Here is a 144,179-nt window from a genome sequence, read left to right as displayed (position 1 = left end):
CTTCCTCTGATTCATCCGACTGCTCAAGATCCCTGTCCCAAGATAGGGATCTCTCCTCATTGTCAGAAGTGTCACCTGAAAGAGGAATCTCAGCAGAGGGAGGGGATCTACCCCTTTACCTGCTATCTTTTAGGGAAGCTGAAATAAAATTCATGATTCTCCCTTCAAAACCCTCCAATGTAGCCCTAAGGGAGTCATCAGTGACGTATACTGGGGCTGAAATATTAAGAGAGGCTGCAAAACCTGACAGGGGCACTGACTCATCCTGTGAGGCTGGCTCCAGTCTTGCGGGGGGGGGGGGGGTGGTAACCTACAGGCATTTTTAGAACCCCTAGACCTAGGCGGTGATTTACCAGTGCCCTTGTTACCTCCCCATGAGACCCTCTAACGAGGAGACATAGTCCTAAGCTACAAAGCAGAGGTACTAGGACAAAGTGCAATCACTGTTGTGCTTAAAGTCTCACAATAAATATATATGCTTAATACTGCACAACCTGATGCTGAGTAGGTGTCTAAGGTTTTCCTGGATCCAATCCCTTGGGATGCTTACTGCCCACAGCTCCTGTGTCTCCACTTACAGCCCCCTGACGCTCTGGGCTTTTTAAAACTGCCGCCTGGCGCCTGCACAGTACAGCACCGTGCACACCGACGTGCACGGCTCACAACCACACTCCCCCCACCTCTATTAGCATGGGAGCACACTCGGCGCACGTGCACGAGGACCGCGGTATCCAGGGGGGGAAGGGAATCGCCATCGGAGCTGCGTGGGACCCCCAGACTGTGTGGGACCCCTGTATTACCTTCATTGTGGCAGGGATCGCAATGGAGACGTGAGTCATCTGGGAGAACCAGGCTTCACTGAGCGTGTGTATCTGAAAGGCATGTAAGTATGCATCAGGCTGCTCTTACTCCCTCTAGTGGTGGAGACCAGGTAAGACATACTACTACTCAATGAAGAAATCCATAATATAATTTCTATAGGATTAACTTTTCTTACCTGTCCTCGCGGCAGGAATTGCTGAAAACAAACAGATTCCAGCCTTCACCCATAACGGCGGGCAGAGTTGTGCCAACCTTCAGGTATTTTTGGGGTTCTTTCTCAGAAGAACCTCCTACCTGGACCTTGTAAAAGACTCTGCCAGAAACTTTCGTGCCACTATCTAAATAGTACACCAAGTCTGGTTTTCCCAGAGCCCAGTCTTCCAATAGGAGAGGACTTACAGGCAAAACCTTGTTTCTTCGGATGACGAGGCCCGGGTACCATTTCATCTTGGGAGTCAAAATATCGGCCCGAGATAATGATCTGGTTTGTTGTAGCCCTTAGGCCCCCGCAGGGACCTGCACAGAGCTTTCTTCATAGCACATGTTTTACGTGACCAACCACCATAGACACTGGCGAAAAAACTGAGGTGCCTCCCATATGGGAGGGATTATATAGGGGAGGAATTCTCCTTAATTGGGGGTTAACCAGTGTCCAATCCCCAAAGGTGCCTATATAACCCACTATGTAATGAAGCTCCTGTGTCCCGTGATGTATGATCAAGAAATACATATTTTAAAGCAGAGGCACTAGAGAATACAATGGTGTTGTAATTTTTTTATGTCACACAGTATTTCAATTACATTCCGTCGAAAAAGTCCGGTCATGTGTACGCAGTATAAGAGACATCCAAACTAGGCTCTGAAGAGGGAAATCTTGAAAATGCATTAACCAATGTGACTACAAGTGTTGTGGATTTTTGCATATGGATTTAAGTGGATGAATTTATGATAATGCTATGACACAAGTACTGGTTTGTAAGTATATTCACCTCCATTTTTATTAAATAAAACATGTATTGGGGATAATGCACTAGGCCTATGCACCCTCTGTGTTTTTCTATCCATGCTGTTCTCTGATTCATCAGAACCGGTCAGCAGATCCAAGCCAAAAACCATTGGCCTGGACCTGATGACAGATCAGTACTGGATCTAATCAAAGCAGGTGGCGGGTGCATGCGCCCCCTTCCTTGGATTACAGATCATATATCTAGTACGTGATCCAGCACAGCAGAGCCTCTTTGCCACTATATGAGTAAGTGATACGATCGGCAAGTGGTTACATTCATATCATATTTATATTATATTTATCATATTTTCTTTCTCATACAGCTTTGATGGAAATTCTGTTGCTAGCGGTGATGCAACAAAAGACACTTTGTTTTCTCAGAAGCTCTGACCTCGATGCTCATTGTGTTTGTATTGTTCTCCCTGCAGACAGTGAAAACTGCATTAAATGTCCTGATGATGAATGGCCAAATGAGAAGAAGGATCGGTGTGTTCCAAAATTTGTGGAATTTCTCTCCTACACTGATGATCCCATTGCTGCAGTATTTTCAGCTGTCTCCATCCTCTGTTGTCTTCTGACTGGTTTAATATTGGGGATATTTATACATTATCAGGACACCCCCATTGTTAAAGCTAATAACCAGAACCTGAGCTATCTTCTCCTGGTCTCCATCATGCTGAGCTTCCTCTGTGTCTTCTTGTTCCTCGGCCATCCAGTAGATGTGACCTGCATGCTGCGTGTAACCTCTTTTGGTGTCATCTTCTCAGTTGCCGTCTCTTCTCTACTTGCCAAAAGTATCATGGTGTGTATTGCTTTTAAAGCCACAAAACCTGGTAGTTCCTGGAGGAAATGGATGGGAGCCAAACTGCCTAATTTTATCATTTGTGTCTTCTCACTGGTTCAAGTCATAATCTGTGTCACTTGGTTGTCTATTTCTCCCCCCTTCCAGGATCGGGACACTCACTCTTATCAGGGGAAGATCATCATCCAGTGTAATGAGGGTTCAGTTATCGGCTTCTACTCTGTCCTGGGATATATGGGGCTTCTGGCAGCTGTGAGTTTCATTATCGCTTTTTTAGCCAGGACATTACCGGACAGTTTTAATGAGGCCAAGTACATCACCTTCAGCATGCTGGTGTTCTGCAGTGTCTGGATTGCCATGATCCCGGCCTATCTGAGCACCAGAGGGAAATACATGGTGGCTGTGGAGGTTTTTGCAATAATAACCTCAAGTATTGGACTTCTGGGATGTATATTTTTCCCAAAATGTTGCATAATTCTATTAAGACCTGACCTCAATACAAAAATAGTTATCCGCTAATATATGTTGAGTAAACACTGGGTTACCAATCATTATAGCATTATTTTATTATTATTATTATTATCTCTATTATTGTTATTTTTCATATTTTGCTAGTGTATTGGGAATGAACACTGTTAATTGTGTTACTTACCTCTCCTTTAATTTTTGCTCTGGACACCACTGGTATCAGACACTTTGGGTTTGTTGGAAATCTTGTCTCATGCTGGGTGTAGTGGTTCCTCCCACCAGCCATTACATCACTACAGAACAATGTAGTCACCTAGTAAGGAGGAACAACAGTGGCCAGAGGGGAACAAAGTATCCAAAACACCATAAACTGATATCAGTGACACCTATCACTCTTCAAGAGAGGGAAGATTTCACTCACCACCTTCCAGAAAAATACATATTACACATGTTATTTTATAAGCTGATTGTAATGTCATTATTTTAGTATCAGGGTCACTTTACTTATATTGTATGTAGATGATTTTGTCTAAATTAATAAACACATTTTGTTGGTGTATATAAAATTCATTTTTAATATTAGTTAAAGTTGATGACTAGGGATGAGCCGAACACCACCGGTTCGGAGCAGAAAATGCGAACAGGCAAAAAATTTGGACGAACATGAGAACACCTTTAACCACTTCAATACCAGGCACTTAAACACCTTCCTGCCCAGACCAATTTTGAGCTTTCAGCGCTGTCGCACTTTGAATGACAATTGCGCGGTCATGCTACACTGTACCCAAATGAAATTTTTATCATTTTTTTTTCCCACAAATAGAGCTTTCTTTTGGTGGTATTTGATCACCTCTGCGGTTTTTATTTTTTGCTAAACAAATAAAAAAATACCGAAAATTTTGAAAAAAAAATGTTTTTTTTTTGTTTCAGTTTCAAAACTGCAAATAAGTAAGTTTTCTCCTTCACTGATGGGCACTGATGGGGTTACACCGATGGGCAATGATAAGGCAGCACTGATGGGCACCGATGAGGTGGCACCAATGAAGTGGCACTGATGAGGTGGCATTGATGGACACCGATATGTGGCACTGATAGGCGGCACTGATGGGTGGTACTGATGGGCGACACGGATGGGCACTGATAGGTGGCACAAATTGGCACTGATAGCTGGCACGGATTGGCATTGATGGGCATGGCTAGGTGACACAGGTGGGCATGGGTTAGTCGGCACAGGTGGGCATGGGTAGGCGGCACAGGTGGGCATGGGTAGGCGGCACAGGTGGGAATGGATGGGCACTGATAGGTGGCATGGATGGGCACTGATAGGCGGCACGGATGGGAACTGATAGGCGGCATTGTATTATAATATATTGCACTAATGGATGCCAATCAGTGGCAATCAATAATGCATGCCAATCAGTGATGCCCATTGTGGGCACTGATTGGCATCCATTATGGGCACTGATTGGCATCCATTGTGGCACTGACTGGAATCCCTGGTGGTCTAGGGTGGCATACCTTGTCCTGGGCATCCCTGATGGTCTGGTGGCATCCCTGGTGGTCCAGTGTGGGCATCCTCGGGGGGGCTGTGCTGATAATCGATCAGCACAGACCCCCCCTGTCAGAGGAGCAGCCGATCGGCTCTCCTCTACTCACGTCTGACAGACGCGAGTGAGGAAAAGCCGATCACCGGCTTTTCCTGTTTACACTGTGATCAGCCGTGATTGGACACGGCTGATCACGTGGTAAAGAGTCTCCGTCGGAGACTCTTTACCGAGATCGTAGTTGCCGGGTGTCAGACTGACACCCCGCAACAACGATCGCCGCGATGCGCGCCCCCGGGGGCGCGCAGCGGCTCATAATCCTGATCACGTCATATGACATCCAGTCAGGATTATGCAACCACTTTGCCACCGTCTATTTGTTATAGTGCGGGCGGCAAGTGGTTAAGGTCTATGGGACAGGAACATGAAAAATCAAAAGTGCTAACTTTAAAGGCTTATTTGCAAGTTATTACCATACCAAGTATATGGGGACCTGGATCCTGCTCAGGGGACATGTATCAATGCAAAAAAAAGTTTTAAAAACACCCTTTTTTTTCAGGAGCGGGGATTTTAAGAATGCTTAAAGTGAAACAATAAAAATTAAATATTCCTTTAAATATTGTGCCTGGGGGTGTCTATAGTATGCCTGTAAAGTAGCATATCTTTCTTGTGTTCATAACAGTACCACAGCAAAATTAAATTTCTAAAGGAAAAACCTTTAGTTAGACTTACTGGTAACGGAATTTTTACGAGTCTTTCAGGACAGCACCTGGAGAGAGCGTAACTCCACCCACCTTCCCAGGAAACACTGCAGTCAATCTTTATAGACCGGACAGTACCTCCAGCCATGCTGAAATTAGATAAGCAGAACATAGCAACAACACCACATTTATTATACTTTAGGGTGGTTCATCGGTGCTGTCCTGAAAGACTCGTAGAAATACCGTTTACTGGTAAGTCTAACAAAGGTTTTCTCACCTCGCCTTTCAGGCCAGCACCTGGAGATGATAAAAGAGTACTTGCTCTAGGGTGGGACCACCACCTGTAGGACTTTTCTGCCAAAGGACTGCTCTGATGCAGAGAGCAAATCCAACCTGTAATGGCGGGTAAAAGTGGAGAAGCTTGTCCACGTAGCCGCCTTGCAGATCCGTCCTGGAGAAGCCCCTGCCCATTCTGCCCAGGATGCTGCTACTGTCCTGGCTGAATAGGCCCCTACTGGGGGAGGATCTACCCCTGAAGCTTTATAGGCTTCACTGATGGCCATTCGTAGCCAACTACCTATGGTGCTTTTGGAAGCACTGTATCCTTTTCGTGGGCCGGAGAATAGTATATACAGTAAATTTGATTTTCTAAATTCCCTTGTGATCTCTAGATAATGTAGTATACATCTCCTTACATCCAGGCAGTGTAAGTCTCTTTCCCTCGAGCTGGATGAGGAAGGGCAGAAGGTCAGGAGAACTATCTCCTAAGACCTGTGAAAAACCGTTGAAACCTTAGGTAAAAATCCTGGGTCAGTTCTCAGCACTACCCGATCTGGAAATATAGAACAGGAAGGTTCAATAACGGACAGGGCTTGGAACTCGCTCACCCTTCTCGCTGAAGTGAATGCCACTAAAAGTGATAATTTAAGCGACCAAAATTTGATTGTCGCTTCCTCAGTAGGCTCAAAAGGTTTTTTAGTCAGACCCTGCAATACCAGGGATAAGTCCCATTTTGGGAAAAACTTAAAAAGGTACTGGCCTAGCTCTGGACAGTGCCTTAAAAAATATAATAATAAGCGGATCCGGGCATAATTGTCTCTCCAGGAATACCGAAAGGGCAGCCACTTGCACTTTTAGGGTGCTAATCACCAACCCTTTTTCCATTCCTTTGTGTAGGAATTCTAATATGGAAACAACTTCCCTTAGTGAAAAAACTTTACTTGCGCACCAGGAATTAAAACATTTCCATGTTAAAATTGATCTAGTGACATTCTTTCGGCTGTCTAGTAGTGTAGAAACTAGTTTATTAGACAAGCCCTTATTTTTTAGCATCTGCTCCTCAGTAACCAAACAGCTAGTCTGAGGTGCTTGATATTGGGATGTTGAAGAGGCCCCTGGGTTAGAAGGTCTCTCTGTAAAGGAAGAAACCAGTGGGGTCCCATCGCCATCTTTTGTATGGTTGAAAACTATGTTCTTTTGGCCCAGAATGGAGCTACTAGGATCATGGCTGTAGATTCCCTCTGTAGCTTTTTTAGTAGTAATGGAATCATTTGGAAGGGGGGGAAAGGCGTAGCACAAGTGGAAAGTCCATGGCTGCGCTAGTGAGTCTAGTCCTTCTGCTTGATCCTGTCTGTTTAGGGAGAAGTAAGTCTCTACCTTTGTATTGGAGTGGGATGAGAATAAGTCTATTTGGGGAGTTCCCCATCTTTCTGTTATTTTCTGGAATACATCTGTATTTAGACTCCACTCTGATTCTACTACCCTTTCCCTGCTTAGGAAATCTGCAATCTGATTCAGATCTCCTTTTAGGTGTACTGCCATCAGGGATGCTAGATTGGATTCCACCCAGGACATAATCTGGAGGGCTGAGGCAAGCAACACTTTGCTCCTCGTGCCTCCCTATTTTGTTATATAGGCCACTGCTGTGGCATTGTCCGACAACATGTGGTGACCTAGCACCTGATCTCTGAAAGCCCCTAATCCCAGGAGGATGGCTCTCAACTCCCTCCAATTGGAGGATCTCCTGGCCTCTCTGGCTGTCCATGATCCTTGGGCCATCTGTCTGCCCAGATGGGCACCCCAACCCCAGAAGCTTGTATCTGTTGTCAGTCTTTGCTCTATGGTAAAAGTCCAAAGTAGACCCTTGTCCAAATTTGGCTGATTCCTCCACCACCATAGTTTCCTCTTAACTTGAAGGGGAATCCTGATCAATTTCTCCAGCGGTTCTCCATAGGACCAATTTCTGAGCATTGTCTGCTGGAGATTTCTTGCATGGGAACGTGCCCATTGCACCACTGGTATAGAGTATGTAAGGAGGCCTAGAACTTACATGGCTGCCCTGATGGTATACCCCAGAAACTTTATTGTCTGGGATGGGATCATATTTCCTTTTTCCTTTTTGATGATTTATCCAAGATTCTCCAAGTGTGTTCTCATCTCTTCTAGATCCTTCTCCAGTAGCTCCCTTGTTCTGGCAAATAGCAAGAGGTCGTCCTGGTATGGAACTATTGATACCCCCCTTAGCCTGAGGGGTGCTAGGGCTTCTGCTATAATTTTTGTAAATATCCTTGGTGAGGATGACAGGCCAAAAGGGAGGGCTCTGAATTGTAGGTGTGAGGTTGACTCTCCCATCCTGACTGCTAGTCTGAGGTACTTCTGCGATGTTGGAGCTATAGGTACGTGCAGGTATTGAGGCTAAAAAACAGCCTGGCGTCAAAATATTTTTTTACTGAAAAAAATGTGTCCATCCTGAACCTTTTTTATCTGAGGTACAGGTTCAGTATTAAACAGAATTTCCCCGATGGTTTCCTTACTAGGAATATATGCAAATAGCACCCTTTCCCTTCCTCTTCGGGGGGAACGGTTATAATCACCCTCTGTTGGATGAGTTCCTGAAGTAGGGCTGACATCCCGAGAGATTTTTCTATGTCCCGGGGAGCTTGGGTTACATTTAAACGATTTGGAGGAGATTGAGAGATCTCAAGTCTATAGCCCTCTGCTATTATTCTGAGGACGAATGGACTGGAGGTCGTTGTCTTTGACTGTGGAAAAAAGGCTTGCAACCTTCCTCCCACAGTCAGATGACTGTCACCGTTTTTATGTGGTCTGGCCAGGAGGTCGGAATAGTACCCCTGACTTCCCCTTTCATCTTTGGGACCTCCAGGGTCTTTTATACCCTGTCTCCTTCTTTTCTTCGGACTGTCGAAAAGAATGAAAATTCTTCTTGGTCTGTGGTATTACCTTCTTCTTTATTGGGAATGACGACTTCTTATCGGCTGTTATATTGAGTACACTTTTCAGATCAGGACCAAAAACTAAGTTCCCCTCAAAAGGCAACCCACAAAATTTAGCTTTTGAAGCTGTATCCCTGCCCATGTCTTGACCCATAAGGCTCTGCAAGCTGAGTTCACCAGGGCCATGGACCTTGTCGACATTTTAATAGACACGGCAGAGGCATCTGCCATGTACTCTACAGCTTTCGGTAGTACCCGTAGCATGTCTAAAAGGTCCTTACGAGAAGTTCCTGCTTCAATATGCGTTTTTAATTGTTCCAGCCAATGTTCCAGAGTCCTAGCCACCACAGTTGATGCCATAGCTGGCTTTAAATTGGCTAGAGTTGAATCCCATGCCTTTTTTAATAGGGAGTCTGCTCTCTTGTCCATGGGGTCCTTCATGACGCTCATGTCTTCGAAGGTCAAGTCCGTGTTCCTGGACACTTGTGAAAAGGCCGCATCAAGCTTTGGCTTTTTATTCCAGACCTGATCACTGTCATCCTCGAAAGGGAATCTTCTTTTTAGAGATTTAGAGAAAAAAAGTCCCTCTCTGGGTCCTTTCATTCTCTTTTTACAGTTTCGGATATAAATTTATGCACTGGGAAAACTCTGTTTTACTTCACCCATTCCCTGAAACATTCTATCATGCAAGGACAGCTGATTCTTGTCCTCCTTGATGTTTAGAGTTGTATGTATAGTTTTTAATAGATCATCCACTTCCTCTAAAGACAATCTATAGCGAGAAAAATAAACTTATTTTTCTTCTTCCTCCTCAGAACCTCGGGAAACACTTCTCTCTTCGTCCTCTGAATCACTGTCACCTCTGGGTGCAGAGATACGCGGATGGGAACAGGATTTTGAATTATCACCACTGTTAGACTGAGCCACCGGGTGTTTATCCAAGAAAGAACGGATTGACTCAAAAGTATCCACTAGTTCTTTCCGGAAAGAACTTAATATTTCTCCTGATTGGGTAGCAGGTGTAGCTGGGGAAGTTTCCTCCCTTACTAGGTCTGCTTTACAGTTCTTGCATAACGATTTAGCCCATGATTCTCTAAGCACATTTTTGCAAGACGGGCATCTCCTCTTGGGAGGAGGGGAGGAATGTTTAACTTTCTCTTTGACTTTATCCTGAAATACGTCAACACAAGCCCTTATATTAAATCATATTAAAATAAAAGAATAACAGTTTTAATCTTAGGTCAAGGAATAAATAAATAAATAAATAAAAACAAGCTTCCAAAGAAAAGAGAGCTAACCCATGAGCCCTATTTTTGCAGCTTAACCTCAGTGACTCTCCCCCACCGAATCACTATAAATAGATAAATACACACTCTCCTAGTATCATTTAACAACAAGGAAGAGTGGCGCAGACTCCCTTGTCTCCCCAGAGGAGCAAGGGAAGGAGAAAACACAAGACCCATAGATAAAGTACAGGGACCTCTGCCCCTGCTTACCTGAGCCTGGCTGGTGTTAGTGGCTCCTGCTCCTGCCACTGCCATCTGTAGCGGTGTTTGGCTGCTTTTATTTGAATTTTCCCGGTCTTTAGGACCGGAAATTGACACCAGCTTGAGGCCGCCTCCTCCCCCTGCGTTCCAGCGGACGAAACCGGAAGCCACGTCGTGCTGCCAGAAGTTCCGCCCCCGGCTGGAATGACTCACTCGCCGCCCGGGACCCGGAAGAAGCGTGGAGGCTGAGAAGACCCAGAGGAGACGCTGCACTCACCGCTGTGAAGCACGCCATCCTCTCCCAGCCCACAGCGCCGGTCTAATGAGAGCGGGACCCCCAGCAGCCTAAACCCTCGCCGGGTATGAAGGGGAACAGACACCTGAGAATCCCCCACAGGTAAGGGGGGATGCTCAGCTGGCCTGAAAAAAAAAACAAGGTATAACAGGTATGCCCCATACTGCCTCCATCTGGAGATAGCGTAGCACACCCTAGGTTCCCTGCAGCCCTTCCACCATGGTCGGAGGAAACACTACAACTGAGGCCATGGTGGAAGTGTCCGGTCTATAAAGATTGACTGCAATGTTTCCTGGGAAAGTGGGTGTAGCTACGCTCTCTCCAGGTGCTGGCCTGAAAGACGAGGTGAGGAAAATGTAATTTAAAACTGCTCGCAGCTGTAATGTATTGTCAGATTCCAGCAATATACATAAATAATTATTGAATAAAAAATGACATGGGTGCTGCCCGAGTCCATAACATGCCTTTTGGGTCTAGTATGGATATTAAGGTGAACCCCGCACCAAAAAAAAAGGTGTGGGGGTCCCCCCAAAATCCATACCAGGCCCTTCAGGTCTGGTATGGATTTTAAGGGGAACCCCATGCCAAAATCTAAAAAAATGGCATGGGGTCCCCCAAAAATCCATACCAGACCCTTATTTTTTAGGATCTGCTCCTCAGTAACCAAGCAGCTAGTCTGAGGTGCTTGATGTTGGGATATAGAAGGAGCCCCTGGGTTAGAAGGTCTCTCTGTAAAAGAAGAAACCAATGGGGTCCCACCGCCATCTTTTGTATGGTTGAAAACCATATCCTTTTGGGCCAGAATGGAGCTACTAGGGTCATGGCTGTAGATTCCCTCTGCAGTAGGGATGAGCTTCGAGTTTGAGTCAAACTCATGTTCGGCGAACAGTGAACAATTTGGGGTGTTCACGCAATTTCGAAAAGCCACGGAACACCCTGTACAAGTCTATGGGAGAAATCTAAAGTGCTAATTGTAAAGGCTAATATGCAAGTCATTGTCCTAAAAAGTGTTTGGGGACCTAGGTTCTGCCTCAGGGGACATGTATCAATGCAAAAAAAGTTTTAAAAACTGACGTTTTTTCGGGAGCAGTGATTTTAATAATGCTTAAAGTGAAACAATAAAAGTGTAATATTCCTTAAAATTTCATACCTGGGGGTGTCTATAGTATGCCTGTAAAGGGGCGCATGTTTCTCGTACTTAGAACTGTCCCTGCACAAAGTGTCATTTCTGCAGGAAAAAAAGGTAATTTAAAATCACTTATAATGAATTGTCGGCTCCCAGTAAAACAGAGAACAGTCATTGAAAGTCATTGATAAAAAAAAAAAGCGTGGGGTTCCCCCAAATTCAATTTCCAGGCCCTTCAGGTCTGGTATGGATATTAAAGGGGAACCCCGCATCAAATCTTTTTTAAAAAATGATGTGGGGTTCCCCTTAAATATCCATATCAGACCCTTCAGGTCTGGTGTGGATTTTAAGGGGAACTCCACGCCAAATTTTTTTAAAAAATAGCGTGGAGTTGCCTCTAAAAATCCATACCAGACCCTTTATCCGAGCATGCAACCTGGCAACCTGTAGGGAAAGGACGCTGTGTGGAGCAGGGACAGTCAGTCGGTAATCACTACTAGCTATTACTATTAGGTCCACAAAAGTCCTTTTAAGGACTGGTATAGGTGTACAGTATATAGGGTTGCAATACAAGTATAATATACTTTCTTTCAAATATAGAAAGCATATTAGACTGCACTGCTGTGCTTCTGACCGATTCTGCAGCTGTCGTTTCTCAGTGTAGGGACAGTTTGGTGTTTGGAGCAGGGACAGTCTGCAATTCAATAGCTACTAGCTAGATACTATTAGGTCCACAAAGGTCCTTTTAAGGACTGGTATAGCTGTACAGTATATAGGGTTGTAATACACGTATAATATACTTTCTTTCAAATATAGAAAGCATATTATAGTGCACTGCAGTGCTGCTGACTGATTCTGCAGCTGTCATCTCTCAGTTTAGGGACAGTTTGGTGTTTGGAGCAGGCACAGTCTGCAATTCACTAGCTACTAGCTAGCTACTATTAGGTCCACAAAGGTCCTTTTAAGGACTGGTATAGGTGTACTATTTGGTGTGCAGTATATAGGGGTGTAATACACGTATAAAATACTTTCAAATATAGAAAGCATAGTATAGTTATGTCAAAGGACGCACCAGACTTGGTTGAGTGGCTCACTCAGCCTTACTCTTCTGCACCCTCCTCATCCTCTCGATCTGCACCCTCTTCCCTCTCTGCTGTGTGCACCCCCAAAGACACTACCAAGAACACCACCATAGAATAGAAAGCATAGTATAGTGCATTTCCACTGTGCAGCATTGTGACTGCTGAGCGGTTCTGCAGCGATACTACAAAGAGTGACAAATGCAATTAGAAAAAAGTATTATAACTGGTGTGATAGACTAGTGGCCCCCCAAAACGACAGATTGAAGCAGGGTGTTATATACCTTCTTCCACATATACTGCACTTCTCTAAAGACTTTTGTCACAGGGTCATTTAAAAAATGACAGGCAGAGGAAGAGGCAGGCCCTTCCGCAGGGGTGGTAGGGGTAGGGCAGGAGCAACAGGCTTGAGCCAAAGTGGCAAATTGCAGAAGGTGCGTTCAATTACGTCAAAGGACGCACCAGACTTGGTTAAGTGGCTCACTCAGCCTTACTCTTCTGCACCCTCCTCATCCTCTCGATCTGCACCCTCTTCCCTCTCTGCTGTGTGCACCCCCAAAGACACTACCAAGAACACCACCACCACCATATAAAAAATGTGTTTAAGCGCTGATATGAATACAATATTATTAATCGTTATCCCTGAAACCACACCAGTTACTGTGCTGAAAACCACCACCATATACCCTCCGCTTGAGTAGTGTTGCCATCTGCAGCCTTTGCAGTCAATGCATAAATCGTGGTAATCCCAACACTCACCTAGGGATGACCGCCTTAAGAAGGCACATGAGCTGCCATCACCGAGCCCAGTGGGAGCAACGGAACACACAAAGCCACACTCCAGGCTCTCACCGTCCAGCCTCTTCTACTTCTCCTCTCTCCTCAGAATTGTGCTCCAGTCCACCTTCCATCATGCTGTCCTCACATTTTTCTGGAAAAAGGCAGGCTTCCGTGGGGCAAATGTTTGAGCGTAAAAAAAATGATGATGCCAGATAACCCTCTTGCCCAACGGTTGACGGCTGGTTTGTCAGAACTGTTAGCCCACCAACTACTGCTATATAAACTGGTGGACTCGGAGGCCTTTCGAAAATTTGTGGCCATTGGAACACCCCAATGGAAGGTCCCACGAAGGAAGTATTTCTCACAGAAGGGCATCCCAGAGCTATATGGCCATGTTGCAAGTGAATGTATCTCTGGCACACAGTGTCGGTGCCAAGATACATCTGACCACAGACACGTGGTCTAGCAAACACGGGCAAGGAAGGTATATAACTTTTACTGCCCACTGGGTGAACCTTCTGACGGCTGTCAAGCATGTAACCCATGGCACCCATGTAGATTTGGTTTTACCGCCACGGAGGCATGCAGGCCTGCCTCTTCTTCTCCTCCTCCTACTCCATCCTCCCTCTCCTCCTCGGCTGACTCCTCCTTTTCCGCTGCTAGCGTATCTTCCACTGCACTGCCCAAGCTCCCTAAAACCTATTCGACATGCCAGGTGAGACGTTGCCATGCTGTGCTGCGTCTGTTGTGCCTGGAAGCCAAGAGCCACACTGGCCCTGCACTCCTTTCAGCTTTGCGTTCACAGGCAGATTAGTGGCTAACACCGCTCAATTTGACAGTTGGTAAAGTGGTGTGTGACAATGGTGCCAATCTGCTTAATGCATTGAAACAGGGCAAAATGACACACATGCCATGCATGGCACATATCTTAAACTTGGTCGTGCAGTGATTCGTTGTCAAATACCCTGGGGTTCAGGACATCTTGCGGCAGGCAAGGAAAATTTCAGCCCATTTTAGAAGATCTTACACAGCCATGACTCGCCTTGCTGACATTCAGCGGTGACACAATCTGCCGGTCAGACGTCTTATTTGCGATTGCCAAACGCAATGGAACTCAACCTTCTATATGCTTGATAGGCAGCTCCAGCAGAAAGGGGCAGTTAACGACTACCAGTATGAACTCTGCGGCAGAACAGGTTCTGGGGAGCTTGGTTTTTTTCACTGCGCCAGTGGCTGCTCATGCGCGACGCATGCACTTCTGCGGTCATTTGATGAGATCACCAAACTGGTCAGTCACAAGCCATGGTGCCACCAGTGACATCGTACCTTATGCCTTCTTTATGGAGCGTGCATCGCGTTGTGTCATTGATCAAGCCGTGGAGGAGCAGGAGCAGAAAGATGAGGAAGTCGCAATGCTGGATGACTTCCCGGGGGGGGGGGGGGTTACTCTATCTTCGACAAGTCAACAACAGGAGTCTGAAGAGGAGTCAGAGGAGGATGGTGCCGGGGCGGATGAGCAGGAGCAAGAACTGCATGCTTTAAACCTTTCTGGGATCCCTGTTGTTGTCCATGGATGGGGGGAGGAGAACAAAGAGAACGACATTATCCTGGATGATGAGCAGGAGCCAGGCCACCACACCGCTTCCAGTTTAGTGCAAATGGGGGCCTTCATGCTCCAGTATTTTAACAAGGACCCCCGTATAAAAAGCATAAAGGTGAAGGACCAGTACTGGGTGGCAACCTACTTAGACCCCCGATACAAACACAAAATGGCGGAAATGTTACCACTATCACAGAGGGCTGTCAGAATAGAGCACTTCCAGGCCTTGCTTAGAGAAATGCTGCATTCTGCTTTTGCATGCGCTGGCAGAGGAATTCCCACTCCCAGAGAAAGAGTTGCGGGTACAAATCCAACAGCGCCTGCAAGAAGAGGGCGGTTTGAAGGTGTGTTGGTCACTTCTGATATGAGATCATTCTTTCAGCCGACCCATCGACAGGTGTCATTCGGATCCAGCATCAGGGAACGCCTAGACCGCCAGGTGTCCGACTACATTGGGTTAACGGCCGATGTGGACGCTCTGAGAAGTAATGAACCCCTGGACTACTGGGTGGGCAGGCTTGACCTCTGGCCAGAGCTTGCACAATTTGCAATGGAACTGTTGGCTTGCCCCTCGCCCAGTGTCCTGTCCGAAAGGACGTTAAGCGCAGCAGGGGGGATCATGACCGATAAGCGTACTCGCCTAGCTCACGACAGTGTTGACTACCTCATATTTACAAAAATGAATGAGGCATCGATCTCGGAGGAATTCAACACATGTGACCAGTAGACCATGTATATGCATAACTCTATAAACTATTTATTTAATCTAGCACACTGACCTTTTGTCTACCTTTGGCTCACTTGTACAAAAAAAGCACACTTTACTATATGCCCGTACTCTCCTGTTTGAAGAGGTTAAGCGGTGTCATATTTTTGGGTCCTGCAGCGAGTTGCTGGTATCAGTGCTGGTGTCAGTGCTCTCTATCACGGTGCTGGTATGGTGTCAGTGCTCTCTATCACGGTGCTGGTGTCAGTGCTTTCTATCAAGGTGCTGGTGTCAGTGCTCTCTATCATGGTGTTGGTGTCAGTGCTCTCTATCACAATGCTGGTGTCGTGTCAGTGCTCTCTATCACGGTGCTGGTGTTGTGTCAGTGCTCTCTATCATGGTGCTGGTGTGGTGTCAGTGCTCTCTATCTCGGTGCTGGTGTCAGTGCTCTTTATCATGGTGCTGGTGTTAGGGCTCTCTATCACGGTGCTGGTGTCAGTACTCTCTATCACGGTGCTGGTGTCAGTGCTCTCTATCTTGGTGCTGGTGTCAGTGCTCAGTCTCTATCGCGGTGCTGGTGTCAGTGCTCAGTCTCTATTGCGATGCTGGTTTCAGACAGTGAGGGAGATAGAAGCGGAGAAGCCAATCAGCAGGCAGTGCCAGCACCATGGCTGAGGATCAGCACTGGACTGGCACCTCCGGACCACTGCAGTGGAGCCCTGCATAGGTGGGGGTAAGGGCCGGGCAGAGAGAGGGGCTCAAGCACAGGTTGGCACACTGGGACACTGGCACAGGACTGCTCTGCCCTGACTGTGGCACTGATCATCTCCTGCACACCCTTCATAGCCTGGCCTGACCTTGCTTCTCCTTCATGGCCTTCATGTGCTCCTGAATTGACAAAATTCCACAGATAAAAAAAGAATGCTTGTCGTTGTCGATCCCAGATTCACTTAATACTTCTGGTATGTCAGTGTCCATGTTGTGGGACTATGTGTGCACAGCTAGTAAGTATTTTGTGGCTGAAAATATGACCTGGAGGTTTTTAAGGTTCGTCTGCCATTAAATTGAATGGGGTCTGCTTTTGGGCATGTTCGCGAAACGTCCCGTTGGAAGTTTGTCCATCACTAGCTAGCAATTTAGCCAAGCTAGCATTCAACCACTGGGCATGTGGATGGCTGGGAGTGAACTTCTTTCAATGGTCCAGCAGCTGGGGCAGGGAAATTTGCCTGTTACAATCGGACGTGGGTGTACTACTAGCAGAGTGTCCGCAAGTACTTGGCTGTGACACACTTAATTCTACACCTTCATTCCTCTCAGTGCAGGTTTCAGAGAGGACTGAAGGTCTAGTGGGGTTGGAGATCACAGCTGATGAGGAGCAAGGAGAGGTCCGCTTTGTTCTTTGGTGTGGATCTTTAAGGTACACTTGCCAACGAGCTGCATGGCAGTTCAACAAATGTCTGGTCAGGCATGTGGTGCCCAATCGGCTGATGAATTTGGCCACGCGAGATACGCTTGAGACATATGTTGCAAATAGCAGCGGTACGATCTTATGCACTGGTCTCAAAAAAGGCCCACACCAAAGAACTTTTGGAATAACGTGCAGAGGCAGCGCTCTGCACAGGCCGAGCTCTGCAGTGTGATTCAGTTGGTGTGCTGCCCCTAAGCTGCCCCCTGGAGGGCATCCTGCCTCATTGGAGATGTGCCTTCTCCTCCTCCTCTCTCCTATCAGGCACCCATGTGGAGTCAGTGATCTCATCATCCCCTCCCTCTCACTCACTGGAGCAAACCTGGCAGTATGCTGCAGCTGGTGGAACATAACTGCCAGATTGCTGTCCTTCTTGAGCATCCCCTCTCTCTGCGCTCACGCTACTGCCTTCCTCAAGCTGGGTATCATCATCAGAGCCTTCAAAACGCTGGGCATCCTCCTGGATCATGCACCCAACACTGTGTTCAAACAGTTTGGGGGACTCCTCAGGAGGACATGGTGGGTCTAGGGAAGGAGTGACTGATGACATTGAGACGAGGGAAGAGGACGCATTGGCAGCTGCTTTCCTAGTACCCTGAGTTTGGGTGAGAGAGGATGAGGAGGATGAGGGCTTGGTCATCCACTCTACCAAGTCTTCGGCATAATGCGGCTCAACATGTCCAGCTGCTGAAAATAAGGACAAACGTGTCCCTTGGCCACATGTGGATGAAGATGTACCACGTCCACGACCAGCACTGTTGTCTCTAGACACAGAGCCTGCTTGCCCTCTTTTATTGGCTTATGACTGTCTGCCTCTCCTTTTTGGCCTTCCAGACATAGTAATGGCCTGCAGGGAGATGGGAAAACCAGCAATTGGGTAGTGTATATTGTGCTGGAGGCACACAACACCCACTGTAAAGGCTGCAAATGCCTGTATTAGAGAACACCAGAAAAAAAGGATAGATACAAGTGTATACTGTGCTGGAGGCACACAACATCCACTAACTCCTGCAGATGCCTATATTAGAGAACACCAGCAAAAAAGGGTAGATACAGGTGTATACTGTGCTATGCTGGAGGCACACAACACCCACTAACTCCTGCAGATGCCTGTATTAGAGAACACCAGAAATAAAGGGTAGATACAGGTGTATACTGTGCTGGAGGCACAGAACACCCATTTTAACTCCTGCAGATGCCTGTATTAGGGAACACCAGCAATAAAGGGTAGCTACAGGTGTATACTGTGCTGTGCTGGAGGCACACAACACCCACTTTAACTCCTGCAGATGCCTGTATTAGAGAACACCAGCCAAAAAGGGTAGATACAGGTGTATACTGTGCTATACTGGAGGCACACAACACCCACTAACTCCTGCAGATGCCTGTATTAGAGAACACCAACAAAAAAGGGTAGATACAGGTGTTTACTGTGCTATACTGGAGGCACACAACACCCACTAACTCCTGCAGATGCCTGTATTAGAGAACAACAGCAAAAAAGGTTAGATACAGGTGTATACTGTGCTGTAGGCACACAACACCCACTATCTCCTGCAGATGCCTGTATTAGAGAACACCAGCAATAAATGGTAGATACAGGTGTATACTGTGCTGTGATGTAGGCACACAACACCCACTAACTCCTGCAGATGCCTGTATTAGAGAACACCAGCAAAAAAGGGTAGATACAGGTGTATACTGTGCTGGAGGCACACAACATCCACTTTAACTCCTGCAGATGCCTGAGAAAAGAACACACTGTCCCTGCCTATCTTGCTCTTTCCCTGCACACCGGAACACACTCCACAAGGCCGCCGCGCTGGCGGCCTTATATAGTGTGGGGCATGTACTAAACTTCCTGAGCTATAATTGGCCACAGGCATCCTGCCTGTGGCCAATTATGGCTCTCTTCGCTGCCGGCGCTGTGATTGGCCAAGCATGCGGGGTCACAGTGCATGCTTGGCCAATCATTAGCCAGCAATGCACTGCAATGGCGCAGTGCATTTTGGGCCATGAGCGCCACACGAATTTGGCGCGAACGGCCCATATCGTTCGGTATTCGCCTAACGTGCGAACAGCCGGTGTTCGAGTTGAACATGCGTTCGACTCGAACACCAAGCTCATCCCTACTTGTGATAGTAGTGTTTGAACATTAGCACTTATTTCCTGTGAACTCACGTTTGTGTTATATTTCTCTTATGCCCCGTACACAACCAGACTTTTCAACATCAAAAGTCTGACGGAATGATTCCGGCAGACTATTCGAACGTGTGTGGGCTGCAGCGGACTTTTGATTTGCAAAAGTCTGATAGACTTTAGAAATGGAACATGTTTCAAATTTTTCCGACAGAACTCTGCCGGACCCAGAAATCCGCTCGTGTGTTTGCTAGTCTGACGGACTAAAACCGACGCTAGGGCAGCTATTGGCTACTGGCTATGAACTTCCTTATTCTAGTCCAGTCATACGTCATCACGTTCGAATCCGTCGGACTTTGGTGTGATTGTGTGTGGCCAAGTCCGTTCATTCGGAAAGTCCGTCAGAACTCTGTCAGAACTCCGTCAGAACTCAGTCGAAAGTCTGCCGGACTTAAGTCCTGTCGTGTGTACGCGGCATTAGATTTATATGTCACATTCTTACAACTGAAAATGTTTATTTCTTTTTGTGTTACAGTGGGTTTACACCCATTATATTTTCACTTTCACTGCTATAATAGTGATTTTTGTTACTAGCGATTTACTGTCACTAGTCCTTGTATTGTGTGTTATATATTTTCATGTGTTATAGTGGGTTTACACTTACCATATTTTCATTATCATTGAGAGCTGGTGATTTATTGCCACCAGTCCTTTCATAGAGTGTTTTCTTTTTAGTTTTTATACACAGATGTTTCCTTTTGTTTGGTTTCATCATTCAACGATACACAATTTTTTTTTATATTGCTTTAGACTTTGTTTGAGCGGTAGCAGCTCCTTTTTTAGTTTGTTTTGGTCTTCACAGAGAAAATTATGCCCTGTCTGAGGGCTGACCACGTCCACCTTTGCCTGTGAGCACATACGCTGCTGGCCCCCTTATGCCACGTACACAAGATCAAACTATCCGGTGGACAATCTGCCAGACTTTGCAGTGGAGGTCCGTCAGATTTTCTGAATGAGCGGACTTGCACACTCACGACCACACATGAACAGACTTTCCGGTGGACTAGGTCCGGTGGACAATCCGCCGGGCTTTTGGCGGAAGATTGTCGGCCTTTCCAAATGAGCGGGCTTGCCCACATGCGGCAAAAGAAGAGAAAGCCGGGCTCCTCTGCTAGCAAAAGAGTGGCAAAAGAGCAGAAGATAGCAGAGGAGCCTAGCAAGAAGAACCTGAAAGCACAAGGAAGTCGGAAGAAGACCCCCGAAGTCGGAAGAAGACCTCCGAAGAACTACTTTAAAAACCTGTGTAGTGTTTTTTTTTATTGACACTTTTTCCCTCAGGTGATGTACCCCATACTCATTCACGTAGAGTGGGGGCCAGGATCTGGGGGCCCCCTTATTAAAGGGCGCTCCCGGATTCCGATAAGCTCCCTCCCCACAGACCCTGACAACCAACGGCCAGGGTTGTCGGAAAGAGGCCTTTGTCCTCATCAACATGGGGAAAAGGTACTTTGGGGTGGGGGGGCCGCAGGGCGCCCCCTTCCCCAAAGCACCCAACCCACCATGTTGAGGGCATGTGGCCTGGTACGGTTCCGCTCGTCCCCATCCCCTTTCCTAACTGGCCAGGCTGTGTGCTCAGATAAGGGTCTGGTATGGACTTTGGGGGACCCCTACGCTGAAGTTAACCTTAAAACCCATACCAGGCAACGAGACTCGCAAGGTGTCAATCTTGCCAATGGAGGCGGCGAGATTGACTTCCTTCTCTAGTCCCGTTGTACCTGAAGTCACCATTAAAATGAACAGACTTTAGTCCATGTGTGGGCAAGTCCGTTCATTTGCAAAGTGCGGCGGAGCAGCATACAGATGAGCAGATTGTCCGCTCGAAAGCTGAGTCCGGCGGACAATTTTGAGTCAAGTCTTCTTTTCTAAGTCCGCCGGACTTTTGGGAAGAAAAAGTCCACTGGAGCCCACACACGATCGAATTGCCTGGCGGACTCTGGTCCATCGGGAGTGGGTGGGTGCTTATTAACAAAATGTAATAAAGTGTAAATGTGTACGTGGATGCACTTTAATCAATGGAATGTGGTGTTTGGTGCACTTTAATTTGAGTATTTACGACAAGAGACACACTTCATGGACACACTATGATATACTGTGTCAAATATGCAGTAACACATAGAATTATATGGCGTTAAACTTGCAGTAACACAATGAAATATACTGCATTAAACTTGCAGTAATGCAGAGAACGATACAGCCTTAAACTTGCAGTAACGTACAGAACTATACAGCATTAAACTTGCCGCAACACACATAATTTTATGGCGTTAAACTTGCAATAACACAATGAAATGTATGGCGTTAAACTTGCAGTAAGGCAATGAAATATACAGCGTTAAACTTGCAGTAACGCACAGAACTATATTTTGTAAAACTTGCAGTAAAGCACAGAACTATATTGCGTTAAACTTGCAGTAATGCACAGAACTATATGGCGTTAAACTTGCAGTAACACAATGAAATATATGGCATTAAACTTGCAGTAATGCAATGAAATATACAGCATTAAACTTTCAGTAATGCACAGAACGATACAGCCTTAAACTTTCAGTAACGCACAGAACTATACAGCATTAAACTTGCCATAATGCACAGAACTTTATGGCATTAAACTTGCAGTAATGCAATGAAATGCATGACGTTAAACTTTCAGTAATGCAATGAAATATACAGCGTTAAACTTGCTGTAACGCCCAGAACTATATTTTGTTAAACTTGCAGTAACGCATAGAACTATATGCATTAAACTTGCAGTAACGCACAGAACTATATGGCGTTAAACTTCAGTAATGCACAGAACTATATGGTGTTAAACTTGCAGTAATGCAATTAAATATATGGCGTTAAACTTGCAGCAGCACAATGAAATATACGTCATTAAACTTGCAGTAATGCACAGAACTATATGGCTTTAAACTTGCAGTAATGCACACAACTTTACGGTGCTAAACTTGCAGTAATGCACACAACTTTACGGTGCTAAACTTGCAGTAGCACACAGAACTATATGGCGTTAAACTTGCAATAACGTAATGAAATATATGGCATTAAACTTGCAGTAATGCAATGAACTATATGGCGTTAAACTTGCAATGATGCACAGAAAAAAAACTGTGTTAAATGGTCACTACACTCATTCTGACTGAACTATCCCTACATTCACACTAATGTGTGGAAGATGAATGGTGGTCGCACTACACAATGACTGAACCAAACTTCAGTAATGCACAGAACTATATGGCGTTAAACATGTAGTAATGCAATGAAATATATGGCGTTAAACATGTAGTAATGCAATGAAATATATGGTGTTAAACTTGCAGCAGCACAATGAAATATACGGCATTAAACTCGCAGTAATGCACAGAACTATATGGCTTTACACTTGCAGTAATGCACACAACTTTCTGGCACTAAACTTGCAGTAACGCACAGAACTATATGGCGTTAAACTTGCAATAGTGCAATGAAATATATGGCATTAAACTTGCAGTAATGCAATGAACTATATGGCTTGCAATAAACTTGCAATGATGCACAGAAAAAAAACTGTGTTAAACGGTCATTACACTCATACTGACTGAACTATCCCTACATTCACACTAATGTAAAGATGAATGGTGATCGCACTACACTCACAATGACTGAACTATCCCTACATTCACACTAATGTAAAGATTAATAGTCGCACTACATTCACAATGACTGAACTATCCCTACATGGACACTAATGTAAAGATGAATGGTGGTCACACTACACTCACAATGACTGAACTTGATGAATAGAGTTTATTTTAAAGAAATTCTGTGTCTTGGTTTAAAGTTGCTAAAATAATATGAATAATAGAGGACTAAACTTAACCACTCACAAATAAACTACCTGTACAAACAACTAAAAGTAGATAGAAAATGATATCAGTATATTGAGAACAAAGAGATGTATGGTACTGAACTGTATAAGAAGGGGAGAGAAACCATCTCATTGTATTGTCATTGTGATACCCATGCTGCAGAGGTCTCTGTCACAACAGACAATTATAGACTTTAATTAAAGAAGAACCCAATGATCGGAGCTATGGGTGTATCATATACCTACATCTTCCAGTTCTGTGTGATCCTGCAATGTGTGACACTCTGGAGATCAGGAATGCAGAGTCCGGCCTGTACTCTTCATTATATTCAGGTATTTGACGAGTTCCAATATTTTCAGGATGGAGATTTGATCATTGGAGGAGTGCTCACTGTAAGGTTGAAAGAAGATAACGTTGATGTACCTCAAGAAAAGATATACAGGTATGTAACTTCCTTGCTAGGAAGATAAAAATGTGATCAGGGTGACAAAGAAAAACAAAGAGGACTTTACAAAATGATTGGAAGAAATACATGTGATGGAAATATTATAAGAATGTATATAATGGATATAAAATATCTCCTTATTTACATGCAAAGCCAAGCTGTCCAGAAAGTGACAGGGGTGGGTGACAGTGACAGGGTGGATGACAGTGACGGGGTGGGTGATGGTGACAAAACTTGTATCAAACTATAACAGTTTCAGGGTGTTGGAGAAGTTGCTTTCTTTGAAGCTGAAGTGTGGGGGATTCCTCCATCCACTCTGTTTGTGTGGATGGAGCGACATGAGCGGAATTAGTGTATAAAGTACCTCTGCGCCAACCACCTTGACAGGGGGAATAGAGGGATGCTGCAAACACTGAGGGGAGCTTCACCTACTCCCTGAGCAATATCGATTAAGTGGTTTTAGTGTTGCGCAAATGGGGGAATACAAGAAAGGAGGGGAGGGGGGGGGGGGGAAGGGGGGAGAAAGAGAGGGAAGGAGAAAAGAAAAAGGGGAAGGGGAAGAAAGGGCAGGGAGGGGGAAGGGGAACAGATGAGTATGCAGGTAAAGGATAAAAGGGTAAAGGTCAAAAAGTGCTAGTGTAAAATTATGTGTCTGGGTGTGTAAAAATCCTTGTTCGGTACGTGCTAAACTAAAATAAATGTTAGAGAGTGGCAATCAAATATAGATTCTGATAGAGTGCCGTGCAAATAAAAACTCACAGTAATGAATGAATGCCTGAAACAATAGACATACAAATCGTGGGTGCTGTGCAAAACTGCAATAAAATATGCTGACAATAAATAAATATATAACTTAAAGTGGAGGGCCACCCTGAAAACCAAAAAATGTTAAAAATGACAAAAAAATCAAAAAAAAATAAAATGAGAAAAAAAATTTTTTTTTACTTACCAGAAATGCCTGTTGCTAGGCACTTTATCCTAATCTTCCTCTTCCTCCTCCGCAGAGATCTTCCGTCTTCTGTCTTCGTCGCGGCGTCTTCTGGGTAATGGGTCGCGCTGTGTTCTGGGAACTGTGTGTTCCAGAACACAGCACGTCCCATACAGAAAGCGCTGCGGGACTCGCGCATGCGCAGTAGGAAACGGGCAGTGAAGCCGTAAGGCTCCGCTGCCTGTTTCCCTTACAGGGAATGGCGGCGCCGGGACCCGAGAGCCGAGGGACGGCTCAGCCTCGGGCGGCCGACATCGCGGGCGCCCTGGACAGGTAAGTGATTTTATTAAGTCAGCAGCTGCAGTGTTTGCAGCTGCTGACTTTTTTTTTTTTTTTTTAAACTGGCCCTCCGCTTTAAGGTGATAGTCCAAAATATATGACTAAAAGTGTACAGTGAGAATAATCACATAAGCACAATCCCATGTGACATGCCAAGTGGAAAAAACACAGATATCAATCAATCCAATATAACAAAATGCATGTTCCATGCGGTGTTTATAAAGTGCCAAGTGAAAAAAAATATACAGATAACAATCAATCCAATATAACAAAATGCATGTTCCATGCGGTGTTTATAAAGTGCAAATAGTGCTAGCAGCAAAAAAAAAAAAAAAAAAAAAACGTTACAACACAGGTGAAATGATAAACACATAAAAATAAGGTGCTGGTAATCAGTCTGGGATATTCAGTCCTGTGGACGTGATGTGTTCTAAGGGGAAGCCTTTTTTTTTTTTTTGCTGCTAGCACTATTTGCACTTTATAAACACCGCATGGAACATGCATTTTGTTATATTGGATTGATTGTTATCTGTATATTTTTTTTCACTTGGCACTTTATAAACACCGCATGGAACATGTATTTTGTTATATTGGATTGATTGATATCTGTGTTTTTTCCACTTGGCATGTCACATGGGATTGTGCTTATGTGAGTATTCTCACTGTACACTTTTAGTCATATATTTTGGACTATCACCTTAAGTTATATATTTATTTATTGTCAGCATATTTTATTGCAGTTTTGCACAGCACCCACGATTTGTATGTCTATTGTTTCAGGCATTCATTCATTACTGTGAGTTTTTATTTGCATGGCACTCTATCAGAATCTATATTTGATTGCCACTCTCTAACATTTATTTTAGTTTAGCACGTACCGAACAAGGATTTGTACACACCCAGACACATAATTTTACACTAGCACTTTTTGACCTTTACCCTTTTATCCTTTACCTGCATACTCATCTGTTTCCCTTCCCCCTCCCTGCCCTTTCTTCCCCTTCCCCTTTTTCTTTTCTCCTTCCCTCTCTTTCTCCCCCCTTCCCCCCCCCCCCTCCCTCTCCCCTCCTTTCTTGTATTCCCCCATTTGCGCAACACTAAAACCACTTAATCGACATGAGCGGAATGTCCGAAAGAAAAAGTAAGACAGAAGCTTTTCATCATATATTCTGATCGCGTGTGGGCCTCATCAGACTTTTTTTTTTTCGAAAATTCTGATGGACCTAGAAATAGAACATGTTTTAAATATTTCCGACGGAACCAATTCCTATCGGGAAAACCACTCGACAGACCAAAAACGAAGCATGCTCTGAAGCAAGTACGAGATGGAGGCTATTGGCTACTGGCTATTGAACTTCCTTTTTTTTGTCCCGTTGTATGTGTTGTACGTCATCGCGTTCTTGGCGATCGGACTTTGGTGTGATCGTGTGTATGCAAGACAGTTTCAGTGTAAAAATCATCAGAGGGAAAAACTGGTCGTGTGTACACGGCATTACTTTTTGTTGTTTTAAAAGTGATTACTTTAAATCTGTCCATAGATGTATATATATATTTTTTTTCACTCAGCCAGGTAGATGGAGGAATCCTCCCCATTGAGACATTATATTCTGGTTGCGAGACTCCCCTCCCCACTGTCAGAATGCATTTTTGTTCTACCAGGCCTCTGCTTTCACAAAAGATAATATGTTCTGGGGGCTTTTAGATATTTTTTTTTAACTAAAAATAAAGATTTTATATATATGTGAAAAAAAAATGCTCTAGAGAGGACATGATTAAATCCAAGGGAGAAGTTTTTTTTTTTGTAGAAAGTGTTAAGTGTGCTCACACTTTAATCCCAATTGTTCTGTTACCATTATTTATACACACATGTGCAATCTGTGCTTTTTTTTTTTTTTTTACAACCTCCAGCACAGGGCATAGTGGGGGGTTCCTTTTACTAAAATTCTGCCGTGGATCGGCCACCCAGTTTGTTTTCATGTTGTTTATGGCTTATGTGTGTTTTATGCCGCGTACACACGACCAGACTTAGGTCCGACAGACTTTCGACGGAGTTCTGACGGAGTTCTGACAGAGTTCTGACAGACTTTCCAAATGAACAGACTTGGCCACACACAATCACACCAAAGTCCGACGGATTCGAATGTGATGACGTACGACCAGACTAGAATAAGGAAGTTCATAGCCAGTAGCCAATAGCTGCCCTCGCATCGGTTTTTGTCCGTCGGACTAGCACACACACGAGCGGATTTCTCGGTAGGAACTGGGTCCAGCGGAGTTCTGGTGGAAAAATTTGAAACATGTTCCATTTCTAAAGTCTGTCAGACTTTTGCAAATCAAAAGTCCGCTGCAGCCCGCACACGATCGAATAGTCTGCCGGAATTGTTCCGTCGGACCTTTGATGTTGAAAAGTCCGCTCGTGTGTACGCGGCATTAGCCTCTTGTGGACCGACCCATTCATATTTACTGTGGCAGGGCATCCCTCCCATGTGAAATCACGTACCTGTACGTAATTTTGTGCACTGGGTCTGGAGTGTATGCACACGATGCCAGCGACCCGCACCAGCTGTGATTGGACACAGCGAGAGCAAATCAGCGGGTCCAGCAGACTTGATGTTTGCCGGCACAGAACGGCAGTCTGCCTATGTAAACAAGACAGACCACTATTCTGTGAGAGGGGAAAATGGAGATTTTGTGTTCTCCACATCACCCTCTTCCCTGCCAGTGTCATTAGTACAGTGAGAGTGTTTTTTTTTTAGCACTGATCACTAGGGATGAGCCTAACACCCCCCCGGTTCAGTTTGCGGCAGAACATAAGAACGGACCAAAAGTTCAAACACTGTTAAAGTCTATGTGCAAATTTTTTTTTTTTTTTTTAACTGTAAATTTTTATTAAGAGATGAAAAAAAAAATCAGAAGAAAGATACATAGCCAAGCGGGCATACCCTGGCAATAAACTTGTCAAACAGGTAGGGTACATACAGATACAGGTATGCAGATATGGTGTATAACACAGTAACATATCAAAATTCTAGCAGGATACTCGGTTTTGAGGAAGGGGAGGTTTGCAAAAGGGATGAGGGAGGACATATAAGAGTACAAATATAAAAATATGAAAACAGGTATAACCATAGTTTGATTTGCGGACATAGTATAGGCAAAACTGAATGAGGGAGAAAAATCAGACAAGAGAAAAATATACGGGTAGGTTCAGTATATGTACTTTGGGTATATTCTTGATTATGGGTAACATCAAGCTTTAGAAACAGATATAAAATGAATATGATACCCAGGATGTTCAGTGCAATGGGCTACTCCTGGGGTCCGCTATCCAAAGTTTCCAGGCATACAGGAACTTATCGGTTGTGAGGTTAGCTTTAGCAAAGGCGTATTCGAATCCAAAGTGGGTATTCAGCAGTATGAGGACTTGTTTCAGGGTCGGGGAATGTACAGATTTCCAATTTTTTGCAATAGCTAGTCGGGCAGCGATAAGGATGTGGGTCAGTAGGGCGTGCCGGTGGTGCGGCCACGAGAGGACAGATAGACCTAGCAGTAAGTCAGTGGGAGAGAGCGGGAAAGTTATTTTACAAATCTGGTGTATTAGGTTTTTCATTTTTTTCCAGAATGGCTGTATATAGGGGCAGCCCCACCAGATATGCAGTAATGTACCTCTGTCACCGCAGTTCCTCCAACAATTAGGTGAGGAAGAGGGAAAAATTTTCGCCAGCCTGGTCGGTGTGTAGTACCAACCGTGGTAAAGTTTCATCAGAGATTCCCAATGCGAGATGCAGTGAGAGAAGCGTGTCGGAGCATTCAGAGCCTTCTGCCAAGTTTCTGGGGGAACTACGTGTTGCAGTTTAGATGACCAGTATGCAGTGCGTGCGGGGTCAACTTCTGGGTCTGGTGAGGTGAGTATTCTGTAGATGAGTGAAATGCCTCCCTTTTTTTGAGATTTATTCCCAAAAAACTGTAGTAGGGGATCCTTGAGTGAGTTCTTGGAGGAAAGAGGGAGATTTGCTAGGATGGACCTGATCCGGAGATATAAGAAGAATGTTGCGGAGGGGACATGATAGATGTGTTGTAGTTGGGAGAAGGATAGGAGAGTTGCTGAAGAAAATAACGTGTTCAGATTAGTAATCCCAGCTGCGACCCAGACCCCTATGGGGAGATCGGGGGAGAATACTTGGAGGGCTTCTAGGGGGACCAGTGGGAGAAGCGCCAGGGAGACATGAGCAGTGTTTTGAAAGTATGTTTGCCATACTCTAAGGGATGCGTTAATTGAGTCAAGTGGGTAACGAGAAGGTTTAAGGCGCAACCAGATAGCTGTCAAAATATTCATTGGGTCTGTCATTAAGGTAGCAAGTTCTATCTGCTTCCAAGTGGGTTGTAGGTCTGAGGACCACCATGTTTTGAGTTGATCTAGTAGGACAGCTCGGTAATATGCTTTAAGATTAGGGGCCCCCATGCCACCAAAGCGAGTGGGTGTCAGGAGGATAGTATTTCTAATTCTGGGATGTTTGTGCTGCCAAATGAAAGCATTAAGTATCCCTTGGAGCTTTTTAAGATGGGCTTGTAGGGGCGGGAGGGGGATGGAACGGAAAAAGTAGAGAATGTGGGGGAGTAGATACATTTTGGTTTGTGCAATTCTACCTGCCCAGGAAGCCGGTGTAGTCAGTAGGTCTTTGGCTAGGCGGTGAAGTTTGCCTAGTAAAGTTTCAAGATTGGTTCTCATCAGAATGGAGCTGGGGTATGTCAGCTGTATACCTAAGTACGGGAGGAAAGAGTTGGTAGCCCACATGAAAGAGGTCATTGCTGAAATCTGGGACACGGTGTGTGGGTCTAGGCCAAGATTCAGCATTAAAGATTTGGAATGGTTAACTTTGTACATTGATACAGCGCTGAAGGAGTCCAACGTGCGTTGAACCTCAGAGAGTGAGGTAAGTGGGTCGTTGAGGGCAATGATAACATCATCGGCGTAGAGGCCAATTTTGTGTTCTGTGTCTGCCACCGTGATGCCTTTAATTTGGGGGTTTTGTCTGATAGTCTGCGCTAAGGGCTCCATTACCAGGGCAAATATCAGTGGGGACAAAGGGCATCCTTGGCGGGTGCCATTGGTGATTTGAAAAGGGTTCGATATTATGCCCGAGGTCCACACACGTGCACTAGGGTGCGTATAGAGTCCCAGAATGGCTGACAGGAAGGAGCCTGAAAGCCCTACCTTGCGGAGGACTGCCTCCATATAGGGCCAGGAGACTCGATCGAACGCCTTCTCCGCGTCCAGAGAGAGGAAGAAAGAAGGCGTTCGCTTACATTCGACCCATTGAATCAGGTCGATAAACCGTCTGGTTCCATCTGCTGTCTGCCTTCCCGGGACGAAGCCCACTTGATCACGATGTATTAGGTCTGGGAGAATTACGGCCAGTCGCTGGGCTAGAAGTTTGGCATAAAGTTTGGTGTCTGTGTTGAGGAGTGATATGGGACGGTAGTTCGCTGGGCTATCAGCAGGTTTACCTGGCTTAGGGATAGTGACTACAAGTGCTTCTAGGGATTCCTTGGGGATCTGTCCAGTGCTCGCAAATTGGTTATAGGTTTTGCAGAGATAGGGTACAATGATGTCAGCATATTTCTTATAGTACTCGTTGGTAATGCCATCTGGGCCCGGGGCTTTATGTAGGGGGAGCTTCTTAATGAGAGAATGGATTTCTTCTGGGAGGAAGGGGGCTGATAAGGAGTCCAGTTGTTCAGGGGTGATCGTAGGGAGCGATACAGATGCTAGGAAATTAGCTATATCGGCTTGGGAAGGTGGGGGGGAGGGGTCGGTAGTGTTGAGGTTATAAAGAGCATGATAGAAGCTGCTAAATTCGTTAGCAATATCGAGGGGATTAGTAATACGTGTTTTATTGGAGGTTGTCAGAAAGGAAATTTTTTTGTGAGTGAGTTGTCGCCTCAGCTGCTTGGCCATAAATGCGGTCGGTTTGTTCGCTGAGGAGTAGGATTGTAGCTTAAGGCGTTTTATATAGTATTCAAATTTCATGTGAAGGTGTTCACTAAGTTTAGCCCTAAGGTTTTTTAACCACTTCAGGACCGCCGTATTGCCAATGTACGTCAGCACAATGGCACAGGCAGGCATAATCACGTACATCTACGTGATTGCCTTCCAGCGGGTGGGGGGTCCGATCGGACCCCCTCCCGCTGGTTACGGCGGTCCGATTCGGTCCAGGAGCGCTCCGTGATGAGGGGATGGCCGTTGGTTTTCGGCCACCCCCTCTTGATCGCTCCTGGCCAATGAGAAGCTTCCTCCCCTGTGTATTGTTTACACAGGAAGGAGGAAGTGATGTCATTCTCCTCGGGGCGGTCTTTTTGACCGGACTACGAGGAGAAGAGTAAAAGTAAGTGTGCACCAACACTACACTGACATGTAGGTACACACAGGCACACAAACCCCCCCCCGATCCCCCCCCCGATCGCCCCCCGATCCCCCCCCGCCCCCCCTCCCCCCCAGTCACAGTGTCACTGATTGCATTGATCATTTCTTTACTGATCAATGCATTCAGTGTCAGTTGTGACAGTAAAAACTGTCAGGACAGTTAGTGTTAGGTCCAGGGTAGCCCCCTATCACCCCCCAATAAAGATTTAACCCCCTGATTGCCCCTAGAGTTAACCCTTTCACCCCCTTTTGCCAGTGTCACTAAGCGATCATTTTTCTGATCGCTGCATGTGTCGCTAGGTAGCTAGTTATTTTTTTAGGTTCACCGCCAGGTTTTTATATCGCTAGGTACCCCGATATACTACCCAATAATGGGTTTAACCCCCTGATTGCCGCTAGTTAACCCTTTCACCCCCTTTTGCCAGTGTCACTAAGCGATCGTTTTTCTGATCGCTGCATTAGTGTCGCTACAGTCGCTAGGTAGCTAGTTATTTTTTTAGGTTCACCGCCAGGTTTTTATAGCGCTAGGTACCCCGATATACTACCCAATAATGGTTTTAACCCCCTGATTTCCGCTAGTTAACCCTTTCACCCCCTTTTGCCAGTGTCACTAAGCGATCATTTTTCTGAACGCTGCATCAGTGTCGCTAGTGTCGCTAGGTAGCTAGTTATTTTTTTAGGTTCACCGCCAGGTTTTTATAGCGCTAGGTACCCCGATATACTACCCAATAATGGTTTTTACCCCCTGATTGCTGCTAGTTAACCCTTTCACCCCCTTTCACCAGCGATCACAGTATAAGTGTCACTGGTGACGCTGGTTAGCCAGTTAGTTATTTAGGTTCCCCGTCAGGTTTTTATATAGCGCCAGGGACCCCCATATACTACCTAATAAAAATTTGAACCCCCTGATTGCTCCTAGTTAACCCTTTCACCACTGATCACCGTATAAGTGTTAAAGGTTTAACCCCCTGATCACCCGGTGGGTGATATCAATTAGGTTTTAGGGTCAGGGTCTGCGTCGCCCCAGGCAGCGCTAGGTTAGTGCCAGTACCGCTAACACCCACACGCAAAGCATACACCTCCCGTAGTGGTATAGAATCTGAACAGATCAATATCTGATCTGATCAGATCTATACTAGCGTCCCCAGCAGTTAAGGGTTCCAAAAAAACGCATTGTTAGCGGGATCAGCCCAAATACCTGCTGGCACCTGCGTTTTGCCCCTCTGCCCAGCCCACCCAAGTGCAGTATCGATCGATCACTGTCACTTACAAAACACTAAACACATAACTGCAGCGATCGCAGAGTCAGGCCTGATCCCTGCCATCGCTAACAGGTTTTTTGGTAGCATTTTATATTCAAATCCGGAAGGCAGTGCTTGGTTTTCGGGGTCCCGTACGTGGCTAGGCTCCCAAAAAGTCCCCCACATGTGGTATCCCCGTACTCGGGAGAAGCAGCAGAATTTATTTTGGGGTGTAATTTGACTTCTGCCCATAGCATGTGTGAGCAATATATCATTTAGTGACAACTTTGTGCAAAAAAAAAAAAAGTTTGTAATATTCCCGCAACTTTTGGCAAAATATAAAATATTCCATGGACTCAACATGCCTCTCAGTAAATAGCTTGGGGTGTCTACTTTCCAAAATGGGGTCATTTGGGGGGGTTTTGTGCTATTTTGGCATTTTATGGACTTCGAAACTGTGATAGGTAGTGAGGAGTTAAATCAAAAATTTGCACCCTTAGAAATCCTGAAGGTGGTGATTGGTTTTCGGGGTGCCGTGCGCGACTAGACTCCCAAAAAGTCCCACACATGTGGTATCCCTGTACTCAGGAGAAGCAGCAGAATGTATTTTGGGGTGTCATTTCACATATGCCCATAGCATGTGTGAGCAATATATCATTTAGTGACAACTTGGTGCAAAAAAAAAAAAGTTTGTAATATTCCCGCAACTTGTGGCAAAATATAAAATATTCCATGGACTCAACATGCCTCTCAGTAAATAGCTTGGGGTGTCTACTTTCCAAAATGGGGTCATTTTGGGGGGTTTTGTGCTATTTTGGCATTTTATGGCCTTCGAAACTGTGATAGGTAGTGAGGAGTTAAATCAAAAATTTGCACCCTTAGAAATCTTGAAGGTGGTGATTGGTTTTCGGGGTGCCGTGCGCGACTAGACTCCCAAAAAGTCCCACACATGTGGTATCCCCATACTCGGGAGAAGTAGCGGAATATATTTTGGGGTGCAATTCCACATATAACCATGGCATGTGTGAGCAATATATCATTTAGTGACAACTTTTTGTAAAAAAAATTTTTTTTTTTTTTTTTTGTCATTATTCAATCCCTTAGGACAAAAAAAATAAATATTCAATGGGCTCAACATACCCATCAGCAATTTCCTTGGGGTGTCTACTTTCCAAAATGGGGTCATTTGGGGGGGATTTGTACTGCCCTGCCATTTTAGCACCTCAAGAAATGAGATCGGCAGTCATAAATTAAAAGCTGTGTAAATTCCAGAAAATGTACTCTAGTTTGTAGACGCTATAACTTTTGCGCAAACCAAAAAATATACACTTATTGACATTTTTTTTACTAAAGACATGTGGCTGAATAAATTTTGCCCTCAATGTATGACTAAAATTTAGTTTATTCGATTTTTCTTATAACAAAAAGAAGAAAATATATTTTTTTTTCAAAATTTTCGCTCTTTTTCCATTTATATCGCAAAAAAAAAAAATCGCAGAGGCAATCAAATACCATCAAAAGAAAGCTCTATTTGTGGGAAGAAAAGGACGCAAATTTCGTTTGGGTGCAATATTGCATGACCGCGCAATTACCAGTTAAAGCAGCGCAGTGCGAAATTGCAAAAAGACCTCTGGTCCTTAAGGTATTTATTGGTCCGGAGCTGAAGTGGTTAAGTCAGCGGAGATCATGTCCGAAGGGGAGGATTTGTTTATGGTTTCCAAGGTTCGAATCTGTTGGAGCAAGGTAGCCGTGGTGGCCGCACGGGCCTTTTTTTGCTGCGCACCCAACTTGATGAAAAGGCCGCGTAGGCAGGCTTTATGGGCATTCCAGATGACAGCGTGGTCATCAACGGAATTGTCATTGACTTGGAAGTAGGAGAGGAGTTCTGCATGTATTTGGGAGGCAAGTTTAGGATCATTAAGGATGGATGAATTCAATCTCCAGAGAGTGTGCCTGGGTGACTGTGATAGCGGGCTAGTTTAATAGTGACAGGGGCGTGGTCGGACCACGAGATAAGTCCTATACTTGATTCAGAAATTGACTGTAATACATGTTTATCTGTGATAATCAGGTCTATTCTGGAGTAGGACTGATGGGGGGGGGGGGAAAAGGTGTAATCTCTTTCTGAGCCGTGCATGCACCTCCATGAGTCATAAAGGTCTTCGCGGGCAAGCATAGCTGCTAGGGCAGAGGGTCTATGCTTGGCGTGTGAAGTTGAGTCGAGTGCGGGGTCAGAGAGACCGTTAAAGTCTCCACATATGATTAATGATGACAATCTGTACGGAGCTAGTTTGGCCATAAGGGTAGTAAAAAATTTCTTTTGTGCAACATGAGGAGCATATACATTTACAATGGTTAGAGGACGAGTATTGACTGTGGCCGATAGAATTATATATCTCCCCTCTGCATCCTTCTCGAATTGGTGTAGCTCAAAGTCTACCGAGGAGCTGACAGCTACCATCACCCCCCTCTGTTTCCGTGAAGCATTCGCAAAGAAGGTGTGAGGGTAGCGTCTGTTAGAACATTTGGGGGGATCAGTTTGTGTGAAATGAGTCTCTTGAACACAGAGGATGTCAGAGTGGAGATTAGACGCCTCTCTCCAGAGGAGGCTACGCTTAAATGGGGAATTTAGGCCCTTGGCATTGATAGTGGAGATCGTGAGGGCCATGCCTATAGGGAGACAATGGAAAGGGAAGACTCAGAAAGAGATTACTGTAGCGAACACAAATGAAGAAAAGGCAATACAATAAGTATCAAGTGCGTGCTGTGAAAACAGGGTTTGCAAACCTCTAATAGAAAACAGAAAACAAAAAACCGGGTGAATACAAAACAAGAGAGCAGGGGTGTTAAGGGGGTGAACCGTACGAATACGGGTATCTGTTCGTGTGCCTAGCACACTCTAATCTGGGGGGTGTAAAGAGGAAGGGTGCACCAACAAATAAACAGTAACGTTGTTCAAGTTCAAAGAAACTAAAGCAAACAGTAGTAAATTCGTATACTTGCAAGAGTCAGTCCGTCCATAACGGGGAGATCCATGTTCGGACCGGAGTGTACCGCGGAGTTAGGTTTCGCGCTCTCTTCGTGAAGTAGTATCTTTTCCAGCAGGGGGTGAAGAAAAATGCTCATTAGTGCGGCGGGTGTCTCTCGGGGGCAGCGGGAGGAAACCCCAGTTGGTTAATTTCTTATAGCCATCTTTGGGGTTGAGGATGGGGATCACTTGCTGCTGATAGCTCACCAGTAGTTTCGTGGGGAAGCCCCACCTGTAGGCGATCTTTTTTTGTTGCAGGATGGATGTGACTGGAGAGAAAGTTCTGCGAAGTTCCATCGTGGTCGGGGAGAGGTCTGTGAACAGTTTGACATTGTTGTAGGGAGGGGGTAGAGACTTTGATAATCTGGTAGTGGCAAGGATCTGTTCCTTAATATGAAAAAAATGGATGCGCGCTAGAATGTCTCTGGGGACGTCATCAGGCAGTTGAGTGGGTTTAGAAATTCTGTGGGCCCGGTCAATTAGAATGTCAGTGTTGCTCAGATGAGGCACCAGTGTGGTGAATAGTTGCTGTAGGTATGGAATAATGTCCGGTGGCTTAACGGATTCCGGAACCCCTCTGAATTTAATATTATTGCGCCTAGCGCGATCTTCCAAGTCCGCCATTTTTAACTTTAGACGGTGGATTTCTGCGGAGTGATGGTCATGTGCATCCAAAAGTTCATTGTGAGCTTTGGAGTAGTCTTGCAACGTCTCCTCGATGGTATCTGTTCTCTCCTCCAGGCAATCCACTCTGTCGTGTATCTGGGACAACGAGAATTGTAGTTCTCTGTGGAGATCCGTTTGGAGTGTGAGCAGCATGGTTTTTAACGTGGCTTCTGAGACTGGGTTATCTGATACTGGGACTGCCGCAAGAGAGGGGGTTCGGTCTGCATTCTGTCCACCTGCTACAACTGCAGACAAGAGCTGCTTCTTCGCGTGAGGTTCCTTGCCTGGGGATTGTGCAGGGGAAGAGGCCAGTCTCTTACCTCTATCAGCGTGAGGTGTGCCCTGCGGCATAGGTGGTGGTGGGAGGGTGTCCATCTCGGTCCCTTGGAGAGTGATGCTTTCCCCTTCTGGATGACGAGGATGCTGTTGCCCATTGGAGCGTTGAGGGCTGGGAGAGGACCTGCGAGAACTCCCCGGAGCCGGCGCCATCTTGGGCCTCCTGCATGGTGGCGGATGTGTAATAGTGAGTGAGGCGGCGCGGCGCAGGGGGTTTCTGTCGCTTCTTCGACATGCCCCAGAGTCCGGATGTGTTTCCCAGTCCAGGCGGTATGCCTATTCGGGGTGTGTAGTAGCTGTGAGTAGCTCGTCTCCCCGCTATGGAATGGAGGTAATGACTCAGGCGGGCATCTCAATTAGGGGCTAGCCATGCCCCTGAGTTAGTATGGATTGAGTTTGAAATAAGGCCCACACCCTGCGGAGTTATGAGCTATGAAGAACAAGGTGTAGCAGGGTGTAGCAAGATGGCCTCTAGGCTCCAGTGTAGGCCGAAGCCAGGGCCTTGCTGGGAGAGTGCTGCCAGTGATGAGGCGTGCCTGGTGGGGTGGGATATAGGTGGCAATGAGTCAGGTCTTAGGGATCTGTGGGGATGTCCCAGCAGGGTTAGCAGGGTCTGGAGGATGTGGGATAAGGAGGAGAGGCTTGGAGGGGAGCAGGCAGCTGAAAGTTCTGGGTCAGTGCAATTATCCCCACAGGGGACTCACCAGGCCGGATGAATGCAGAGTTGAGGATCCCAGGAGGTTCCCACATGCAGCGGATGTAGCGGTGCGGCGGAGGGGTGCGTTCGATCCGGCGGCGGATCCGACCGTCCCGCAGGAAAGTCCGGGGATTCTAGAGGCCTAGTAGGCCGCAAAATGGCGTCCGGCGAGGCGGCCCCCAGCGGCCGAAACGGGGGGAATCCTGCAGCGCACGGGAGGATGAGGACATCCAAAAGTAGCCCAGCTGGTGGGGGTCCTTGTGAGGAACAAGGTGAGGTAGTTTTTTGGCACTTAGGGCACTTTGGAGCTGAGGATGGCAGCAGATAAGGATAGGCTCGGCGGAGCTGTGCTAAAAAACGTCCGTCCTCGGTTCCGGCCGGCCACGCCCCCCTCTATGTGCAAATTTTAAAGGCAAGTTATTGTCCGAAAAAGGGTTTGGGGACCCGGATCCTGCCACAGGGGACATGTATCAATGCAAAAAAAAAAGTTTTAAAAACTGCAGTTTTTTTCAGGAGCAGTGATTTTAACATCTTAAGCCCTGGACCATTTTGCTGGCCAAAGACCAGACCACTTTTTGCGATTCGGCATTGCATCGCTTTAACTAAAAATTGCGCGGTCTTGCGACATGGCTCACAAACAAAATCGATGTCTCCCCCCCCCCAATTAGACCCTTCTTTTGGTGGTATTTTATCAGCTCTGCAGTTTTTGCGCTATAAACAAAAAAAGAGCGACAATTTTGAAATTTTGCTATAATAAATATAAAATATAATTTTATAAAAATATATAAAAAAAAATGTTTTTCCTCAGTTTAGGACGATACATACTCTTCATATTTTTGGTACAAAAAATTGCAATAAGCGTTTATTGATTGTTTTGCACAAAAGTTATAGTGTTTACAAAAAAGGGGATAGTTTTATGGCATTTTTATTATTTTTTTTTACAGGTAATGGCAGCAATCAGCGATTTTTATCATGACTGCGACATTTTGGCGTACACATGGGACATTTTTGGCATATTTTTGGGACCATTGTCATTTATACAGCAATCAGTGCTATATAAATGCACTGATTCCTGTGTAAATGACACTGGTAGTGAAGGGGTTAACCCCTAGGTGGCAGTGTAGGGGTTAAGTGTGTCCTGGGGCGTTTTTCTAACTGTGGGGGTGCATGGCTGTGTATGACACGTCACTGATCTCTGTTCCCGATGACAGGGACCAGAGATCAGTGACACTTTCACTAGGCAGAATGGGAAGATGCTTGTTTACATTAGCATCTCCCCGTTCTTCCTCCCCGTGAGGTGATTGAGTCCACGGGACCCATGATCTAAAAACAATATTTTCTTTTTTCTATTTTAAAAGAAATCCAATAAAATTACATTTTGTCATAAATTTAAGCCAAAATGTATTCTGCTACATGTTTTTGGTAAAAAAAATTCTGTTAAGTGTATAATAATTGGTTTGTGTGATCACGGACATATGTACGCAAATTATCATGTACAGATGTGTGCAGGTGATCATTGGGACATGTGATTTTAGTGGGACATATGTGGGGGACATGTGTTTTTTTATTTGGGGACATGTCTTTTTATTATTTGGGGACATGTGTGGTGACATGTGTATTGTGGTGACATGTGTGTTTACACTGTGTGGTGATGTGTGTTTACACTACACTGGTGATCAGTTAGTAAAAAGCTGTAAAAACAGCTCATATTCACTGATCACCAGCCGGCTGCAGCGATCTGCTCTCCTCTCCTCAGCGATGACTTCTGTGTGAGGAGAGGAGGAGCCGATTGCCTAGCAACCGGCTGTTTGTTTACATCACATGACGGCCGTGATTGGACATGGCCGTCATGTAATCAGGAGGCCCAATCACAGAGCCCTCCTGTCGATCCGAGATGCGCCGTGTCCGGGTGACACAAGCACATCAGGATCGCGCTGCTGCGCGGGCACGCGCACGCGTGAACCCCCTCCTTCTGAAGGATGTTCCTGAACGTCCTATAAGAAGTAGACGGCTCCCACCCGGCCGTACATGTACATTGGCCGGGTGGGAAGTGGTTAAGTATAATCTGTTTGTAATTTGGAACAGGTACATCTTGTAAGTGTAGCTCCAGACAAAAAAAAATCAAATTGTAAGCTTTTTGGATAACATAGAGAAGGGTTTGGGGCAGCACAGTGGTGTAGTGGTTAAACAGGTGCAGAAAAATTGGGCCTTAGGCACCGGTGGTGGTGCCACAACACTGCAATCCCTCACAGATACTCTAGTTGAGCGCAGGAGCGAGCCTTGGTGTGAAATATTACAGCAAACATTGTAATTACATGTCCCTGTTAAACATGGGCAGAAAAATTGGGCTTTAGGCACTGGTGCCACAACGCTGAAACCCCTCACAGATACTCTAGTCGAGCACAAGAACGAGTACTGCTGTGAAATATTACAGCAAAAATTATAATTATACACCCCTGTTAAACAGGGGCAGAAAAAATGGGGCTTAGACACTGGTGGTGGTACCCTAAAACAAAAACGTCCTTAGAAGCTATCAACAGGAACATTGAGGAGGAATAGGATAGTCATTTAGCATAACAGGATAGTCACTCAGCATAGGGATCTCACCTTCATAGAAAAATGAATCGGTTACATCAGCTTTAGGTGCTTGGTAGCTGGTGATCCAAAACTGATTCATTTTTATGAAGGTGAGCCAAACAAATCTGTGGATAGGCACACTGTGATCAATTACAAAGCCTCCAGCAGCACTGAATGTGCATTCAGAAAGAACGCTGGATGCAGGACAGGCCAGTAGCTCAATTGCATATTGTGCAAGCTCTGGCCATTGATCCATCCTCAACACCCAGTAACCCAGTGGATTTTTGGTTGGAAAGGTGTCCAAGTCTGATCTTGCCCCTAGGTATTCCTGCACCATGTAAATCAGACACTGGTGATGGTTGCTGGAACCGATTAGACCTTGGGGCTGCAGACTACAAAATTGTCTGAACACATTGGTCAGACGGCCACCTTATCCACCGCTCCTTCTGTGACTGACCGAAGCCTCGCCAACACATTGTCCAGGAGGACTAGGAAATTGTAACCTCACAGGCTCTGGAAACGCATTGTGCAAACCTTTCTGCAAGGCCTCCTGAAGATATTTCATCCTCTGCTCCCTCTGCAAAGGCTGGATAAATTCTGAAACCTTACCCTTGTAATGTGGATCAAGAAGAGTTGCCAACCAGTAATAATCCCTCTCCTTGATACTACAAATTTGAGGGCCCTTTTGCAGGCTTTGCAGGATCAGGGAGGCCATGCAGCGAAGGTTTGCTGAGGCATTTAATCCGGAGTCCTCTGGGTCACTAAGGATGACACGATCCACAGCCACCTCCTCCCAGCCACGTACAAGTCCATGGGTTTCTGGGGACTGAAAATGATCCCTTGAAGACTGCTGAGGATGCTGAGTGCTAGGCTCCACTCCATGCTGACACAACCATCCTCCTCTTCCAGTGTGATCGGTGGACCCGCAGGAATACTGTCTGGATAAAGGAGGCATTGAGAGATAAGGTAGTCCTCATTGATTGAAGTACTCATTGATGGCCATCTGCTGCATTTGCAGCCACTGCAGCATTGCCAAAGTTGAATTTCACCTTGTGTACATGTCACAAATGAAGCAGTTCTTGGGCAGGTTGCATTCCTTTTGAAGGTCAGCCAGCCGAGCACTGACATTATATGATTGGTGGAAATGCTCACAGACTTTCCTGGCCATCCCCAGGAGATCATGTAAGCCAGGTACCTGCACAAGAACCACTGCACCCCCAAATTAAGGATGTGAGCCAAACAGGGAACATGGGTCAAGTGAGCCAGTTGGAGGGAGGAGAGGAGGTTGGTGCCATTATTGCAAACCACCATTCCTGGCTGAAGCTGCCATGGCGTCAACCACCTTTGAGTCTGCCCCTGCAGAGCTGACAGAATCTCTGCCCCAGTGTGGCTCCTGTCCCCTAAGCAGACCAATTTAAGCACTGCATGGCATCTTTTTGCCTGAGTGCTTGTGTAGCCCTTTGAACGCTTACGGAGCACCTCTGGTTCAGAGGACAAATCTGTAGAGGAAGAAGCCATAGAGGAAGAAGAAGGGGAGGGGGTGGAGAAATCATCACTACTAGAATTTTGGAAGCAGAGTCAGCAGCGCCCTGCACATGCGGAGCTCTGCGGTGTGATGCAGTCGGGTGGCTTCCCTTAAGCCGGCCCCTGGAGGGCATCCTGCCTCATTGGAGATGTGCCTCCTCCTCCTTTCTTCTATCAGGCACCCACGTAGAATCAGCGACCTCATCACCCCCTCCCTCCTCATCACTGGAGCAAACCTGGCAGGATGCTGCAGCTGGGGGAACATGACTGCCAGTTTCTTGTCCTTCTTGGGCACCCCCTCTCTCTGGGCTCAGGTTACTGCCTTCCTCAACCCGGGTACTATCATGGGAGCCTTCATAATGTTGCATATCCTCCTGCAGCATGTACCTGACACCGTGGTCAAACAGTTCGGGGGACTCCTCCGTGCATAATGGTGGGGCTAGGGAAGGAGTGACTGATGGCATTGAGCCGATGGAATAGGCCGCATTGGCAGCTGCATTGGTAGGCAAACTACTTTGAGCCTGGGTGACAGAGGATGAGGAGTAGGGATGAGCCGAACACCCTTGGTTCGGTTTGCACCACAAAAATTTGTGCAAATTTTAGAACCCCGTTAAAAACTATGGGACTCAAACATTCAACTGTTTCCGTCGGAATATCCTACGGACCAAGTTTGAGAGCTTGGCTATAAAACTTTCTGACAACATGATTCGATCGCGCCAGTTCCGATCGTGTGTAGCCTAGTCCAATGGACAAGGTGCCACGCATGCTCACAATAAAATTCTGAGACAGAAGCGCTCGGTCAGGTAAAACTACCGCTCATAATCGATATAGCACATTCGTCACGCTGCAATGTTAAAAATTCTTTAATGCAGCGCATTCTCTTTTTCTTTACAATGTTACAAGAATGAAATTGTTTTGCTGCTCATATTCACACACACTTCTCCCAAACTTATTTCTTTATTCTTTTTACTAATTTCAGCAATACAATATTTTAATTCGTCACATCTCCCCAATCATTTATTTTTATTTTTTTTAATTTTGTGGTTGTTTTTTTTAATCAGATCTCCTTTTTTGACAGTTTGCTCATCTTTGCAATTTTTTTGGTGTGTTTTGTGTGTCAACTTACCACAACACCATTATTATCTTTTTATTTTATTGTTTTCTTTTTTAATCTAGAGGAGGTTGTTTGGTGTTGGTGCCCCTTGTTATTAATTTGACTTTGTATTTTTGAAATAAACCTGCGTACTCACAAATAAACTGTCCTTTTTGAAGTAAAACACGTAGGCAAGTATTTCTTTAACTAAAAAAAAACCTTTATTTAGGTGTCAGTAACAAATAAAGAGGGAGGTAGCACTGGAGAAACTGGGGAGATAAGCGAAGCCTTTGGCCCCCAGGGCACACATCAACTATTTAAACGCAAAAATTGGTGGGCAGAGGAGTACATATCTGAGGGAGAGCAGTCTGGTCGTGAAGTCCAAGAAACCCGGAACAGCAGCAGATGACATCTTTGTTCCCAGGCTGTGGTACTACAAGATGCTTCATCTTCTATCAGACCAGACTGAACCCAGGCCATCACTCTCTGGTCTTCTTTCCACGCTTCATTCCAGGCTGTGGCTGTGGTGCTGGAGGTGTGGCAGAAGGAGGAGGAGGGGGAGGAGCATGGGCAAATCACACAAGTGTGTTCCTTTTGTGATTTGGCCCAACAGCCCCTTGTTGAGGGTGTGTATGATGAGCTCCTCACACAAGATCTGTTGCCCCTCCTCCATTTGCTGGAGTTTGCAGGCAGCCAAGACAGAAAAGGCCTCTTGATATGTGGGGGTGGCTTTGAGGGCCGATGAAGCCTCCCTGATGAGCTTCAGAGCCAACTCCTCCACTTTCCTCCCCTTTCTGGCCCTTTTATGTAGAAGGCAGAGGGGAGGGACTTGGGATTCAGTCTGGCTCCTCCGCCTGCCCACCGCTTGGCTGCCGCTTACCCCTGCCTCCTTTAATAAAGGCCTTTTTTCAAAAGTGTGTTTGTATTTTTTAACATTCTTTTACACTTTCTTTGTGAAATGGTAGGGGTACTTTTGTACCCCCTTACCATTTCAAACAGGGAGGGGACTGGGATCTGAGGGTCCCCTTGTTAAAGGGGGCTTCCAGATTCTGATAAGCCCCCCGCCCACAGACCCCCACAACCACCGGCCAGGGTTGTGGGGATGAGGCTCTTGTCCTCATCAACATGGGGACAAGGTGCTTTGAGGGGTTACAGACCCCCAAAGCATCCTCCCAATGTCGAGGGCATGTGGCCTGGTACGGTTCAGGAGGGGGGGGCGCTCTCTTGTCCCCCCTATTTTCCTGCCAGGTTGCGTGCTCGGATAAAGGGTCTAGTATGGATTTTTAGGGGGAACTCTACGCCATTTTTTTCTAAAATTTGGCGTGGAGTTCCCCTTAAAATCCATACCAGACGTGAAGTGTCTGGTATGGATATTTGGGGGAACCCCGTGTAATTTTTTTTTAAATTTGACGCGGGGTTCCCCTTAATATCCATACCAGACCTGAAGGCCGCGAACACCCCAAATTGTTCACTGTTCGCCAAACAGGCAATGTTCGAGTCGAACAGGAGTTCGATTCGAACTTGAAGCTCATCCCTATCCAGGGCAAGGAATTTGTAACCTCCCAGTCTTTGGGAACACGTTGCACAGACCTTTCTGGAAGGCCCCCCCGAAGATGTTTCATTCTCTGCTCCCTCTGTGACAGCAAGATAAGGTCTGCAACCTTACCCTTGTAACGTGGATCAAGGAGGGTTGCCAGCCAGTAATGATTCCTCTCCTTGATCCAACAAATACGAGGATCCTTCCACAGGCTTTTCAGGATCAGGGAGGCCATGCAGCGTAAGTTAGCTGAGGCATTCAGTCCAGAGTCCTCTGGGTCACTAAGGATGACATGATCCACAGCTTAACCTCCTCCCAGCCACGTACAAGTCCACGGGTTTCTTGGGACTGTAAATGATCCCTAAAAGACTGCTGCTGATGCTAAGTGCCAGGCTTCACCTCCATGCTGACACCATCCTCCTCCTCCTCTTCCTCCTCCTCGTCCTCTTTCTGTGTGATCGGTGGGGCAGCAGGGACACTTTCTGGATAATGGGGACCTTGAGAGGTAAGGAAGTCTTCCTCTTCCTGCCTCTGATTTGCCTCAAGTGCCCTGTCCATTATTCCACGCAGCATGTGCTCCAACAGGTGGACAAGAGGGACAGTGTCACTGATGCATGCACTGTCACTGCTCACCATCATGGTGGCCTCCTCAAATGGTGACAGGACAGTGCATGCATCACTGATCATGGCCCACTGGCATGGGGAAAAAATCAAGCTCCCCTGAACCTGTCCTGGTGCCATAGTCGCACAGGTACTCATTGATGGCCCTCTGCTACATGTGAAGACGATGCAGCATGGCCAACGTTGAGTTCCACCTGGTGGGCATGTCACAGATTAGGCAGTTCTTGGGCAGGTAAAATTCCTTTTGGAGGTCAGCCAGCCAAGTGCTGGCATTATATGACTGGTGAAAATGTACACAGACTTTCCTGGCCTGCCTCAGGACATCCTGTAAGCCTGGGTAATTGCCCAAGAACCGCTGCACCACCAAGTTAAGGATGTGAGCCAAACAGAGCACATGGGTCAGTTGTCCCTGTGGGAGGGTGGAGAGGAGGTTGGTGCTATTGTCGCAAACCACCATTCCTGGCCTAAGCTGGCGTGGCATCAACCACCTCTCAGCCTGCCCCTGCAGAGCTGACAGAATCTCTGCCCCAGTGAGGCTCCTGTCCCCCAAGCACACCATCGTAAGCACCGCATGGCATCTTTTTGCTGGCGTATTTGCGAAGCCCCTTGAAGGGCTACGGAGCACCGCTGGTTCTGAGGACAAAGCACAGTAAGAGGCCTTGAAGGAAGAAGAAGAGGAGGGGGTGGAGGAGAGAGGTGTGTCAGAAACACCAATAGTAGCATTTTGGATGTGTGTTGGCGGAACAACCTCCAAGACTACTGCATCTTGTCCTGCATCCTTCCCAGCTGCCAGCAGAGTCACCCAATGCACCGTGAAAGATAGGTAACGGCCCTGTCCATGCCTGCTGGACCATGAGTCAGCGGTAATATGCACCTTACCGCTGACTGCCCTGTCCAGCGAGGCCAAGACATTGCCTTTTACAAAGAATTACCGCTCTAAGGTAATGACTTCTCCCAAAACAGCTGTCTCCACAATCCCACAGGGTGCTGGCTCTGTTTGCAACAGGAACTGAAGTAGAAAAGATGTAGCTGGATAGCCGCACTCCGAATTATTCAACTTTATTTCAAAAATGTAATTAAAATCATAGCATCTAGGCTGGTAAACAGACTAACTGCACAGCCGCTGACATGTTTCACACCGAACACGGTACTTAGTCATAGCTAATGAGCAGAATATACATACAGAGCTATATACACACACACACACAAGCAATTAGACAAATGAATAAAATATGTGTATGACAAGATAGCAGATAAGGAAACACCTGTGAACATCCAAAGTCTGAAGATTAGCATTTAAATTGATGAAAGGAAAAATACTTTTTCCCCTAAAACGCCAAAATCAAGCTGACACGTTGAAAGCATACATAATGGTAATAAATTAATGACACGATAAATCTTATCCTTAGGTGAAGAGGTATAGGTGTAACCTAAAAAAATATAAATAAAAAATGACATAAGTAAAAACATTTTTCATTTTGTAGGTAAAAAATTTTTTTTATATATTTTTTCACACGCATTGGCAGACACACAAAAAAAGGAGAGAAAGAAACAAACTCTCAATGTGTGTGCATGCCAATACATGGGGCTCATTGAATGTCAAACCCACCAGAGAAAAACACACAAAAAATATTCCCTAAAAATGACACATCCCAAAAAAGGTTTCATAATAGAAAGATTGCAAATATCTCATTATTGGATGTGTCCACTTAGGTCTTCTCCTATGATACAATGCATAGATATCAAAAATAAAAGTAAATATAAATATAGGAATAGACCAAGTGAACGATCGATATCGAATGTTCTAAAACCAAGGGCAGGTTCAATGCGAATATCACTATACCGACAGGTATAAGAAGCTGATAAAAAAAACCCTGTTGATTGATCACATACCCAACATAATATATCAGCTGTGTGATTATCAAACGAATGACAAACATGTCTAATAGGATATTAATTAACATAAAAAATACTGATATTCATAATCATTGCAGAGAAAAATGCTGCAATATATGCATACAGCCCTATTCAAAAAACAGTTTCAATCGAATAATTGGACTGTCCTCAATGTAAAGCAATTATAATAAATGGAAAATGGTGAATAAACTCTGGCAGAAACATAATAAAATAAAATGAGCCCAGCAGAACCAGATGAAAAAACTTGTTAGCACCAGACCGACAACCAGTGAAATGGGAGCCATACACATTGGCTTAGTAAATACTGGGCAATCAATATGTGGAAAATTCACTCATAAAAGAATAAAATGTCCCACTCAAAGTTAAGGCCCTTAGGCTGCCTCGTATGGAGATGGAATATCCAATAAACCTCCCTTTTGCATAACAGACTAAACCTATCACCCCCTCTTTTAGATAAAGTGACTTTTTCCACCCCCTGAATGCGTAAGCCACTGACATCCTTATCATGTCAAAGATTCCAATGCTTCGCCACATTAGTGGGGTGGTTTTTGGAAATGTCATAGAGGTGGTCATATAATCTGTCTCTCAGTCTTCGTGTTGTGCGTCCAACATACTGTATGCGACATTGTTCACACGTAACCACGTAAATAACAAATTTAGTGTTACAGTTAATGAAGGCCATGGCTTTAAAATCCTTATTTAGAGACCTAGAAAGGATGTTATCGCCTCGTAAAATGTGGGGGCAACATGAACAATTATTGCCCCCACATCGAAACGATCCTTTAAACTGTAACCAATTGGGGCGTTGAATGCTGCTCGAATAGAGGCTGGGAGACAACAGGCCACCAATAGTTGGGGCCCTGCGGGAGACTGATCTAATACCCTTAGATAGAATTTGAGCATAGACAGGATCGTTGTAGAGAATAGGTAAATATTTCTCCACAATCCCTTTAATTTTACTAAACTCTAAACTATAAGGCGTGGAAAACACCGGAATTTTTAAGGATTTGTCAGATACCCGCCTTCTCCCATCTCCATTCTTGACCTTATCACGAAGGAGATGACATCTATCCGTTTTAAGGGCTATATTGAACGCCCTATCAAGTACAGGGGCTGAATAACCTCTTTCTATGAAACGCTTTTTCATAGCAGAGGCTTCTTTCAAAAAAGATGATTCATCACTACATACCCGTTTTAACCTTAAAAAACTGTCCTTAATGGTATGCCTTGGATGGCCTGAATCAGCCCTTAACAAGGAATTACCAGCAGAAGGCTTCCTGAAAAGTTTGGAGGAAATAGATTCCCCCTCACCCATCAGAACAACATCCAGAAATTCAATTTGTTTAGGGTCCATAACACCTGTAAATTTAAGATTGAGGGTGTTGTCATTAAGATACAGAAGCCATTCATCTAATTCACCAACACTCCTGGTGCACACAAAGATTAAGTCGTCTATATAGCGACGAAAAAACTTAATCTCAGAGCGATGGGGACAACCAGCGCCAACAATGCGGGACCTCTCCCACCAACCCATGTACAAATTGGCAAGGGAGGGGGAGAATTTAGCGCCCATCGAGGCCCCGCACTTCTGGAGATAGTAGTCCCCGTCGAACATAAAAAAATTGTGAGTTAATAAATACTCTAAACAGCATAAAACAAACTCTTGGTGCGCCAAGGAGTGTTGGTTATGATGTCTAAGAAAAAAGGCTACGGCCTGAATCCCTAGAGAGTGGGGGATAGATGAATAAAGGCTAGCCACATCACAAGTAATCCACACAAAATCCGAATCCCATTTAATAGGTTGAATATCAGACAAAAGCTGCTTAGTATCTCTCAAAAAAACAGGTAAATCAGAAACCAGTGGCTGTAACTGGTAATCAACCCACTCCCCCAAGCGCTCATTCAGTGACCCAATGCCTGCCACTATAGGTCTACCTAACAAGGGTTGACAACCCTTGTGCAGCTTGGGTAAATGATGAAAAATGGGCATGATCGGGGCATCAGGGATAAACATATCTCTCTCAACTTGAGTGAAAATGCCTGCTGTGACTGCTCTATCCAAAAGTGCATTAAGATCCTTCCTAAAGGTGGATGTAGGATCCCCCTTTAACTTCAAATAAGTTTTGTCATCCGACAATTGGCGGATTGCTTCATCCCTATATGTACATGAATCTAGCACTACAACAGAGCCCCCCTTATCTGCATTTTTTATCACAATACATTTGTTGGCACTCAGATGGGTAAGAGCCTCTTTTTCAACACTAGATAAATTATTGGGTCTGGAGCGACTTCTGCGACCGCAATCCAGATGAGTCAGGTCCTTCTCCACTAACTTTTGAAAAAGGTCCATGTCCTTGCCCCTGGAGCCAATCGGGTTGAAGTCTGACCTTAATCGAAAAGGGATGGTAGTGCGACCACCCAACATCTCCATAGGAGCAGGTGCAGACTCAATAGCCAAATCTTCCAAATCGCAAAGAGCACATTGATCAGAAAAGCTAGAAGGAGGGGAACAAGACTCACCCATAATGGCAGCGGTCGCAGGATCGCAATCTCCAGAATCCACAGCTGACCCATCATCAGTACCACCAAAATAATGCTTTTTCAAGGTGAGAGAACGCACAAATTTATTCATATCTAAAACTGTCCCGAATAAATCAAAATGCCTATCTGGACAAAAATTCAGTCCTTTAGACAACAGCGATATTTCAGCAGAATTCAGGACAGTGCTTGACAAATTCACCACGTTTGATACTATTTCCGGACCCGATCTCTCAGTTTGTAACGATCTTTGGTTGCTCCATCTGTGTCTTTGGCCGCCCCTTCTTGTTTTCTTGAAGGTTTAAACTTTTTCTTTTTGGTGGAACTCTGTGCACCCACGTTTAAACAGGGTGTTTTAATGACACCCAGCTGATGCTTAACATTTGTTGACCGGTCAGGTGGATCCGGAGAGGAATCTGAAGTGGTGGCCGCCATGTTGTCATTCATACTGTCGTTATCCAAATCGGAGAAACTGACCCGTTTCTGTGAGTGATGTTTACGGGAACGCTTTGGATAGGTAGATTTCTTCCATATATACACATTGCTATTTTCATAATCCATATGATCTCTAGCAAGCTTGTCATTTTTTCCAGAGATGACACTTTCTTCCAATCTATCCAAGTTTTTGTTTAGACGAGTGTCTAAACCAGTAAAGGTTACCGTATATACTCGAGTATAAGCCGAGATTTTCAGCCTCTTTTTTGAGGCTGAAAGTGCCCCCCTCGGCTTATACTCGAGTCATCGCTGTCTGCCCGCTCGATCAGCGTGTCGAGCAGACAGACAGCGGCCATTCTGATTCAAAAGCCGCGCCTCCGGCTCCGCCTTCGCCTGTGATAGGCGGAACACTGAATTTCCCAGCAGCCTGTGTTCCGCCTATCACGGGCATCCGCTCATCCTCGTACTACGGACGAGGATGATACGACGTCCGTAATAGGCGGAACACAGGCTGCTGGGAAATTCAGTGTTCCGCCTATCACAGGCGAAGGAGGAGGCGCGGCTTTTGAATTTTACAATGGCCGCCGACGAAGAGGGCACGGGACGGAGGCAAGGCAAGGCAAGGCACGGCACGGGACGGGACGGGACGGGACGAAGGCAAGGCACGACACGGGACGGAGGCTCGGGACAAAGGCTCGGGACACAGGTAGGCTGGACACACACACACACACACACACACACACACACACACACACACACACACACACACACACACACACACACACACACGGATGGAGACACACACACACGGATGGATGGATGGATGGAGACACACACACACACAGGGATGGATGGATGGATGGATGGAGACACACACACACAGGGATGGATGGATGGATGGATGGAGACACACACACACAGGGATGGATGGATGGATGGACACACACACACACAGGGATGGATGGACGGACACACAGGGATGGACGGACACACAGGGATGGACGGACACACAGGGATGGACGGACACACACACAGGGATGGACAGGCATGTCTCACCCTCGGCTTATACACGAGTCAATAAGTTTGCCAGTTTTTTGGGGGGTAAATTGGGGGCCTCGGCTTATATTCGGGTCGGCCTATACTCGAGTATATACGGTATGTTGTAAAGCTTATGTTGTTGTAAAGGTGTCAAGCTCTGTTGGATGACAGAAATATCGTCCTGTAATCGGGCGAGTTCCTCAGTCCTTGAGTCAATAATGATCTGGATAAGTTTAAAAGAGCAGTCAGACAAAGCATTGGTCCAGTCAGTTTTGTACTTATCATTGTGCAGATCAAACGTAGGGAATTTTTTGATTCGTAACCCACGGGAAATCTGTTGTCGCTGACCATATTCGGTTAGGGTATTGATATCCCAAAATGATCGTATTTCCTTAGCCATGAGATTCTCCAGGCGTCGAAAAAGCATTTTCAGAGAAACATCATCACTGTGGGACGGTAACACGGTGTGTGATAGCTGAGATGATCGCAATGGATTATCGGCCGGTGCTGTAAGGGTTCTGCTGAAATATAAGTCTGTAGCCGAAGGTGCAATGATGCTGTCTTCCATGACAGAAAATGATGAATAAAAGTGAATATGGTGGAGATAAGATATAAAATCCTTCACACAGAAGCTGAGGGGGTAGTATACCTGAGCAGGTAAAGAAACAAATGTCCAGACTGATATAAATACAAAGAATTACCGCTCTAAGGTAATGACTTCTCCCAAAACAGCTGTCTCCACAATCCCACAGGGTGCTGGCTCTGTTTGCAACAGGAACTGAAGTAGAAAAGATGTAGCTGGATAGCCGCACTCCGAATTATTCAACTTTATTTCAAAAATGTAATTAAAATTATAGCATCTAGGCTGGTAAACAGACTAACTGCACAGCTGCTGACATGTTTCACACCGAACACGGTGCTTAGTCATAGCTAATGAGCAGAATATACATACAGAGCTATATACACACACACACACAAGCAATTAGACAAATGAATAAAATATGTGCATGACAAGATAGCAATTAAGGAAACACCTGTGAACATCCAAAGTCTGAAGATTAGCATTTAAATGGATGAAAGGAAAAATACTTTTTCCCCTAAAATGCCAAAATCAAGCTGACACGTTGAAAGCATACATAATGGTAATAAATTAATGACATGATAAATCTTATCCTTAGGTGAAGAGGTATAGGTGTAACCTAAAAAAAATTCCTTTTGGAGGTCAGCCAGCCAAGTGCTGGCATTATATGACTGGTGAAAATGTACACAGACTTTCCTGGCCTGCCTCAGGACATCCTGTAAGCCCGGGTACTTGCCCAAGAACCACTGCACCACCAGGTTAAGGATGTGAGCCAAACAGAGCACATGGGTCAGTTGTCCCTGTGGGAGGGTGGAGAGGAGGTTGGTGCTATTGTCGCAAACCACCATTCCTGGCCTAAGCTGGCGTGGCATCAACCACCTCTCAGCCTGCCCCTGCAGAGCTGGCAGAATCTCTGCCCCAGTGAGGCTCCTGTCCCCCAAGCACACCATCGTAAGCACCGCATGGCATCTTTTTGCTGGCGTATTTGCGAAGCCCCTTGAAGGGCTACGGAGCACCGCTGGTTCTGAGGACAAAGCACAGGAAGAGGCCTTGGAGGAAGAAGAAGAGGAGGGGGTGGAGGAGAGAGGTGTGTCAGAAACACCAGTAGTAGCATTTTGGATGTGTGTTGGCGGAACAACCTCCAAGACTACTGCACCTTGTCCTGCATCCTTCCCAGCTGCCAGCAAAGTCACCCAATGCGCCGTGAAAGATAGGTAACGTCCCTGTCCATGCCTGCTGGACCATGAGTCAGCGGTAATATGCACCTTACCGCTGACTGCCCTGTCCAGCGAGGCCAAGACATTGCCTTTTACAAGCTGGTAGAGAGCAGGAATTGCCTTCCGTGCAAAAAAGTGGTGTTTGGAAACCTGCCACTGAGGAACTGCACATTCCACAAACTCAAGAAGGGGGCAGAGTCTACCAACTGAAAAGGCAGCAGTTGAAGTGCTAGCAATTTATCCAAGCTAGCATTCAACCGCTGGGCATGTGGATGGCTGGGAGTGAACTTCTGTCGGCAGTGCAGCAGCTGGGGCAGGGAAATTTGCCTGGTACAATCTGATGTCGGTGTACCAATAGCAGATTGCCCGCAAGTACTTGGCTGTGACACACCTAGTTCTACACCTTCATTCCTCTCAGTGCAGGTTTCAGAGAGGACTGACTGTATAATGGGGTTGGAGATCCCAGCTGATGTCCGCTTTGTTCTTTGGTATGGTTCTTTTAGGTACGCTTGCCAAGGAACTGCATGGCAGGTCGACATATGCTTGGTCAAGCATGTGGTGCCCAAGCGGCTGATGTTTTGGCCACACGAGATATGCTTGAGACATATGTTGCTAATAGCAGCGGTGCAATCTGATGCACTCATCTCAAAAAAGGGCAACACCAAAGAACTTTTGGAATAACATGCAGAGGCAGTGCCCTGCACGCGCGGAGCTCTACGGTGTGATGCAGTCACTGTGCTGCCCGTAAGCTGGCCCCCTGGTGGGCATCCTGTCTCATTTGAGATGTGGGTCCTCCTCCTCCTCTCTCCTATCAGGCACCCATGTGGAGTCATTGACCTCATCATCCCCTCCCTCCTCATCACTGGAGCAAACCTGGCAGTATGTTGCAGCTGGGGGAACATGACTGCCAGATTGCTGTCCTTCTTTGGCATCCCCTCTCTCTAGGGAAGAAGAGAAAAGAGATTGCGCTATGGATAAAACCAGTATTTCAGTGGTAAGAGCTGCCTCTACCTAATATTACCATCCAATGTATAGTATTGATTGTGTTTCTCCCGAACACAGCAGCATGCTTGTTTTTTTGCAAGACCGAATGACCGGGGAGGGTCTGATGGTCCCCTGTTGAGACAGCGGAGGAGCAAGCATTTCCTAGGACAACATCAAGATAATGCCAGAGAGCAGCACAGTGGCTTATACTGTGGAGGCTTATCCACTCCAATAGGGGTAAGATTTCTGGTGAGGGTAATCACATTACTATTCACTGAGAAGCGCACCGGGAGAAGCTTTGGGCTTTTTGAAGAAAACCATATATTAACAATTTCTCTGCACCAGTCACTTCTCTCTACTTTTAAGTGGGACTCTCACCAATTGTCAATTTTTATCTCATTGTCACTTTTTGAATGTCACATTGCATTTATGAACTTTATGTTAATTCTATACGGATGTATATTTATAGGTTTGTTCAAATATTTATTCAAGCATTTTCTGTATGAAATTTATAATGATCTAGGCATGTATAGTAGCACAAAAAATGTTTTTTTTTTTTGATACACAGCACACTGTGATTTATATACATTTTTTATATTTGTTTCCTCACTTGTTGATTAACCAATTTCACGGTGCATATGGAGCCTCTTCCTATAGAAGGCGGCATACACATAAGGCATTTACCTATATAAAGTATTTTTGGTGGTTCACCAATACTAGATTATAACTTTTAAGTACGCTGATAATATCTACCACCCCTGCCCTTATTTGTTGTTTTTTATTACACTTTTCCATTTAGTAATTTAATGGTATAGCGCTATATCTACCCCCACCTTCCTTTATCCCCTCTCTCTAGGCTCACGTTACTGCCTACCTCTATCTGGGTATCATCATCAAAGCCTTAAAAACGCTGGACATCCTCCTAGAGCATGTACCCAACACTGTCCTCAAACAGTTCAGGGGACTCCTCAGGAGGACATGGTGGGGCTAGGGACACCAGTGGCCTTATTTAAGGGTTACGCTGACTTGTAGCAGATGCTGACCGATCTTCAGCTTTTCCAGTCCTGTTCCTTGTTATTCCTGCCATTGCCAGACTGATAGACGTTGCTGAACCCTTGACTTGTCCTAACCTGGCTCTGGATCCTATATCTAACTACTGGCTCCTGACTTCAGCTTCCTGATTGACCCTGCTCCTGCCTGATGATTTGGTACCTGCTTCCAATCCTGTCTCCTGTTTGGCTCCAAGCTGTCATCCGGGTGTCTGCAGCTCCATTCCTGCGACCTGCTGTGACTTCCTGCATCTCCAAAGTCGCATCACCTGCCGCAAGCTTCCTGGGCTTCATCTGCAGGCACTTTTATACCTCCTTTCCCTTGGTTCCTTCTGTCCCCATAATCAGTGGGACCCGGGTTGGAGATACAAGGGAGGCCAACCTTGTCACTTCAGAATCTGACCAGGTATGTGACAATATCGATCAGCCAGCAATGGAGTCTGAAAGGGAGGCCTCGCCTTTTATGGACATCTGCCGATCAATCTCTGCACTAGCTTCCAAGAGGACCTGACCCGGATGGAAAATCATGTCCCTTCATTCAGACCTGTCCCATAAGACCTGCGATAGCCGCTCCTACACTGTCTCATATGATGCATCTTCTTGGGAGGGATCTGCTACACATCTGCCGATCAATCTCTGCACTAGCTTCCAAGAGGACCTGACCCTGATGGAAAATCATGTCCCTTCATTCAGACCTGTCCCATAAGACCTGCGATAGCCGCTCCTACACTGTCTCATTGATGAGAGCCTGGAAAAAGGGTTCATTCGGGCCTCTTCCTCTCCAGCAGGGGCCGGTATATTTTTTGTGGAGAAAAATGATCATTCCTTGAGACCCTGCGTAGATTACCTTGATCTTAATAAAATAACCATCAAGAACCAGTACCCACTTCCCTTAATCCCTGAGTTGTTCCACAGACTGCGAGGTGCACAAGTAGGGATGAGCTTCGAGTTTGATTCAAACTCATGTTCGACTTGAACATTGCCTGTTCGCCTGTTCAGCGACTAGTGAACAATTTGGGGTGTTCGCGGCAAATTCGAAAAGCTGGAACACCCCGTACAAGTCTATGGGAGAAATCTAAAGTGCTCATTTTAAAGGCTAATATGCAGGTTACTGTCCTAAAAAGTGTTTGGGGACCCGGGTCCTGCCCCAGGGGACATGGATCAATGCAAAAATTTTTTTAAAAACGTCCGTTTTTTCAGGAGCAGTGATTTTAATAATGATTAAAGTGAAACAATAAAAGTGTAATATTCCTTTAAATTTTGTACCGGGGGGGGTGTCTATAGTATGCCTGTGAAGGGGCGCATGTTTTCCGTGCTTAGAACTGTCCCTGCACAAAGTGTCATTTCTGCAGGAAAAAAGTCTTTTAAGATCACTTGCGGCTATAATGAATTGTCGGCTCCCGTAATACAGAGAACACTCAATGAGTGTTCTATGTATTATGGGAGCCGACAATTCATTCATTGATAAAAAATAAAAAAAAGTGTGGGGTTCCCCTAAATTCAATGAGGTATGGGTGACCCCGCCCTCTCTGATGTAACGCAGGTTTCCGTTACATCAGAGGGGGGCAGGGTCACCCATACGTCATGGGGAAGCCCTTGCTTCCCTCACTAGTGTCAGAGGGGGTGGGGTCAGGTGACGGGCCCTCCTAATATAAGAAACGTCAGGCGCCGGAATCCCCGCAGTGTCTCCTCAGTGGAGACAGAAGATGGATGCATGGATGGACTGCGCTGGACTGAAAATCACCCCTCGCTGGATCAGATCATGATCATCCGTCGTTGGATAGCAAGAGTGGATTACCACCGCTGGAATCTTTTTTTAATTTTTTTAATTTTTAATAAAGGGATTTTTCAAAAGTATGTTTGTCTTATTTAACCATTTTTTACACTTTCTTTGTGAAATGGTAGGGGTACTTTTGTACCCCCTTACCATTTCAAACAGAGGGGGCCGGGAACTGGGGGTCCCCTTGTTAAAGGGGGCTTACAGATTCTGATAAGCCCCCTGCCCGCAGACCCCCACAACCACCGTCCAGGGTTGTGGGGATGAGGCCCTTGTCTCCATCAACATGGGGACAAGGTGCTTTTAGGGGTCACAGACCCCCAAAGCATCCTCCCAATGTTTCGGGCATGTGGCCTGGTATGGTTCAGGAGGGGGGGAGGAGGGGGCGCTCTCTCATCCCCCCTCTTTTCCTGTGGCCTGCCAGGTTGTGTGTTCGGATAAAGGGTCTGGTGTGGGTTTTTAGGGGGACCCCGCGTCCATTTTTTTTTTAAATTTGACGTTGGGTTCCCCTTAATATCCATGCCAGACCTGAAGGGCCTGGTAATTGAATTTAGAGGAACCCCATACTTTTTTTTTATCATGAATGAATGAATTGTCGGCTCCTGTAATACAGAGAACACTCATTGAGTGTGTTCGGGTCAAATTCATTATAGCGGTGAGCCGCGATTTTAAAATACTTTTTTTCCTGCAGAAATGACACTTTGTGCAGGGACTGTTCTAAGCGCGGGAAACATGCACCCCATTCACAGGCATACTATAGACACCCCCCAGGTACGAAATTTAATTTAAAGGAATATTACACTTTTATTGTTTCACTTTAATCATTATTAAAAATCACTGCTCCTGAAAAAACGGCTGTTTTAAAAACTTTTTTTTGCATTGATCCATGTCCCCTGGGGCAGGAACCAGGTCCCCAAACACGTTTTAGGACAGTAACTTGCATATTAGCCTTTAAAATGAGCACTTTAGATTTTAAACCTTCGAGTCCCATAGACTTTAATAGGGTTCTAAAGTTCACACGAAGTTTAGGTCTGTTCGCAGGTTCTGGTGCAAACTGAACTGGGAGTGTTCGGCTCATCCTTATGCACAAGTATTCTCCAAGCTCGATTTGAGAAGTGCTTATAATTTGGTTTGAATCAGGAAGGGAGACGAATGGAAGCCTGCCTTCAGGACACGTTTTGAGTGTTTTGAATACTTAATCATGCCCTTTGGCCTCTGCAATGCCGCTGCCACATTCCAGCACCTGGTGAATGACGCTTTTTGAGACTTCCTTGATCTGTTTATCATTGTCTATCTTGATGATATTCTTATTTTCTCTGAATCGCTCGAAGCCCATCACACTCACGTAAAGAAGGTTTTAAGCAAACTTCAGGAACATCAGCTTTATGCTAAGGCCGAGAAGTTTGACTTTGAAAGACAGACAATACAGTTTCTGGGACTTCTCATCTCCGCCGATGGTATCTCCATGGATCCTCAGAAAGTCGCCGCTGTCCTGGAATGGCCAGTTCCTATAGACTGAAAGGCGGTACAAAGGTTTGTGGGATTCGCTAACTTTTACAGAAAATTCATTAAGAACTTTTCGGGTATTATCTCTGCCATTACCCTTCTTACTAAAAAGCATGTTCCTTAAAGCTTTGTTCACCTCTGCCCCAATCCTTAAGCATCCTGATCCATTTTTGGCTATGTTATGGAGGTGGATGCCTCTGAAAATGCTGTGGGAGCCATATTATCGCAACGGCAGGGTCCTAAATCATTGCTCCATCCCCTGGCCTTCTTCTCCAAGAAATTTAATTCTTCAGAGAGAAATTACGATGTGGGGGATCAGAAGATGTTGGCCATTAAAGCTGCCCTTGAGGAATGGCGTTATCTGTTGGAAGGTGCTCTTCTCCCCATACTCATTTTCACCAACCACAAGAACCTCGAGTACTTGAGAACAGCTAAGAGCAAGCATACCTCGGCAAGCAAGATGGGCATTGTCATACCTCGGCAAGCAAGATGGGCATTGTTCTTCTTCCGCTTCATTTTTCATATAACATTCTGCCCTGGTTCTAAGAACAGTAAACCAGATTCGCTGTCGTGCATGTTCCATGATCCAGTTCTCCCCTCGGAAGCAGACACCATTCTTCCGGCCAAGAACTTTCTTCTTCTCCAATGAGATCTGATAACTCAAGTAAGAGCCCAACCTCGGCAAGCAAGATGGGCATTGTTCTTCTTCCGCTTCATTTTTCATATAACATTCTGCCCTGGTTCTAAGAACGGTAAACCAGATTCTCTGTCGTGCATGTTCCATGATCCAGTTCTCCCCTCGGAAGCAGACACCATTCTTCCGGCCAAGAACTTTCTTCTTCTCCAATGAGATCTGATAACTCAAGTAAGAGCCCAACTATTGGAGCACCCCCTTCTCAAGACCTATCCCTGCAGCTGAAGGACGAACTCTATTACCATAATGAAGAAGTCTTCATTCCAGAACAGTTTAGAGTCTCCATCCTGAAGCGTTGCCACGATCATCCTCCAACAGGCCACTTCGGAATTCACAAGAGCATCAATCTAGTCTCCCATTCTTTTTGGTGACCAGATTTAAAACAGGACTGTAAAAGGTATGACAGATCCTGTGCGACCTGTCAATGCAGCAAGGTTGATCGGGCCAAGACTTGGGGACTATTGGAATTCCTTCCTGTGCCTAAGAAACAATGGAGCATGATATCCATGGAATAATACCTGCGTTGTTTCTCCTCATTCTTCCAGGGCGATTGGTCTCCGCTCCTTCTGCTAGCGGAATTTGCATACAATAATTCCATTCATTCAGCCACTAAACAAACACCCTTTTTCGCTAATTATGGTTACCACCCTTCATTTTTAACTGAAATACCTGTGGAATCTTCTGTACCCGCTGTACAAGATAAATTGGGTTTGTTCAACTCCAACTACAAAATACTTCAGGATACCATCTCCAAGGCTCAGGCAAACAGCAAGAGATTTTTTGACAAGAAGAGGAGGGGTAACCTGAATCTGAAACCAGGTGACAAGGTCTGGTTGTCCACCGCAAATCTGAAACTTAAGTGTCCCTCTAAGAAACTTGATCCAAAGTACCTGGGACCCTTTCCTGTGAAGAGGAGGATCAACTCTGTGGCATTTGAACTAATCTTACCTAAGAACCTAAAGGTTCACCCTGTTTTTTTCTTTATTGAAAACAGCAGGGCCTAACCCTTTTGCCGACCGGGATCTGGAAAACCCTCCTCCACTGCTCGTTGAGGGCAGAGAGGAATTGGAAGCTGTTCTTGATGGTAGAAGCAGGAATGGCTGAGCACAGTTTATTTTTAAATGGAAGGGCTATGGCCCTGAGGACAATTAGTGGGAACCAGCCTCTGATGTACGCACCCCACAAAAGGTACGAGCATTTTTTCAATGCCATCCAGAGAAGAAGCCCCTGAGGGGCATCCGGGCGCTGCTTGTAAGGAGGGGGCAATGTAAGAGAACTGCTGTTGCACTCTGGGTGCATTTGCGCATGTATATGCGCACAAGAGACTGTGCCAATGCGCACGCCAATGTACATTTTGGAGATTAGGACGAGGGGATTTCTAAGAACCTGACCGATGACATGCTGTGATTCAGGTCAGCGGCAAATGGGGGGTGGTAGCGAGCAGGGGTCCTGTGTAAGTTCACTGTACAGATTTTTCTGTAAAGGTGAACTTACCCTTTAAAGTAACGTATTGCAAAAATTGGCCTGGTCATGAAAATCTGAACCCCTGGCAGATATAAAAGAAAAAAAAAAAAGAATGCAACTCTATATTCAATATTATGTAATTACATTGGTGTAAGTGCCAAACATTTTACTTGGCATCAGCCACAGACTGAGGGAGGGATAGGACCTGTGATGACACGTACACATGACCGGACTTTCCGTCAGAATAAATTCTGATGGTCTTTCAGATTGAGTTCCGACGGAGTTCCAACCGAACGGACGAGCCTACACATGATCACACCAAAGTCCGTCAGTTTCAAATGTAATGACGTATGATGGGTCTAGAAAAGGAAATTCAATAGCCAGTAGCCAATAGCTGCCCTTTGCGTCATATTCAGTCCATCAGACCAGCATTACAGATGAACGGTTTTCCCAATAGGAATTGATTCTGTCGGAAAGACTTAAAACATGTTCTATTTCTAGGTCCGTCAGAATTTTTGAAGAAAATATTCAGATGAAGCCCACACATGATCGGATTATCCAATGAAATGATTCCATTGAATCTTTTCTGCCGTAAAGTCCGATCGTGTGTACGAGGCATACATGTTTCTAAACTGCAGCAGAGAACAAATATGGTCTCCTGTCCTGTCAGACAGAGCTGTGTAAATATCAGAACTGCATGGACATAAATACAGATCTTTTGGCAGGTAAAACAGTTCCCGTGTATGCCTTTAATTTGGGTAGTTCATTATTTGCCTCTTCAACTTTAACACTTTCTCTGCCAGAGCAGTTTTTTTCAGATTTTGTACACATGGTAAAATGCACATTTTAGGCCTGAAAATTACTTTATGCTCCCCGAATATTATACTGTATATTTCTGAAAGCAGTGAACCTGTAGAAAAAAAAATTATGATAGTTGTAAATCTTTATGTTGCACCATATTTGTGCAACTTTGTATCAAACCTGTACTCTCAGTAAAAAAATACACTTAAAAGAAAAGCATGGGAATTAAAAAAATAAACTTACATATGGTATTTACCTAGATGGATACCGCATCTGTCCCTCGCTGATGCGGTATCCACTGATCACTCGGCTCTTGGAAACTCGGAATATTGAGGATTTAAGATGCAGTGGTCAGTCAAGGAAACTTAAAGGCTAAGTTCACTTCTTTTTTTTTCTAAATTCCAGCTCCTCAGTGCTCCAATATAGCATGAATGTACTTATTTTGCAAAAATAAAGCAACCTTACATTTATTCTACACTATGCTTACCTCATTGTCTACATGGCTTTCAAAACACTTTTCCATTACTTCTGCCTTACTTCCTGGACAGACTACAGGTCATGACACAGGAAGGAGTTAACTAGCTAACATCATTAGAAGACATCCTGCATCCTCTTCCCTCCTTCCTACCCGCCCACATCCATGTGCAAAATTAGATGCAATCAATCAGTGATCACCCTTCTCACTAAATACACAGGTATCAATTTTTTCTTCCTACCTTGAAGAAGAAGTAAACCACTACCTCTTTTTTTTTTTCTTTTTGCTGACCTGAAAGGTAAAGGCATAATGTGTTAGTATGCATCGCATACTAACACATTATGTGACACTTACCTGCAAACGAAGCCCTCGTTGTCACTGCTGGAGGCCGCATCCACCTTCACCAATCTTCCTTCCAGGTTTACAGACTGTGTGACTAGCCGGAGCCACAAGATGTCACTCCCACGCATGTGTCGAGGAAGCTGACGGTCACGGCACAGGGCTCTGAAGAAACGCCCCCTCCTTAGGAGCACATGTGCCGATTACGTAATCAGCTGCATAAACAGTAAATCTCTCCTAAATGGTGAATGTTTAGGAGATATTTACATTACCTAAGCCTTATTATAGGCTTACATATAGATACAAACAATCCATGGAAGTTGAATTTCTCTTTAACTTTCAACTTTCATTAAACTGGAGCACACTGGAGCCGCTGCCCTCAGCCTGCTGCCCGCCACGCTAGAGGACACCGGAGCTGCTAAGTGTTAACCGCAGCTTGCCACCCGCCACCTATATTTGGTAAGTAGGGATGAGCTTTCTGTTTGGGTCGAGCATGAGTTAGACTCAAACATTGGCTGTTCGCCCGTTCGTGCCAAATTTGCCAAATTCGTGGCAAATTTGGTGCGTAACGGTCCATAATGCACTGTGGGAGGGCAGTGCATTGCTGTATGATGATTGGCCAGAGCATGGACAAATAATTACAATTTTTTGATCAAATATTTAACAGCAGGGCTCGTTCCTGCATTCAACAAGAGTATTCATGAGCAGTTGCAGTGCTGTGGCAACACCACCACTGCCTCAGGCCCAATTTTTCTGCCCCTGTTTAACAGGGACACGCAATTACAATTTTTGATCTAATATTTCACAGCAGGGATGGCTCCTGTGCTCAACAAAAGTATCTGTGAGGCTTTACAGCGTTGTGCCACCACCGCCACCACCACCTAAGGCAAAATATTTCTGCCCCTGTTTAACAGGGGCATGTAATTACACTGTTCCAGTGCCCACCAAAGTAACTGTAAGGGCTTACAATGTTCTGGTACCACCAACACCTAAGACCCAATTTTCCAAAGAGTGTATAGGGCAGGCCGTATAGTATGTACAAGCGGTATTCTATTTTCAAACATCTGACTTACAAACGACTCCTACATACAAACTGATGTTTTGAAACAGCCATGAAGACACTGAGGATTGCATGTGTAGAATAAATGTAAAGTTGTTTTATTTTTGCAAAATAAGTACATTAATGCTATAGTGGTACATAGGGGAGATGGAATTTAGAAAAATAAATGAAAAATAGGTGAACTTATCCTTTAATGCAGCAGATGAAAGACACAGCATGCTTATTTCCCTTTGACATTGGAAGATGTCCAGCAGTGCCATCAGCACAGAACTGGCAGAAACCAGTGGGACCCAGGTACACCACCCATCTACTGTCCAGAGAAGTCTGGTCAGAAGTGGTCTTCATGGAAGAATTGTGGCCAAAAGCCATATCCCCGACATGGAAACAAGGCTAAGCAACTCAACCATTTTAAAAACGTGACTGTATCAGGAGGCAATTTCCTTGTGAAAGGCTGGAGAGCGGCACAATAATGAATGTCTGCAGGTAACACTGAGGCATGGTGGAGGTTCCTCGCAAGTTTGGGGCTGCATTTCTGCAAATAGAATTAGAGATTCGGTCAGGATCAATGGTGTCCTCAATGATGAGAAATACAGGCAGATTGATACACTATATTTTCAAAAGTATTGGGACTCCTGCCTTTAAATGCACATGAACTTTAATGGCATCCCAGTCTTAGTCCGTAGGGTTCATTACTGAGTTGGCCCACCCTTTGCAGCTATAACAGCTTCAACTCTTCTGGGAAGGCCGTCCACAAGGTTTGGGAGTGTGTCTATGGGAATGTTTGACTATTCTTCCACAAGCACATTTGGGAGGTCAGGCACTGGACTGGATGAGAATACCTGGCTCGCAGTCTCTGCTCAAATTCATCCAAAAGGTGCTCTATAGGATTGAAGTCAGGACTTGGTGCAGGCCAGTCAAATTACTCCACCCCAAACTTGATCATCCATGTCTTTACGGACCTTGCTTTGGGCACTGGTACAAATCATTTGGTGGAGGGGGGATTATGGTGTGCAGTTGTTTTTCAGTGATTGAGTTTGGCCCCTTAGTTCCAGGTGGGCCAGATGGGAACTCTTAAGGCATTAGCATACCAGTACATTTTGGACAATTTCATTCTCCTAACTTTTTGGGAACAGTTTGAGGATGGCCACTTCCTGTGCCAACATGAATGCGCACCAGTGCACAAAGCAAGGTCCATAAAGACATGGATGAGCTCCGCTTTAATACATCCCAAAGGTGTCCTATGGGGCTTGAGGTCAGGACTCTGTGCAGGCTAGTCAAGTTCCTCCACCCCAAACATATTCATGTCTTTATGGACCTTGTTTGTGCATATTTGTGCATACATGCATACCAGAATATAAACAGCTGTGCCAAGAGTGCGCGCCCTTAGCGATCCCTGTACAGTTACCGGTGACTGACCATATTTGGGATTTTTTTTTTTTTCTAGTATGCCCTATTTTATTTTTATTTACATTTTAAATTGCTATTTCAATTTTAAATGATGATGTTTTCCAGATAGCACTGGATGTTTCTACTTGTTATAGAATTGCATTGATAAGAGTAACCCACTTTATTAATATTTATTTGCTAAGGGTTTTCTGCACGTAGCATGTATAACGCACATTCTACTTGTTTCATCCCTAAAATTGTATTTCTCATTTCAATGTTTTTTTTGGATTTTGAAACAGTACAAAGGAAGAATCATGTACATACAGTATCTCACAAAAGTGAGTACTCTAGGGTGACCAGACATCCTTGGTTTCCGGGGACAGTCCCCGGATTGAGGACACTGTCCCCGAACCAAGTCTGTCCCCGGTTTTGTCCCTGGATTGGATTTGGACAGGGGCTGGGGCAATTTCAAAGACAATCAGTGCAGAACTACTCCCCCCCCCCCCCGCTCTGCCGCTCCTACTAGCTTTAGTACTACTAGAATTATGGTAGTTATTCTGTGCCCCTTTCTGAAGATCATGTTCTGGTCGGAGTGGAAAGAATATTTCTTCAGTTTCGGGTGCATGCCCGTTCCGCTCCTGCTTGCATGTTCTTCTGCCTTCATTCCGTTCCATTGTTTTTCTAGGCTATTCTTTTCTATTCTATTCTAAACTTTTCTATTCAAATTTGAATTCATTCTATACGAAATTCGAATTTCAGAAGATGGCTTCCCTTTGCATCAGAGGGGGCGGGGTCACCCATCCACGTCACTGGGAAACCTTGGTGTTTCCCCTTATCAGAAGGGGATAGGGGCCACGTGAGGGGTGGCCCTGCCCTCAGCTACATAAGACCTTTCAAGCTAGCGACGCGTCATTGGCTGGGTGTCTCTGCTGGACTGTGCAGTACATATATTGAAATTGTGCAAATGAGCAAAAGTATCATAAAATAAAGTGCTAGTGCCAGTTATGAATGCTTAATAGCTATCATATATATTAATATGTATTGTGAGGTTTACAGTGGAATTTTGCACCAGTCACTTTAATATTTTATGAGGATTTTGCACTATTAAGTTTTGGCACTTGGCACTTTACCTATTATGAGCCAAAACCAAAAGGTATATTTTAAAGACGGCCTATCATATACCTCTCTGCGCCAAATTAGGACCTTCACACACCTCCCAAAATTATATATATATATGTATATGCACCCACCTATATGGTGCACACACACACACAAATAAAAAAATGTTTTTTTATGCAGATGCCTGCATATGTAATAATAATAATAATAATAATAATAATAATAATAATAATAGAACCAAAGCAAACTAGATAATACCTGCTAAGTATATTAAAACCCAGCAATACGGACAGTAATAGCAGCCGTTTAAAAGTTATAGTAAAAATATATAAAAAAGTAATACAAACAATTCGTCAATATATATCTGAGCATATCCGCATTAAAACAGCGCTTTCTAAAAAGTCCTTTACAGAAGCAACAATGTACGAGAAATCACTAAAAAGTTCTTAGTGTGCAGATAGGGTGTTTATAGTGATCTTAATCAGCGTTGCAAGGTGATCAAAGTGCTGTCAACCTTTCTTCCACCATAAACCGGGAGTGCTTCACCACCTGCGATGCGTACCCCCTAGGGGGTTAAACTCACCAGACACTGCTGATAAACCAAGCCTTAAGGAGTAGTCACTTCCTTGGGTATAGCAAAATTCCTATATATCACCTTAGCGTTGCAGTTCCAAGCAGTCCTCCAAGTTTAGGGCGCCCTCTGTTGAAGTCGGAAGTGACGAAACGCGTCAGTGCGTGGCCTACACGACACTACCGGAAGTGAGGTGTGCGCTCCACCGCTGACCACAGACCAGGAAGTTATGCACAGTGTACACAGCGGAACACTGGTGGATGGCTCTGAGATCTGAAAATTCGGTGAAGTACACATTTTTGAAATGCTGACGATGTTTTAGACAATGTACGCAGATATTTAAATGGGGGATTTTATTGCTTTGTGTGAACCTTTTAAAAAATAAAACAGTATTATGCTATGTGCACACTTTGTTTTATTTTTATGATAAACTTGGAGGACTGCTTGGAACTGCAACGCTAAGGTGATATATAGGAATTTTGCTATACCCAAGGAAGTGACTACTCCTTAAGGCTTGGTTTATCAACAGTGTCTGGTGAGTTTAACCCCCTAGGGGGTACGCATCGCATGTGGTGAAGCACTCCCGGTTTATGGTGGAAGAAAGGTTGACAGCACTTTACCTATTATGTTTATTGGTTATAGATTCATATAGGGAAGTTAATCCTTTAGCACATGTGCACTTTGGTTCTCTGTTTTTTTGCTCTGAAGATTTTTTTTACATTATTCTATTTGAGCAAGTATGCCTTACAGTGACACATAAAGTGAATAACCCCTTCCCACCGAGCACACGCAGATCTGTGTACTCGGCTTCCGGGGGGTATACCGGGATGATGCTCACACCTGCAGGCATCATCCCGGTACCGTTTTTTTCAGCGGGCGATTGGCTATCCAGCCGCTGTTACCATCACGATGCGATGCCTCTGGCTGCTGGGGAGGAACTGGAACGAAGCCGTAATCAGCTTCGTTCCAGTATTAGTGATGTCCAGTTCATGAACAAACCGTTCTTTTGAATCGATTCTTTTCAGTGAACTGGATGAATCGATTCATCTGAGTGAACTGATTCATTTGAAACAGTTCACTATGCACTCAATACTAGCATAGCAAGGCAGGCCTGGTAACAAGGCTGGACTGGGACAAAAAATTTGGCCCTGGACTTCATCCAGACCAGACCACTTTAATTTTGCAAACAGGCACAAAAACAGTACCGTATATACTCGAGTATAGGCCGACCCGAATATAAGCCGAGGCCCCCAATTTACCCCCAAAAAACTGGAAAACTTATTGACTCGTGTATAAGCCGAGGGTGAGACATGGCTGTCCATCCCTGTGTGTCCATCCATCCCTGTGTGTGTGTCCGTCCATCCATCCCTGTGTGTGTGTCCATCCATCCATCCATCCATCCATCCCTGTGTGTGTGTCCGTCCATCCATCCCTGTGTGTGTATCCATCCATCCCTGTGTGTGTGTGTGTGTGTGTGTGTGTGTGTGTGTGTGTGTGTGTGTGTGTGTGTGTATTCATCCATCCATCCATCCCTGTGTGTGTGTGTGTGTGTGTGTGTGTATCCATCCATCCATCCATCCATCCCTGTGTGTGTGTGTGTGTGTGTGTGTGTGTGTGTGTGTGTGTGTGTGTGTCCGTGCAGCCTTGTGTGTGTGTCCAGCCTACCTGTGTCCCAAGCCTCCGTCCCGAGCCGCCGTCGTCCCGAGCCTCCTCTGTCCCGTGCCTCCTCTGTCCCGTGCCTCCTCTGTCCCGTGCCTCCTCTGTCCCGTGCCTCCTCCGTCCCGTGCCTCCTCCGTCCCGTGTCGTGCCGATGGATCGCCGCTCTTCTCGGCGGCCATTCTACAATTCAAAAGCTGCGCCTCCGTCCTCCGCCTGTGATAGGCGGAACACTCAATTTCCCAGCAGCCTGTGTTCCGCCTATCACGGACATCCTCTCATACTCGTCCGTAGTATGAGAATGAACGGATGTCCGTGATAGGCGGAACACTGACTGCTGGGAAATTCAGTGTTCCGCCTATCACAGGCGGAGGCGGAGAAGGAGGCGCGGCTTTTGAATTTTAATGTCCGCCGTCTGTCTGCTCGATACGCTGATCGAGCAGTCAGACAGCGGTGACTCGAGTATAAGCCGAGGGGGCACTTTCAGCCTCAAAAAAGAGGCTGAAAATCTCGGCTTATACTCGAGTATATACGGTATATTAAACTATACACAATTGTGCAAAAAACATATGTAGCATAACATAAGGAGTCCTCACTAACCTCTTTTATTATTTCACTTATTCTCCTCTGTATTTTTCTCATCTGTCTCATATCACTGTATGAAGTTGAGGGCGAGCCACGCAGGCATTACTTTGTCACTGAAAGCGGCCCACTGAGCCATCTGCCCACCGGGAAACTCCCTGTAGTCCCAATGGCCAGTACATGCCTGCCTGGTAATATGATCCTAGAGTGAGAGAGCTCGGCCCCTCCCTGCAACCAATCAGCTGACTCAAAGCACAGTGACACTCAGGAATTGGATACAAACTTAAAACAAGAGTCAGTAGTTCACAGTACACCGAGTTAAAGAATCATACAAGTTACCGAGTTAAAGAATCATACAAGTTACCGAGTTAAAGAATCATACAAGTTACTGAGTTAAAGAATCATACAAGTTACCGAGTTAAAGAATCATACAAGTTACCGAGTTAAAGAATCATATCAGTTTTTAGAACACAGTACACTGAAAGAACTATGAGTCACCACCAGTAAAATAATACACTAAACCAGCAGTGATCAGGTGGTATGGACAGCCTAAGGCCCTTTCACACTCGTGCAACTTGTCCTGCGACTTGAGACTGCAAAGTCACACCCCATGATTTCCAACGAGTTCAGTTCATATCTGTGCAACTTCAAAGTAGTTTTTGCACTACTTTTGTCTGACTTTGATGCGACTTGTGGCAGAGACATCAAGATTACACAAACATTGCTTCAAGTCGTGGCAAAATCGTGGTTTACGTCCACTACAACATTTTCATGGCTTTGGCAATTATTAGTGGAAGTTTATTTGCAACTTCTCATCTCTGGTCAAACCCCTAACTGATATGACTAGAAAGGATGGTAACCCACAGAATTGATCTCTAGATTCCATTAATGTCTTTGAGGGTCTCAAGGCTGCCTTTGTTTCTGCTCTCTTTGTTGGCACATCCTGATCCTATCCTACCCTTTATCCTTGAGGTTGATGCATCTGAGACTGGAGTTGGCACCCTTTGTGTCAACATTCTACCTCTGAGAGCGCTATGCATCCATGTGGCTACTTTTCCAAGAAATTGTCACCTGCGAAGTGCAATTATGAGATTGGGGACAGAGAGTTGTTAGCGATCATTTTAGCCCTTAAAGAATGGAGACATCACCTCAAAGGTACCACTGTGCCAATTCTCATTCTGACTGACCATAAGAATCCCACATTCTTGTCTGAGGCTTAGCCTCTCTCCCAGAAGGGTGCAATCTGCTTTTTTCTTGTCAAGCTTCAATTATATATTCTCATTCTTACCCGGTACTAAGAATGTAAGGGCTGATGCATTGTCGCTGTAGTTTTCCTCAGCTTCGAAGATGGAGTCGGTTCCTGTTCCTGTGATACCTCCAGATCGTATTCTGGCTACGGTTCATACCAGTCTCACTTCGCCTTTGGGTGACAGCATTCTTGCCACTCAGATTCATTCTCCTCCTGAGAAGCCTTGTGACCACTGTTTTGTCCCTGAGGGTTTTTGCACCGCTGTGCTCCAGACTTACCATTCTCCCATGTCTGCTGGCCACCCAGGAAAGAATCAACTAATTTGGTCTATTTCCCAACAATTCTGGTGGTCTAGTCTTTGTGCTGATGTAGCCTCCTTCTTAGCTGCCTATTCCATGTGTGTCACCATGACATCTTCCATTGGGCCTCCTAAAACCCATACCCAATGGAGAGAGGCCTTGGACCCACCGGTCTATGGATTTTATTGTGGAGTTACCCAACTCCCAGGGCAACACAGTTATCCTCATGGTGCTTAAAAGATTCTAGAAATGTCACATTGCATTCCACTTAAAAAGTTGCCTACATCCAAAGAATTGGCATCCATTTTTGCTTGGGAGATGTTTCGATTACATGGGCTACCTAAGCTCATCATCTCGGACAGGAGAAGTCAGTTTTTATCCAGGTTTTGACAAGTTTTTTGTGCACAGTTGGGAATTCAACTTTCCTTCTCTTCTGCATATCACCCACATTCTAATGGGACCACAAAATGAGTCAACCAGTCTTTAGAGCAGTTCTTACATTGCTATATTTCTGACCATCATAACAACTGGTCAGACCTTTTACCTTGGGCGGAGTTTGCTCACAATTTTTCCGTTAATTCCGCTTCCCGATTGTCCCTGTTTATGGTGAATTATGGTTTCAAAACATCTATGTTGCCTGACTCATTTATTCCCCAGAGCATTCCTGTGTTAGAGGAGCATCTCAGTGGTCTTTGTTCTACTTGGGTACAGGTCCAAGAGTCCTTGCGATGTACCAGTGATAGGTACAGTCTCCATGCTGATCGCAGAGGGTCTGGCTGTCATCTCACAATTTCCGACTCCGTGTTCCTTCAATGAAATTGGCACCTCAGTTTATTCAGCCTTTCCATATTCTCCGCAGGATTAATCCAGCGGCTTGCACTTTGGACCTTCCTTCTAATATGCGTATCTCTAATGTATTCCATGTCTCCTTATTAAAACCTTTGGTGCGCAACCACTTCACCACCTCGGTGCCTTGTCCTCACCCAATACAGGTTGAGAACCATGAGGAGTATGAAGTACAATCCATCAGTTACTCCAGTAGGTTCCGTGGGCGCATACAGTACCTAGTTCATTGGAAAGTGTGAATGGAGCAGCGCACTTGGGTCTCATCCTCAGACATACATGCCCTTGTCCTCCTCCTTGCTTTCCATAGATGTTTTCCCCTCAAACCTGGTGGCCCTCTGGGGGGAGTGGTTGTTGAGGAGACAGTACTGTCAGGGCTGGGTTAAGCCCTCCCTTCTCAGAGCTCAGATTGCTCAGCTGTCGGTTAATTGCCAGTACTCATCATTCCGCAGTGACTCACCTGGTGATCATATCCTGCTCTGTTCTGACTACGTTTACTATTTGTACCATTTTACCACTTTATTAAATGATGTGATTTTTACTGCATTTTCTGTCTCTGTCTGATTTATGGTTCCTGAAAATGCTTTACGGAACACTATCAAGAGTTGCTCCTTAACTTGATAGAAATGCACCCTGAAGATGACATCACTGGGAACTTGGCATAGGAGATAGAGTCTAGGAAACCATTTAGATTTAAACAATGGTCAAATCTGCAGATGTAAAGGTAAGTATATTGGCTAGGAAGAGGACTTGTGCAAATTGTGGTAGTTGGGATTGCTGGATAATTTCCAGGACCCCTCAAATCTTTAGGTTATTGTGACTAGACCTGTCCCCCAATCCTCCACTTTAGACTTCAGCCATGCGATTTCATCCTCATGTGTACTGAGTGTGCATCGACTAGCATATTGAAAGATTCCGCACAATCACATAGTTTGTCCTCTTTATGAGCCACCCTATCTCTCAGGACTTGTATGTCAGCTTGCATGAGGTGGAAGTAGGATTTCATATCAATTTGGGGAGACCCCCTGAGGGAAGTTAGCATGTTTTTCAGCACAGTCTCTGACACTGGGTGATCTGAGGTGTTGATTATAGCGCAGGGGTCTGTGTGTGGTTGTGACGCCTGTGGGCCAGTAGCCTGTGTGCTCACCTCCATGTCCAGAGATCTCGGGGCATCATTTGAGGAGTCCCTCTGCAGCCTGAACTTCACTGAGCTTCTTGTGAAGGGTGTGAAGGCCCCTGTGGATGACCCCCCATGTGGAGAGCAGGGGCCTTTACCATGTGCTGAGGAGGCTTTGTTAGTCCTCCGAGAGCCACCGCAGACATCATTTTGGTGTTCACCGGCGGGGAGTTTGGAGAAAAAGGCGGACAGCTTGACAGGCTGCAGCACTTCTCTCCTTCTATGGGGCATAGCTGAGGGTTGCCTGAGGTGGAGAGAGCAAGAACCACTGCTCTGACGTTCTCAGGGGTCGAGGAATCACCGATCAGGCTGAGCGGTGCTCTGTGTCAGGTGGTCATTCAGCAGGGTGGTCACCATTCCTCCCCAACATTGACTATCTTCTATCCATGTCTTTTACATTATATAACTAATGACAGCTCAGGGAGCTGCTATTCAGCTAGTGTTACCATCGGGATCGGCTGCATGTGTCAGGTCTTCTGTTTTTTTCCCAGCAATTAAGCAGGTGTCAGGAATCATGACTGATGATGGATTTACAATAAGGAGTATTTTTATGTGTATTTTTTTTTTTTTTAAATAAAGGACCTGCCAAATGTTTCAATGTTTTTATTTCAACTTTGGGGGGGGGGGGGGGGTACTTATTCACATGAGGGGTGGTATCTTATTGAAAAAGGGTGCTTTTGGATTCCGCTAAGATCCCCACCTGCAGACCACCAGGCAAAATATGTGGGGAAGAGGCCCTTTTTCTCATTAACAGGGGGCAGGTTGCTTTACCATGGGGTCGCCCCTGGCAAGGTACCACTCATGATCAGGGCATGTGGCCTGATATGGTGCATGCTCATCCCCCCTTGCCAATCCAGCCTGACTGCATGCTAGGATTAAGGGTTTAGAATCGATTTTTACATGTATCCCCCTTAAAATCTGTCGGAACCAAAAGGTCTGGCATTTATTTCTAGGGGACCTTATGCATTTTTTTTGCTTGAAGAACCCCCTTAAAATTCATACAAGACTTAAAATGTTTCACTTTAAGCATATAAAAAAATAACTACTTTGGGCAGAATGGTTTATTTATTTGCATTGGTACATGTTCCCAAGGGCAAAAGGACTATTAGTGCAGAAAATGGGCATTTTTCATTTAATTGGTTTCAATGAAGTTCACCAAACTCCTGCTGAACTGAACCCAAGGCAGTTTGGCTCATCCCTACCTTCCAGACCTATGCAGAATATATCAAAACAGACCACAAGAAGGTGTTTAGGATCTAAAAATGCCACATGATTGGTTTAAACACCTAGTGGTGAGACTTTAACTTACAGACATGCTGTGTAAAACTTAGCTTTACCTCAACATTGTTTTTGATGTTTTATATATCTCCCAGGAAGTATTGCGTTAAAGTATTTCCCTCTGTATTTAATGTTAGTCTGATCCCATGTATGAATATTTTAAAAATATTTTACATTTATCTAAAAATTATTAACTTACTGTTTTGGAAAACAATAACTTTTTGTAGACCCTCTTTGGGGTATTACTTGAACATCCTAGCTTTCCTTTCCGCAATTGATAATATTAACAAGGATCCAGACATCTTACCCAATATCAGTCTAGGCTTGCATCTATATGATTCATGGCTGGAACCCAGGAAGGCTGTACAGAGTGTTCTGCAGATCTTATCTGGACCAAATGGGACATTTCCTAATTATTCATGTAAAGGACAAGGCAAGCTGACTGGTGTTATTGGAGATCACTCTTCATCCACTACAATCCCAATTGCCCAAATCCTTGGATTGTACAGATACACACAGGTGAGTGAAAACTTCTTGTATAATTGTAATACTATGCTAAGTCAACAGAGACAACAATATGCATTTTACAAAAACATGCCAGTCTGTGAAAGTTAAAAAGTACGTAGACTCTAACAGCTAAAATGAATGAATACACAGCTGACACCATCAGCCTGGTGAGAGCTTGGTCGATGCTTGGGGGCATGGGAGAGTAAATTGTCAGAGAGCAAACACCTCTTGTTGCCTGTGGCATGCTGAGAGGGATGGGGTTCTGAGTAAGTATCAGAGGAAACTCTTCATGAGCTGGGGTCTATGAAGAGGCTGGGGAAACTTCAAGAGGGAACTCATCCAAGGAAATTCCGTATGGTGTTGTGAGTTGGGTTTTGTTGCTAGAGGAGACAGCTGTGGCGATGTAGATACAGAAAATTGGGTGCAGATGAAAGGCCCTGGTTATGTATTGCTGTCTACTAAGCATGGGCCGAATGACCCCCTGTTCTGTTCGCATCAGAACTTTCGAACACCAGGATCATCCTCTTGTGGCATGCCTGCTTTGGGGTCCTGATCTAGCGTCTGGGACTGCATGGCGTTTGTGTCTTTCCATTAAATCAGTTTCAAGTATGTCTTTTCTGTTTAAACATTTCTCAATGGCTAAAATGTCTCCAGTGGTATAATTTTCATTTTTCCTGTATATGGGCTAAGGGGGGGGGGGGGGGGGGTTGCGCTTATGCAGGGATCCCTCAGGCCCTGTTCTCCCTCCTCAGGGGTTCCTGGGGCTCATGCAAGGCTCTTCTCTCCCGTTCATCTGCGCATGTTCAGTGAACTCCAGCGGGTATGTTTTTGGGACCTAGAGATGCTGGTGCGTGCGCGATGGACCGTGAGGATGCAGTGGCCACCTTGGAATATGAATAAGGCTTCCCTCGAATAGTGAGGACCTCCTGAATAGGAGGATGGAAGGAGAGGGAACAGAGTTGCTCATAAGGCACTCTATTTAAAGGGCACAGATACAAAAATGGTAGAAGAAATCATCAATAGTGATGGCCGAACGGTTCGCTCGGCGGTCGTTTCGTGGCAAATTTCGGCTGTTCACAGTCCGCCCGATCGGCGGACTATTGCCGCCGTTCGCCCGGCGGACTTCCGTGTTTACTGTATAAAAGAACTTTGACCTATGATGACACATCCATCATGGGGTACAGGACAGCCAATTGAGACATTACAGCACATGGACACTTGGACATTCCCCCTAACTTATAAATAGACCCGATCCGGCGGCAATTTTACATTCTTTCTTCTGTTACTATAGGGAGAGGTTGCTGTGTGGAGCAGGGAGAGACGTCTGTGACCCAAATCGCTATTTATTAGGTCCACAAAAGTTCTTTTAAGGACTGGTATCATGGTATAGGTGTTAGGTGTAGTTCAGGATATAGGTTTGAGGCAGTGCTGTGCTACTGATTGTTTCAGCAGCCTGAGTGTCTTTTGTCAGTTTAGAGAAAGGGACAGGACAGTGTGTGCTGCAGGGACAGTCAGTTTAATCATTAGCTGTTACTATCAGGTCCACAAAAGTGCTATTCAAGTTATTGTTCCAGCAGCCTCTGTTTTGTCAGTTTATATAGGGACAGGCAGGAAGCTGTGTGTGAGGCAGTGAGGGTCAGTTTAATCAGTAGCTGTTACTATATTAGGTCCACAAAGGTTCTTTTCAGGACTGGTATGGTAATAGGCTTGTACACGTATAATATTCTTTCTTCCAAATATAGAAAGAATATTATACTTGACTGCTGCCCTTCTGCTGCAGTCTGCTAATCAGTCACAACCTACATATTCCACAAAGGTCCCTATAAGGACTGGTAACTTGGTCTAGGGTGCTACAGTACATAGGGTTGAGTGGGGTACAGTCTGCTATTCGGTAAGGACTGGTATAGGTCCACAATACATAGGGTTGAGGTGCACTACTGCTGACTGCTGCCCTATACTGCAGCAGTCCTTCATCAGTATAGGGACTGAGAGTTTTGTCACAGGGTCATTTAAAAAATGACAGGCAGAGGAAGAGGCAGGCCCTTCCGCAGGGGTGGTAGGGGTAGAGCAGGAGCAACAGGCTTGAGCCAAACTGGGAAGTTGCAGAAGGTGCGTTCAATTCATTTAAAGGACGCACCAGACTTGGTTGAGTGGCTCACTCAGCCTTACTCTTCTGCACCCTCCTCATCCTCTCGATCTGCACCATCTTCTTAACTCTCTGCTATGTGCACCCCCAAAGACACTACCACCAACAACACCACCACCACCACATACCTTCCGCTTGAGTCACAGGAATTATTTTCCGATCCATATCAAGACATTTCTGATGCGCAGCCACTCTTGGTATTGGATCAGGAAGAGGTAGCAACAACCGCTACTCAGCAGTCTGACGACAGTATCCAGATCAGCCCAAGGAGGAGGTTGGTCCCCGGTGTTGCTGCCTACTCCGAGATCTCTACTTATAGCGGTGGGGAAGGTGACGTCGATGATGACGTGTCTAGTGATGTCATGTAGGTGCCCATAAGAGAGGAAGAGGAGGGGAGTTCAGAGGGAGATATGGACCAGCAGATAGGGAGGAGAAGCAGGAATAACTTACATTGCACAGGAGGGACAAAGCAGACTGCAAATGTATCAGGAGCGAGTCATTGACCATGTACTATCACATCTGGCGCTCCCAGGACACCGGCACATGGCTCCGCAGTGTGGGCTTTTTTTAACGCGTGCGCTGCTGACAATAGCGTTGTCATCTGCAATCTTTGCAGTCAACGCATTAGTTGCGGTAAGCCCAACACTCACCTAGGGACGACCGCCTTAAGAAGGCACATGAGCAGCCATCACCGAGCCCAGTGGGAGCAACGGAACACACAAAGCCACACTCCAGGCTCTCACCGTCCAGCCTCATCTTCTACTTCTCCTTCTCCTCTCTCCTCACAATTGTCCTCCACTCCACCTTCCATCATGCCAAGCTCACGTTTTTCTGCAAAAAGGCAGGCTTCCGTGGGCCTAATGTTCGAGCGTAAAAAAATGATGACACCGGATAACCCTCTTGCCCAACGGTTGACGGCTGGCTTGTCAGAACTCATAGCCCGCCAACTACTGCCATATAAACTGGTGGACTCGGAGGCCTTTCGCAAATTTGTGGCCATTGGAATACCACAATGGAAGGTCCCAGGAAGGAAGTATTTCTCAGAGAAGGGCATCCCAGAGCTATATGGCCATGTTCAGCGGCAAGTGAATGTATCTCTGGCACACAGTGTCGGTGCCAAGATACATCTGACTAGCAAACACGGGCAGGGAAGGTATATCACTTTTACCTCCCACTGGGTGAACCTTCTGACGGCTGTCAAGCATGTAACCCGTGGCACCCGTGTAGATTTGGTTTTACCGCCACGGATTGCATGCAGGCCTGGCCCTTCTTCTCCTCCTCCTCCTACTCCATCCTCCTCCCTCTCCTTCTCGGCTGACTCCTCCTTTTCTGCTGCTAGCGTCTCTTCCGCTGCGCCGCCCAAGCTCCCCAGAACCTATTCGACATGCCAGGTGAGACGTTGCCATGCCGTGCTGCGTCTGTTGTGCCTGGAAGCCAAGAGCCACACTGGCCCGGCACTCCTTTCAGCTGTGCGTTCACAGGCAGATCAGTGGCTAACACCGCTCAATTTGACAGTTGGTAAAGTGGTGTGTGACAACGGTGCCAATCTGCTTAGCTCATTGAAACAGGGCAAAATCATGCACGTGCCATGCATAGCACACATCTTAAACTTGGTCGTGCAGCGATTCGTTGTCAAATACCCTGGGGTCCAGGACATCTTGCGGCAGGCAAGGAAAATCTCGTCCCATTTCAGAAGATCTTACATGGCCATGGCTCGCCTTGCTGACATTCAGTGGCGACACAATCTGCCGGTCAGACGTCTTATTTGCGATTGCCCGACGCGATGGAACTCAACCTTCTATATGCTTGATAGGCTGCTCCAGCAGAAACGTGCAGTTAACGTCTACCTGTATGAACTCTGCGGCAGAACAGGTTCTGGGGAGCTGGGTTTCTTTTCACCGCGCCAGTGCTGTGGCTCTATCTGAGACAAGTCAACAACAGGAGTCTGAAGAGGAGTCAGAGGAGGATGGTGCCGGGGCGGATGAGGGGGAGCAAGAAGAGCATGTTTTAAACCTTTCTGGGATCCCTGTTGTTGTGCATGGATGGGGAGAGGAGAACGAGGAGGACGACATTATCCTGGATGATGAGCAGGAGCCATGCCACTACACCGCTTCCAGTTTAGTGCAAATGGGGGCCTTCACGCTCCAGTGTTTTAATAGGGACCCCCGTATAAAAAGCATAAGGGTCAAGGACCAGTACTGGGTGGCAACGTACTTAGACCCCCGGTACAAACACAAAATGGCGGAAATGTTACCGCCGTCACAGAGGGCTGGCAGAATGGAGCACTTCCAGGCCTTGCTTCGAGAAATGCTGCATTCTGCTTTTGCGTGTGCTGGCAGAGGAGCAATTCCCACTCCCAGAGAAGGAGTTGCGGGTACCAATCCAACAGCGCCTGCAAGAAGAGGCCGGTTTGAAGATGTGTTGGTGACTTCGGATATGAGGTCATTCTTTCAGCCGACCCATCGACAGGTGTCATCCGGATCCAGCATCAGGGAACGCCTAGACCGACAGGTGTCCAACTACATCGGGTTAACGGCCGATGTGGACGCTCTGAGGAGTGATGAACCCCTGGACTACTGGGTGGGCAGGCTTGACCTCTGGCCAGAGCTTGCCAAATTTGCAATCGAACTGTTGGCTTGCCCCTCATCCAGTGTCCTGTCCGAAAGGGCGTTCAGCGCAGCAGGGGGGATCGTGACCCATAAGCGTACTCGCCTAGCTCACGACAGTGTTAACTACCTGACATTTCTAAAAATGAATGAGGCATGGATCTCGGAGGAATTCAACACATGTGACCAGTAGACCATGTATATGTCTATAAACAATTTTTTTAATTGAGCACACAGACCTTCTTTCTTCATTTGGCTCACTTCCTTGTCCAAAAAAAGCACAGCATACTATATGCCCGTACCCTCCTCTCTGAAGAGGTTGAGTGGTGTCATATTTCTACTGGGGCTGCTTATTATGAGGGGCTCCCACCATCCCTGTGCTGTGCTGACTTACTCTTGGGGCTGCTTATTATGAGGGGCTCCCACCATCCTTGTGCTGTGCTGACTTCCTCCTGGGGCTGTACCTCTGCTGTGCATATTATGAGGGGCTCCCACATCCCTGTGCTATGCTTATTATGAGGGGCTCCCACCATCCCTGTGCTGTGCTGACTTCCTCCTGGGGCTGCTTATTATGAGGGGCTCCCACCATCCCTGTGCTTTGCTGACATCCTCCTGGGGCTGCTTATTATGAGGGGCTCCCCCCATCCCTGTGCTATGCTTATTATGAGGGGCTCCCACCATCCCTGTGCTGTGCTGACTTCCTCCTGGGGCTGCTTATTATGAGGGGCTCCCACCATCCCTGTGCTATGCTGACATTCTCCTGGGGCTGCTTATTATGAGGGGCTCCCACCATCCCTGTGCTGTGCTGACTTTCTCCTGGGTCTGTACCTCTGCTGTGCATATTATGAGGGGCTCCCACCATCCCTGTGCTATGCTCATTATGAGGGGCTCCCACCATCCATGTGCTATGATGACTTCCTCCTGGGGCTGCTTACGGTGCAGGTGTCAGTGCTGTATATCACGGTGCTGATGTCAGTACTCTCTATCACGGTGCTGCTGTCAGTGCTGTATATCACGGTGCTGGTGTTAGTGCTGTATATCACGGTGCTGGTGTTAGTGCTTTATGTCAGGCTGCTGATGTCAGTGCTCTCTATCATGGTGCTGGTGTCAGATCACTCTATAACGGTGCAGGTGTCAGTGCTGTATATCACGGTGCTGGTGTTAGTGCTGTATATCACGGTGCTGGTGTTAGTGCTTTATGTCACGCTGCTGATGTCAGTGCTCTCTATCACCGTGCTGGTGTCAGATCACTCTATAACGGTGCAGGTGTCAGTGCTGTTTATCATGGTGCTGGTGTTAGTGCTTTATGTCACGCTGCTGATGTCAGTGCTCTCTATCACGGTGCTGGTTTCAGATCACTCTATCACGGTGCAGGTGTCATTGCTGTATGTCATGCTGCTGATGTCAGTGATCTCTATCACGGTGCTGCTGTCAGTGCTGTATATCACGGTGCTGGTGTTAGTTCTTTATGTCACTCTGCTGATGTCAGTGCTCTCTATCACGGTGCTGTTGTCAGATGACTCTATCACGGTGCAGGTGTCATTGCTGTATGTCACGCTGCTGATGTCAGTGCTCTCTATCACGGTGCTGGTGTCAGATGACTCTATCATGGTGCAGGTGTCATTGCTGTATGTGATGCTGCTGGTGATCATCTCCTGCACCCTCTTCTTTGCTTACCCTGACCTTCCCTCTCCTCCATTGCCTTCATGCGCTCCACAGTCCTGAATTGTCACAACAATTTCCCATATAAAAAAGAATGCTTGTAGTTGTCGATCCCAGATTCACCTCATACATGTGTTATGTCATTGGCCATGTGGTGGGATTATGTTTGCACAGCTATTAATTATTTTGTGGCTGCAAATTTGACCTGTAGGTTTGCAAAGTTCTCCTCCCATTGAAGTCAATGGGGCACGCTGCGAACGTTCCGGTTCGCGAACTATCGGCCACGTTTGCGGTCCGCGTTCGCGAAACGTCCCGTCGGAAGTTCGTCCATCACTAATCATCAGGGCTCTTGATGAGATAAAGCTCTTGGTGAACTTTGTGGGAGAGGCAGCTATAGACATCATTCAATGGTCTTCCGGGCTATTCTTAGCTCAGTTACAGCCAAAAGAGCTTTGTGGCTAAAACCCTGGGTGGCCAGCCCATCCTCCCAGTTTCTGGCCTGTCAAAGATTTACAGGCTTTTACTCGCCACTATTCCTGGTCCAGAAAAAAACGGGGGGCTTCAGACCAGTGATTGACCTGAACCAATTTATTTGGGTAGAGTGATTCAAGATGGCGTCTCTCCATACCATAATCCAGATAGTTCAACCAAAAGACTGGAAGATTTCAATGAACTTATAGGATGCCTACCTACATGTACCGATTCTTCAGTCATGCCAATAGTTCCCCAGGTTCACAGTGAGGGACACAGCATCATTCATTAAGGCTGCAGCAATGGACCATTGTTACCAGAGATGCCAGTGCAGCAGGGTAGGGCGCCACCTGTGAACAACTCAAGATCCAGTGCAGATGGGAATTTCTCACTCAGGGATTGGTTTCCAATATTCTGGAACTTTGAGCAGCATTTATGGCGCTAGCCACCTTGTTGCCTCACATACAGGGTCGCACCAGTGCTGTTCTATCTGGACAAAAGGGCAGCAGTGTCCTATATACAGTGACAAGGAGGATCGCACAGCCAATCCCTCTTGGGAGAGGTGGGACCAATCACGACATGATGAATGGTTCCTTCAACCCGAAGTGTTCAAACAGATCTTCCACGATTGGGGGTGTCCACAACTGGATCTCTTTGCCTCATCAACCAACTGCAAGGTGAGCCAGTTCCTCTCATGCTACCCTCATCAATTAGCGGAGGGGATGGACACCTAGACCCATCCTTGAGTTGAACAACTGGCATATGGCTTCCCTCCAATTTCTCTAATCCTGAAATTCCTGAAGAGATTGTTGGCAGAGAATCTGACAGTCGTTCCAGTATTACCTTACTGGCCTCGCATACCGTGGTTCTCTCCGGCAATGGATCTCAGCGTGTGCCCATTGATCACTCTGCCGGTGACTCCTCATCTCCTGTCACAAGGATATATCCTACATCCGCAACCATCATGACTTGCCTTAGTGGCCTGGAGAATGAAAGGCAGGAGTTAAAAGAGTTAGGATGTTCTCCAGAGGTTATTAGGACTTTACAGAATTCCAGAAAAGGGAGCCCCAGAATGGCTGGACTGGAAGGAAGGTAAAGAAGGGTCGGGCATGACAGTGCTGGATAAGGCAGCATAGGTAGGGGTTAAAAGTTGAGAAGGACTAGTAGGGGAGGAGTAAAGAGAGAGAGAGAAGAGGGAGGAGGAGCTGGATAAAAGAGTGGAGTGGGCGGAGCAAAGGTGCTGTACGGGGAAGGAGAGAGAGAGAGGAGGCAGTTTTACTCACTGCTCCTCTATCATGGCGGAAATCGAGGCTTTGCTGGCGGGATTGCGGCGGACGGCAGAGGAGCGTGGACCGGACTGGCTATGGAGGCAATTGGGGGAGATGGTGGATGCGTCAGGCGCAGACCCGGGGACTGGTGAGTGGATCCCACGCGCGCAGAGGTCACGGCATCCAGCGCGCTTTTCTCCAGGGCCTGCTGCTCGGCCACCTCATGTGCTGAGGAGCCCAGGGGAGGACCAGTCGATCCCCCCAGCAAAGAGACCACAGCGGGACACTACAGGCCTGGGGCGGTCCACACGCCGCCGGCCTGTGTCTGGGGGAGGGGCGGCAGAAGCACAAGGTCAGGGTTCCAGCCCAGTGAGAGACAGAAAGGAGAAGGGATCAGCAGCAGCAGGGCCCAGCTATGCAGGAGGGATGGCTGAGCTGGATGGGTCCATGGTGGGGAAGAGAGCCAGTGGCAGGACTGGAGCATCACATCCTGTGCAGGGCCGGGGAACGCCTGCAGGGTGTTCTACTAGCACAGCCGGGGGCTGGCAGGGCTGTTGCTCACTGCCAGTATGCCAGGGACTTCTCTGCTGGAGGGGTGGCGGCACCGTCGCGGGCAGTGGCATTGGCCTCCAGGGTCTCTTCCCCCGGGGAAGCAGGAAAAAGGGGAGGTCGGGGTTCGGATGACAGGGGAAAACCCCCGCCATGGCGGAACCCGCCGCCCAGATGCAGGACCTGTTGGAATGTCTGAGGGCATTAGTGGGGAAGTTCGAGAGGGGGCTGGGACAGCCGAGTACGGTGGCCCCGTGGGCGGCTTCTGCAGTAGGGGTGCAGGGGGGATAACCGGGGCTGCGGGGAACGCATTCCGCACTGAGTTCAGCCGGGGAAGGGGCGGCTACGGCGTCGGTGGCAGAAAAGGGGACTAAGGAGGTGACTGCACGGTCCGACATTGTGCGGCTGGCTGACGCCGCGCGGTGTGAGGTTTATGTGTGTTTTGAGGGTCCACTGGGGGCTCACTTGAAGCCGGAGGTGCGGGAGAAGATTGCCAAAGGTGAGTATGTGGAGATTTTCTCACTGCTCCCTTTAGAGAAATTTAATCTGGATAGGGGCAAGCCCGAAGATTCCAAGAAGGAAGATGAGGAAAAGCGGTGGTATCGGCTGATTCCGCGTACTTTTTTTAATTGGCTGCAGGCGTTTGCCATTTTGGCGAGTGTCATCGGGGAGAAGAACTCTGAGCACTACTTGCCGTTATTCTGTTATATGTGATAGGGGAGGCCTATAGGGTGTATGGGGGGTGGCGTGGATAAGGTACGATGAGCAGTTCAGGCAGCGCAAGGCGGTGCGGCCTGAATTGCACTGGGACCACAAGGACATCAGCCTCTGGATGAGGCTGATGTCCTCGGCGCGGGCCCTGCCTCAATTTCTTCAGGGGGGGGGGGGGGCGGGAGTGCGCCAGCCTCAGGACTGCCGGCCGGAAAGAAATGGGGGGGTGTGCTGGCAGTACAATGAAGGCGCCTGCAAATTTGGGGGAACGTGCAAGTTCAAGCATGAGTGCTCCGGCTGCGGGGGGAGCTCACATGCTGTCCAGATGTTTCCGGAAAGGGAAGCGGGCCGGAGATTCTGCTCAGAAAAGGGAGGACACCGGTGATACTGGCAAGGATGCTTCCTTTTCTAAGTAGGTATCCGGAGTGGGAAACGGCTCGGTTGCTGGCAGCAGGGTTTCGGGACGGCTTTAGGATTCCCTGCTCGCTGACGGCGGTGCCGCCGGTGGTGGAGAACTTGAAGTCAGCTTTGCAGCATCCGGGGGTGGTGGGTGACAAATTGGGAAAAGAAGTGGCCCTGGGGCGGATGGGGGCCGTTTGGGGATAGGCCTTGGCCTGACCTGGTCGTTTCCCCGTTGGGGGTGGTCTCCAAGAAGGAGGTGGGAAAATTTCGCCTGATCCATCACTTGTCTTTTCCAAAAGGGGGCTCGGTTAATGATTTCATTGACCCTGAGGCGTGCACTGTATCGTATACATCGTTTGATGCGGCAGTTCGGTGGGTGCGGCGATATGGAAGGGGGGCACTGATGGCTAAAGCCGATATCGAATCGGCTTTTCGGTTGCTCCCGGTTCACCCCGACAGCTTTTGGCTGTTGGGGTGCCACTGGCATGGTCAATTATATGTGGATAAGTGTTTGCCTATGGGTTGCTCGATTTCGTACATCTATTTTGAGACGTTTAGCTCCTTTTTGGAGGGGGTGGTGAGGGATGTTTCAGGCTTGGAGTCGGTTATCCATTATTTGGATGACTTCCTCTGCGTGAGCCCGCCTGCCTCCGTTGTGCGTGCGATTCTGCTGTCTACGTTGCAGCACATCGCAGGCAGGTTTGGGGTCCCCTTGGCGGCGGAAAAACTGAGGGTTCGACGTCGGAGCTCAATTTCCTCGGTATAGTGATTGATTCCGGGGCGATGGAATGCCGGTTGCCTAGGAACAAATTGGAAGAGTTGCAGTGGGAGATCAGGGACTTTGATGTGGACCTGGTCACGGATGCGGCTGGTTCGACAGGGTATGGTGAATTTTTCAAGGGCAGGTGGAGTGCGGAACCTTGGCCGCAGTCCTGTGGTGTTAGCGTTGGAGCTCTGGGGGGACAAGTGTAGGAATTTGAAATTGTGCATCAATTGCGACAATATGGGGGTTGTACAGGCTGTGAACCGCATGTCAGCTTCTTCACCTCCGGTCATATGGCTGATGCGGCAGTTGGTTTTTTGGTGTTTGCAGTTAAATGTTTTTGTTTATGCTGTGCATATCCCGGGCGTGGACAATGCACTGGCTGACTCCCTGTCTCGTTTTCAGTGTGACAAGATCAGGGAGCTGGCTCCGGGCGTGGAGGCGGAGGGGGTCCCTTGCCCGGAGTGGATTTGGAGGCTGCCATTGGCATTGCCACAGGATGGATCTGGCAGTTGGTGAGTACAGCAACATGGGCAGCTTACTCGAGGGTTTGGTCGGAGTGGTCTGGATTGGCGTGTGAGGCAGGGGTAAGTGATCAGGGACCTGATAGGCGTTTGCTGGTGCTCTACTTCGTGGCCAGGAATATTGAGCAGGGGATGTCCGCCATTGAACGGAAGCTGGCGGGTCTCACGTTCTTATTTAAGTTGATGCGTGAGGAGGATTGGACTAAAGACTTTGGGGTAAAGCAGGCATTGAAGGGGTACCGTAAGCGGCACATGCAGAAGGATGTCAGGAGGCCGGTCACATTTGCAAATCTTCAGGCGATGTGTGCCCGGTTGGGGTATACCTGTGCATCAGGCTATGAGGTGCGGCTGTTCACGGCCGCATTTTCCCTGGCCTTTTATGGGGCATTCCGGATTGGGGAGTTGGTGAGCCCAACCAGGAAGGTGGCTGGGGGATTGTTGGATGGGGAGGTAAGCTTGGAAGGGGATCGGGTCGGGCTCTGCAGCGCATGTCTAAGACGGACCAGCGGGGTAAGGGAGCGTTAATGTCCTTATATGCACTCCCAGGATCCAGGGTGTGCCCGGTGGTGGCGGTTCGGGAGTTCAGGAGCGTGAGACAGGGAGGGGAGGGGCCTTTCCTGCGGCATGAGGATGGGTCTTTTCTGTCCAGGTACCAATTTGTGTTGGTATTTAGGCGTTGTTTACGGGAGGTGGGTTTAGATTGTAAGGCGTATGCGTCGCACTCCTTCTGTATTGGGGCAGCTACAGAAGCTGTTCGGTGTGGGTTGGACGAGGCGGTGGTACGTAGGATTGGCAGATGGGAATCTGGCCGATTTCGTACCTATGTGAGGCCGCAGTTGGCGGTCGACTAGGGGAAGCGTTCCAACTGTGACTTTAATAAAAAAAAGGAAAAGGAAAGTGGAGAGTGAAATGTAACGGGAGTTTTCCGTGGAGGGCTGTGCATCTTACAGGGGCAGGAGAGGAGACCAAAGACCTGATGGCAGGCAGCTTGGTATTTCTAGGCGGGAAGCTTGTTTAAGGTGGTTGGGGATCCCAGGGATGAAGTGGGAAAGAGTTTTGGGGGAGGTGGTGAAGTATGCGGGTAGAGACGGGCCCCCTGGATGTCCTGGTGATGCATACGGGTGGGAACGATCTGGCAGTCCGGAAGGTCCGGGACCTGATCGCGGACATTAAGTCCGATTTCGAGAGACTGTGGTTCCTTTTCCCAGGTACCATATTAGTCTGGTCTGACATTGTGGCCAAGACGGTATGGAGGTGGGCTAGGTCCATTGCAAGTATCAACAAGACCCGTATTAGGGTCAGTACCCTGAGGTGAAATATTAGCTATCCCTGATGCTGGGGGTCAGGGAGGTGCTACACTGGCTCTTTTGGCTAGCCAGAATCAGTGATCTGGGGCAAGCAGATCACAAGTAAAGTCAGGGTGATGTCAGGTCTTCTGATTTGTATAGTTTTTCTGGTTATGCATAATTTTGCACAGGAAAGCCTGTCCCCCGCCAGCCTGCTGCAGAGAAGGGTCAATGTTCTCTGAATGAGGTCCAACATATCCACAGATAAGTCCAAGCTTTAGCATATATAGTATTACTGTTGACCCTTGCTGATTGGAGAGCTATAGATCTGACACAACAGGGTGCAAATTGTATGTCTTCAGGCAGACTACTGTTACAATGCAAAGAGCAAAGATCCTTCTCTACAGCATGCTGGCAGGGGGCAGGCTTTCCTACTCCGGCTTCTGTAAGACTTTGAACATCTTTGTTTTAATGCACATTGAAGGTATTAAGCTGATTTAATCTGAAAGATCAGTTGTATTGTTAAATATTTGTACAGTGTGGTCTGTTTTGTTTAGTATAATTTTGTTATGTTACTAATTTCGTTTTGTTATGGAATTTGCTTAGTTTGCTTTTGGAATTCATTTTTATTTATTTATTTATTTTTGTTAAATTGTGTTTCCTTTTTGTTAAAATGTATTTAATTTATTCATTTTCTAACAAATTACAACTTTTCAGAACGATTAGATTTTAGATTGGTCGACAATCGACCAATTCAAATTTTGTGTCAAGAAATAGGTTGTTGTTGACCAGCGCATCCTTAACAACCATGAGTCATCATCTTTCAGAGGGCTTCCCCTCTGACAGATGAATGTAAAGATAAATAATGCTGTTTAAAAAAAATAAAGAATGCCGGCATCTGCCCAGCAATAGAAAATATAAAAAGACAGCATGACCCTTCGGGTCTGGTAATGATTTTGAGGGGCACCCTACACAAACATTTTTAAAAAATGGCGTGGGATCCCCCCAAGATCCATATCAGACTCTTATCCAAGCATGCAGCCTAGCAGGTCAGGAAAGGGGGGGGGGTGAGTGAGAATCCCCCCTCCTGCACCATAACAGGCTACATGCCCTCAACATGGGGGGGGTGGGTGCTTGGGGACAAGGGCCTCCTTCTGACAACACTGAGCTGTGGTTGTGGGGGTCTGTGGGTGGGGGGCTTATCGGAATCTGAAAGACTCCTTTAACAAGAGGGCCCCTAGATCCCGCTCCCCCCCCCCATGTGAATGGGTATTGGGTACATCGGACCCATACCCATTCACCAAAAAAGTGTCAAAAAGTAAAAACCACAGGAAACTGATTTTGATAAGTCCTTTATTAAAAAAAAAAAAAAAAAATGTGTCACTCAATGTACATCCATCATCAATCACAACACCCGCGGAGCCAAAAATTTTAAAAATGGCAAAAAATGCTTTGCCTCCTAATAGGCTACCCACCATATGCTGTCTCTTCGCTATGACAGCTCTTAAATAGGCAAGGGGTGGGGCCACCCAGTTACATCACTGGCACCGCCCTCTTCTGATGTCACATGATGTGGGAAGGGGGCGGTGCCACCAAACCATACCTGCCAGGCTGCATGGTCAGATAAGGGTCTAGTATGGCTTTTGGGGAGGATCCCACACCCATTTTTTTTTAACTGTGGGGTTCTCCTTAAAATCCATATCAGACCCGAAGGGTATGGACTGGGGGGGGGGGGGGGACCCATGCCGTTTTTAAAAATGTTTCTATTGCTGGGCAATTGCCAGCATTCTTTATCTTTACATTTATCTGTTAGTGGGGAAGTTCACTAACAGATGAGGACTTATGGTTGTTAAGGATGTGGGCGGCTGGTTTCCCGGACCAGCTGTTTCTTCACACAGAATTCAAATTGGTTGATTGTTTTTTGACCAATCCAAATTTGAATCATTCTGAAAAGTTGGAATTTGTCAGCAAATGAACTAAATATTTCAACTAAATTTGTTACTATTCGTTACTATTTCATTCAGAGATTTGCATACATCCGAATCTCCGAATAACCAAAAATGCGTCCGAAATTGTATTCGGACAGAAACAAATTGTGACTGTGAACTGCAAATATATCCACATTATAATTTATAGTTAATTCTCTTTTCAGATCAGCTATTGGGCCACTGATTACTCTTTAAGTGACAGACTCCTTTACCCGCATGTTTTTAGGACCGTTCAGAATGATCATGTCCATTATTTAGCCATTGCCAAACTAGTGAAATATTTTGGCTGGAATTGGGTTGGAATACTTTTATCAGACGATGATACCGGAGAGAATGAAGCGCAAATTCTGAAGAGACATTTGGCTTCCCAAGAGATTTGTGTGGCTTTTGAAAAAAGAATGACTGAAAATTCAGCTACAATAAATCAGTGGAGGGACACACTTAGAAAAGTACGATGTAAAGTTTTAATACTTTGTGGTTCCTTCACAAACAATGCTTGGGGATACCTTTCTATATACACTCATATTAATAGAAACACTATTCTTATCCTTCCCCCAGGCTGGACTTCAGATAGAATCAAGATAACAACTGCTTTCATAGATTTTATAACAAGTTTGTCTTTACAGTTTTCTGATCCACAAATTCTTAGAGGTGAAACTTTGTTTGATGTCAATTTACTGTCAAGATATTCACAAATTGGACAGCTGATGGATGATCTGATCATTACATTTTACAATATAACATCAACTCAAAATGGGAAAAATATTTATTTCCAAAATGTTCCCATTTCTAGACAGAATATATTAAGATTCTTTATTTCAGTATTTGACAAAAGTATGCTTTCCAGAGAAGCTCTACGAGTTTATATTGCAGTAGAAGCTATGGCTGAAACTATACATATTTTCAACAAGTTTAAACACAGTTTTAACATTAATAGATTTAATCAGGTAAAATGTGTTTGAAATGTATTTGTTGGGAGAGTGCAAGCCAGTGAGGGATTGGCAAAGAGGGTTGGTGGGTAATATGCTGTTGTTAAGGTAGATGAGTCTAGTAGCAGAACTATAGATGGGATAACCTGTGTAGAGGTAGGCCAAAGAAGGGAAGGCTACTATAGTCGAGATGAGGGATGACAAGGGAATTAGTATCTTGTTGGTGACATTGGAAAGAAGGGGTGTATTCTGGAGATGATAGGGAGGTTGAGGCAGTAAAATTTGGACAGTGATTGGATGTGGGGGTCAAAAAGGAGAGGTCAGAGTCCAGGACCACACCTAGCGTGCTGACATGAGGGGATGGACTAATGATTGTGTTATTTAACGCAAAAGGAAAGTTGGGGGAGGGGACATGGGGAAGGAAATATATGTTTTTTCAGCTTTTGGCATTTGATCATATCTCAGGGCTGCAAAGGGAATTGGTTCTGAGACTTCACTCTCCTGGACTTTGTGACCTCATGTCTAAACAGGGAAATTGTATAATTTTCATCATATGTCACTAAGTGCAGGTCCCACTCTGGCCAATGTCTGAATAGGAGCTCGACTGAGCGACACCAACCTGCGGATCCAATCCCACACTCCGATTGAGTGCTTCCGTCAGTATACCGCTTCCTAAGTCTGAATATAGATATCAGATATTCCAACCGCTCACAAGCACAAAACAAGACGAGACTTGCTTAGTGCTAACATGGACTGATTTATTAGAAGCAAAATGACAAGTATTTATAATGCAGTAGAAGACTAAAACCTAACCTATTTAGCATGAGCTAATTATCTAAATCAACACTCAGACTAGTTGATTGAGGGATACGACTTTTCGGCTCCTAGCTCACTAACAATTCCATAAACATTGCCATAAACATCAACACAGGGTTAATTAGCACAAACAACAATGTGCTGAATATTCTTACAAGCCAGACTCATTTACACAACAGACAGGTGGCTGGAGTTGATGACATTAGCATCTGACAGTGTGTGTCCCAACAGCATGAGACAACACACATTATATATACATATATACAGCATTGAATCTAGCAAAGATTATAGTGGGGTTCTCATTCACCCTGTGCCCCTTAAAATCCATGGCCCCTAATCAGTCGGCAAGAGGCCTGCATTCAGTCCTCTCAAAAAGCCTGTATCCCGGCTAGGTCTGTCACACAACCAAACATATATTTTTATTAGCAGATAGGCAGAGTAGGAATAGGCTGAAATTTGAGCTGTGGGTGGCCCTGTCAGCACCACCCGATTCATTGTGGGTCGAACAGTGACTGCATCCTAAAAGAAATGAATGATATGCTGCTTGTGCAAATTCCTAATGCCCCGTACACACAACTGGAAAATTCCACCAGCAAAAGTCCGATAAGAGCTTTTGGACAGAAAATGCTACCATGTGTATGCTCCATTGGGCTTTTGCTGGAGGAATTGCAGCCAACAAAAGATTGAGAGCATGTTCTCAATTTTTTGGTCGGAAAAAGTTCCGATCGGAAATTACGATCATCCTTACCAATTCTGACGCACAAAATTCCTACGCATGCTCGGTAAAGATTTGACGCTTGCTCGGGAGCATTGAACTTAATTTTCTCGGCTCATCATAGTGTTGTACGTCATCGCATTCTTGAAAGTCTAAAGTTCAGCAAATTTTTGTGTGATCGTGTGTATTCAAGCCGAGCTTGAGCGGAATTCCGCCAGAAAAAACATCCAAGATTTTTCCAATGGAAATTACACTCGTGTGTACGTGGCATAAGTGTATGGTGTAACCACTGAACGACCATCCCATAGCAGATTTACTGCTACAGAATCACATATGTACAGTATATATATATATATATATATTGTGGCAGCAGGCAGGTAAAGTCACCTGGTTGTATCCAGGATGGTAAATATGTGTGTCCTAGATTCAGGCTTTATGCAGACTTTTACAATTAGAGGGGAAGAGTTAATGAGCCCAGCTGAATTAAGTGGGCTCATTAAGGCCTCTACAAAAAACCCCAGCATGCATAGGGAGATGCTCCATCCTGGAACCAGTTTTGTGTGTATAGACTGGGGAGTCTGAGATCTGTTCTGTGCGGTGAGTTAACGCCTGTGTGGCAAACCCCTACAAAAGAGACAGGGACTGGGGCAGCACAAGGCTGCACCCAGTTGTTAGACAGGGAGTCTACGTGTGTAGTTAGAGGTCAAGCTGACCAGGATTTATTTTCTTGTTTTATTTTGTTTGGCTGTTATATGTATCACTGCATGTAGCCTAAATAAACCGGATCTTTTGTTTTTTGCACCTACACCGCTGTCTGCTGTGCCTGACTTTGTGTTGTGAACCCATCCAGGGGGTCACACACACCCGCTACTGAGACAGCTGGCTCTAGCAAATGCAAACCAGCAGCAAATAAATGCAGGTTTACAAAAGATCCTTGCAGCTCAACAACAAGCCCAGCAGCAGGCAAATGCAAATCAGCAGCAGACAAATGCAACTTTGCAGCAGAGTTTGGAAGCTCAGCAGCAGGCAAATGCAAATCAGCAGCAGACAAATGCAACTTTGCAGCAGAGTTTGGAAGCTCAGCAACAAGCCCAGCAGCGATCTGAAGCCCGCTTCATAGACCTGTTGCAGAAGCAAGAGCAGAATTTTCAACAGAAAATAGAGACATTAATACAGCAACGTCCGCAGACCAATGAAGCAAGTGGTTACAATAATACCGCATCCTTTGGTGTGAGCCGTTTACTGACAAAAATGACTGGAGAGGATGATCCGGAGGTGTTTTTGACCACATTTGAAAGGACTGCTGAAAGGGAAAAGTGGCCTAAGGAGCAATGGGCTGGACTGGTGGCCCCTCTGTTAACTGGGGAATCGCAGAAAGCTTATTATGACCTAGAGCCTGACCAAGCAAAAGACTATGTGGTGCTAAAAGCAGAAATATTGGCACGGCTGGGTGTCACCCTGGCAGTCCGGGCTCAGCGTGTGCATAACTGGACTTTTCAGGTTGGAAAACCCCCCAGGTCTCAAATGTATGACCTCATTCACCTGAGCAGGAAGTGGCTGCAGCCAGAGACTTTGACCGCACCAAACATTGTGGAACGTGTTGTTATGGATCGTTTCCTGAGAGCTCTTCCTACTGCCATCCAAAAATGGGTAAGCCATGGAGACCCAGAAAATGCAGATAAACTTGTGGATCTGGTTGAGAGGTACTTGGCTACAGAGAACTTGACCACCTCTTCCAGGGACTCACGGACTTTCCCCCCTAAGACCAGATCATCCCCAGTGGCGGGTAAGATGACTCCAAGGGGTGAGGGTGGAGAGAGTGAGAGGGTGGGAGTTCTACCTAAGGTCTGGCGGGAGCAGCCCAGGAAGCCCATGCTGCAAGAGGCAGCGAAAAAAATGATTTGCTACCGCTGCCGGCAAGAGGGACATATTGCAGCCAATTGCCCAGTTGTGGATGAGCCTATGCAATGTGACTTTATAAGGGAGAGACGTCAGTCGCTGTTTGCGACAGTTGCATGCACGGCCATTCGGAGACCTGAGAAACATTTATGTAAAATGTGTATTAATGGTAGACATGTTGATGTGTTGCTAGATTCAGGTAGCCTGGTAACATTGATAAAAGCTGAATTAGTTACTACAGAGGTCTCTGGGAAGAACAGGGTGGCTGTTATTTGTGTGCATGGGGACACCCGAGAGTATCCTGTAACTTCAGTGTTTTTTGAGACCCCCAAAGGTAACCTCTCTCATCAGGTGGGGTTAGTGTCTCAGTTACCACATGATGCTATTGTGGGAAGGGATTTTCCAAAATTCTGGGAACTCTGGGATTGTCCTGAGGCCCCCATTGGTGCCCCTATAAACCAGGAAGATGACCAGAATTCCTCTGGGAGTGGTGAGGATTCTCCTGAATTTCCCTTGTCGGTATTGGCGGGGGAAACTCGAGAAACTGGGGAGGAGCCAACATCCTCAGATGGAAACCTGCCGTCTGTGGAGTTTTCGGATCTTGAGGTTCACAGGGAAAATTTTGCCACAGAACAGTTAAAAGACCCCACCCTAATAAAGGCACGGGAAAATGTGGTGAAAATAGATGGCGAGTTAGTGAACCCAGATAGGACTTGCCCTTATCCGTACTTCACTATGGAAAGGGACCTGCTATATCGAGTGGCTCAAAGGGCAGAAGAAACCATTGAGCAACTTGTAGTGCCCAAACCTTACAGGAAGTTGGTGTTAGAATTGGCTCATGGACACATTCTGGGAGGTCATCTGGGGACAGAGAAAACCAGAGAGAGGGTATTGCAGAGATTCTATTGGCCTGGGGTCATGAAGGAAATAGAAAAGTATTGTTCCTCCTGCCCTGTGTGTCAGAAGTCGGCACCTATGCCACATTTCCGTAACCCACTGGTACCTCTTCCTATCATTGAGGTCCCCTTTGAGAGGATCGCAATGGATTTGGTAGGTCCGATAATGAAGTCTGCTAGGGGGCATCAGTACATTTTGGTTATATTTGACTATGCCACCCGTTATCCGGAAGCAATTCCTCTCCGAAATACCTCGGCCAAAACCATAGCCAAAGAGCTATCCCTTGTTTTTAGCCGCGTGGGTATTTGTAAGGAACTGCTTACGGACCAAGGTACACCCTTTATGTCCCGGGTTATGAAAGAATTATGCAAGTTGTACAAAGTGAAGCAATTGCGTACATCTGTGTATCACCCCCAAACAGATGGGTTGGTTGAAAGATTCAACAAAACCCTAAAACAAATGTTAAAGAAGGTGGTGGATAGTGATGGAAAGAATTGGGATTGTCTAATACCCTATCTGATGTTTGCCATTAGGGAGGTACCCCAATCCTCTACGGGTTTCTAACCCTTCGAGTTGCTCTATGGGATACACCCAAGAGGGCTGCTGGATATCGCCAAGGAAACTTGGGAAAATGAGAGTTCTCCTCACAGGAGTGTGATTGAGCACGTCGCCCTGATGCAAGATAGAATTGCACAGGTAATGCCAATTGTAAAGGAACATTTAACCCAAGCGCAGTTAGCACAGCAGAGAGTGTACAACCGTGGGGCCAAGACCCGTACTTTTTCCCCGGGGATAGGGTCTTGGTGCTAGTCCCTACGGTTGAAAGCAAATTACTGGCCAAATGGCAAGGTCCATATGAAGTAATTGAAAAAATTAGGGAGGTGAACTACAGGGTTAGACAGCCAGGAAGGCAAAAGCCGGAGCAGATCTATCACGTCAATCTGCTGAAAGCCTGGAGGGATAGGGAATCCCTAGTCGCAGAGACTTTGTCACAAGTACAGCCTGATTGCTTAGTTCCTGAGGTTGGAATAGCAGACACCTTATCGAAACCCCAACAACAGGAGGTTAAAGAGTTTGTACTTCGTAACAAAGAGATTTTCTCTGAGCTTCCTGGACAAACATCTGGCGTAGAGCATGACATTATCACCCCGCCAGGAGAAAGGGTAAAACTAAAACCTTATAGAATACCAGAGGCCCGACGGGAGGCAATACGTGGGGAGGTTCAAAGGATGCTGGAATTGGGTGTGATAGAGGAGTCCCAGAGTGACTGGTCCAGTCCTATTGTACTAGTGCCCAAACCTGATGGGAGCTGGCGGTTTTGTAACGATTTTAGACAATTAAATAAAGTTACAAAATTTGACACCTACCCCATGCCACGTATAGATGAGTTGATTGACCGGCTGGGAACAGCCCGATATATGACAACTCTTGATCTCACCAAAGGGTATTGGCAAATTCCCCTGGCCGAGTCGGCCAAGGAGAAAACTGCGTTTGTAACCCCAGATGGGGCATTCCAATATAAGAGAATGCCGTTTGGGTTACAGAATGCACCGGCAACATTCCAGCGGAAAATGGATAAGATTCTGAGGCCCCATCAGAAATATGCTGCAGCTTACCTGGATGATGTGATTATCCATAGCACAGACTGGGTCTCACATTTGCCAAAAGTACAAGCAGTCCTAGACTCTATCCGGGAAGCTGGGTTTACGGCCAATCCAAAGAAGTGTACCATTGGACAGGAGGAGGCCAAATATCTTGGGTACACTATTGGGAGGGGGGTGATAAAACCCCAAGTCAATAAAGTCGAGGCCATACAGAGTTGGCCACGTCCCAACAGCAAGAAACAGGTACGAGCCTTTCTGGGAATCGCTGGCTATTATCGACGATTCATTCCCCATTTTGCTTCTCAGGCTGTGCCCCTCACCAACCTGACAAAAGGGAAAGAGTCGGTTATGGTTAAATGGTCCCCAGAGGCTGAGGAAGCATTTCAGTCCTTAAAAACAGCCTTATGTAGCCAGCCAGTGTTGTACTCACCAGACTTCTCTAAGGACTTTGTTGTACAAACTGATGCATCAGACGTTGGGTTAGGAGCAGTGTTATCCCAGGTCTGGAACGGGGAAGAGCACCCAGTCATTTACCTCAGCAGGAAGTTAAAGTCCCATGAGGTAAATTACTCCACGATTGAGAAGGAATGTTTAGTGTAGTGGGCTCTAGATTCCCTTCGGTACTATCTGCTAGGTAGGCACTTTGACCTGGTGACTGATCACGCTCCTTTAAAGTGGATGGCTCAGAACAAGGAGACCAATAGAAGGGTAAATAGGTGGTTCCTAGCCCTACAGGAATTTAACTTTACAGTTAAGCATCGCCCTGGTGTTAAAATGGGGAATGTGGATGCTTTGTCTCGGATACATGCGTGTCTGACTGCTGGTGTTACAACCCCAAGGTTGAAACAAGAGGGGGGGTATGTGGCAGCAGGCAGGTAAAGTCACCTGGTTGTATCCAGGATGGTAAATATGTGTGTCCTAGATTCAGGCTTTATGCAGACTTTTACAATTAGAGGGGAAGAGTTAATGAGCCCAGCTGAATTAAGTGGGCTCATTAAGGCCTCTACAAAAAACCCCAGCATGCATAGGGGGATGCTCCATCCTGGAACCAGTTTTGTGTGTATAGACTGGGGAGTCTGAGATCTGTTCTGTGCGGTGAGTTAACGCCTGTGTGGCAAACCCCTACAAAAGAGACAGGGACTGGGGCAGCACAAGGCTGCACCCAGTTGTTAGACAGGGAGTCTACGTGTGTAGTTAGAGGTCAAGCTGACCAGGATTTATTTTCTTGTTTTATTTTGTTTGGCTGTTATATGTATCACTGCATGTAGCCTAAATAAACCGGATCTTTTGTTTTTTGCACCTACACCGCTGTCTGCTGTGCCTGACTTTGTGTTGTGAACCCATCCAGGGGGTCACACACACCCGCTACCGAGCGAACCCCCTCACAATATATATATATATATATATATATATATATATATATATATATATATATATATATATATATATATATATGTGTGTGTGTGATTCTGCACTTCTGCCTAGTGGGTGCACATGCTGTTGGCATGCCACTTCTTTTGTTATTAGTCACAGCAAAAGCCAATCAGTGGTTGCTGGCCAATGGATGTCGGCTGGCACCCACCGATCATCATGAAGACACACAGGATAGAGCTCTGCTATGTAAACAAGGCAGAGCTCCATTCTGACAGGGGGAAGTGATGGATTTTCTTGCCTTGAAAAGCAGGGAAAGCAAATCCAAAACCTAACACAGTACACAAAAACACTGGCTAGACACACAATTTAAGCTTTGATTGCCCTAGATGTTTAACCCACTTCCCAGCCAGTGTCATTAGTACAGTGAGAGTGCATAATTTTAGCACTGAGCACTGTATTAGTGTCACTGGCTCCCACAAAGTATCAAAAGTGTACGTTTGCCACGTACACACGATTAGACTATCCAGAAGACTTGGTCCAGCGGACCAGAGTTCGCCGGACAATCCGCCCATGTGTGGGCTCCGGCGGAATTTTTTCCCCAAAAGTCCGGCGGACTTATAAAGAAGTTTTGACTCAAAAATTGTCCACCGGACTATGAGTTTGGCGGAAAATCTGGCCGTCTGTGTGCTAGTCCGCTGGACTTTTGAAATGAACAGATTTTCTCACATGGAGAAAAGTTAGTTCATTTTGAACGTGCTCCAGGTAGACGGGACTAGAGCAGGAAGTCAATGTCTGCGCCTTCATGGACGAGATTGACACCTCTCTAGCCTCATCACCCGGTATGGACTTAAAGGGGAAGCCCTACGCCGAAAGAACGGCGTGGGGGTCCCCCCAAGGTCCATTTCAGACCCTTATCCGAGCATGCAACCCGGCCGGTCAGGAAAGGGGGAGGGGACGAGCGAGCACCCCCCCCCCGAGCCGTACCAGGTCGCGTGCCCTCAACATGGGGGGGTGCTTTGGGGAAAAGGGGGCCATGTGGCCCCCCACCCAAAGCACCTTGTCCCCATGTTGATGAGGACAAGGGCCTTTTCCCGACAACCCTGGCCGTTGGTTGTTGGGGTCTGCGGGCGGGGGGCTTATCAGAATCCTGAAGCCCCCCAGATACTGGCCCCCACCCTATGTGAATGAGTATTGGAGTACCATGTACCCCTACCCATTCACCTGTGAAAAAAAGTGTAAAAAAAAACACAACACGTTTTTAAAATAATTTATTGCACAGCTCCGGTGGTCTTCTTCCATCTTGGGGGGTCTTCTCGCTGGACTCCTCCGCTGTCTTCTGCTCTTTTACTAGCGGAGGAGCCCGGCTTTCTTCTTCATCGCCACCCCCATATGGGAGTCTTCTTCCAACTTCGGGGGTCTTGTCCCCCTCTTTGGGGGTCTTGTCCCCATCTTCAGTTCTTCTTGCCGGGCCTCCGCTCCTTCTTCCAGCTCTTTTACTAGCGGTGGCTCGGTCTTCTGTTGTCGTCTCCGTCGCTGCCGCCTTCTCTTCTCTTCTCTTCTTCCTTGAGATATTGACTCTACGCTGTCTCCGGCCGCAATGACAGGGACGCATTGTGTGGCGACTTATATAGGGACAATGGGACAATCATCCGGTGACCCCGCCCATTGTCCCTATATAAATCCCTGTCATGGTACCAGTATCTCGCAGCCGGTCCGGTGATACCGTATGAGTGTAGATCTACTTAGTGTCCTTCAACTGAGCCGCCAGGCTCCTTCTGAGAAGCCAGCCTTATGCATGGCCTTCTCCTGAAGAGTCCTCCCCTGGGTGCTTCTCCAGTTGCTGGGCCGCTCCACAGATGAGACGGCACCAAATCACCTTTGAATCCTCCTCTCAGTTACATTGCCTCGGGCTAACCAGCCCCGAGACTTGAAATTGCATGGATCCGCACCCCAGGCCATGAGGGCCATGAGGGCTGGTCAGGAGGACCAGGACCAAGCAGACAGAAAAATCTTCTGGACCAGAATCCAGAAGTACCCGATGTCAGTACCTTAAATACCCTCTCCCAGAATGCAGAGCAGGATGACACACCCACTGGGCTGGTTCAGAGAAAGAATGGCATTCGATATGCATAGCTAAATTGCATTCTTACACCTGCCAGTGGTAACAGCGACACCTATGGCCAAGGAGAACCCAGTGCAATCCAGCTAGACTGGTACCGAAGCCATAATTTGGTATAATTAACCCTAAAACTCAACTGTGGTTTTAGGAACTTTAAATAGAAAAAAAAAAACATAGCACGTGCTCTTCAGGAGCCGACACTACATGTATATGAAAAAAGGGTAAGGTATACAACTCAAAAAGATGGCACTGTAAGCCATGCAAGCTGAAAACACATTTCAGATACAATGGGTCTCAAGATGGCATTATTAAGATGTAATGTCAATACTAGGGATGGGCCAATCACCCCCCTGTTCAGTTTGCAGCAGAATGTGCGAACAGGCAAAAAATGTGTTTGAACACGCGAACACCGTTAAAGTGAATGGGACACAAACATGAAAAATCAAAAGTGATCATTTTAAAGGCTTATATCTAAGTTATTGTCTTAAAAAGTGTTTGGGGGCCTGGGTCCTGCCCCAGGGGACATGTATCAATGCAAAAAAAAGTTGTACAAAATGGCAGTTTTTTCGGAAGCAGTGATTTTAATAATGCTTAAAGTGAAACAAAAATAAAAGTGTAATATTCCTTTAAATTTCATACCTATAGTATGCCTGTAAAGTGGCACATGTTTCCCGTGTTTAGAACAGTCAGAGAGCAAGGAAAAAAGGTAATTTAAAAGTACCAGCGCTAGCGACTATAATGAATTGTCGGTCCCGGCAATACACATAAAAGTTAATTGATAAAAATGGCATGGAATTCCCCCACAGGGGAACCTCAAACCAATTTTTGTTTTTTTTAATGCATGAGGGTCCCCCCAAATTCCATACCAGGCCCTTCAGGTCTGGTATGAATATTAAGGGGAATCCTTAGTTGAGATTTGAGATCCATGAGGAGATAGAATTGAGGAGCGGAAATATAGATCTGTGTGTCATCGGCATAGAGGTGGTATTGGAACCCATGGGAGACTATCAACTGGCCCAGGGAAGAGGTATAGAGCGAGAATAAGAGGGGCCCAAGGACGGAGCCTTGGGGTATCCCAACAGAATGAGGAAGAGGAACAGAAGAGATGGAGTTGTAAATGACACTTAAAGTGCACTGAGATAGGTAGGAGGAGAACCAGGATAAAGCAGAATCACGAAGGCCAACGGAGTGTAGTTTTCTGAGGAGGAGCAGGTTCTCAACTGTGTCGAAGGCAGCAGAAAGTTATAAGAGTACGAGTATGGAGTAATGCCCATTGGTTTTAGCAGTTAGTAGGTCATTGGTGAGTTTTAGTAGGGCAGTTTCAGTGGAATGAAATTTCCCCAACACACACATTTATTATTATATACTCTTTCCCTAACACACACGGTGCATATAATCAGCTCTTCCCTTAATCACTCCCACAGGAAGTTGTATGTGTAAGGAAGCAGTCACTAATACATTTACTTGGAGACACCATATCAGAAAGAAAAAAATGAACTTTAAAAATTCAAGTGTTTATAAAATATGGAGCAAGATCTGACCAAGACCGCTGTGTAAGGACATCAGAGATACATTTGTAGACCTGCACAAGGCTGGGATGGACTACGGTACAATAGGCAAGCAGCTTAGTGAGAAGGCAACAACTGCTGGCACAATTATTAGAAAATGGAAGAAGTTCAAGATGATGGTAAATCTCCCTCAGTCTGGGGTTCCATGCAAGATATCACCTCATGGGGCATCAATGATTATGAGAAAGGTGAGGGATCTGCCCAGAACTACATGGCAGGACCTCTTCAATGACCCAAAGAGAGCTGGGACAACAGTCGCAAAGAAAACCATTAGTAACACACTACGCCGTCATGGATTAAAATGCTGCAGCGCATGCAAGGTTCCCTTGCTCAAGCCAAAGCATATCCAGGCCCATCTGAAGTTTGCCAATGACCATCTGGATGATCCAGAGGATGATTGGGAGAAAGTCATGTGGTCTGATGAGACAAAAATAGAGCTTTTTGGTCTAAACTCCACTCACCGTGATTGGCGGAAGAAGGATGAGTACAACCCCAAGAACACCATCCCAACCGTGAAACATGGAGGTGGAAACATTCTTTGGTGCTGCTTTTCTGCAAAGGGGATAGGACAACTGCAGCGTATTGAGGGGAGGATGGATGGGGACATGTTTCGTGAGATCTTGGCCAACAACCTCCTTCCCTCAGTAAGAGCATTGAAGATGGGTCATGGATGGGTCTTCCAGCATGACAATGACCCGAAACAAACCTGGTCAAGAACTACAGGAAATGTATGATCTCTGTAATTGCAAACAAGGGTTTCTGGTCTCTGTACCAAATATTAAGTTATGCTTTTCTGATGTATTAAATAGCAGATTTGCCTTTATCGGTGGCGGGAGAGGGCCCCCTCCCACCACACACTCCGGTGCCCTCTGCCACTTACCGGTGGAGGCGATTGGGTCTTCTTTCGTTTTAGGTATGGAGCTGAGTGAGGGAAAGAGATGGCCTCCACCCAGCTGCATACCAATGCAAGACGACTTTTTATTATTTTATTTTTTTATTGCATTTTTGTGTAAATATGAGATCTGAGGTCTTTTAGACCGAGATCTCATATTTAAAGTGGAGAACCACTGTAAAAAAAATGTACATTAATATTCACAAAAATATTTTAAAAAAACATTTGGATTTACCAGAAACCCCTGTTGCTAGGCAGTCTTCCTAATCTGCCTCTTCCTCCTCTTTGGTGAGCTGCCCCGTTACCTTCTGGGACATGTGTGTGTCCCAAAAAACAATGGGGCCATTTTCAAAACGCGACTAGCACATGCACAGTAGGAAACAGGCAGTGAAGCTGTAAGGCTCCACTGCCTGTTTGCCTTCGTTAAGATGGTGGCGCCAGCACCCAATCCGCTGGACGGATCAGCCTTGGGCGGCCGACATTACGGGCTCGCTGGACAGATAAGTGTCCTTATTAAAAGTCAGCAGCTCTAGGCACGGAGGGACAGGCAGAACCCATGCAAGTGATAGCCCCTGCATCCCTCACATACATCCCTGCAGGCCAGAACAGCAACCACCAACTTATGACACCTTCACCGGCTTCCACTGAATCATTACTTGGTGGTGGCCTCCGGGGCAGTGCCTTTTCTCTTGCTGGGCCTTCTCTTACACCACACCAGTGGTCTCCGTCCCTGCCACCCCTGCTCAGGACTGGTACTTCCAGCCAGGAGACTTTTACCTGAAGCTTTCTGAATTACTGGAGAGGGGTCTGGCCTCCACAGCAGCAAAGATAACTAGGGAAATCAATGCTGACTTAAAAAAATCTGGGCTCCAGAATGGAAGCCATGGAGAACAAACTGCATATGATGGTGACAGACACCAATCAAAACTCAGACCATATTCAGACACTTCAAGACAGGCTTGACTCAGCCCTTTCTAGGATCAATGAGCTAGAAAACAGATCCAGAAGATACAATTTTAGGATCAGAGGTTTACCAGAGTCAATCATGGATGTTAACCAAGCTACCCAGCAGATCCTCAAACCCTTGATCCCGAACATTCCACAGCACTGTATGGAATTGGACAGAGTTCACAGAGCCTTGGGACCCCCAAGAAAGGATGGTTCCCCCTGGTACATCATCGCAAAACCCCACTTCTACTTGGTCAAGGGGGAGATAATGAAGCAATCCAGAGAGATGAAACAGATTACACCTCAAGGCCACCCAATACTTTTTGCGGACTTAGCCCTCTCTATGATCCAGCAGAGATGGGCCTTGAAACCCCTACTTTCAGTCCTCACCCAAAAGGACATTAAATACTGGTGGACCTTTCCATTTGTTGTTAAATTTTACTTCAAGTGCAAGCATTACTCCTTTTCCAGTCTCCTGGAAGCGGAGAAAATCCTCCTATCCCTGAAGCCCCTCAAAAGGAGAAAGATATTCGAGAATTACAGTTCCCTCACGGTAGATATTATCATGGTACAGGAAACCCATTTCCCTCAATGGTACAGCTCCAATTTTCTCCACCATCAGTGAAAGGGATAATTTTGCCTGGTTTCCATGAATGATCAGTGGATTCCTCTACAGAGCTACCAGAGACAAATGTATGGTGCTTAACAAAAGCACAAAGATCCTGCAAGAATTTCCCCTTATAAACACAGTGTACACATGCAGTTTTGTCAGAGCCAGGGCAAGAAGAAAAGCATCAGTAAAATAGACACAATCCACTTACCTCGGATGAACACTGCACCCCGCCTGCTGCCACCATTAACTGAAAGGGTTAATTCTACCCGGTTTCTAAGAATGACCAGTGGATTCCTCTACAGAGCTCTGGGAGCACACAATGAAGAAGACACAAAATGGTTTCAAAGTATTCTCAGGTTTAATGGTAGCTTGGCTTGAGTTTTTATAAAAACTCAGAACAAAAGGCATCAAGGGGAGGAACAAGATATCAATCATATACATGTATATAGTATGACATTTTAGACATATAGCTTAAACTAGCAAGTAACAACATGTGTCACAGGATGTTGGTGATCAGCCTATCTGGGGACTCACAATCATTTATTTATTAGACATGTGCAGAGTAAAATATTTTGTTTCGGAATTTCGTTTTCGTCCGAAAAATTAATTTATTAGTTACTCCCAAAATTCGTTTTTATTTATTTTGTTTTTCGATTAAAAATTGCATTCGTCCGAAAATCCACATGAATTACGGTCGAATCTGTCTTTGAAGGCTTATGGTGTCTGTCGAATGTATAAAGAAGATTCGACTGAGCTAGTATATAGCATACTTCGTGTGAACTTTAGAACCCTATTAAAGTCTATGGGACTCCAACGTTCAAAATCTAAAGTGCTCATTTTAAAGGCTAATATGCAAGTTACTGTCCTAAAAAGTGTTTGGGGACCCGGGTCCTGACCCAGGGGACATGTATCAATGCAAAAAAAAGTTTTAAAAATGGCCGCTTTTTCGGGAGCAATGATTTTAATAATGATTAAAGTGAAACAATAAAAGTGTAATATTCCTTTACATTTCGTAGCTGGGGGGTGTCTATAGTATGCCTGTGAAGGGGCGCATGTTTCTGGTGCTTAGAACTGTCCCTGCACAAAGTGTCATTTATGCAGGAAAAAAAGTCCTTTAAAATTACTTGCAGCTATTATGAATTGTCGGCTCCGTAATACAGAGAACACTCATTGAAAGTCATTGATAAAAAATGTTTTTTTTAAAAAGCGTGGGGGTCCCCCAAATTCAATTACCAGGCCCTTTCACGTCTGGTATGGATATTAAGGGGAACCCTGCGTCAAATAAAAAAAAAAATTGACATGGGGTTCCCCCTAAATATCCATACCAGACTCTTTATCCGAGCACGCAACCTGGCAGGCCACAGGAAAGGAGGGGGGGACGAGAGAGCGCCCCCCCTCCTGAACCGTACCAGGTCACATGCCCTCAACATTGGGAGGATGCTTTGGGGGTCTGTGACCCCTCAAAGCACCTTGTCCCCATGTTGATGAGGACAAGGGCCTCATCTCCAAAACCCTGGCCGGTGGTTGTGGGGGTCTGCGGGCGGGGGGCTTATCAGAATCTGGAAGCCCCCTTTAACAAGGGGACCCCCAGATCCCGGGCCCCCTCCCTGTTTGAAATGGTAAGGGGGTACAAAAGTACCCCTACCATTTCACAAAGAAAGTGTAAAAAATAGTTAAATAAGACAAACACACTTTTGAAAAATTCCTTTATTAAAAATAAAAAAAAATTAAAAAAAAGATTCCAGCGGTGGTAATCCACTCTTGCTATCCAGCGACGCTCCGGGGTCCAGTGATGGCTGATCTGATCCAGCGCAGAGAATCCCTCAATCTTCTGTCTCCACAGAGGAGACACTGCAGGGATCCCGGCGGCCTGACGTTTGTTATATGCGGACGGCGGGGCCATCCGTAACCTGACCCCGTCCCCTCTGACCCAAGGGGAAACCCGGGGTTCCCTAGTGACATATGGGTGACCCCGCCCCCTCTAATGTAACAGAAACCTGCCTGTGTTACATCAGAGGGGGGCGGCGTCACTACTATGGGCTGCAATAATGAAGTATAAGAAAAAAAAAAAAAATATATATATATATATATATATATATATATATATATGTATATTTTATTTAATCAGCGATAAATACCACAGTTACCAGAAAATTCATAAAAATCCCATCCCATGAATAATTCATAGATAGTCCTTAGAAATGTTTCATATACCCAAATATCTTATTACCACCTATGTGATTATTCAAAACATTATTTCCCTGTAACTACAACCACAGAACGATATATATAAAAAACACACATTAATAACATAAGACCAACATAAAACACAAACAGAGGTACCTCACACATCAACCATATCCAGAGATTCCAAATCAGATAGTATTAACTAATATAAGATAATAAAATGATACAAGTTAATTGGAGTCTCTGTATATGGGTTTCCCAGGAATAGTGAAAGCTGATGTTACCATGAAACACATCAGGTGCTTAGTATGGAGATGCAGGGAGGGGGGTTGTTTAGGCTGGAGAGACAGGGGGGTGTTTAGGGTGGAGAGGCAGGGGGGTGTTTAGGGTGGAGATGCGGGGGGGGGGGGTGTTTAGGATGGAGAAAGCCCACAGCTGCCAGTCACTGCCACGCATCACAACCCTCAGCAGCCCCACCCACCATGAAGCTCTGCAGTAGCTGAGAAAAGTGATCACAGCTGGGGGTAGGGGGGCCAGGCTCACGGGAGGACACAGTACTCACTGGGTGGAACAGTCACTCGTTAGCCGCCTTGCAGAGGAGTCCGTGGGGAGGAAGCATTATGCCAAGAGAGAGAGAGACATGCCAACAGAAAATAGAGAAGGTCAGCTGTTGCAATCCTCTCCAATCCTTTCCACTCACCTGGTGCTCTTGTACACTAAGAAAGTATACACCAACAATATTGCGCAAAAGGAAAAATAGAAAAAATGCCAAGAAGTGTGTATGGTTAGCAGCCAGCACGCTAAAACTAGGGATTTTTTTAGCTGAGAAATCGGTGAAAAATTTAGTGCAAGCGCTCAACCTGTATACACTTCTTATAATACTACAAAGTGATATAAATTCAAATGTATATATAAATAACCCAAAAGCAAAAGTAAATACAGTATTATACAGGTAAAAAATATAAACATATATATAGTGACTTATACATGTGTATATATAACCAAAAAATGGTGATTATTAGGATATTGAATCCCAAAAGGGAAACAGTGACTGTGGATAACTGTAAACAAATCACAGTGACGAAATCTATAAATAGGTATATAGTCCAAAGCAATCGTGCAAAGTGCCAATATCAGCCAGGGTTCTGTAATGTTGTGACCGAAGAGAACAATGTTTCACCATGTGACGATCCCACCACCGTATAAAGTGCAGGCTTACCGGATCTATATGACCCTAACAGGCATACGCCTCAGGGGTCAATCACAGCTTGCGATCCCAAAAAGGACTCAAGAATTGGATGTATCAGTCAAATCATGTACGATCCCACCAGATCCCAGCAGATAGCTAGATGTGGTCAATATTCCTCATGTGCATGTACAAATCCAACAACGACTCATAGGTAGGCATAAAGGATGAGAAGACGGAGCCAACATAGCATAATAACGTTTTTTTAAAAAACTTTAATTAAAAAATATTTTCTAAAACTCACATTTCAAGAAGAACAATCAAGCGTGTCAGAGAGATAAAAATGGCAGTAGCGGAGTCCTCCCGACGCGTTTCGACCCACCGGTCATCATCTGGGGTAGACTCACACTACTGTCCTACTGCCTTATATAGATGAAATGATGGCAATCCCCCATGTGTTGTGAATATGCCCACTTCCGGTCTATCCAAGATGGCGGACGGGCGTGCGTTCCACGCCTCGATTATTATGCGTTCCACCAGTATAACTACACCCTTTGACCTCGGGAATCCCATTAAGAAGTGATGGTAGCTATACTTCCGGTATACGGAAAAATGGCGGCCCGGCGTGCGTTCCACGCCTCGCTTAAAATGCGTTTCACCCATTCGTATTGATGTATGAGAAAAAATGTAGACAGGGGCCTGTTTGAAATGATCTCTATGTGGAGAGGGGCCGACATCCAGAAAGAATTAAGAAACAAATGGGTGAAAATTGTGTCAAGAACCCTTTTGAAGATGGTGGTTGTGAACCGGAAGTGCGCATCCACAAAACCCGGAACCGGAAGTAAATGTGCATCACTTCCGGAGCGGGATGGGGATGTAAACAAAACATAGATATAGAAAAATCGCTGTCTATTCTCTTATACTGATGAAAAGGTGGCGCTAATGACACCTAATGGCCGCTAATGGAATTGCGACTAGATAATACATAAAGTAAGCCATCAATACTTCACACTGTACAAAAGATATACAAAAAATACATCACGTGTTACAGAGTGATAACCTTCTGGTCAAAATGACTGTGTGACCAGTCACCCCGACCATAAAGTGACCACAGTCACCACTCTACAACCATATAGATGGATGAATATTATTGATAATATCATTCAAAAAATAAATGAAATTGAAATTGAAATTATAAATATCTAAAATAAATTAAGAACTGCTACATAGATAATACCCACGGGTAAGAACCTACCCGATGCCAGACTACAAACATGCCCAATACCAGACTATACATTGATAATGCCTAAAGGTCCTATGAATCATCAATGAACGAATTAATGTCCCACTCCACATTCATACCGAATGGGGAGTGGGACTGAAGATCATATATCCAAAATGTTTCGAGCCTGGAGACCCCGCGAGTGAGGGGTCCCCCTCTCCAAGGTGGGGTGTATTTATCTATCGCGATAAATTGGGTGCCACGTAAGTCATTATTGTGGCATTCCCTATAGTGTTTCGGCACCGTATGCTTGGATAGTTTACTTCTAATCAGAGAAATGTGTTCGCCAACCCTCGTTGAAAAAGTTCTGGTAGTACGGCCCACATATTGCTTCCCGCAAGGGCATGTTATCAGATAGACCACATATTTAGTTTTGCAAGTGCAAAAACATTTGATAGAATATCTTTTGCCAGTTACTGTAGATGTGAATTCTAAAATTCTTCGTTGTGTCAGTGCATTGTGCTGACACACACTACATTTTTTGCACGGGAAATAGCCTAACATGTTATGGAAAAAAGTGGGCTGTGTTGGAGGGTTAATGATATTAGGGGCAATTTTACTTTGCAAGGTGGGAGCCCCTCTGAATAGGACATTAGCTCTTTCAGGAAGATTAGGACCCAGTACAGTGTCCTGTCTCAAAACCTCCCAATGTTTATTAAAAATCTGTTTTACCTGCCTATGTTGCATACTGAAGGTGGTTATGAAGGACCATTTAAATTTCTCACTGTCATTCCGAGGGGTTTTCACCTGCAAGAGGGTGTCTCTATTTATATTCGAGACTTCCTGTAGTTGTTTCTCTAAAGTCGTTGCATGGTACCCCTTGTCCAAAAACCGTTGTTTTAAACAGTTTGCCTGATCCACAAAAGTGCGATCGTCAGTACAATTACGACGCAGTCTAATAAATTGACTGCGTGGAACGGAAGTAAGCCAACTTTTATGATGGCAACTATCCATGGCAATATAGCTATTACGGTCGGTGGACTTAAAGTGAGTTTTAAAACTAAAACCCCCGGAAGTGATTCCAATCTCTAAATCGAGGAATTGGATTTTATCTGTGCTAGTCTGATAAGTCAAAGAGATTCCCCTGTCATTATTATTCAGACCACTGAAAAATTCAAGGAGGGCATCGGAGGTGCCCCCCCATAGGAGGAGGATGTCGTCTATGTACCGGACCCAAAAAATTAATGATGGGCTCCGCTGGGCATAGACGACATCCTCCTCCCATTTGGCCATAAAAAGATTGGCCAAACTGGGCGCAAATTTGGCCCCCATGGCCACACCCCTTTGTTGTGAGTAATACTGACCACCAAACCAAAAATAGCTATGGCTGGTGGCGAATTCCAATAATTCTATAATGTAATTACGTTGGCAAGGAACTAGCGTGCGTTCTTGTTCAAGAAAGAAGCGTACCGCTTCTATTCCCTTGTCCTGTGGGATACAGGTGTAAAGGGATGAAACATCTGCAGTAGCTATGATGCATTGTCCTTGGAACTGTATACCTTCCAATTTTCTGATGGTATCCCCAGTATCTTGTATATATGAGGGCATCTTTCTCACAAGAGGTTGGAGGTAAAAGTCTATGTATCTACCTATGCGTGCTGTAACCGAATTTATACCACTAACAATGGGTCTACCGGGGGGAGCTGTTAAGCTCTTGTGGATTTTAGGTAGATAATAGATGGTAGGTATTCTAGGGGATGTGGGGACTAAAAAAGCTTTCTCTTTTTTATTCAAGATTTTTTGTTCATAACCTTTATCAACAAGGGCTTTTAATTGTTTTCTGTAAACATTTGTGGGGTTATTGGGTAATTTCCGATATGTGTCTGGTTCACTTAAGATATTTGCCATTTCCTCCTCGTACTGAGTTATATCTAGTACAACTATGCCCCCTCCCTTGTCGGCTGGGCGTATTATAACTTGCTTTTGGTCACAGAGAGACCTCAATGCAACTCTCGGTAAAGAAGTGGAGTGATGTTTTTTCACTGGTAATTTGGCTAGATCGCTGAGTACTAGATCTCTGAAAATTTTCACTGCAGGGGCAGTGGATACCGGAGGGGAGAAAAGGGAGGGATTAGATAACCCTGAGTGGACAGTGCCTGACGTACTGGCATGGTAGTCTGTGCGATACGGGTTGGATGTGAGATATCTTTGAATATTCAACTTCCGTGTAAATTTGTGTATATCTATAAATGTAGAAAATTTGTTGAGTTTGTTAGGGGGTGCAAATTTTAAGCCCTTGTCTAAAACCAACATCTCTTCAGATGTGAAAGACCTAGAGCTCAGATTGAAAACCCCCTGCCCTATCAGAGCCTTCTTCTCTTTCCGTCTTTGTAATCTCCTTCCCCCTCTACAACCTCTCCTCGTTCTTGACCCCTTTTTTTGGGGTGTGGGTCCTCGTGAAAACCCTGTTGTTCATAATTGGTATTGGGAGGATTGTATGGATAGGGGGAAGGAGAATGCCTGGTGTAAGTGATGTCAGAACTCCTCATATCGCGTAAGGGTGCAAACCTATTCTGCGAGGGAGGTATGTCTTCATAATGTTGGCTTCCTCTATTATAATGATTGGGGGAGTTGACCTCCCGGGGGGGGAGATAATTTTGATGGTTAGAAGGGTATGGTGTACGTGGTGAATGGTAATATGGTGAATTATTATGATCCACGGGGGCTGGGATGTTTCTGTGATGGGAATGATCCCTTTGGTACCCACGCCCTCCTCTCTTACCTCTTGGACCCCCCCTACCCCTTTTATGATTATTTGTCCTATATGGACTAAAATGTTGAACATTGTGTGTTCCCCTGTCGGGCCCCCTTTGGACAGCCTCACTATATGTTCTGGAAGGCGGTATATCCTGGGAGGCAGAAATTCCAGGATTTAAACTGCCCTCCATATTCACAGAAGGAGTAGTTTGGTTAAGAGGTGGTGCTAAAAATAATTTTTGCCATCCAAATACGTTGTTTGTCTTATAGTCATTCGTATCTCGGGAATATTTTTTCTGTTTTTTATTCTTTTGGTCTCGGTCCTCTTTTTCCAAATGGTTGAGTAAATTGGACGAGAGGGAGTTGTATTCCGACGACCCTTTATATGTATTTAGTTTATCTCTAATTTCTTTAATTTCTTTATCTATATTTAATAGACATGCCTTTTTCTTTAAGATGAGGAAAGAAAGAAGGTTGGTTCCTGCCTCGTTAAAATATTTGAACCAAGAATCAGGATCTGATTCTCCCTGTTGAGGACAAACGTCCCATCTGAGGCTACGGGGAACCATCTGTTCCATGATGTATTGTTGTAAAAATACCAAATCCCACTCCAGGTGTAATTCAGTCGACATGATATTTTTCAATCTTAAAAAAAGGCCTCCGATTTCAGTATTGCTACTATCGGGGACAAATACACCATCTGCATTCACTTTATGTGAAGCTCTATAGTCAAATACATCCATAATGACTGTGGATATTTCTTTGCAAATGCTGCAATATTAATCCACTAAAACCAAAAAAGAAAGTATACACCAACAATATTGCGCAAAAGGAAAAATAGAAAAAATGCCAAGAAGTGTGTATGGTTAGCAGCCAGCACGCTAAAACTAGGGATTTTTTTAGCTGAGAAATCGGTGAAAAATGTAGTGCAAGCGCTCAACCTGTATACACTTCTTATAATACTACAAAGTGATATAAATTCAAATGTATATATAAATAACCCAAAAGCAAAAGTAAATACAGTATTATACAGGTAAAAAATATAAACATATATATAGTGACTTATACATGTGTATATATAACCAAAAAATGGTGATTATTAGGATATTGAATCCCAAAAGGGAAACAGTGACTGTGGATAACTGTAAACAAATCACAGTGACGAAATCTATAAATAGGTATATAGTCCAAAGCAATCGTGCAAAGTGCCAATATCAGCCAGGGTTCTGTAATGTTGTGACCGAAGAGAACAATGTTTCACCATGTGACGATCCCACCACCGTATAAAGTGCAGGCTTACCGGATCTATATGACCCTAACAGGCATACGCCTCAGGGGTCAATCACAGCTTGCGATCCCAAAAAGGACTCAAGAAGGACTCAAGAATTTTTGGACAAGGGGTACCATGCAACGACTTTAGAGAAACAACTACAGGAAGTCTCGAATATAAATAGAGACACCCTCTTGCAGGTGAAAACCCCTCGGAATGACAGTGAGAAATTTAAATGGTCCTTCATAACCACCTTCAGTATGCAACATAGGCAGGTAAAACAGATTTTTAATAAACATTGGGAGGTTTTGAGACAGGACACTGTACTGGGTCCTAATCTTCCTGAAAGAGCTAATGTCCTATTCAGAGGGGCTCCCACCTTGCAAAGTAAAATTGCCCCTAATATCATTAACCCTCCAACACAGCCCACTTTTTTCCATAACATGTTAGGCTATTTCCCGTGCAAAAAATGTAGTGTGTGTCAGCACAATGCACTGACACAACGAAGAATTTTAGAATTCACATCTACAGTAACTGGCAAAAGATATTCTATCAAATGTTTTTGCACTTGCAAAACTAAATATGTGGTCTATCTGATAACATGCCCTTGCGGGAAGCAATATGTGGGCCGTACTACCAGAACTTTTTCAACGAGGGTTGGCGAACACATTTCTCTGATTAGAAGTAAACTATCCAAGCATACGGTGCCGAAACACTATAGGGAATGCCACAATAATGACTTACGTGGCACCCAATTTATCGCGATAGATAAATACACCCCACCTTGGAGAGGGGGACCCCTCACTCGCGGGGTCTCCAGGCTCGAAACATTTTGGATATATGAACTTCAGTCCCACTCCCCATTCGGTATGAATGTGGAGTGGGACATTAATTCGTTCATTGATGATTCATAGGACCTTTAGGCATTATCAATGTATAGTCTGGTATTGGGCATGTTTGTAGTCTGGCATCGGGTAGGTTCTTACCCGTGGGTATTATCTATGTAGCAGTTCTTAATTTATTTTAGATATTTATAATTTCAATTTCAATTTCATTTATTTTTTGAATGATATTATCAATAATATTCATCCATCTATATGGTTGTAGAGTGGTGACTGTGGTCACTTTATGGTCGGGGTGACTGGTCACACAGTCATTTTGACCAGAAGGTTATCACTCTGTAACACGTGATGTATTTTTTGTATATCTTTTGTACAGTGTGAAGTATTGATGGCTTACTTTATGTATTATCTAGTCGCAATTCCATTAGCGGCCATTAGGTGTCATTAGCGCCACCTTTTCATCAGTATAAGAGAATAGACAGCGATTTTTCTATATCTATGTTTTGTTTACATCCCCATCCCGCTCCGGAAGTGATGCACATTTACTTCCGGTTCCGGGTTTTGTGGATGCGCACTTCCGGTTCACAACCACCATCTTCAAAAGGGTTCTTGACACAATTTTCACCCATTTGTTTCTTAATTCTTTCTGGATGTCGGCCCCTCTCCACATAGAGATCATTTCAAACAGGCCCCTGTCTACATTTTTTCTCATACATCAATACGAATGGGTGAAACGCATTTTAAGCGAGGCGTGGAACGCACGCCGGGCCGCCATTTTTCCGTATACCGGAAGTATAGCTACCATCACTTCTTAATGGGATTCCCGAGGTCAAAGGGTGTAGTTATACTGGTGGAACGCATAATAATCGAGGCGTGGAACGCACGCCCGTCCGCCATCTTGGATAGACCGGAAGTGGGCATATTCACAACACATGGGGGATTGCCATCATTTCATCTATATAAGGCAGTAGGACAGTAGTGTGAGTCTACCCCAGATGATGACCGGTGGGTCGAAACGCGTCGGGAGGACTCTGCTACTGCCATTTTTATCTCTCTGACACGCTTGATTGTTCTTCTTGAAATGTGAGTTTTAGAAAATATTTTTTAATTAAAGTTTTTTAAAAAAACGTTATTATGCTATGTTGGCTCCGTCTTCTCATCCTTTATGCCTACCTATGAGTCGTTGTTGGATTTGTACATGCACATGAGGAATATTGACCACATCTAGCCATCTGCTGGGATCTGGTGGGATCGTACATGATTTGACTGATACATCCAATTCTTGAGTCCTTTTTGGGATCGCAAGCTGTGATTGACCCCTGAGGCGTATGCCTGTTAGGGTCATATAGATCCGGTAAGCCTGCACTTTATACGGTGGTGGGATCGTCACATGGTGAAACATTGTTCTCTTCGGTCACAACATTACAGAACCCTGGCTGATATTGGCACTTTGCACGATTGCTTTGGACTATATACCTATTTATAGATTTCGTCACTGTGATTTGTTTACAGTTATCCACAGTCACTGTTTCCCTTTTGGGATTCAATATCCTAATAATCACCATTTTTTGGTTATATATACACATGTATAAGTCACTATATATATGTTTATATTTTTTACCTGTATAATACTGTATTTACTTTTGCTTTTGGGTTATTTATATATACATTTGAATTTATATCACTTTGTAGTATTATAAGAAGTGTATACAGGTTGAGCGCTTGCACTACATTTTTCACCGTGCTCTTGTACACTGCCAGCTCTGCGCCCATCCGCTGCATCTGTGATCCGCTCCCCGTCTCACATCACAGGGTCCCGAACTGTTACAGTCAAGCCTCCTCATTCCAAGTTACAGTGAACCAGCCGGGAAACTGGGAGTGATGCAGCAGTGCCAAAAAAGCATTGCCCTATCGCCCTCCGGTCCCAGCCAATATAAAAAAAAGGACAGGGGCCAAGGACCAGTCACTGGAGAGTGGGAGTTGTTGTGGGCGCATTGCTTGCACCCTGAACATGCGCTGAACATGGGAAAATCAGCTTCCCTGCTTGGAAGCTTCCCATAGACTGCTGTGTGTCCAACGCACGGACACTTTTAAAGTGATATTTTTTTTTTTGGTCAAAAGCTTGGGGGGCAGTGCCTGTGCACCCCTATGGACGGGCCACCACTGATGCCAATTATTGGGCATGTTAGCCCATATATGATGGGAATGCCCTAGAATCGGTTCTTTCTGGAGGAGGATCTTTAACCTCAATGGAGGGGTCTCAAGCTGCGAGATCCCCAGGTCTCCAGAGGTCACACTGCTGAATTCACATATACCAAAGATCTCCAAATTTAACTGTAAATTGATACACTTCATACTGTTAGGATCCAAAATAAGGCCTGGAAGCAACCTTAAGTCTCAATAAAGTTGGTCAAACAGAAAGTTTAATGGATTATGGCACAAGAAAAAATGGCAAGTAACTTCACAGACTCGGCTCACAAGTTTGAAATGATCTGGGAGCCTTGGGCTTTATTCATGTGAATTTCCATCACCCCGGGTGTTGAACCACCCCAGGGCTCAGACCCATGTCTTGGTGAATGAACCTCCCTCCTTCCCCCTGCCCCCTCTCTCTTCTCTATCTCTCCTTCTTCTCTAGCTTGCGATCTTCTTTCCCACTCAGGGATCCTCACCAACATCTACTGAGGTCTTACTAGGGCTCTTTCCTAGCAATCAAAAGTTTTGTGAGGAGACCCTCTACAGGGGGGAGCAGGGGGGAGCAGGGTAGATGGGTGTCCAAACATCTGGCACAGTAAGTTCCCAATAGGGATATCCTTCCTTGCTTCCGGAGGGGGCCTACGCCTCTAACTTTAAGAGCCTCTAACCTGTAGCTACAGCTTCCGCTGGAGGTAGGTAATATACAAGTCTATTACAGATCTTAAGAGACTGGTATTTAATAATGTTTGTTGTTCTTGGGTTTACACATATATATCCACCTCTTGTTAATGCTTTGCGTTACCATGACTTGTAGTCCGCATATCCTAACTTTACCATTGATATTCTTCTCTGTAAAATAGTTTTTCTTTATTTCAAGAAAATAAAAACCCTTTGAAAGTAAAACTAATAAAGGGAATGGAGGACATTAGTTATGAAGAAAGGTTACGAGCACTGAACTTATTCTCTCTGGAGAAGAGACCCTTGAGAGGGAATATGATTTCAATGCACAAATACCATACTGGTGACCCCACAATAGGTATAAAACTTTTCAGTGGAAGGGAGTTTAATAAGACACGTGGCCACTCATTAAAATTATAAGAAAAGAGGTTTAATATTAAACTTCATAGAGGGTTCTTTACTGTAAGAGTGGCAAGGATGTGGAATTCCCTTCCACAGGAGGTGGTTTCAGTGGGGAGCATCAATAGTTTTAGATATGCACCTGAACGACCACAACATACAGGGTTATACAATGTAATACTGACATAAAATCACACACATAGGTTGGATTTGATGGACTTGTATCTTTTTTCAACCTCTCCTACTATGTAACTATGTACTATGTAATTATATATTTTGATTATTTTTTTGTTTATTTATTTATTTTTATTAATTTATTTCTTGTTTATTTTTATTTCTAATATTGCATTTATTTATTTTTTGTTTATTTTCAAGTTTATTTTTTTTATATTTATTTACATATATTTTTATGGTTAAGCTATTACTTATTTTATAGGTATTCCCTTACTCCAATAGACAAATAAATGTAAAAGGTGGCTGTGATGCGATTTAGTGGATAGGCATGCTCCCTTTTATAAACACTTGAATATGTGTTTTAAATTGCATTTTTTTTCTTTCTCACATGGTGTCCCTGTATAAATGTATTAGTGACTACTTCCTTATACATACAACTTCCTGTGAGAGTGATTGTCAGAAACCATGAAATCAGACCGAGACAGGAATACAGTTAAATCACTTTTTTAATAATAAAAGTAAAAGAACAAACATAGTCAAAACATAGCCAAAGTTAAGTAACCATAACGGATAGCCAGCCAAGCCAGAAGTCAGGGATCAATGTAGTGGACCAGCAAGCAGGATCTGGAGCCAGAAGGGATGCCAGCAAAGCAAGTCTTGAACAGGATTACAAGAGATCATTTCTGTGATGTTGACCAAGGAGAAGGCAGAGCTCCTCTGGACTGGACGGCTTAAGTAGGCAGGACTGACGAGCAGGATATCATCAACAGCCGAGTAACTGTGGAGAGATAGGAGCTGGCAATTAACTGACAGCTGAGTGGCCAGCTCAGAGAAGGAAAGGCTGAGCCCAGCCCTGACAGTGATTAATGGAAGGGCTGATTAAGCCGCCCGTGTGTGTTAGGGAAATCAAGGAGAATATAAACAGCAGAAGTACGTCTCTAGCTTCACCCCTACTGAAGAAGTCAATGCTTTGACGATACGCATCTAGGGGATGGAGCCTGTGTATTGACGTTACATTGTGGCCATCTTGAGAACCATTGTGTCTGAAATGTGTTTTTCAGCTTGCTCTGCTTACAGTGCCATCTTTGTATTGTATAATTACCTTTTTTATATATAATTCAACATTTTAAACAGAGAGCACTAGATTTTACCAGCCTTCTTTTTCATATCCATCATATCTGGTGAGATGATTGGGGTTTTTATCCCATGGGAATAAGCAATTTGGAGGAGGAAAGTGATTACCAGCACCATGCCAACCTTCTCTACTATCCCCAGAGGGGAACACTGCTGATTTTATTCAGATGTGAGGTGAGACTGGTGGAGGAAATCACAAGCACTTTGTATTTTTGCAAAGTTGATATATCGATTTTTAGAATTCACTTCAATCAGTCACAGATTTGAGTATGAACTTTATATATGAACTTTCAGCAATATATGTTTATTGATTACCATGTTTTCGTCATACTTGTTCTATTATTAATTGTTTTTGATTTATAGCGCAGCACTGTTTATTGATTATTTGCACTTTTTAAGTGAAGTGAGAACACTTGTTAGTGATAGCAGCTATTATTAATTATTGTTTTTTTACACTACTTTATTTCATGAGATTGCGCAGATTGATATGCACTTTATATGTCTTTGTATTTTACTGAACATCAATAAAAACAATTGAATTTAAAATAAGGCATATAATATAAACAGAAAGATTTTATAAAAAAAAAGAAGTGTTGATAAATGGGGATGAAGGAACAAGAAAAACAAGACATAAACAAATGAAACTTCGGCTTTAACTTGTTTGAGGTTTTTTTTGTCCTCCAGCTGCATAAATATGTGAAACAATTAAAAAATCCATATAAGACGGGAGACAGAATGACCTTCTTTGATGAAAATGGTGAATTTCCTTTCCACTACAAAATAGTAAATTGGATGAAGTCTAACCACCAACTTAGAACAAGCCTTTCCGATGTTGGTTTGTACACACCATGGGCTAAAGAAGAAGACCAACTTCACATTGACCCCAACAAAATAATATGGGATGAAGACAATAATACGGTGAGGAGGAGAACATGTGGCTCTCACTTTTCATGACATTGGCCACCCATTGTACAGTTTTCACAACAGATATGTAAAAATTATAATCAAACAATGATATTTGTGAGCATCACTCATGAGCTTTATAGATTCAAATATTATATTATCTGACCTTCACATATAAGTATAAATAACACAGAAATGAAACAAGAAATTATTTGTAGGGATTATTTCTTACTCATGCTGTTGTGGAAAATGTTATGAAGATGTATTGGATGTATTTTAATATGTATTGTCATAAGTCTCCCTGTGTTCGCTCTAAAGAGCTGACTCGGGCAGACTGACGCTGGTTGAGATCCGTTAGGTTGTGGTAAACTTCCTGTTGTTTGGAAAGAGGTGTTTGCAGAGTGGGGGGGGGGGGGGGGGTATGTCCGCCAGCAAAAGGGCTCCTGTGCATTGCACAGACAATCGTCTGAGGGGATATGTTTGCTCTGCAGGGATTGGTTGTGGGCTGGTGTATGCTCATTGTCTCTGCTGTGTCTGATCAGCACATGTCGGGATTCACATTCTCTGCAGATAACCTTCCATCCACAAGGAGGTGGTATACATTGTTCTCTGCAACAATGTATATTAAGGATTCTTATCAGTGGATTTGTAGTCATCATTCATTGGTTAATGTATAAATTCATTTATTCTGTGTCATGTCCTTATATGGTCATTCACATCCTGTGTTGATTTTCCTGTGAGGTCACAAACTGTGTAGGAGGGGTTTAGCTGTTGGAGGCAAACCCTCCAGGGTGTGGCTTCCTGTTGATATGTAAATAAAAGCAGATGCACGGGTCAGGCAACTCAGACATGCTGACCGATTTGAGAACGTAAGAATGCTGGTGATGTCTCTTTAATGGGGAACCAGAGGGGCCTGGCTGAGAAGCAGCCAGGGGGAGATGAGGATGTAGAAATGCTGGTGATGTCTGAATACTTGGATGAGTGAGTTGATAGCTAGGGTAAAGTATTATATCATTAAGATGGAAATGGGTGATTATATGAGCACAATAGATGTGGCAATGTGCATAGCATACAGCCAAAATTCTACCATAATACTCATGGACTATGGGGCTTTCTATGGGGAATGACTTCTGTCCCTCAGGTTAAAATAATTTCAAGTGTATGTAACCCATACTCTCTTAGTCCTCCTGTTTTCTCTATTGACCACTTCAATACCGGGCACTTTTCCTCCTTCCTGCCCAGGACAATTTTCAGGTTTCAGTGATGTCGCATTCTGAATGACAATTGCGCGGTAATACAACACTGCACCCAAACTACATTTTTTTGTATTTTCTTCCCACAAATAGAGCTTTCTTTTGGTAGTATTTGAACACCTCTGGGTTTTCTTAGTTTTTTTGCTAAGCAATCTAAAAAAGACCAAATTGTTTGAATAAAAAAAGGTTTTTTTAATTTTGGTTATAAAAATGTGTTTTCTCCTTCACTGACGGGCACTGATGATGTAGCACTGATGGGCACCGATGGGTGGCACTGATAGGCAGCACTGATGGGCACTGGTAGGTGGCTGTGATGTGCACTGACAGGCGGCACTGATTGGCACTGATAGGCAGTACTGATTGGCACTGACAGATGGCACTGATGGGCAGCACTGATGAAGAGGTACTGATGAGGTACTGACAGGTGTTACTGCTGGGCACTGATTGACACTGTGGCGGGCACTTATTGGCACTGTAGTGGGCACTGATTGACACTGATATGGGCACTGTCTGGCAGCTGATGGGCACTGACTGTCAGCTGTGGGGCACATCTGATGGCGGCTGTGTTGATAATAAATGTGCTGATTATCAGCACAGGGAGGGCTGCTGATTGGCTCTCCCTGTCAGAACAAACCGAAGAATGCCATTTACTGACACTTCCTGGTTCACGTGATCATCAGCTGTGATTGGTCACTGCTGATCAAGTTATAAGGAGCCTCCATCAGAGGCTTTATACCATGATCAGAGATGCGGTGTGTCAGACTGACATGCCACACTCCCAGACGCTCGCCGGCATGTTATCCTGCTGAACTTCATATGATGCCTAGGCAGGGTGACAGAACCGCCGCCCAGGCAGAAAGTGGTTAAATATACCATTGAAATATTTGTTTAAAATGAAAAAATAAATAAAATAAACAGGGTAAGGCTGACAACATTTTGTTACAAAAATATATATATATTTTTTTTAAATATATTTTTATTCAATAAATGCAGTACATAACAATATTTTCAAAAGACAAATACTTTTTACAAACTCCCCTTGTCAAGGTACATTGTGTGGATATCAATATGTTCGAGTGTAAAACATCAGCACATTCTGATTTGGTATTAAACAATACTGAACAGCAGAACTGGAAACAGATACTCTGTGAGAATAAGCTGGTATTATTAATTGACTAACAACCGCCCCTCAATAGGGTATATATAAGTATCATGAGACTGGTAAACTGTGTTGTGAATCGGACCAGGATCATATCTAGTCCGATCTCAGGTAGAGGAAAGGTAGTCCATATCCCACTCTCACCCCTACAGGGCTCACACTGTGAGAGTAGAGGGAATATTGGAGCCTAGCTATGAGCATAAAAGAGCCCTGTCATTAACACATGTCCCAACAGAACCTGAGTGTCCGTGTGGTAAGTCTCCTGCTAAATCTTACTTTCATCAAATTACTATTAGTATTCCAAAGTATTGATAGAAGGGTGGGGGGAGAGGGGGGAAGATATGGGGGTAAGGCAGGGGGAAGGAGGGGTGTGGTATTCTAAATAGGGAGTCTATTTACTTGTGGGAAGCGTATATTACTATATGATTGGTGAACTGGTTTCTCAGGTCAGGCTATAACTCGTCCAGCAATATCTTACATTCTGTGGATGCTCGAAAATGTAGCCAACATGCCCAGACTGTGGTAAACTTGGGTGATGTGTCATTGAGTTGGTGAATAAGTTCCTCCATCTCCATTGTCCGTCCCACTCGTCAAATCCAATCTCCTACGGTGGGGGGAGTGGTTGATTTCCAGCGAATGGGAAGGCACATTTTTGCTGCATTCACAAGGTGTAAGACTAGAGATTTCCTATATTGCTTCTGTGGTATGGAGGCGTGAGGGAGTAAATATTGCACAGGTGTAAATTCCAGAGTGTAGGTTGTTATTTTAGAAATTAGTTGGTGTATGGCTGTCCAGTACGGTTGGATAACGGGGCAGTCCCATCAGACAAGTAACATTGTCCCCTCCATTTTCTTGCATCTCCAGCATGTGGATGGTGTGTTAGGGTAGAATTTGTGTAATATGTCTGGCGTTCTGTACCATCTGGAGTAAAGTTTATAACCATTCTCTTGGACTGACACATTCCTGGAGCCTTTATGTATATGTAGCAGAATGTTTTCCCAGTTTTCCTGTGTTAGCTCTAAATTTAACTCCTCTACCTATCTATTATTGGCAGGATCATTTAAACTGTTTGCCTTAGGAGAGAGGAGTGAGTAAAGTTCAGAGATTAGATGCTTCTGTGGTTCTTGTCTGGTGCATAGTTCCTCAAAAGGTGTCAGTTCTCTACTCCATTGTGACATGAGAGGTGTACTGGACAGGAAGTGCCTTATCTGAAGGTAGTTAAAGAAGGCAATATGTCTATCAGGGAATTTTTCTTGAAGGGAATGGAAGGAGATTAATTCTCCCATATCAAAGAAGGATCTTGCTCTCATGATGTCGTGTTGTAACTGGTCTGCTGGCTGCCGTCTTGGGATGCCTGGAGGAAAATCTGGGTTGTGCTCCAGTGGGGAAAGTGGGCCAGGTGTAGAGGAGAGTTTGAATTTCTGACACACCGTTTTCCATGTGTGTAAGGTCGAACCTATCAATGAATGAGATGTAAGTGTGCGTGAGATAGAGTGGGGGTTCAGCCATGGGAGAAGTTGGATCGGGACGTGGGGGAATGCTTCTTCTATGTCTACCCATGCTTTAGCATGCCGGTGAACATGCCAGTCCACAATTCTGGTCAACTGGCATGCCCAATTGTATTTTTGCATGTCCGGGACTCCCAGTCCGCCTTGCAGTTTGGGCAAAGTCAGTTTTCCCCATCTTATGCATGGATGCTTGTTAGCCCACACAAATTGGGAGCTTAGGGCCTTGTATGTGGCAAAAAAGGTGGAAGGGAGTTTAATTGGAATTGTCTGCATGAGATACAAGATCCTGGGGAGAGCATTCATCTTCAGGATCGAGGATCTCCCAAACCACAAGATTGTGTGTTTATTGCAATTTTGTAGGTCTTGCTGATAGTATTTAATAGGGGTAAAAAGTTTTGAGGGTAAAGGTCCGACAGTTTCGTTGGGAGCTGAATCCCTAAATATGTTATGGCATGTCTTTCCCAGCCGAACAGGAAGTTCGATTTACATTGTGTTAGTATGTTCTCAGGAAGAGTAAAATTAAGGGCCTTCGATTTACTATAATTAATCTGTAAGTTAGCTATTGATTTAAAAAGGGCAAGATCGTGGAGTAGATTCGGTATCGTGATGATCGGTTCCATGAGGAACAAGAATACATCGTCAGTGTTTGCCGCTACTTTGTACACTTTGTCTTTTATCCGGTTCCCCTTAATGTCTTAATTCGTTCGGAGTTTATGTAACATGGGTTCTAACGTAAGGATGAAAATGAGGGGGGACAGGGGGCATCCCTGTCTGGTCCCGTTGGACAGGGAGAAGGCATCTGACAGGTGACCATTTGCCCTAATTCTGGCTGTGGGGGATGAGTATAATGCAGTGATGAATTTCAGTGTGCGTTCTCGGAAACCCATTTTACGGAGCGTTGCCAGCATGTAATCCCACGCCACCCTGTCAAATGCCTTCTCCACATCCAACAAGAGGAAACAACCTGATTTACGGGATGTGGATAGCCACTGGTGTATACTGATTGCCTTTAAAGTATTATCACGGGCCTCTTGGCCCAGGACAAAGCCTACCTGATCCAGGGATATCAGTGATGGGAGTAAGGGGAGTATGTGATTTGCTAAAATTTTGGCATATATCTTCATGTCAACGTTGATAAGTGAGATGGGTCTATAGTTGGTTACCAGCGATTCATCCTTCCCTGGTTTGGGGATCATGGTGATATGTGCCTCAAAAAGGTCTGCATGCATTACAGGGGAGTTGGGGAGATTATTGAAAGTTTCTGTAAGGTGTGTGAGCAAGGTTTCTGAAAATGTTTTATAATATAGGGTTGAGAGGCCACCAGGGCCTGGGCTCTTGCCCGGTTTTAACTGCTTAAGGGCCTCCTGTATCTCTTCCCCAGTGATAGGTTTATCTATGTCAGCCGCCATGTCTGCCGAGATAGGTCCCGGGCAGTGGTCTGTCAAGAAGTCCGAAATCATCCTGCCTCTGTCCTGTTGAGATCCTGTCTGGTGGGTGGATGGAAGATTATAGAGCTTAGAATAATATTGTTTAAACTGCTCCACAATACCAGATGGGGTTTCTATTTTGTTACCTGTGGGGTCAGTGATATGATGTATAGTCGCCATTGCTCTCTTTTTTTGAATCGCCCTAGCCAACACTTTGCCAGCCTTATTGCCAAATTCATAGTAATTTCTTTGCATAAGTACACATTTTCATCTGATTGGTTTCCCTAATTCTTCAAAGAGTTCTTCTTGGGCTTTCTGGAGTTCGACTAGGGTGTTTTCCGCCAGTGTTTGTTTATGCTTTTGTTCTAAGAATTAAATGCGTTTAGACAATGTGTCAATGCCTATAAGCCTAGCTTTCCTTTTCTGCGCCGCTAATGACATGAGTTCCCCCCGAATCACACATTTGTGTGCCGCCCATCGAGTGGTAGGGTGTATTTCGGCTGCCGCATTGTCTTTGAAATACTGCGAAAGGCACGTCTTGAGTTTGTGAACAATTTCCAGATCGTTTAGTAGGGAGTTGTCCAAGAGCCAGGTGTATGGTTTCGTAGGTTGTGTGGGAAAGGAGATGGTGGTCGATATTGGGTGGTGGTCTGAAATTACCATAGGGTCTATGTCAGCTGCGATCAAGGAGTCTAAATTTGCCTGTGACAGAAAGAAATAGTCAATCCTCGTATATTTGTTGTGTGGGTGGAGTAATAAGTAAAGTCCTTATCCGTCGGATGTAGCGTCCGCCAGGTGTCATGAAGGGTCAGTGTAGAGAGTTGAGTTTTAATAGCACGAAGAGCTCTATAGGTTATCGATGAGGAACCTGAGGATGAGTCTAGCGCAGGGGACAGGGCCAAGTTAAAGTCCCCCCAACCACTAACATGCCTTGAAAAAAGGAGGTAAGTTTTGCATAGTGTTTCTGAAGAAGGGAACCTGATGTTTGTTCGGTGCATATAGGTTTGCTAGCGTGATGTATCGGTCAAACAGTTTTCCTTTCAGGAATATGTATCGGGCCTCTTTGTCGATGAGCGTGTCCTCTATTTGGATAGGGCAGTTCTTGGAAATGAGAATCGACAGTCCCTTGGATTTCGTGAATGGATTGGTGGCATGAAACACCGTGGTATATTGGAAAGAGCGGAATGTGGGGATTTTATCTGTTTTAAAGTGTGTCTCTTGTAAAAAGACAATATCAGCTTTAGCCTTTCTAAGGAGTAGTAGAAGTTGAGACCTTTTTTCTGGGGTATTTAGTCCTCTGGTGTTGAGTGAGTATAGCCTGACCTGAGGGGGTGAAGTATCGGCGCGACGAGGGTGCATTGTGCAATACTGTTGTCCTATCCCACAGAGATAAATCGTTTTATCCAGGGGAGGGGAGGGATTGAGAGGGGATACAAAGGTGAGGGTAGTATGGGTAGTAGGTGAACTTCCCGGTGGCAACCGTAAGGACAGAAGACCAGCTCCTTCCCTATAGGACCGGTGCCTTGAAAATTACGGTGCCAAGACAGAAGGAGCCCTATTATCAGCAAGGCCCCTCCGTCTAAGTCACCGTGTTGGAGTTGGACTGGAGCACTCGAGAAAACTAAGATCAGTTATCTAAGTGGATCGCCAACGTCCAGCCCCTCTGTTGGCTTGTATCTATATAACAGGTAAAGGACGCATGGTAACTGTATTATTGTCATTTGGTATCCACTCGGATGTGTTGTTAGTAACCTTATGCCTCCTATTATCTCATAACTGCATTTTCGCACATATATACCACCGTTAGCTAATCCTGATAGTGGCTGCTTGGGATTGCGAGAAATAAGTGAAGTAAAGAAGCAAAGTTTGTCCGTAAACGTTCAATGACAATGGCTAACAATGGCCAACCTTTATACCATGGGTATAACAGTCTATCAACATTGGAAAAATATATAACAATAAACAGTAAACCGATAAGCAACTGAAATCGTATCTCAGGGAGTCAACCTCTCCCCGTAATATGAGTATCTTAGATAGGTGTCCCCCTCACTGAATTCCTACCGTTTGCGAGAGTCACCCCCAAGCGGGAATACCACTTATGATGCCTAAGCATCTTGTTCATACATTGCCCATTCATTGATACCTGCAGGAATCTCCCGTGCTCTAAGTGAGGTTCAATGAGCGCGTGGTTTTGCCATCCATGTTCCGCCCTATCCACCTCCTCAAAAATGTGGCCGTGGTATTCATGCCAGTACCTTGGCGAAATACTGGGCTTGCTTCAAACCTAGGGATTCCTCCAGCTATGAGTGTAGGATGGTGAACTACTCTCCCTGCAATTTATCAAGGGCCCACAGAACCCTCTGGTCGTTCCTGTCAATTATTACAAATAGATAAAAGGTACACAATAAGTACAAAATAATTCGCCCTTTCCTGTGATTGATAGTGCGAGCCAGAGGGGGCATGCCAGGACTAAGGAACCCAATGAGATCGGTAGTGTTGGATCGTGTCGTTACAGGGGCAGGGGGGAGGGGATATGAGGATCCCTGTCTTAAGTCACATCCTGGCCAATCTCTCGCGATTGGCTGTGGGGTTATCATAAATGTCAAAGCAAGGGGTCTCTTGTATACAGTGGGGCTTGAAACTATGCTTTAATTGGAATCCAGGATACCACCTCCAGCTTCTCCCAAGACCCCCCCCCCCCCCCAGATCAGCACATTACTAGGGTGCCGTGCATCGTTACAGCATAAAAAAAAAAAATTGTAAAGGTATAGCTACAGTGAAATCACCAGCACAGATAAGTACACATAGTCCTTGTTGCTGAAGAAAAAATAGCATTGCAGCATATGGGTATGCTTTCACCAGTGTCACTAGCTCCTGCAATAACAATGGTACATTTATGTCTGAAGTTATCCTTGTAAACTAGGCCTAAGCACACGGCCACAATTTACCATACCTTAAAAATTGTAGGGGACATGAGAATAAAGAGTGTATAACGTATGGATTGAAAGCAGATGAGGAAGGGGACAGTGTCAAAGGGAGGGGGCAGAAAGGCGGAATCACTTATCTGCGTGTTTCCTTCACAGTCCCGGTGATTGTCCGCGGTACACGTCTTGGTCCCGTCTAGCTCGGCGGGAACGTGGTGAGGCGGAAAGGCTTTGTCCATTGCGGGAACCCAGCCGTGGGTGGTGAGCTCTGTTCCTGGAGACGGATCGGTGTCTGCGATATCTGCTGGGTTGGGCTTCCATCGGTTCCTCGCATCCCCTCTCTCTGCTGGGTGGACGTCTGGGGCGGAATGCTGCATACCAGCTGGGTACTTCAACCTGCGGAATGTCCAAAGTGGCACAAAAAGAAGGCAATTCCTCAGGGACACGTAAGACCGCAGTACGTCCGTGGTGTGAGGCAGCAAGAGCAAAGGGGAATTTCCACTTGTATTGTATACCTTTGGCACGCAGGGTGTCAAGTAGCGGTCTCAGATCTCTGCGATGCTGGAGCGTGATGCCGGAGAGACAACAGACTACATCGCGTGGGGGGTACAAAAATATGTTTTATTACACTTCAAAGTGCATGTAAACCTAAAATCTTTTTTTTTTTTTTTTTCAGTATGTTGGGCATCATGTCTAATTTTAATCTTTTTTTTTTTTTTTTTTTAAGTAATACATTTTATTGGGAGTCCTTTGCAGTTTATTACCCCGAGATCACACCAGTAGCAGCACTTCCTAAAGCAGGCTGACAGCACTAATCAACTTCCTCAATATTATCATCAGCATTGTAAGTCTGCCATGAGTTCTCCTCCAGTGTGAGGTGGTGGCTTAGTGTTGAAGGCTTGAAGCCTGAAATAAGAAGAGTTGTTCCTGGCAGGATCTCCAGACTGTACACTGAGAAGCATGCTGGAAACTCTACTGAGAAATATATTTGGGGGTTGCATAAAGTGCAATGGAACAATAGATAAGGAGATACAGTAATGTTTTGCAACACACTAATATTGCATCTCCAATGTTATTTCACACATGGAGACTTTTTTTTTTTTCACTTCTTTTAGATGCTGGAATCTAAGTGTGTGGACTCTTGTTTGCCCGGAAACAGAAAAAAGCCAGGATCTTCAATCCACTCTTGCTGCTATGACTGCGCCCCATGTTCAGAAGGGCACATATCCAATATGACTGGTATACCTTATTTATATACAGTTTTATTTATTAATGGTTTTTACCTTTACACTGAAATTCACAGATGTGCAAAAGCAGAGTATATCCTACTCTAGTGGTGCAAGGAATAACATGTGCAATGGTGTAATACTACTTCTGGTCTACAAGTTTTTGGACTATTGAGGGAAATCCTCATGTATAAAGAGATATAATTCATACTAACTACAGACAGTTTACTGGGCTTGTGTATTAACCACTTTCAGACCGGACCATTTTGCTGGTCAAAGACCAGACCACTTTTTGCGATTCGGCACTGCGTCGCTTTAACTGACAATTGCGCGATCGTGCGACGTGGCTCCCAAACAAAATTGACGTCCTTTTTTTCCCACAAATAGAGCTTTCTTTTGGTAGTATTTGATTGCGGTTTTTATTTTTTGCGCTATAAACAAAAATAGAGCGACAATTTTTAAAAAAACGCATTATTTTTTACTTTTTGTTATAATAAATATCCCCCAAAAATATATAAAAAAAAAATGTTTCCTCAGTTTAGGCTGATACGTATTCTTCTACATATTTTTGGTAAAGAAAAATTGCAATAAGCGATTATTGATTGGTTTGCGCAAAAGTTATAGCGTTTACAAAATAGGGATAGTTTTATAGCATTTTTATTAATAATTTTTTATTATTTTTTTTTACTAGTAATGGCGGCGATCAGCAATTTTTATTGTGACTGCGACATTGTGGGGGACCCATCGGACATTTTTGACACATTTTTGGGACCATTGTCATTTATACAGTAATCACTGATATATATATATGCAGTGATTCCTGTGTAAATGACACTGGCAGTGAAGGGGTTAACCAGTGGGTGGCAGTGTAGGGGTTAAGTGTTCCTAGGGGTGTGTTACTAACTGTGGGGGGGTTGGGCTTTCATTTAGTGAACACTGATCTCTGCTCCAATCACATGGAGCAGCGACCAGTGTCACTAGTTGCTAGGCAGAATGGAGAAATGCTGTTTACACGGCATTTCCTCCATTCAGCCGTCCCGTGAGACGATCGCGGGGATGCCCGCGGTGATCGAGTCCACGGGTCCCGCGACCAGACTCACGGGGGTCCCGACCAGCGTGGGAGCGCCGCCGGCACGCGCTCCCGATGGCAGGGCGGCATTGAAGATTGGACGTACATGTACGCCAATATGCCTGCCCGTGCCATTCTGTCGACGTACATCGTCGTGCGCTGGTCGGGAAGTGGTTAAGATCCAGATTTAGAATTTTCAGTAAAGTCCATACACAACATGTAAGATATTTTTTAAAGTTGAAATGTAGCTTCCCTCCCCTCCCAACAAAGTTCCCCTTAGGATTATTTTTTTTTAATACCCTATATTTGATTTGCTTCCTGCAGTCCTCAGGCCAGTCTGGCATTTTCACCTCTTCTTTTTTATCAAAAGTTGTTCGTGATTCCTCCACAGGGACCAAAGTGTTCTCATAGCACAGCTTTGGACAGTGATTGGATGTGGGGCCAAAGAGAGAGTTCAGAGTCTGAGATTACACCCAGAACCCTGGCATGTGGGGATGGTTTGATGGTTGTGCCATCGATCTTGACAGAGAAGTCAGGGGAAGGGGCACACAGGGAGGAATATTATTATATTATACTATATTATATTATATTATTTTACTTTATTAATATCAAGATAATCTACTTATTTACAGATGTGGTGACCAACTCAAAGATATCTACCTGAATTAAAAAAAGGGGAGAAATATGCAGTTAACATTTATGGGACCTATGCAGAGTCTCCACTTGTTGGTGGACAGGGTAGCACCAGGAAAATATATTCAGACTAGTGTTTCTCAACATTTTTCCAGACGCAACACTCTTTAACCACATGCCGACCAGCGCACAACGATATATGACGGCACAATGGCACGGCTGGGCAAATGGGCATACAGGTACGTCGACTTTAAGAAGTGGCATTGTGGGCGCATGCACGCTACGTACTCCGTGACCGCAGGTCCCGTGGACCCGATGTCTGACGGGTGCCCGTGATCGTGTCATGGAGCGGAAGAACAAGAAGATGTTATGCCTTGTTTATATGACAGAGATCACTGCTCCCTGTCATTGGGAGCAGTGATCGCGTAAAACAAGGTACTTGCTGAGTAAGGCTCTTAAGGAAGTCCTACAAATGCGATTGTGAGAAATAAATGTTCTCCATTGTCAGGTTAGTTTCTTTCTATCTATCCCTGCGGGCTCGCCGTGGCCACGGTGCCACTGTCGGGCTATGCATAATGGTTTGTGGACCACGATGCGGACCCGATCTGGTAGTAGATGGAGAACGTTGACGCCTAAAATGAGTGGTTTGTACATCCATTTGGTCCTCATTGCTTGGAGGTCGCCTCAAGGTTTTTGAATTCTGCATACCAATTAGGTACTGCTGTAAATGGTATGTCGAGTTTGCGGCAAAAAGCATCCAGCTCTTCTGGTGATCTGAGTAAAGCCGTTCTGCCCTGATGTGATGCCGACAGGGTGAAAGGGAATTTCCACCGATATGAAATTCCCTTCGCTTGCAGGACTTCAAGTAGGGGGCGCAAGTCCCTCCTGTGTCGTAAAGTAATGGCTGAAAGATCTTGATAGATAGAGATCTTATTTCCTTCATAGATTATTTGACTCTTAATCCTTGCCTGCCTCAATATGTCCTCTTTAAGTTTATAGTCGTTTATGAAACAGATAATATCCTGCCTGGGATCGGAATCTCTACCTCACGGCTTCAACGCTCTGTGAATGTGCTCCATTGCTATGGGGACTGTGCCTTTCTGTCTAATAGCTGATTGAAGATGGCGGATACTGTGTCACTAAGCTGCACGTTATCAACACTTTCCGGGAGTCCTCTTACCATTATGTCTCCGGCCTTGGTTGTCGAGGTCCTCCACGTGTCGCTGAATTTCTCTTAGCTGTAGGCTCTGAGTCTCTGCTGAGCTTGTCAGTTTTCTGATGGAGGCTTCTTGCTGGGCAGATTTCTGTTCCACGTCTCTCACTCTTCCCGCTATGGCCTGCAGTTCCTGCCTCAGATCCGAGATGGTGGCGGAAAGCATGTCCTTTATGTCGGAGGCCACTGCTCTGAGTTTCTGTAAGGTAGGTTGCTGTAACGGCTGTTGCGATGGCTGCTGTGAAGTGTTTGGGCTTGAGGACCATCTCTGGGCGCTGTGATATTGTCGCCGCCAGGACGATCTCGTTTCCGTGCTGGGAGGAGACTGGAGCGGAGGTCGCCATGTTAGATCTGTGTGTCCGGAATATCTCCGGTATCCGCTGGTTAGATTGGCCTCGGTTTCCCCTGGGAAATCTCGAACGTGATGTCGATGAGGTCCTGGAGGCAGTCCCCATACTCTGGATCACTGGAAGCTCAAATGGGGTCCCTGCTGAGCTAAAGAAAGGCTGTATTCCGACAGGGCAAGTGAATTAAGCATCCATCTTCCCCCGCGGCCGGCCATGTCCCCCTATCCGCCCCTTTTATTTCCCAAGTATTCTATGGTCAACTTCCATCTCTAACCATAGGCTCATCTCTTTTAACACCATAGTTGATCAGTTCTCACTTTTTAGTCACCAGCGGACAAATCAGTAAGAATATTCTGTCTCCATTTAGTCCTCTTTGGCTGTGTTAATGTCTCTTACCATAGGATTCATGTATGCAAGAAACAGTACTCCCATAGTGCTTATATCATTTAAAACCAATACATTATTAAAATGTCAACAAATCACTACTCCCATATTCAGGGTTCTTGTAGTGCACCACTCTGACCTCGCGTGATAATTTATTAGAACCAAAATGCCAAGTATTTATAATACAGTAGAAGACTAAAACCTAACCTAACATAAACACAGGGTTAATTAGCACAAACAACAATGTGTGAATACTCCTACAAGCCAGACTAGACTCATTTACACAACAGACAGGTGGCTGGAGTTGATGACATTAGTATCAACAGTTTGTGTCCCAACAGAATGAGGCAACACACATGATATATAAATAATATATATAGCATTGAATCTGACTAGCACAGATTATAGTGGGGTTCTCATTCACCCTGTGCCCCTTAAAATCCAGGGCCCATAATCAGTGGTCACACCGGGATATAATTAACTGCAGAGCTTGTTTCCCTACGCATTTCGGAGCTCTTGTATTCTCCTTCATCAGTGGTAGATACAAGACATAAAGCATAATTCTAGTGAAGAATGTAAATGACAGGAGATTAGGACATGGAAATGATTTGTAAATATTATAAACATTGTTTAGCATAGAACTTACATATCAACATAGGTAGTGGTATGAATGTAGCAAATTATTGGTTAAAAATTATGGTGGGGGGCTTCCCAATATCCAAGGCTCCCATATGCGATTGTTGTTACAACAAATTGGACCATAAGGTATGATTGGTGCCGAAAGCTAAGGGTGTCCAAAAAGGTCCCCATCCCCCACCCCAATAAAAACAGAGGATACTATTGGGTGAGACCAGGGGAAACACTGAGGCGAAAGGGGCACTGGGTCCTGAAGAGAAAAAAGAGAGGACACAAGATTAAGTGGGTGGAGACTTGAAGAGAGGCTGAATAGAGTAGTATGGAAATTGAAAAAAAACTGAATAAAGACGGGCTCTTTATTGTAAAGATGTATATAACTGTAACAATGGCCTTGATAGAGTAGTAGATAGGTAAAACAGTAGAAGCCTATGAGAGGTAATGGCCACTGTGAAGAGTATTAGTATGTTTTAGAAGGCAAGTAGTAATAAAGTTACAAGCACACCTGGAGCACAAACCGTGGAGTGGGTGGAGTGGACAGGGCCCCGTTCAGGCGTCACTATCTCTGACATGCGCGCTGGGGACGGGGCCGTGCGCACACCACTCGGGGGGGTGTGCCGGCACTCGATCCTGCTCTCCTCCCTCTCCGTCAGCTGCCGCAATCAGCTGTGCGCCAGCTGATTGGAAAGGGGCTCCTTTTAAGCACCCGATGTGATGTCCGCCGGTACTCCACAGCTTTTCATTGTGGGACTCCGAGCGGACAGTCTGGCAGCTTCTGTTTTTTCTGGCTTTTACAGGTATTTTTCTTAGGTTTTTCTCCTTGCTTCTCTGCACACATTGGGGGCTTCTTTTGCTCCAGGTGTGCTTGTAACTTTATTACTACTTGCCTTCTAAAACATACTAATACACTTCACAGTGGCCATTACATCTCGTGGGCTTCTACTGTTTTACCTATCTACTTCTCTATCAAGGCCATTGTTACAGGTATATACATCTTAACATTAAAGAGCCCATCTTTATTCAGTGTTTTTTCAATTTCCATACTACTCTATTCAGCCTCTCTTCAAGTCTCCACCCACTTAATCTTTTGTCCTCTCTTTTTTCTCTTCAGGACCTGGTGCCCCTTTCACCTCAGTGTTTCCCCTGGTCTCACCCAGTAGTATCCCCTTTTTTTATCGGGGTGGGGGACCTTTTTGGACACCCTTAGCTTTCAGCACCAATAATACCTTATGGTTCAATTTGTTGTAACAACAATCGTACATGGGAGCCTTGGATATTGGGAAGCCACCCACCGTAATTGATCGGTCTAATCATTTTTAACCAATAATTTGCTACATTCATACCATTACCTATGTTGATATGTAAGTACTATGCTAAACAATGTTTATAATATTTACAAATCATTTCCATGTCCTGTCATTTAGATTCTTCAATTAGACATGTGCATTTGGTTTCGTTCTGAATCGAAATTCGGACAAATTTTCATTATTCGGACATTCGGATGCATCCAAATTACCGAATTACAATGCTAACGAATTCAAACGAAATTCGAATCAAATTTGAAAAATGACATTTTGCGACCCGAATTTGGGGCCATGTATCTTGGGGCCACTTATAGCTAGGAACCCCAAATTTGGTATGTAAACACAGTAGCACTACAACATATCCAAATTTGGGGTTTCTAGCACTAAGTGACCCAGAGTTACGGGGCCCCAAAGTCGGGTCACAAAATGTCATTCTCTGCTGCAGAAAAGTGCTTGATATTTTGCGTCCCGATTTTGGGGCCCCATAACTCGGGGTCACTTAGAGATAGAAACCCCAAATTTGGATATATTGTAGTGTTTCTACTGTGTTTGCATATCAAATTTGGGGTTCCTAACTATAAGTGGCCCCGAGATACGTGGCCCCAAAGTCGGGTCGCAAAATGTCATTCTCTTCTGCAGAAAAGTAATATAAATGAAATAAGATGTGTGTGTTTTTTTTTTTTTTTGCACTGGTACACTGCAAGTATGAGAAGTTGATGTGACAGATGTATATAAGTAAGTAACCATCTTCCAAAATTTCTAATTCAAATAGAAAAGATTAGCACAGAATAGAAAAAAAATATAATTTAATAGAATAAAATAGAAAGAATATACAACCATCTTCTGAAATTCAAATTTCAAATAGAATAAATTAGAATTTTGAATAGTATGAATTCAAAATTTTTAATTAATTAATTAATTAATTAATTAATTAATTAATTTTAAATTTGGATAGAAAAGATTATAATAAAATAGAAAATAGACTAGACAAATTATAGAACAGAACAGAATAGAATATATTATATTTTATTCTGTTCTGTTCTGTTCTATTGTTTTTCTAGTCTATTCTTTTATATTCTATTAAAATCTTTTCTATTAAAATCAAAATCATTATATACTAAATTAGAATTTCGGAAGATGGTTATATATATATATATTTCCGACATTTGAATTTCGTATAGAATGAATTCGAATTTGAATAGAAAAGATTAGAATAGAAATAGAGAATAGACTAGAACAATAGAACAGAATAGAATATAGATACTATCTATTTCATTTTTAATTTTTTTGCAGATTACCATTTGTTTTAATAAGATCTCCTGCAGACTATTAGCATCTATTTCAGTTTGTTCATACTAGTCGAAATTCAAATTTATTCTATTCAAATTTGAATTTCAGAAGATGGTTGTATATTCTTTCTATTTTATTCTATTAAATTATTTTTTTTCTATTCTGTTCTAATCTTTTCGATTTGAATTAGAAATTTTGGAAGATGGTTAGTTACTTACTTATATATATCTGTCACATCAACTTCTCATACTTGCAGTGTACCAGTGCAAAAAAAACACACACATCTTATTTAATTTATATTTATGGTATCAATGAAGTTGTCAGCATGCCTGATTGAAGAAGTCACAGATGTCGATCGCAAGGCAAGTGCATATGCTGTATGTCATTGTCCACTTGCCAAAAGTTGTGTATTGTATTTGTCCACTTGCCACGTCACCTGACACAAGTTGTGTATTGTCCACTTGCCACGACACCTGCCAGGAGTGCCACGTGACCTGCCACGAGTGCCACGTGACCGGCCACAAGTGCCATGTGACCTGACACGTGTGCCACGTGGCCGGACACGAGTGCCACGTGGCCTGACACGAGTGCCACGTAAACCGGCCACGAGTGCCACGTGACCGGCCACGAGTGCCACGTGACTTGACACGAGTGCCATGTGACCGGCCACGAGTGCCATGTGACCAAGTTGTGGATTGTCCACTTGTCACGTCACCTGCCACCAAGCGACCCCAGATATGGGCAATATGAAAGTACTTTTCTGCAGCAGAGAATGACATTTTGCGAGCCGAATTTGGGGCCACATATCTCGGGGTCACTTATCGCTAGAAACACTATTTGGCATGCAAACACAATAGATTTATCACTATAACATATCCAAATTTGGGGTTTCTAGCACCAAGTGACCCTGAGAAACATGGCCCTAAAGTCGGGTCGCAAAATATTTTCGAATCCGGTTGAAATAGTTTTGAATGCGGTTGAAATAATTTTGAATCATGTTGAAATCATTTCAAATTTGGTTGAAATATTTTCGAATGTGACCAATTTTTCAAATTCAGCAGAAAACTAAACTAAATACGAAAACGAATTTAACTAATTTAACTAATATAACTAAACGAAATTAATTAATTAACGAATTAAAACGAAACAAAACTAAACATTTTTTTTTTCCTTTTGCACATGTCTATCTTCAATAGAATTATGCTTTATGTCTTGTATCTATCCTTGATGAAGGAGATTACAAGAGCTCTGAAACACGTAGGGTAACAAGCTCTGCAGTTAATTCTATCCCGGATAGGTGATAAGTTTGTCAACTGAATTGTACCATGTATACTGTTATGTTTTTCATTACCTTTTGTTTTATAATACGTTTATACCAATTTATTGAATAAAATTGTTTTTACTGATTCTATTGTTGTACGTGCCTCCAAAGTCCACCACCAGGGTTTTTTTCTGCTTTTTTACTATCTTGCTACTGCTTCCTATTTAGTCTGGGCATCCGAGGGCTCCACATGACTATCTTTTCCCTTGCATATCTGAAAATTACATGTATAGCCCGTTGCCCTCTCACAGGGCTTTTACATTTTGACCCCAGATCCAGCATGCTTGCTGGAGAGATACTGTTTGAATGCAAGACAGCCAGAAAAAAAAAACGAGGGACTCATCTATGCAGATTTTTTTTGGTGCACATACAAGTCTGCAAATTTTTGGTTAAGGTGGTGTACGAGGGGTCAAATTTTGTGAAGGCGATAATAATCAGAGTCACCCCAAGGACATCAGAGTGTATTGTCATTGAAATGCTTAAATCGCATTATATTTTCATATATATGTCCAGCCATGGCAGCAGAGAAAATGGGCATATAGAAAATTGGGACTGTGCACCAATATGACGGCAACTTATTCTTTTTAGTAATGCCCATGTTAGGTCCAAAAGGTTTTAAATTTGGAAGCCATAATAGATTTTCATTCAAATTGTCTGGCAAAGAACACATTTGGTTTGGAGGTGATAAATTGCTTGGCATATAAATTGCTTTGATCCATAATTGATTTAGAGCTTCAGTGAAAAACAGCTCAAGAAAATCAAGGTGAGTTAAATTTTCTGTTTCCACCTGAATTCTGGGTTGGGCAGTGGGGAAAGTACAGGTGCTGCAGAATCTGTGGGCTGCCAATCAGGATTTGCAAGCACCTCAGGAAGGACTCTACGGGCTCTAAGTCACATCAGCTAATGCGTTTCAAGGTTTCAATCTTCTTTAGAGCCTTGTTTGGATGTCTCTTAGTGTTGACGGGGAACTTTTCAGTCAGGATCAGTGCTTTTTCTTTTAAGTGCTGCTGTATATAGAAAACCTAGAACTAGCATTGATACTTTATATGAGGTGCTATAAAATATATACATACACCTCCATCCTCGATATATTGAAAAAGAGAAAAAAATAAATAAAAAATGGTGGGACTTTATATGAAGCATATCACTAGATTAGATGAGCCAATCAGTTGACACATTGTTCCATTTATTTATACAAGTCATACATAAATAAAGTAGTACGTTGTAGATTAATAGACAATTCTACTAATAAATCTCAATCAATAGATCATGATAATAATACATAATTGATTCAACCGAACACATGGTAATCCCATAATAGACTATTAACTATGAATTAGTAATTATAAATTAGTAAAAACTGAGTACTTCATAGTGTAGCATAGTTAGTTCAGTATAATATGCATAATACTCGACCTAAGTATGTAGACCAAAATTGTAATAGTAACAGCATATAGACATCAATGGTGGATTGGTTCATTAAATAAAATATAATAAAATATAGGTAATAAACACAAATACTGTGACAATTCATCATAGGAAAGTTCTACATATATATACCACTCATCAGGAGCAGATGCAAAAAAAATATACCGTATATACTCGAGTATAGGCCGACCCGAATATAAGCCGAGGCCCCCAATTTACCCCCAAAAAAACTGGCAAACTTATTGACTCGTGTATAAGCCGAGGGTGAGACATGCCTGTCCATCCCTGTGTGTGTGTCCGTCCATCCCTGTGTGTCCGTCCATCCCTGTGTGTCCGTCCATCCATCCCTGTGTGTGTGTGTGTCCATCCATCCATCCATCCCTGTGTGTGTGTGTCTCCATCCATCCATCCATCCATCCCTGTGTGTGTGTGTCTCCATCCATCCATCCCTGTGTGTGTGTGTCTCCATCCATCCATCCATCCCTGTGTGTGTGTGTATCCATCCATCCGTGTGTGTGTGTGTGTGTGTGTGTGTGTGTGTGTGTGTGTGTGTGTGTGTGTGTGTGTGTGTGTGTGTGTGTGTGTGTGTGTCCAGCCTACCTGTGTCCCGAGCCTTTGTCCCGAGCCTCCGTCCCATGCCTTGCCTCCTTGCCTCCGTCCTGTGCCGTGCCTTGCCGCCGTGCCTTGCCTCCGTCCCGTCCCGTCCCGTCCCGTCCCGTCCCGTGCCGTGCCTTGCCTCCGTCCCGTGCCCTCTTCGTCGGCGCCTCGGCGGCCATTGTAAAATTCAAAAGCTGCGCCGCCGCCTTCGCCTGTGATAGGCGGAACACTGAATTTCCCAGCAGCCTGTGTTCCGCCTATCACGGACATCGTATCATCCTCGTCCGTAGTACGAGGATGATACGATGTCCGTGATAGGCGGAACACAGGCTGCTGGGAAATTCAGTGTTCCGCCTATCACAGGCGAAGGCGGAGCCGGAGGCGCGGCTTTTGAATTATAGAATGGCCGCTGTCTGTCTGCTCGACACGCTGATCGAGCGGGCAGACAGCGATGACTCGAGTATAAGCCGAGGGGGGCACTTTCAGCCTCAAAAAAGAGGCTGAAAATCTCGGCTTATACTCGAGTATATACGGTAGCTTCCTTGTTCAACAAAGAAGCTATATACAGCGGCACTAAATGTAGAAGGCACTGATCCTGACTGAAAAGTGCTTTGTCAACATTAAGAGACATCCAAACAAGGCTCTGAAGAAGAGGGAAACCTTGAAACATGTTAACCAATGTGACTACAAGTGTTGTGGATTTTCGCATATGGATTTAAGCGGGTGATTTTATGGTAATGCTATGACACAAGTACTGGTTTGCAAGTATATTCACTTCCATTTTTATTAAATAAAACATGTATTGAGGATAATGCGCTAGGCCTATGCACCCTCTGTGTTCTTCTCTACATGCTGTTCTCTGATTCACCAGAATTGATCAGCAGGTCCAGGCCAAAAATCATTGGCCTGGACTTGATGACAGATCAGTTCCGGATCGAATAAAAGCACCGCCAAGCTGGTGGGAGCGCGCAAGCCCCCTTCCTTGGATTGCAGATCATGTATCTAGTATGTGATCCACCACAGCAGAGCCTCTTTGCCGCCATACGAGTAAATGATGCGGTCGGCAAGCAGTTACATTTATAACATATTTATATTATATTTTTTATTTATTATATTTTCTTTCTCATACATATTTGATGGCAATTCTGTTGCTAGCGGTGATGCAACACAAGACAATTTGTTTTCTCTGAAGCTCTGACCCCGATGCTCATTGTGTTTGTATTTTTCTCCCTACAGACAGTGAAAACTGCATGAAATGTCCTGATGATGAATGGCCAAATGAGAAGAAGGATCGGTGTGTTCCAAAATTTGTGGAATTTCTCTCCTACACTGATGATCCCATTGCTGCAGTATTTTCAGCTGTCTCCATCCTCTGTTGTCTTCTGACTGGTTTCATATTGGAGATATTTATACATTACCAGGACACCCCCATTGTTAAAGCTAATAACCGGAACCTGAGCTATCTTCTTCTGGTCTCCATCATGCTGAGCTTCCTCTGTGTCTTCTTGTTCCTCGGCCATCCAGTAGATGTGACCTGCATGCTGCGTGTAACCTCTTTTGGTGTCATCTTCTCAGTTGCCGTCTCTTCTCTACTTGCCAAAAGTATCATGGTGTGTATTGCTTTTAAAGCCACAAAACCTGGTAGTTCCTGGAGGAGATGGATGGGAGCCAAACTGCCCAATGTTATCATTTGTGTCTTCTCACTGGTTCAAGTCATAATCTGTGTCACTTGGTTGTCTATTTCTCCCCCCTTCCAGGATTGGGACACTCACTCTTATCAGGGGAAGATCATCATTCAGTGTAATGAGGGTTCAGTTATCGGCTTCTACTCTGTCCTGGGATATATGGGGCTTCTGGCAGCTGTGAGTTTCATTGTCGCTTTTTTAGCCAGGACATTACCGGACAGTTTTAATGAGGCCAAGTACATCACCTTCAGCATGCTGGTGTTCTGCAGTGTCTGGATTGCCATGATCCCGGCCTATCTGAGCACCAGAGGGAAATACATGGTGGCTGTGGAGGTTTTTGCAATAATAACCTCAAGTATTGGACTTCTTGGCTGTATATTTTTCCCAAAATGTTGCATAATTCTGTTCAGACCTGACCTCAATACAAAAATAGCTATCCACTAATATGTAGGGAGCAACATTGGGTTACCAATAGTTATACCATTATCCTATTTTTATTATCTCTATTATTGTTATTTTTCATATTTTGTTAGTGTATTGAGAATGAACACTTACATTTGTTACTTACCTCTTCTTTAATTTTTGCTCTGGACACCACTGGTATCAGACACTTTAGGTTTGTTGAAAATCTTGTCTACTGTTGGGTGTAGTGGTTCCTCCCACCAGCCATTACATCACTACAGAACAATGTAGTCACTTAGTAAGGAGGAACAACAGTGGCCAGAGGGGAACAAAGTATCCAAAACACTTTAAACTGATATAAGTGACACCTATCACTCTTCAAGAGAGGGAAGATTTACTCAACACCTTCCAGAAAAATACATATTACACATGTAATTTTATAAGCTGATTGTAATGTCATTATTTTAGTATCAGGGTCACTTTAATTATATTGTATGTAGATGATTTTGTCTAAATTAATAAACACATTTTGTTGGTGTATTCAAAATTAATTTTTAATATTAGTTAAAGTTGATGAGTAGGGATGAGCCGAATGCCCCCAGGTTCAAAGCAGAACATGCGAACATGCAAAAAATTTGGACGAACATGCGAACACCGTTAAAGTCTATGGGACACGAACATGGAAAATCAAAAGTGCTCATTTTAAAGGCTTATTTGCAAGTTATTGCCATACCAAGTATATGTGGGGACCCAGGTACTACCCCAGGGGACATGTATCAATGCAAAAAAAAAGTTTTAAAAATTGACTTTTTTTTAGGAGCAGTGATTTTAAGAATGCTTTAAGTGAAATAAAAATGAAATATTCCTTTAAATATCGTGCCTGGGTGGTGTCTATAGTCTCCCTGTAAAGTAGTAGTAGTAGTATCTTCCCCATGTTCATAACAGTACCACAGCAAAATTGCATTTCTAAAGGAAAAATGTAATTTAAAACTGCTCGCGGCTGTAATGTATTGTCGGATTCTGGCAATATACATAAAAAATGATTGAAAAAAAACAACATGGGTTCCCCCAGTTCATAACAAACCCTTTGGGTCTAGTACAGATATTAAGGGTAACCCTGCACCAAAAAAAATAATGGAGTGGGGTTCCCCCCCAAAAAATCCATACCAGGCCCTTCAGGTCTGGTATGGATTTTAAGGGGAACCCTGTGCTTAAATAAAAAAATGGCATGGGGTCCCCCCCCCCAAAATCCATACTTGACCCTTATCTAAGCAGGCCGCAGGAAAAGGGGGAGTGAGAGAGCGAAACATAGACATTGCGGGACACTTTTTCTTTTTTTTTTAAATAAAGGAATTGTCAAAAACTGTCTTCTGTAATTTTTACTTTTTTACACTTTTTTGGTGAATGAGTAGGGGTACTATGTACCTGATACCCATACACATAGGGGGGCTGGAATCTGGGCCCCCTTGGTAAAGGGGGCTTCCAGATTCCGATAAGCCCCCCACCCGCAGACCCCCACAACCCTTGTCCGGTGGTTGTGGGACCCCAAAGCACCCTCATCATGTTCAGGGCATGTGGCCTGGTATGGTTCAGGAGAGGGGGTGCTCTCTCGTCCCCCCTTTTCCTGCGGCCTTCCAGATTGCATGCTCAGATAAGGGTCTGGTATGGATTTTGGGGAGGACCCCATGCCTTTTTTTTATTTTGGCTTGGGGTTCATCTTAACCACTTCAATACCAGGCACTTACATCCCCTTCCTGCCCAAGCCAATTTTCAGCTTTCAGCCCCTGTCACTGTTTTAATGACAATTGTGCGGTCATGCAACACTGTACATAAACAGAATTTTTATCATTTTGTTCCCACAAATAGAGATTTCTTTTGGTGGTATTTGATCACCTCTGGGGTTTTTATTTTTTGCTAAACAAATAAAAACAAAAGTTTTGCTTTTGTTTCTGTTATAAAATGTTGTAAATAAGTATGACGATGGGCACGGAAAGCACTGATGGGCACTGGTAGGCAGCAATGTTGGGTTGCACTGATATGCAGCACTGATGGGCATTGATAGGCGGCACTGATCAGCACTCATGGGTGGTACTGGTGGGCACTCTTAGGCGACACTGATGGGCACTGAAAGGCTGCACTGATGGGTACTTATGGGTGGCACTGATAGGTGGCACTGCTGGGCATTGATGGGCACTGATATGTGGCACTGATAGGCATTACTGATGGCACTGGCAGGCATTGGGGATGGGCACTGATTTTCAGCTGCCTGGGCACTGATTATCATTTCCCTGGTGGTCTAGGGTGGCATACCTGGTGGTCCAGTGTGGTGGCAATCCCTGGTGGTCTTGGCAGCATCCTGGTGGTCCTGGGCAGGAATCCGAGAGGGGGCTGTGCTGATAAACAATCAGCAGAGACCCCCCCCTGTCAGGAGAGCAGCCAATCGGCACTCCTCTACTAGCGTCTGTCAGAAGCTTATGAGGAAAAGCCGATCAACGGCTCTTCCTGTTTACATTGTGATCAGCCATGATTGGACAAGGCTGATCACCTGGTTAAGAGTCTCAGTCAGAGGTTCTTTACCGAGATCAGTGTAGCAGTATGTCAGACTGACACACCGTGCCACTGATCACCACAATGCATGCCCCTCCAGGCCCTTCAGGTCTGGTATGGATTTTAACCATTTCCCGCCCGGCCATCATTCTGCTATAGGCCAGGCGGGAAATATGGTTAAAATCCATACCAGACCTGAAGGGTCTGGTATGGATTTTGGAGGGGAGCAAAAGTGGTTCCAAAGGCTGAAGGTTTTTTTAACTTCATGCATCTTATACATTTTATGCATGAAGGTAAAAAAACATTCTGTGTTCAGCAGCCCACCCCCCAGCCTTCTCTATTACTTACCTGCACTAGAGAATCGGCTCTTTGAGGACTCTCCCTCCACATTGGCTGAACCATTGGCTTTCGCTGTTGTCAATCACAGACAGTAAGCCAAAAATGAGTGAGAGAGGTACATGGACACACAGACCAGTGGCTTGGGAGCGTGTCTGCTTGGGTGCTTCCATTGCAACCTGTTAGCTCTGGGGGCAATTGAGAGGGGAGTGGCCAGAAGCAGGTAAGTATGACATGTTTGTTATTTTTTTTTACATTTTTGCATTTAATATCACTTTAATATGTTTTGAAATCAATGTTCTTCTAGTCAGACGTGTCAAAGAAAAAGCTAAAATATAAGTAACACCCCAGTCTCTTCCTTTAACGCCACGCAAATATGTGGCCTCTCGGTGCCTGGTCCTCGCCTATTTGCTTCAATTGCTGCCAATACACTTGTGCTGAGAGCGTGCCCGCTGCATGCTCCCGACACAGTTACCTTCACCTCATCAAAAGCTTCTGATCACTTCTTGCGATCTGGAGTTTTCAGACCACATGACCACTGTGACAGTCAATCACAGCAGTCACATAATCTTAAGCCGTGCCCGCCCCACCTCCCAACATCATAAACCTCTTAAAGGGCCAGCGCTAAGATGTTAAGTATTCAAATCATACTCACTAAAAACAGCTTTACATAAAAATATATATATATATATTTGAGTCATCAGCTGTCAGCCGAGCTTCCCCAATGAAAGCAGAATATAAAAAAATATAAAAAATGACCAGCAAAAAAACTAGCGAAAAAAACAGTGTGGGGTTCCCCCCCAGGTCCATACCAGGCCCGTTGGGTCTAGTATTTATTTGCCAAAAAAATGGCGTGGGGCCCCCCCAAAAAATCCATACCAGACCCTTTTCCAAACATGCCGCCCGGTAGGTCAGGAAAGGTGGTGACAACGAGCTCCCCCCTCCCCTCCTTAACCATACCAGGCCACATGCCCACAACATGGGAGGGTGGGTGCTTTGGGGCGGGGGAGCTCTGTGCCCCCCACCCCAAAGCACCTTGCCCCATATTGATGAGGACAAGGGCCTCTTCCCGGCAACCCTGGGCAGTGGTTGTCAGGGTCTGCTGGTGCGGGTCTTATTGGAATCTGGAAGCCTCTATTAACAAGGGGGCCCCCAGATCCTGACGCCCCTCCATGTGAATGGTATCAGGTACATTGTACTCCTACCCATTCACCAATAAAAATGTGAAATGTTAACAAAATACAAGAGTCGGTTTTTGACAAGTCCTGTTTTAAATAAGAAGCTGGAGCCATCTTCTCCCGGGACTGTCATCTCTCGATGCAGTCATCTCCCGGTATTGTTTTCTTCTTGTGCTGTCTTCTCCCGTGGAGCAGTCTTCTTTCTCCCTGCCGCTGTCTTCTTCCTTTCCACCGTCCACTGTCTTCTTACTGTTGAGGGCATGCAGCCTGGTATGGTTGGGGGGGGGCTCACTCATCCCCTCCCTTTCCTGACCTACCAGGCTGCATGCATGGATAAGGGTCTGGTATGGGTTTTGGTGGGCAGCCAGCACCATTTTTTTTTTTTATTTGAAGGGGGGTCCCCTTTGAATCCATACTAGACCCAAAGGGCCTGGCATGGACCTGGGGGGAACCCCACGCTGTTTTTTTGGAAAATAATTTTGCCTGCAATTTTTTATTTTACATTTAGCTTTCAGCGGGGAAGCCCGCTGACAGCTGATGACTCATTGGTTTTTAAGGACGTGGTGGCCGGCTTCCTGGCCCCCTCCTTAGCAACCAGCTATATACAGTGTGTTTACAGTGCGTTTAAAGAAAAAAAAAAGTAAAACGCATAATAAACGAAAACTGCATAAAAAACACTGGTTTAAAAATATAAAATGCACTGCAAAATGTGGCTGAAAAATGCATCAAGTGCAGCCACTTAGATGTGAACCTAGGACTCAAAATGGATTTTAGCCCTAAAGCCAAATTTCCTGCAAAGGAGATAAAAAATAAAGGAGTTGCTGAAAAAAAGAAAAACGTTCTTACCTCAGCCCAAACTTCCAATGCTTCCAAGAGGTGTGGGTGATGTCGTCGGGCCTCTCTGCTGCCCCCTGGGAAAGCTGGACGCCTGAAATCCAGTGAGAATATTCCCCCTGATGACGTCAAACATGTGACGAAACAATCGTCGGGTAGCCACGCCCACACATCCTGCGCATGTGTGATCGCAATTTGAAACCACATACAGGTTTTTTTTTTATCTGCTAGCAGTTCTATTCTCTTTTTTAAACGCTGTTTTATTTTAAACGCTATCTGTATATTGGATACTCAGTGGAGTTTTTTTTTTTACAGCATCTGATCTTATGCTATAATCATAAAAAAAAATGGTGTTAAAATATACTACACGATTCAGAGCATTTTTTATTTTTATTTTTTTAAACTTAGGTTTTTATTGACAGTTTTCATAATACAAAGGCGTATACATGCATTACAAGAAAAGGATGTAGTTGCAAATCGTTAACAGCGATTGATAGTAGGTCTAACAACAACAGTACTAATATATCAAGTGAACATAAGATAACAGAGATACAACTGCACTTGATAGGCCTAGTGGCCAACTCATCTGGGTATAACACAAGATACATACGTTATGTAAAACAGTTAT

At 45.0% G+C, this 144,179-nt stretch overlaps 2 protein-coding genes across 2 annotated transcripts; both read left to right on the top strand.

Moving 5' to 3' along the window:
• Window positions 1-2,070: 2,070 nt before the first annotated feature.
• On the top strand, window positions 2,071-3,149 carry LOC143941272 (vomeronasal type-2 receptor 26-like). Its single transcript, XM_077463308.1, has 2 exons — window positions 2,071-2,074; window positions 2,152-3,149. The coding sequence occupies exons 1-2, from the start codon at window positions 2,071-2,073 to the stop codon at window positions 3,147-3,149; spliced, it is 1,002 nt and encodes a 333-aa protein (XP_077319434.1).
• Window positions 3,150-23,313: 20,164 nt separating this feature from the next.
• Window positions 23,314-139,174, top strand: LOC143941158 (vomeronasal type-2 receptor 26-like). The gene is made up of 6 exons (XM_077463184.1): window positions 23,314-23,603; window positions 72,879-73,170; window positions 87,699-88,481; window positions 116,635-116,868; window positions 126,240-126,363; window positions 137,806-139,174. The coding sequence occupies exons 1-6, from the start codon at window positions 23,374-23,376 to the stop codon at window positions 138,696-138,698; spliced, it is 2,556 nt and encodes an 851-aa protein (XP_077319310.1). The 5' UTR covers window positions 23,314-23,373; the 3' UTR covers window positions 138,699-139,174.
• Window positions 139,175-144,179: the final 5,005 nt, after the last annotated feature.

This window comes from Lithobates pipiens, unplaced genomic scaffold, assembly GCF_037356315.1.
Source record: "Lithobates pipiens isolate NorthernLeopardFrog02 unplaced genomic scaffold, aLitPip1_a1.2 Scaffold_3, whole genome shotgun sequence".
Lineage (NCBI taxonomy): Eukaryota > Metazoa > Chordata > Amphibia > Anura > Ranidae > Lithobates > Lithobates pipiens.
The sequence above is the reverse complement of the archived record's forward strand: the minus strand, read 5'-3'. Positions and strand labels throughout refer to the sequence as shown.

Coding starts and splice junctions, on each gene's coding strand:
- LOC143941158 (XM_077463184.1), top strand. CDS start 23,374: ATGATCGGAGCTATGGGTGTATCATATACCTACATCTTCCAGTTCTGT. Junction 23,604..72,878: donor CCTCAAGAAAAGATATACAG/GTATGTAACTTC, acceptor AACTTTTTGTAG/ACCCTCTTTGGGGTATTACT. Junction 126,364..137,805: donor GCACATATCCAATATGACTG/GTATACCTTATT, acceptor TTCTCCCTACAG/ACAGTGAAAACTGCATGAAA.